Source organism: Xenopus laevis, chromosome 9_10S (genome assembly GCF_017654675.1).
Source record: "Xenopus laevis strain J_2021 chromosome 9_10S, Xenopus_laevis_v10.1, whole genome shotgun sequence".
Lineage (NCBI taxonomy): Eukaryota > Metazoa > Chordata > Amphibia > Anura > Pipidae > Xenopus > Xenopus laevis.
In genome coordinates, this window is record NC_054388.1 from 76,874,529 (window position 1) to 77,018,707 (window position 144,179).

Genomic DNA, 144,179 nt, shown 5'->3' on the forward strand with positions numbered 1-144,179 from the left:
AGAGAGACAGTTATTGTAACTACAATATATATTTACCAAATAACATCTTATTTATTGCACTGTTCAAGTGGTTCCAGATTCAGGGGAGTAAGACTCAGATTGGGTTTCCTCCAGGTATCAGGCCCGCGGATACCACTCCAGCTCCCCCTTATAGCTCTTGTCCAGAAGTATATTTCTGATAGATTCCATCGCTCAGATGTAATTGTGGCCGTTTCCAATTAGCTGCTAGGAGAGATCTTGCTGCTTTCAGGTTGTGCGTGGCTAATTTGTGGGATAGTTTAGAATTAATGGTCTCGATTTTCATACCTAGTAGAAATGTGTGTGGAGTTGCCAGAATAGTGCTGTTCAGAATCTCGGAGAGCAGAGAGGCTATCATCTTCCAGAATTCCTGGGCCACTATGCTTGTCCACCATGTGTGTAAAAAGGATCCTTGTTCGCCACATCCTCTGAAACAAGTGGCATGTTCCGGGTTGCCACTAAATGTACTTATGCGTGTTGGGGTATAGTACCAGCGATAAATGATTTTATGTGCCCTTTCACTGGAGGTTGCACATATGGATGAACTTGCTAATGTTTAAAGTTGCAAACGGGTTGTAATGTGTAGGCTTGGATAATAAGCTAAATCAGGGATCCCCAACCTTTTGAACCTGTGAGCAACATTCAGAAGTAAAAGTAGTTGGGGAGCAACACTAGCATGAAAAATGTTCTTGGGGTGCCAAAGAAGTTCTGTGATTGGCCATTTGGTAGCCCCTATGTGGATTGTCAACCTACATTGAGACTCTGTTGGGCAGTACACCTGGTTTTTATACAACCAAAACTTGCCTCCAAGGCTGGCATTCAAAAATAAGCACCTGCTTTGAGGCCACTGGGAGCAACATCCAAGGGGTTGGAGAGCAACATGTTGCTCACGAGCTACTGGTTGGGGATCACTGAGCTAAATGATCCTGGGCCAATCACAGTCAGATCTAGGGTTGCCACCTTTTCTGGAAAAAAATCCCGGCTTTCTTATATATTTATCTTTCTTCCCTATTAATAACATTGGGATCAACCATCATTTTTACCAGCCAGGCTGGTAAAATACCGGCCAGGTGGCAACCCTAGTCAGATCTTTAGTGTCATACAGCTGCTGTTTGTGTAACAGTCCTGTGGCACAGTTGCCAGGCATCATCTGCTACACGAGAAATCTGTGGGAAATTGTGGGTATTTGACACCTAGAAAAAAAGGTTCACAGTCTGATATTTTTCATTCCTTTTTGCAAAAATGTTTTATTTATGAGGCACAAAATGACTGCCTAATTGCATGTGAGTTTTCCCTGGGGACTGAGAGTGTAAACACATTAAATCCCTTATTAATGGCTGTAGAGCAATCATTTACTATCATATAGCTAAACTAACCAGCTTAACGCATTTTGTATAAATGGCACATTTTAAGCAACAAACACACCACATGCAGGTGAGCATAATACACACAAAAGGCACCTCTTTGGATTTCTAAGAAATAATCTATAGTACATTAAAAGTAACAAGACATCAGTAATTATAGCACGTACAGTAAGCATTACAAACTTTAATGGTCTCGTTTAACCCAAATGTAGCTCTTCTAGACTGTAGTTTTTTTTCTTTTGATTTTGTTTACATGACCCTCATTCTATTCATATGTCCCACTTTTTATATTAGGCAAGTACCAGAGTTTAAGTAAATATACAACACTGATAGTCAGTTGGGGCATTAATACATGCCTACTGTATATGTCAGAGAAAAGTGCTGATACACTTTGCTACTAGACAAGATAGGCAAATAAAAGTTCTTCAGGGCTACACAACACACATCTATACCCTTGTTTCTTGATTGTGAAATTAGGTTTATTAGTTGTTTGAGATGAAGAATGTTTGGCCACATTGTTTGTTATGCTTCCTCTTGTATTGTTTAGGTAAATGTAAAACTTCCATTTTGGCAGCTACTTTACAAAAAACGTATGTAAAATTGTAGGAACCAGCTACTTAAATGTTTTCATTTGTGATTTTCCCTGTGTATTGCAGCAAGATGTGTTCAACTACATTCATAACTTATCAATCCCTGGTTATAGTACTGAGGAGGCCACTTGGGACAAAACAATGCAACATTTTTGTAAAATTTTTGGGTACTTCTACCATCGAATAGGCTATATTCGACCATTCGATTCGAACGATTCTAAGTAAAAATCTTTTGACTATTCGACCATTCGATAATCGAAGTACTGTTTCTTTAAAAAAAACTTCGACTTCATACTTCTCCAAATTAAAGCTACCGAAGTGCAATGTTAGCCTATGGGGACCTTCCAGAGCACTTTTCTAAGTTTGTTTTGGTTGAATAGATCACTAAAAATCGATCGAATCATTCGATTCGAACGATTTAATTTTTATTTGACCGCAGGATTGCCAAATTTGAAGAACAAACGTCGAATTCGATATTCGAATTCAATGTTTTTTAATTCGATGCCCAAATTTCGAAGTTTTTTTTAACTTCGAAATTCGACCCTTGATAAATCTGCCCCTTGGAGTTATACTGTATATCAGAAAACACTTGTAGCTTGTTTCTTTTGCAGATAGATAATATATATGTTTGCATAATTTATTGTTCCCTCCTCAAGACCCCAAGTAATTTGGACTTAAAGACAGAAGGTACAGATGATAAATTGATTATGAAATTATATTTCATAAAAAACATTCTTATGAGTATATGAGGAACTTGTTCTTACACACTGCTGTTTTAGAGCTGGCTGGACAACCGGTTTTCTTCTGTACAGTTAACCAGAATCCTACTGCTAAGGAGCTTGTACTTCTAGATTTCTAGTCATTAATGTCTTCTTTTCCCACCAGGAACTAGTATTGTTGTGTTCTAGCATAGCAGCTGAACTTATGTGTACACACTTTAGTGGGCATTGGGAAGATAAAGGTAATACTGCATTTTGTGTTGCATGGGTACACAAGTTTGGTTTTGTCAAGTAAATGTCCCATGAGGAGGACTTTAGAGCTCTGCATACTCTTATATACATACATACTAATTGATATATTAATACAGGCTAATTGACATGAAATCTACACCAGATGTTGGTAACAACCCAAGGATTCCACATATAAAAAAGAACTCAAAACAAATAAGTCCATAAATGAAGTTATGTCTAGTAAAGTGGAATGACACAGGATATAAGTATTGAACACGCTTACTGAAATTTTAATAGAAAAGCCTTTGTTGGTAATGACAGCTTCAAGACGCCACCTGTGTGGAGAAACTAGTCACATGCATTGCTCAGGTGTGATTTTGGGCCATTCTTCCACACAAACTCTATTCATATCTTGAAGGTTCCAGGGGACTCTTCTATGAACTCTTCAGATCTTTTCATGGATTTTCAGTTGGATTCAAGTTGGGTGATTGACTAAATACCAGCTTTATTTTCTTTCTCTGAAACCAATTGAGTTTCCTTGGCTGTGTGTTTTGTATCATTATCCACCCTCGTTTCATCTTCAGTATCATGGTAAATGGCAGCAGATTCTTATCTTTTTTCAATTATATGAAGTCTGCCAGTACCTTATGCTGATAAACAGCCCCACACCATGATGTTCCCGCCTCCAATCTTCAATGTTGAGATGGTGTTTTTGGGGTGCAGTGCCATCTCTTATCCAAACACGGTGTGTGTAATGACATCCAAAAGTTCAATTTTGATCTCATCTGACCAGACTATATTCTCCTGGAATTTCATTGGCTTGTCCAAATGTTGTGCAGCAAACTTTAAACGAGCTTTAACATTCTTTTTCTTCTTCTTTTTCTTCATGCTCAGTGAGGGTGCATAGAGGCCATGTCAGTTTGAAACAAGCTCAAAATAAAGCTCCAATGAAGCTCTCCGCGAGTGATCCTGGGCTCTTGGACAACTCTTCTGATTATTCTTTTGACTCTTGCAAAGAGCACCTGGTTGTGAAATTATGTTCTTTCCACTTCTGGATTATGTCCCCAATGGTGCTCACTGGAAGATTCAGCTGCTTAGAAATATGTCTGTAACCAATGGCATCAGTATGTTTTGCAACAATAAGGTTGCTTTTACCCATCATGAGATGCTTCTTGTGTGATCCCTTGGTAATGAGAAACTTTTTTATAGGCCATTAATTAGGACTAAACCAGCTGATATTAATTTGCACTAATATGGATTGTTTGAAAATGGTTTCAGCCATTTTCTTGGCTTTTTCCTATTTGCACCTCCTTTTCTTCATGTTTTCAATACTTATTCCCTGTATTATTCCACTTTACTACTAAATAACTTAATTTATGGATTTATTTGTTTTGAGTTCTTTGTATGTGTGGGTTACTTGGGTTGTTACCAACATCTGGTGTAAATTTCATGTTAAAAGCCCCATTACTGACTTTCAAAGCACTTCATAACTCTGCCCCACCCTACATCTCTGAACTCATCTCTATATACTCACCCAACCGCTTACTACGCTCCTCTACTGACCTGCTACTCAACTCTTCTCTCATTACCTCCTCACATGCTCGCATTCAAGACTTTGCAAGGGCTGCACCTCTCCTCTGGAACGCTGTCCTACAGTCTGTCCGACTTTCTCCCAACCTTTCTGCTTTCAAGAAATCTCTTAAAACGCACTTCTTTCGAGAAGCCTACCTTCACTCTGCTTAACTACCAAATGCAACACCACATACAGTACCACATTTCTCACCCACTTAATTCAATCTTGCCCACTCCCACACCTTGTGTATTACTCCCTTCCCTTTAGACTGTATGCCTATGCATAGGGCTTCCTCACCTTTTGTACCAGTATTGATTGTGATGTTTGTTACTCCATATATTCTATGTATGTAATTCATGTGATGTAATTGTATAATCACATTTACTTTACAGTGCTATGCAATATGTTGGCGCTATATAAATACATGTTAATTATAATAATAATAATAATTACAAATATATTTATTGAGAAAAATGTTGATGTGTTCAATATTTATTTTCACTGATAAATACACACACACACACACACACATATATATATATATCAGTAGCATTGCAACATGTATACATAACGAAAGGCATCTATAAAATAGCTGTTTCCATAAAGTACACATGCGTGTATTTACAGTATATAGCTATACATATAGCTCCTGCTGAGTAAGTTAAAAAACATAAAGATTTATTTACAAGACAGTTACTTTCTATGTGTATGTTTTAACCTCTAACTGTTAAAACTGGATCATTTTTGTCAGCAGACACTTAATGAGTTCATTAGCACAAATCATGGATTCTATCTGCCTGACCTTCACCACAGAATTCTTTTTATGATGTTGGTCTGTGTAAATTTCACAGTTGTCTCTCATGTCCCAGCCTCAAGCTCAAGCAAAGTAGCTTTAAAAAATCCCTTTGAGAAAGAACAAAACTTTTACTTCCATATTGACATATTTTGCCTTGGTTTTTTTTTTAATATCCTAGATTAAAAGAATCCCTCTTAGGACATGTACAAGGAAATTGTGGAAATCGGGAATAACCTGATTTTTATAAGGACATGAAACTATAAAGCCGAATATGTGGACAAGAAAATATTATCTTTTATCAGAATCAGTCTACATTTTTTTTAAAAGTTCACATATATTTATGTGTATTATAAAATTAACATACTTTACTGTCAGCCTATGGGCATTTGCTGTAACAATGTTTTTGTGGGTGCCTGTGGTGCTCTAGTGAACATTTTCTTTAATAGGTATAAAATAATGGTGGTATGTTTCTTTAATGGCTCTTAAAGGGGTATTTAACCTTTAAATAATTTTTTAGTATGATGTAGAGTGATATTCTGAGAGAATTTGCAATTGGTTTTCATTTTTTATTATTTGTGGTTTTAGGGTTATTTAGCTTTTTATTCAGCCGCTCTCTAGTTTGCAATTTCATCTGGTTGTTAGGGTCCAAATTACCCTAGCAACCATGCATTGGTTTGAATCAGAGACTAAAATATGAATAGGTGAGGTGACTGATGAGTAATAAAAAGTAGCAATAGCAATGCATTTCTTACAGAGCATATGTTTTTAGATGGGTTCACTGAACCCCACTTGAAAGCAACAGTCTGCAGAAGACAAATAATTCAAAAACTATATTAAAAAAATCTAGTTGGTGTTTTTTTCATGATTCGAGAAAAACACAGAGAAAAAATGTGAATGCGGATAAAACACATTTTTCCAAGTATTTTCCAAAACTTTGAATAGTGGAAATTAATTAAAGGAAAAAAGGGTACCCAGAAAAACTCTGCAAGTTAAAAACTGGTGAGGTTATATAGAAGTCAGTGGGAATGTTCTCTAACTACTTTATTTATGTATAAGAGCATTTGTTTATTACGTGGGGTCAGTGAGCCCCCCCCATTTGAAAGCTGAAAAGAAAAAAAATAGAAAATAAACAATGAAGTCCAATTGAAAAGTTGCTTAGAATTAATGGTTCTATAACATACTAACAGTTAACTTAAAGCTGAATCACCCCTTTAAGGTGCTTTTTTTTTTTTTTTGCTTTATATGGGCACAATTGGTGGGCCATACTGGGCACCATTGCAGACTGTCGGGGGAGAGGACTGCATTAACTGTTTATATTTTTTTTATCAAAGTGGCATGCTCTTCTCAGGCTTACAACTAGTAAAGACATTGTAGTCAGTATGTCAGTATATAAATATAGAGGCCAGTAACGTAACTAGAGGGGGGCGCCCCCGCCCCCCTCCGTATGTGATTTTTGGCCTGGAAACATCGGCGCGCGAGCTGCCGGGGGGCCCTGGCCCAATCGCACCCCCTGCTCCCCCGGTAGTTCCACCACTGATAGAGGCTCCCTACACAATTATAAAGATGTGTGTGCTTCAACCACCTCACAAAAGTCCCTTTCGGTCAGAGTGCAGAGCAGTGTACAGGCCCTTGCCATGGGCCAAATATACAGCAGAAGAGAGAAATATGCCTAATATTAAGAATAAAGGCTTTTATAATTAGGCAGTTTAAAATAGTTTTAAACGTCTTCACTTCTTGCCAGGAAAGTACATCTTATTTTAGCTTTTAGTCTCAAAAGAGAAGGAGAGGTTTTGTACACTTGGGGGTGCCAAATGTTAGGCACCCAAGTGTATATACTTACCTGAAACCCCGGGCCGGTGCTCCTATCAGCAGAAAACTGCACTGGCCTGGGGTTATACCAGTGAGCACCATGGAGCGATCCTCCCTTCGGTGTCTTCTATCTTCAAATTTTCCGGGGCTGACGCATGTTCAGTTGAACGAAATAGCCAACTTCAGCTTTTTGTTCTACTGCGAAGGAAAGAGGAAGACGGAAGAGAAGTTCTTCATGATGCTCACTGGTATAACCCGGTTTCAGGTAAGTCAATTCAATCACTTGGGGGTGCCTAACATTTGGCATCCCCCAAGTGTACGAAGCCTTTCTGTCTCCTTTAAAGAGAGAGAGATTCTATGACAATTTACATTTCACATTTTTTTTATTCCTAAAAGGAAACTATCACAAAAATATAATAAGAGTTACATAGCTTCATCTTACGGCAGAAGATAATGGTGGTTAATAATCATGTTATACTTTAATATTTGCCTCTCAGCAACCTCTCTTGAAGTTAATGAACTCGTGAAGTAGTTGGAGTCAGATCTTGATTGACAGATAGGTCAAATGTGTATTCCTTTTGCCTAATACAGTGGATTCGAGCTAACCGTCTTTCAAGATAACAGACTCCAACACTAACCAGCATGTAAATAAATTAGGGGGCTTCAGACAAAGATAAGAAATAAAAATAACAAATATTTAAACATTTATTTAAACTGTTTATTACAGGATTCCCTTTTGGTTTTACAGTTTCTTAGAAGCCTCCTTGATCCACAACAGGCATATAAAAATTGTGTATGTCTTGTTTGCCCCTTCTACTGTTGCACCCCTAACACCTTCTCTGTCATGCTCTTTTCTGACCCTACCACTGCTTTGGTACTCCAAGTACTCCATTGCCTTAAATACAAAAGCATTGGTGGGTTTGTGTTTGTTCAATCAAAATATTGGAGAGCAATTTTATAAAGTTTGCTAAATCTCATGTTTAGAATGAAAGTAAAGGCCCTACTGATGCAAACACGTCAGGTACCCTGTGCTCAGGCTGCAAAAAATAAAGTGATGCATATAACCCCAGGACAAAAGTAGATGGCAGTTACTTAAATCTTTGAACTTTTTTTCTAGACATTTACATTTAGCAGAGGTAGCCCTCACCCCCCCCCCCACATCTCACAATTGCTGTGTGGCTGCATCTCTTGGTAGTTACTGCACTTCATCTGTCTTTTGTGATGGAGGGAGCGTTATCGATGCAAATAAATTGGTGAGCACACGAGTCCTCTGCTGTTTAGGGAATTATGACATCAGAAGGATCTGCTTTTTTCTTCTGCCTGTCTCCATCTTTATCTGCAGTCTGCCAGACATAGGCACTAGTACAATGGGCAGTTCCCTGGGGTCCCAGCAGGCTCAGTATCTGTCTCTGACAACATAACTGGAGGCACATTGCAGTAACCGGCTTGTCTTGTAAAGTGGCATATTCTGCTACCCCCTCTCTCTTCCTGCAGTCTCATTTTCTATTTTTTTAATAAGACGATGGACTATTTTCCTTCCAGACCTTGTGCAAAATTTTGATAAGAGGCAAGTAACTGTTTTTGGCTGGAGCAGGTGGATAACCCTTGTGGCACTATGCTGACACAAACAGGTGGAAATATATTTTACATATTGAATGATAATAAATTACAAACAGTTTGCTTTATTTTTATTGCACTCTATTAGTCCCTGTGGTTATAATTTTTGTGTTGTGCTCATCCGTTTCATCATCTGTACCCCCCACCCCCACCTCCCTTTTTGTTTACTTTCATTTTTCACCAAACCTTTCTACTTTCTCCCTGCAGGTCTCTGCTGGCCGTGCTTTTTTAATCACACTGATTTTCCACATCTTCCATTTGACCTTAATTCTTTGGCTCCTTAGTATTTGTTCTGTTTCCATAGGGACTGAGCCCAGATGACCCCTGAAATATCACAAACTCTTCCCCACATCACAGAGTTTTTCATAGATTTGATGTATCTGTATGATCCAGGACAGGTGCCCCCAATGCTGCAGATCCTGGACCACTATAGACTTGAGACAATACAGGTGAGTCTGGCAATTACTAGTATTTATGGTCTAGGCACAAACTTGGATGTTTCCCATTTAAACTGTGCTACAAATGAATATGTCTCTTAGGGCTAAGGATTCTACCTTAATTTCTCATGACCTTCTTCACATGTACCATAAATACTTATAAACCATGCCTGTTGAACCTTTGAGTACTGGGGTCTTTAAAAAAGTGCTTCTATTTATAGTATTTTGAACATCTGATTGGATATGGACTGTCAACTGTAAGTAATAAGTTACAGGATGAACATGTAGATCTCCTAAAGTGATAAACCTTATATTGTTACAAAGACACAATCATCATGAAACCTTGGCATATCTCTTGGAGAAGAAGGGGGGCTTCAAGCTGCCTTCCGAGTCATGCTTATGGTAATGTCCCTGTACAAAGGTGCAGTATGTATGTATATTTTTATTTGTAAAGCGTTCCTTGAGGGCAAAGCACTGTACAACAAAACAATAAATTAGTAGTAACAAACAAGGGGTCATTGGAATAAAAAGTAACAAAGTGCATTATTAGAAATACAATTCACAAAAATATAAAATATAATTACAATGCAGATTAAGTGCTCAGTGTCAAGGAAACAAAAGGCTAGAGGACCCTACCCCGTAGGGCTTACAGTCTAAATGGGAGGGTAACATACAGACACAATTCAGAGGGGTATTAAGGTGCTGTGGGTTACAGTTTGTTACACTGTTATAGAATTGCCAGTTCAGGTGTTATCCAGGTGCTCCCAGAGGTAGTCTTTGAGTTTTGTTTTAAAAACATTGAGGGAGGATTCTCTCCTGAGAGATTCAGGAATGGCATTCCAAATATAAGGAGTCGCAAGAGAGAAGGGTTTGATACGGGAAACAGCAGTAGTAGTGGGGGGTACAACCAAGCGGTTGCTCTGAGAGGAGCGGAGGTTTCAGGCAGGAACATAGAGACAAGAGATGAGATGTAGTTAGGTGCAGAGGAATGAAGGGCTTTAAAGGTTATGAGGAGGAGTTTATAAGTTATTCTTTGTTTTATAGGAAGCCATGATAAGGACTTCAGCAGCGGAGGGGCCTGTACCCTTTTGGATGAGAGGAGGGTAATTCTTGCAGCAGTGTTTAATACAGACTGTATAGGGGAGAGATGGGAGTTAGGTAGGCCAGTTAGTAGAAGGTTACAGTAATCTAGTCTGGATAGGATGAGAGCAGTATAAATATTTTAAGCTTCTCGTCTGTCTAAGTATTTTTGTTATATTTAGTTCCTTATTTTTCAGTGTTTAATACTTCACTGCAGTAGATCGGGGCATTCATTATTTTCATTTTGTTGCAGTCCTTATATATATATATGGCATTTGTATATGTACCCCATTTCATTTATGCAATAGATTAATAGTACAGACAAGAATCAAAAGTATAACAGATCAAGTGCTACTTTAAAGGGGAATTAAAGTCTAAAATAGAATAATGCTAGAAATGCTGTATTTTGTATACTAAATTTAAACATGCTGTATTTTGTATGATCAGTTTCCATGCAGAGCAATTAGGGACCATCGGAATCCTTTCCTATCTGCAGCAGTCAGAGCAAGTAAAATGTAAGGGGAATTTCACTGCATACAGTCAGGTTTCTTATAAAAACAGTAGACATTTTTTAATTAAAGTATATTGGAGATGGTGGTCCCTGTAGCTATAAGCTGTGTGCTCACTGTTAAGATATGCTTTCTTTACATTACCCAGTACATTGCCCATAACATTGGCAGGTACAAACTTCTAATATTTGTTTTCTTTTGTGCACAGAGACTGCAAGAAAAACTCTCCAATCTGACCTCGGACTTTGTGGATTCACCTAGTGAGTCTTTTTGCTATCTGGGGTTGGTTACATTACATTTTGATATCTGGTGAAAAACTGGGCAATACAGCTTTTCCATTGTGCCATTGTAGCTTTATGGTATGATACAGGGACGTGAATAATTAAAAAAGCAGCTATTGGGGTAGTTCTTCACAAACCCAGTTAACATCAGATCACAACCTGCTCACAACGCCATGACACCATTGCCTCCTTGTGAGGGAATAGGACGATAGAAGGTTTTGTTGTCCTTTGTTGCCAAAGGGCCTCAAGAGAGTAGTAATGTATACAAACTGCAAGATGAGTCAGTAACACCTTTACAGAGTTATGCAATACAAAGCTAGAGGGAAATAATGATACATATCTTAATATTTTCACAACAGTGTAAAATGAGAAGATTAAAATGTGAAAACATCATGTAGTAGTCCTTTCATCCCAGAAGGGACTAATAAACCATTGCAACTATGCAGTGTAGGCTATGAGCTAGTGGCAAGTTTAAAAAATGTGTTGTCTTGTGCTTTCCAGTAACCTGTAGTAGGGTCAGATTAATACATTCTTTTGCCCAGATACTTGTAAAATGAGCAAATTAAACACCCCATTGTTATTGTGACACATTGCTAAAGAGTCCTGCCTGTTTATATCTAATCTCGCCCTGCAGAGTGGCCAGTTCTACACTATTTCCTATTTGAAATCTGCCTCATATGCCCAGTGACAAATACCCTTCATACTTATTGCTATATAGAGGGAGCAGTGTTTTGGTTTTTTTAGGGTCATAGAAAAAGCATAACACATCTCTAATATAAAGAACTGAGGAAACAAATCTGACTCACAGAGCCCAAAATTTATGATTTTGTCTTCTATTAACAGTCCTCCAAGTAATGCCCAATGTGAAAGATTTAGAAGAAACCTTGACAGAGACCATTTTACTCTGTGACAGGACTTCAGACAACCTAAACCAGCAACAACGTGAGGTAGAAATCTATGAGTGTTAGCCCTTGCAGGACACATACACATCATTGTTTTGAAGAAATACTTTGCTCATAGGATCATTGTAAGCACTTTGCAACCATGCATTTATATATAGACATAATTGCAGTTTGTTTGAAATCCTGTTGCTTTCAAATAGGGGTCAATGAATCCATCTAAAAACAAATGCTCTGTAAGAAATGTATTGCTATTGCTACTTTTTATGCTCATCTTTCTATTCAGACCCTCTCCTATTCATATGCTAGTCTCTTATTCATCTCAATGTGTGGTTGCTATGGCAATTTGGACCATAGCAACTGGATTGCTGAAATTGAAACTGGAGAGCTGCTGAATAAAAGGTGAAATAACTCAAAAACCTTAAGTAATAAAAACTGAAAACCAATTACAGTTTGTCTCAGAATATCACCCTCTACATCATACTAACTACATTTCTAAACAACCCCTTTAAACAGTAGCTAGTCAGCAACATTTCTAATAATGGCTCAGTGAAACTTTGCATTGTAAGTAATAGTGTACTCATTACTTAAAGCTTCATGTCATGTTTCTAATGCACTGTACTGCATGTTATTATTAGTAATCTTGCTGCTATTGGCTCTAGTTAGTGGAGAATGGATGAACACCCCTCTGTTGTCCATGAACAGAGGCCATTCTGCCCTCATCTATCCAATGCTGCCCCTGCACTTACCACTTTTGTGCTCCTACAGGGATGAAGAAGGGTCATATAGCTATAGCAGAGTCCTGTAGTATATCTATGCAGTATAAGAGCATACATTCTTCTTTTAAATACATGCCCTATGAGGCACTGCTGCATTGAACAAGTGTCTCAACTTATGTTATGGCAGGAGTACCCCTCTCCATGATCTTTGGTCTCACTTGTTTATGAATATTGCTCTGACTTGTTCATCTGTCTGGTATCCATCACTACACAAGCATTATGGTTTCCTTTGCTAGAAGCAATGATTTCTCCACAAAAACTCCAGTTCAACTTCTTTACAAATGTTATCTGCAGGTAAGTTGATTTATTGGTCTATTTTCTTACTCATCAAAGGAAAACACATACATTCTCTATCTCTATAGCACATATACAGTATAATATTGGTCTTATATCTTCATTGCTTTTTCATTCCCTTAAATATACTCCAGACTGTTACTCATGTAAGGCTGTGGACACACAAGCTGAAGGGCTCAGCTGCTCTTAGACTGTGTAATATTGCAGGCTGAGAGAACTGCTCCCTGCCCCTGCTCCATTGATCTCAATCTGATCAGCCAGTGTGTGCACATACAGGGTGGAGCTGAAGCTGAGGTCAGCCCAGAGATGTCTCCTTTCATGTATTTGGGCTGGACCTCAGCTTCAGCTCTGCTGTGTGTGTGTGTGTGTGGTTGTGTGTGTGTGTGTGCACAGACTGATCGGATTCAGATCAATGGAGCAGGGGCAAGGAGCAGATCCACTTCTCTCAGCCTGCAAAAAAATATGAAGTCTTAAAGAAAGAGCAAAACATTAGTGTTCTTAAGGAATACCAATATAATTTACTGCTGTGCTGCACTGTTAAAACTGATAAGTTTGAATCATAACCTCTACTATAGTTTATATAAACAAGCTGTTGTGTAGACATGGGGGCAGCCATTCAAGCACAGGATGTATAGTAGATAACAGATCAGTTCTGAAGAATCCATTTATATATTACACAGCTTATCTGTTATCTGCTGCGTATCCAGTGCCTTTTCTCCTTTGAATGGCTGCCCCAATGGCTACATAGCGGCTTGTTTATATAAACTAGAGTAGAGTTTGTGATGCAAACATATCAGTTTTGACAGTGCAGCACAGCAGTAAATTATATTTTCATTACTTTAAAATACTTTAAGAGTAGCTGAGCCCTTCAGCCTGTGTGCCCACAGCTTTATACTCTTCTGGTTATATTTGTCTATCTTTCAGTTAAACGGCAAACTCTTGTAATCCTAGATGTATCCTACTATTCCATAAAGATGACTGACACATCCTCTTTGTACTATACCTAGGATACATCAACCACAGAACAATTGTTTCACGTTATTGTTCGTGCAGTACTATTACCATTCCCAGTCAATAACTAGATACAAAGTAAGATAAAATTATTGCTGGAACACTGATGTTTTTTCCTGTTTCTTTGCGTTTTTGATCACATTGGAAGCACATACACTATATGGGTTATGGGCAGTACTGGTTATTCAGAGTAGTAATGTCATTTTCACAGTTTTCTGAACATCCTCCATTCATAAGAACTGAAGGGCAGTGAGAGCTTCATGGCTAAAGTTGTTAAGAATTTCAAATGTGTCTCTCTCCCATCCATCCTCCAAAGAATCCTTCAGTTGGCTAATGATATTGCCATTTCGGGGGCGTGTAAGAGAACGCACCTGTCCCATCTGTGCGACATATTGGAAGCTCATGCATGGTACGGACTTCCAAAGTGGGTGCAAATTTGCAGATGTATTCTTGCGTATCTTGTGCCTGGGGTGGGGGATATACAGTATGTGCAGTGATTTACAGCATTTCAGGGAGAGCATGAATATGAGTAGGTTTCTGGTTTAGATGATCATTCAGTAGGTTTGCTAGTGTCCTGTGAGACACAGGTTCAAATGGTAAGCAGTCCATAAGAAATGACTTGCCACTGTCAGAAACCTCTGATCCAAACCTCTGATAGTCTTTTCCGACAGAGAAAGAGTTAAAAAGAAAGCAATTAGGTTTCTCTTTTTGTATTCAGCTTTTAATTGTGCCTAAACCTGATCCTTTGCTTCCTACTGTAAATGTGCCACTAAGCAGACTGGCCTGTCTCCCCCACCTTTCAACTTCCCAGATTTCCTTTATAATTAATGCACTGTCTGCCTGTATACTCCAGCTTCTGCTTGATCTAAATTATGCATATCATATTCTGCATAATAGTATAAAAGTGTGTACTGGGGAGGAGGCCAGTTGCTTTGTTCTGTCTCCCCTTGCCTACCCACTCTCTTTCTCTCTCACGCTCATTGCTGAATGTAGAGCTCTCCGACATAGAAATGGTTCATCAAGGGCCAATGTCTTAAAGCAGATTGGAAATGAGCAGTTTAGACAACCAGTCAGTTCATATGAACATATGACATTCTGCATTTCTAAAGGTTTAATACATTCGCTACTTGAGTCCTCTGACAGCAGAACAGTGAGCCAATATCAGAAAAGCATTTCCAGGACAATATTTCCACACAATAATAAAGCCTCTTCTTGTTTAAATAATATTTAAACCATATGTTCAAGCTTGGGAACAAGTGTGTATATAATGGGATTAGTCAATATTTATGAAAGTAATATGTATTTAGCATTTAGAGATGATAATCTTAAAGTGGTCATACCTGTGTGTATTGCCATTAGCACAAGGTTTTGTATGATTATCTGCATGCACTGAGTAAATGAGCAGGACAATCATTATCACATATTATTATCGAACATTTCTGTGGTTGGACAAGTTAGTAAATGTTGTTTTGGATAGCATTATCTGCACGCAGCCAATCTTGCTATGATAGTAATACAATTTATCCAGATAATGACCTCTTAACCAACCATCCAAAGCTTTCTTTGTGTGCATGGCATATCTGATATTTCCTACAAACATCATAGGGCTGATACACTAAAGGTCGTTATTCCTTAAACTACTGTTTTGTGCGTTATTTAAGAAGCGTTGTTTAAGGAACGATTCATCACAAGTATTACATGCACTTATAGACATATCGCAAGCATTAATTCTGCACAGTGGTATTCTAATCGCATTGTGATACTTATAGAATAGAATTAATCCTAACGCATTATTCACTAACATCTTTTAAGTGATTATCACTGTAAAATGTAACACCTCCTAGGAGTAGGCATTACTAAACAACATCAGATGGATTAATAAAGGAACATGTAGTGAGGAGCTGTAGGGCAGCAATTAAAGACCTTTATGAGGAACTGGAGCCTTACCTACTGCAACATTTTCATGATACCTTGGACAGGTCCTGAATGCACTGCATTCTGTGTCATGGAATTATATTACATTTCCCAGGGAAAGGAATGACTAGAATACTGTAAAAAGAGGCTTCTACTCTGCCAGTGGTACCCCGAATGTCTTAGGTGCTATAGATTGCACGAATAATGTGTGACTATATCAAATGCCCTTAAATATTGCACAAAATAACGCATGCTATAAAATACTGCACATAATTCAGCTAAAATGAACGTAAAAATATCACTTCTTAAGTTAGACAAGTAAACTTTTAGTGAATCGATCGTTAATTCTAAAAATATAAGAAGTGATAAAATGTTTATGCCGTGCTATAAATAACACGCACTTTATCGACCTTTAGTGAATCAGCCCCCATGTCTTCAAGAAAGCAGTCTATATGTTAATATTACTTCAAGCTACATGCGGACTGAGCAGTCTTACAACCTATAGTTGGGTGTATGACACTGTGATGCATATAATGTATAACCTCAGGGTCAGCAAAATTACCAGTTGTATTACCAGTTATATTACTGTAGTTTTATAATTTATTATAATACCAAGAAATGTCATTTCTTCATGGCCACCTATTGAAAACCACACTATTAGGAAGGCTAATTAGAGAATTAAATGTCCATGGGCTTCTGAAATCAATGTTTCAGAACTGCTGTATGCAGTCTTATTACACTAAAGAACTCACCACGAAGCCTGCTTCTGAATTTCTGCTCTATAGTTTTCCTTGTGCTTGCTCACTGGAGCAAGGGCTGATTTGATAGTTTTATGCCTCCAGGCTGCAGCTTACCACCCTCTCAGCTTTCATCTCTGACCAACCTCACCTTGTGCCTCTCACTTCATAAGCTTACTTGCAACATGCTCCTAGAACTCCTCTGCATGGAGAATGGACATACAAGATATCTGAAAATCCCACCCAGTCCCCAGGAATCTTTTGGTTAGACTCATCTGTGCATTAGAGTAAAATGGAAGATTAGCTTTCCTTGTTCTTTAGTGATATTAACACATTTCAGGAACATGTCAGTAAGACCTGAAGACAAGAAAAAATGTAAATCTGGAATTTGTCTTGATTTAATGTTGGGTAGAAATGGTTTTTTGGAAGTAAAGGTATGGGATAGGAATTGGGATCTAGTATCTAAAATGCCTGGAATCTCCATTTGCCAGGCCTTTCCATAATTCAGGGCTGCAAAAAATATTATTTAAATATAAAAAAAACAAGATGGTTTTGCCTGCAGCATGGATTTTGCAGCTTACTTGCCATCAAATACAAGGTATTGTCTAATTATTAGAGAAAAACAGGAAATCCATAAAACAATAAATTGTATGTTTGAGTAGGCCTGTGTGGGAACTGGCATTGCTGTATTTTGGAGCTGTCTGGGTAATGAGTTTCAGGATAATAGATTCCATACCTGTACTGAAAATGATCATAAAAGGACCTTTAAATGTTTCTATTTTAGTGTATTTTGGTTACACCATTTATTATTGCTTTCTTACCTTATTATTATAGTCACAACACTGTTCACTGCTGGGCTCACAATAGAATTTCCATATCACATGTCCACTAATGCTCATTCACAATCACAATTATCAGGAAGCTGTCAGTATGTTTCTGCAATGAAAGAGGAAATTCCCACAGACACAGAGATAGTCCTCACAATGAATGCGCAGACACCAAAGACTGTAATACTGCAAGGCTACTATGCTTTCCTTCCTATTCATTCAAATACAGAAATAAAGGCGACATTTTCTCTTTTTTTTTAGCAAACCTCTTACTGCAGTCGTGAGAGTTTCAAAAGACCTTTCCAAGTATATAAGTGCTTACCATACTGGACTCTTATGTTGTGCATTTCCTTCCAGTATAGAAGGGGTGAAAGGCAGAGATGAATGTGCAGTTGTAGTAAATGCCTCACTCCCCATCTCACTCCCTGTCTCACTCTCCCACAGGATCCAGATGCTTCAGAGAGTCTCTTTGAAATCTGGGCCACCATTTCATGCATATTTCATAGCAGCGCAGCAAAGTCGTGCAGCAGCATTCTCAGTGCGATTAACCCTTTTTATAATACTTATGTACCCTGCTGATACTGACATATGCTAAGGGCCCTGTGGTTTGGACACTGGTGCTTCTTAAACACCATTTACATACTGTATGCTGTGCCCACCTAGACAGGCGATTAAATGGAGATACCGTCTGTCCTTTATCAACATAAAATGGTTTGATTCGTTCATTCAGAGTGTATGTGTTCTGTTTAATAGTGCATGTTTGGCACAATAGTTTTAAGATTAAAGAATGCTTATGATTATTTTCATTATTTTCCCATGGGTAACCCTGGGTTTTAAAGGTTAGGTTCAAGTGAGAAGCAATACTTATTGGCCCAGTATACTGAGCTTTAAATGGTCAGTATAAACTTAAAAACTCCTTTGCTTATAAATAGGACTGGTGATGAAACCAAATGTAGGATTCGGTTCGGATTCGGCCAGGACTCGCCTTTTTCAGCAGGATTTGGATTCGGCCGAATCCTCCTGCCCGTCCAAACCGGAGAGGGAAATCGCATGACTTTTTGTCAGAAAACAAGGAAGTAAAAAAATGTTTTCCCTTTTCATCCCTAATTTGCATATGCAATTCGGTTCGGTAATCGCCGAAATCTTTCACAAAGGATTCAGGGGTTCGGCTGAATCCAAAATTGTGGATTCGGTGCATCCCTACAAAACACTAATTGAAAATTGTGTTTCTTTCACTGAACTTCTTCGCCTCCCTCTATAGACAGGATCATTTGTTTCTTTGAACAAACACTTGGATTAAATATGACCAGTTGCGAGATATATATATATATATATATATATATATATATATATATATATATATATATATATATATATATATATATATAGAGATGTACCATATAAAATATAACAAACAAGGGATAGTTGTGCTCACCACTAATTATTAAAAAACATTGAGCGGGGGTGCAATGTGACCACAAAATTCTAAAAAAAATTTTTTAAACAACAAAGGAGTTCAAGGGGTTACAAGCATGTTTGTACCTGTACATGTTTTCCTTAGTGCATATTAAATGTATAGATCTAATCCAGCCATGCAACAGACATTACATGTTGGTTGTGTGTTTTCCGCTGGCCGATTTCAGGGTTTCCATCATTCAGGATTGAAGTTTCATTTGTATTTATACAATTGGCTTTGATAAGGGGTTGGTGATATTCATGATATTCATTCATATTGGTCTGGTCATCAATCACTATTAAATTGCATTCTGATTTCTGCTAACCAGGACTTCCTCCGTTTTTTTTGCTTTCATTCTAGAAGATTGAGCTTGCCAGTTACCCGAAAAACACTTGAGTGCTGCAGCCACTGACATAGTACAGCCATAGCCCACAGTGTGCTCATGAAAAAGAGCAATCTTACATTACAGTGTATTCTGTAAATATTTATTGACCCCAGTCATGCATAAGATATTTATATAAATATTGTTTTTTTACTGGACTACACTTTAGGGATTTTATACAGTAAAAGTGTGTATCATGTGTGCCAGGGTACCTGGATCTAAAGATAATGGTTCAAGTTCAATGTCCTTGGACATGAAGTAAGGATGTAAAGCATATATTGTGCAGTCACGGTTGCTATACAACAAGATACAGACAATAAATAAGAAACTTCAAAGATATAGAGGTTAGTGGAAGATAGATATCCTCTGAATGACTGCAGTTATTTATACTTTATCATTATAGATTTTCTGTTCCTTGTATCTACTTCTTATACATATGCTTGTAACGTTGTTCCTCACAGAATAATGTCTTTTCCAATTCCCTCTTGGAACGTGTGCAGTTATTTTGGCTCCAGAAATAAGTACTGTCCTGTATTTCTGGGCCCCTATATTTTATCCTAAAATGTTGAATGCATCATGTGCATTTTTATTTGATTGTAATTTCAGGACCCTGTGTATGGGAAAGAGAAACTGGTTGAAATCCAAGGTCTGGTTTTGGGGATGCTAGACACATTTAACTATGAACAGGTATGTTTGCACCACTGGATAATATATGAGTTCTTGCAATTGTTTATGTCCTTAGTTGTCCAGTGTTGTTTTACTGCACCTTGTTATTTTGTTTTATTATTTAATTTAAACATACTGCTTAACTATGCACAAATATTTGTAAGAATGTAAAATGAATGTTTTAGTGAGAATGAGAGTAGGTCTTCATTGATGGAAAGGCATATACATGGTTTGAATGGAATTAATTTCTGGATCTTTGAGTGTTTGAATTGTTTGCTCCATTCTTGTCCCACCCAGACTCTACTGGAAACTACTACTAATCTACTGAACCAAGACTTGCACTGGTCTCTTTGCAACTTGAAGGCTTCAGTGACCCAGGCTTTAGTTCCCAAACAAGACCACTGCTGTGTGTGTCTGCAACAATACAAGAGGAGGCAGGAAGCCACTGATGATTGTAAATAGGTAAACAGTCGAGTGCAAGTACTTATAAATAAATGATGGCAAAGTCAGACCTTGACTCCATTTTCAAACCTGACTGACATCTGAATGAGCCCCAATTAAATATTGATAGGTAGGGGGGCATATGAAGCCCATACAGAGCCCCTTTGGCTGCTGACATGCACAAGGGTGAGAAGGTCAGCAGCTAATTTCTGCCTGCTTATAGACACTGAGAGCACACTGGTGATAGATAGTATGTCCTATGAAGTATTTCATGTGAAATATGTTTCAGTACTCTGGAGGGTGCATTACTTTCCACTTTACAAACAAGGGGTTCTAATATAGACGTCACTAAACTCTACAGCATTAAGGTTGCTAGGAAGGAGGTATTCCATCACACATTTCTCTTTGTCTGCAAATAGGCTTAATAATAGTTTGGTCTACTTGTAGCAATGTCAGAACAGTCCTAAAAATCATGTGGCTTTTCATCACGCAAGCAAAAAAGTAAAAACAGTTTTTACCATGCGCTAAGTGCACAGTTCTTTCTAACCCTTACTATACCTAATCTGTATATACAAATCAAAGGGGAACTACACAAAAACATAACTTAAAGGAAAACTATACCCCCAAAATGAATACTTAAGCAACAGATAGTTTATATCAAATTGAATGACATATTAAAGAATCTTACCAAACTGGAATATATATTTACATAAATATTGCCCTTTTACATCTCTTGCCTTGAACCACCATTTCGTGACTCTATCTGTGTTGCCTCAGAGATCACCTGACCAGAAATACTAAAAACACTAACTGTAACAGGAAGAAGTGAGGAAGCAAAAGGCAGAACTCTGTCTGTTAATTGGCTCATGTGACCTTACATGTGGTTTGTATGTGTGCACAGTGAATCTTACGATCTCAGTTGGCGGCCCTTATTTTTTAAAATGGCAATTTTCTATTTATGATTACCCAATGGCACATACTACTAAAAAGTATATTATTATGATAATGGTTCATTTACATGAAGCAGGGTTGTACACATGAGCTGTTTTACTCAGTATCTTTTAATAGAGACCTACATTGTTTGGGGGGTATAGTTTTCCTTTAAGCTTTTTGGAAAGTAAATATAATTTCAAGCAACTTTGCAATATACATCATTAAAAAATATGTAGACTTTTCATGATTTTTAGTGGTTTGTGACAGTTCCCTAAGCCTAGCCCCCTGCTCTTCTGCTGATCTTTCTGACTACTTTGCTGAGCTGGCTGACTACTGTTACTTTGTATCAGCAGTCAGCTGTCCTTAGCCTGCATCCTCCAAACCCCACAATTCCCTGCACACATGATTTCAATAAGGAAAGGAACATCACAGTGCAATGCATTGTGGGTTATGTAGTTCCTGCATGTTGTCTGTAAGATGTGGAGAAGTTGTTACAATTTGTAACATCAATGTTTAGTCCCTCCTTCCCTGCCAGGATTTCAAATGCTGCAGAAAGAGAAGAACTGTTAAACAGCTGGATTTCAGCATAGAAAATGGCATTTATTCATACTTCAGGTAACTGTGATGGGTATATTAGGGACTTCTGTGTTATGTGGGCCTTTTTATCAAATTTTGGTTTGTAAGCCGTAGTTCCCCTTTAAGGTTCTGATTTGGTTCAGTATTTGTGTCCAGATCATTTGTGAAGGATTCAGGATTTGGTGGAATCCCAAAATAGTGCATTCAGTGCATCCCTATGAATAATGCTTTAAGATGTTTTCAGTTACATTGGAAAGCAGCAACCTATACATTGTAGTAATAAATCTGGTACATGAGGCATCCTGACATGTAATTATGCAGACACTGTAGCTTGCAAGATTTATCTTTGCTCTTAAGGGAAATTGTCCTTGTGGCCTCTTGCAAGTGAATAATTTAACTGTTTGTCTGAGAGTAAAACTAGTTAGCATGTAGTGGCCCTGTGCTTTCTATTAGTTTAATGTGATGTTTAATGCTGAGAATCTAGGGACAGGTCAGTCTCTTTATTTCCTTCCCATTATGACTTGTCTACAGCTGTGGCCACCTTTACCATTCACGTTGCCTCCTGGGCATGGACTGAAGGGTTGAAGTTGGAGGACAGAGTCAGTGGATCTGCTATCGGTGCAACTCAAGCAACAAAAGCCGTGCAGGAAGGCAGACAGTAATATATGTGAAGAAAAGCCAAACTGCATCGTTAGTGCAGGTAGGTGCCATTCTTTGAAGCTTTTAATACACTAAAAAAACTGGGGAATTCTGCTACACTAGCACAGCTCTTTCTTTATGTGCTTTAATAAATATACATAGTTAGTTATATCACGCAAGCAAGAACAATCAAGTAAGAACACAATTTTACTAACTGCATTTGTTTCTATGCCAGTTTACTAGACTCATGCTGCTTTATTATTCAGTTTTAGACCCATAGTTCCCCCTTTGCCTCAGTTTTTTCAGGACTGATCCACCATATTTTCTGCAAACTTAATTGATAGAATGTGGTGTGCACAGGAAAAATGCCTAAAACTGACAATTTAGGCAAAGTACATAAAAGGCCTTTCTTTGCTGCTGGGTGTGAGATAGTAGGGTCATTTCCAAGTGCAGTTGCAGTAACACATATTTCATGAAAAACAGGACTGGAACTAAAGGTAGCAGAATGTCCTTAAGGTGCTACAAAAAATGGGCACATACCTCTTCCACCTGGAGGCTATCATATCACTGCCCCCTTACCTTGCGAGGGTGGGGGCAGAGTTGTGAAGTCTGAGTCTGAAGCAGTTTTGAGTATCTGGAGTCAGAGTTGCCAAAAAAAACGGACTCTGACTCCTAATAACTTTAAATCCAAGCACTGAAAATAATCAGATTGAAGAGCTTCTATAAAGGAGGATATGGCAGGAGTAATTCTTTTTCTAATAGTTATAGTTAAATTGTTAATTTTGGGATGAAGTTAACAGCTATTCTATAGCTATATACCAGGTTCAATTAATATGTTATTTTAGTTTTTCCAATTGTTTTTGGTTAATGTAGTTTAACTTTTATTTTGTTTTACAATTACAAAGGATATTTTTTAACTTTGGCAGCAATAAAATGCCTTGCATATTGTGTATATTTGTGTATAGTGTTCTTTCAATCCACATGGAAATATATTAGTGACAATAACACCAAGAAGCATACAGTTAATATGTAATGGTAAAACTGGTGTGTTTGCATGAGAAAGGCTACTATAGTTTATATAAACAATTTCACCATTTACCTCTCTAATTATGAAGTTTGTGCTTCTTTCTATTTACACAGTTAACAAATGCGGACCAAAAAAATGTAAATGTTAAAATGTCAGAGTCTGTCATTCCTTGATTGTTTCATATGTACATCATGAGTGTCCTCTTCTCAAACAGAAGTGACTGAATACTTCAGTGCACTTTACATATACAAAAGTACAGCTTTAAACTGAGAATTTAACAGAATATATTTCCCAGTCCTGCACCCGACCATGACCTGACCATTGGCAAACCTGGAAATCAAATTGTTAAATCTTTCTGCCGTCACTTTCTGTTGGGTATGAGCAGCGGCTGTGACAGCTTCACCTTATAAAGATGCCTGGGATTCGGATGTACTGTATGTTATGTCCTAATTAAGCTTCAACGAGGAATTCTTATTTTCTCTCACCTCCCTCTTCCAACTGTGTGTTTGTACCACTTCTGCCTGCGCCTAGCACATAAAACTGGTTTGCAGACACTTTGCTAGCCTTCATTGGCAAGCTTTTGAAAAAAATGTTTTGGTTTTATGAAATGAAGCAATCTGTAAATTTCCAGCTGAACTGTTCTGATTTGTTTTCACCAGCACCAAAACGATTAAGGATTGATCCACACATAAATATCCAGTCACATCTGTATGTGAGAATAAACATGCCTGGGGATGAAGACTAGTGAGCCGGTAGAAATATGCAGAAAATATAACTAAGAGGTTCTGTATCTGTGACAAGCAGTCATTTCCCAGTTGATTCCCTCTGAAGCTCAAGCCAATAGCCTGAAACTGAGACATGTTGTGGTATTCACTATGCAGAGTGACTGTCGGCTGGAAAACTTGCTCCTGAATGCTTTAAAATTCCACTCAGAGGCTATAAATGTAATATTAATCAATTCCATAGCAGAGAGGACCCCAAACTATTAGTGACTCTTGTAGAAAGTTAAAGCAAAGCTCCTTACTAGTGCAAGTGTGTGCTGGGAAGTTATATCAGGGCTGAGGCCTGGAGAACTAAAACAAGAAATGGGCTAGAAATGTTGTATGTTGTGTTTTGAGCTTCTGTACCATCCCAATGCAACCAAAGCCATTAAGCAGCGAAGATCTGTGTCTCCAAAGATGCCCCAGTAGCTCCCCATCATCTTTTCTGCTGATTCACTGCACATGCTCTGTGCTGCTGTCACTTACTGAGCTTAGGGACAAACACACAAAATATACACTATATACATATATACTGGATAGAAATGTCACAATATAAGGCTAAGGAGAAATTAATACAGATAATGACTACATAGCAGCACAACCAGTGCAACTAGCATCAGAATTTAATAATCAGCCTTGTAGCATCATCTTATATTACAGGCCAACTTCATTTTCTGCTTGATAATTAGTGACTGAGCATGTGAGTGTCACAGACAATTTCCAAGAGGGTGACCCCCTGTGACAAGTTTGAAGTCCTGGATCATTGCTGCTATTGACAAGCTGAAACTTTAGGCTGGTGCAATACGTTCACTAATAAAATAAAATATGAAATGTTTAACCATATTCATTTTTAGGGTTTAGTTCTCCTTTTAATTTTTAATTCTATTGTGACAGATAAGCACATATTGTACCAGACACCTTTACTGAAACCAGTCTACTTTACCCCCTGTACCCCTTATTTGTAGACGAGAAGCTTCAGACATCTTTGCCTTGTATCCCTTTTGGTAAGCATGTAAACCCTCAATGTGGCTATGTTGCTCAATCAGACCTCACTTGACTCATGGTAACAGGAGCTCATTAACCATTTCCTAAGGCCTTTGAGCTCCCATTTGCTTGGGGGGCAGTGAAAATTCTAGATATGCTGGGGCTCTGTTTGCATTTGTCCTCCAGCTTACTGGGACTTGGCTGTCCGTAAAGGGGGGGGGGGTGCTTGGGTTGCTGCAGCAAAGGAGGGGTGTATCTTTTAAAAAAGCAATTGGTGCAGCCCAACTTTATTAAAGCATAGTGACGTGTTACTCTTAAAGGACCAGTAACAGAAAACCTCTTCAGAAAAGGCGACAGGGCGACAATCCATCATGCGGTGCTCTATTTCTCCTCCCTGGCTATCTCCTATACAAGGCAGGGAGGCGAAATCGAGCGTCGCATGATGGATCCGTCGCCTTTTCTGAAGAGAAACGAAAGCGGAGTATCGGTAAGTTATTTCTTAATAAAGACTTTCTGAATTTAAAGTTATGTGTCTTGGGGTTTTTTTTTCGTTATGTAGAAACAAATTTTTTTTGTTACTGGTCCTTTAACACTGGATCATATCACTATCCCTTTAATCATGAACATCAACACATTTATTGTGATTGATTGGAATTACAAAATTCTAGATTAAAAACCATATGTAATTGCCTGCAATGCTGTCGAGTGTAGTATCCATGGAAGATTAATACAGAGCCCCTGGTAGTGCGCAAAGACGTTTCTTAACCCCCGTGCACAAGGGAAGTTCTGTATCAATTGGAGTCAGTAGGCCCTTAATCTTCCAATTAGGCAGAGCTCGTTGTGCATGGCTCTGTGCTTGGGAGCCGCTTGTTGGAGAAGCTCCTGCTGCTTTCTGGCACAAATGGCATCACAGAAGGGAAAGTGCATTGCTGTAGTGCTGCCAAGAAATGATATCCGTTGAATCTGTTCCTCAAATCAGTTCATGAAATTAACCTGTTTTTGTTCTTGAATTCAACTTAAAAGACCAGTAACACCAAAAAAATGAAAGTGTATCAAAATAATTAAAATATTAAGTACTGTTACATGCACTAGTAAAAATGATGTGTTTGCTATAGAAGTATTATTATAGTTTATATATACAAAGCTGATGTGTAACCATAGGGGCAGCCATTCAGTCCGAAATAGGGCTAAATGGCACAGGTTAGGATAGCAGATAAGCTCTTAAGAATACAATGGTGTTTTACTAAGCTTTTATGTTATCTGCTATGTAACCTGCGTCATTTAGCCGTTTTCAGACTGAATGGCTGCCCCCATGGCTACATAGTAGGATATCTATAGAAAAAGAGTAGCAATTCTGAGGCAAACACACAACTTTTACCAGTGCAGGTAAACATACTTAATATTTTAATTCTTTGATTCATTTTAGATTTTTACTGTTCCTTTAAGAGAGGCAGTTTCACATCTTTGCAGTTAATGACCCAATACATAGGTGGCAGGCATGCAGCTTAACCATGTTGGTAAGTAGTGATGAGCGAATTTGTTTGCGTCAAAATTCCGAATTTCGCCTTGTGCATGCATTTGGAGAAAAAGAAGTCGCCATAAGGTAACAAAAAGAATTATCATTGGTGTATGCTATAAACCATCTCGTATAAGTGTCGAGTATGAAGCCCAGCTACTCTTGCAGATACAAGCGGCTTCACAGCTGAGTCAAGTTGTTGCTATGGGTGACTTCAATTATCCAGACATTGACTGGGGTAATGGGGTTGCTAAGACAGAAAAAGCTAGTAGGTTTGTAAATATGCTGAATGACAACTTTTTATTCCAGCTCGTTCAAGAACCTACTAGGAATAACTCTCTTTTGGACCTTGTAATAACTAACAATACTGAACTCATCTCTAACATTTGTGTGGGTGAGCATTTAGGGAATAGTGATCATAACATGGTCTCCTTTGAGATTCTGTTGCAGAAGCAATTCTATAAGGGAGTAACTAAAACACTAAATTTCAGATGTGCAAACTTTGACAGTATAAGGGCATCTCTGCAACATATTAAGTGGGAAATGCTTTTCACAGGGTTAAACACAGAACAAAAATGGGAAGTCTTTAAAATGCTGCTTAATAAATATACTTGTCAGTATATTCCACTTGTAAGCAAGGAACGTCGTTGCAAAGCAAAACATTTTTGGTTCAATAGAAGCGTTGGTGTTGAGGTGGGTAAGAAAAGACGTGTTTTTAAGGCTTTCAAGTTTGCTCGGACAGTCGAATCATTTATAAGGTACAAGGAGGCCAATAAATCATGCAAAGAAGCTATAAGGCAAGCTAAAATTGATATTGAAAAGGATATTGCAGCAAGCAGTAAAAAAAATCCAAAATTATTTTTTAAATATGTAAATAGTAAAAAAATGAAGCAGGAAGGGGTGGAACCGCTACTATCAGAGGGGGGTCAGCTGGTTGATGAAAACAAAGACCAGAACATGTTAAGATTAACAAAGGTCCGGGGCCAGATGGTATTCATCCCAGGGTAATTAGCGAGCTTAGCTCTGTGATTGCCAAACCTCTTTACTTAATTTTTCAGGATTCATTGAGATCTGGCATAGTGCTGAGAGACTGGCGAATTGCATGTGGTGCCTCTATTCAAAAAAGGATCCCGTTCTCAGCCTCAAAACTATAGACCAGTTAGTCTGACGTCAGTGGTAGGAAAGCTTTTTGAAGGGTTAATAAAGGATAAGATGCTGGACTTCATAGCAAATCATAATACTATGAGTTTGTGCCAGCATGGTTTTATGCGTAATAGATCTTGCCAGACTAACTTAATTTCTTTTTATGAGAAGGTAAGTAGAGACCTCGATTCTGGGATGGCAGTGGATGTGATTTACTTAGACTTTGCTAAAGCATTTGATACAGTGCCACACAAAAGGTTACTGGTTAAATTAAGGAATGTTGGCCCGGAACATAGTATTTGTATCTGGATAGAGAACTGGCTAAAAGATAGATTACAAAGAGTGGTGGTAAATGGAACATTTTCTAATTGGACCAGTGTTGTTAGAGGAGTACCGCAGGGCTCTGTACTAGGTCCCTTGCTTTTCAACTTGTTTATTAATGACCTGGAGGTGGGCATTGAAAGTACTGTTTCTATTTTTACAGATGATACTTGTGCAGAACTATAGGTTCCATGCAGGATGCTGCCACTTTGCAGAGTGATTTGTCTAAATTGGAAAACTGGGCAGCAAACTGGAAAACGAGGTTCAATGTTGATAAATGCAAGGTTATGCACTTTGGCAAAAATAATATAAATGCAGGTTATGCACTAAATGGCAGTGTGTTGGGAGTTTCCTTAAATGAGAAGGATCTAGGGGTCTTTGTAGATAACACGTTGTCTAATTCTGGGCAGTGTCATTCTGTGGCTACTAAAGCAAATAAAGTTCTGTCTTGCATAAAAAAGGGCATTAACTCAAGGGATGAAAACATAATTATGCCTTTTTATAGGTCCCTGGTGAGGCCTCATCTGGAGTATGCAGTTCAGTTTTGGACTCCAGTCCTTAAGAGGGATATAAATGAGCTGGAGAGAGTGCAGAGACTAAGTGCAACTAAATTGGTTAGAGGGACGGAAGACTTAAATTATGAGGGTAGACTGTCAAGGTTGGGGTTGTTTTCTCTGGAAAAAAGGCGCTTGTGAGGGGACATGATTACACTTTACAAGTACATTAGAGGACATTATAGACAAATAGCAGGGGACCTTTTTACCCATAAAGAGGATCACCGTATCAGAGGCCACCCCTTTAGACTAGAAGAAAAGAACTTTCATTTGAAGCAACGTAGGGGGTTCTTCACAGTGAGGACAGTGAGGTTGTGGAATGCACTGCCGGGTGATGTTGTGATGGCTGATTCAGTTAATGCCTTTAAGAATGGCTTGGATGAATTTTTGGACAGACATAATGTCAAAGGCTATTGTGATACTAAGCTCTATAGTTAGTATAGGTATGGGTATATAGAATTTGTATGAAAGTAGGGAGGGGTGTGTGTATGGATGCTGGGTTTTCATTTGGAGGGGTTGGACTTGATGGACTTTGTCTTTTTTCAACCCGATTTAACTATGTAACTATAAGAAAAAACGCCCATTGACTTTAATGCATTTGGAGAAAAAAAGTAATTATATGAAAAAACGCTGTTTCACAAATTTTTTTGTAGTTCAACGAATTTCTTGGCGAAACGGGACAGATATTTTTTCTACACCTGTCATTATTGACGTGAGCCTCATTATATCTGTAAGGCAAAACTCTTTGGTATTATGAGGCTAGGACTCCTGCCAGAGGGTCAGTGCCACTCTCTCTGTATTCAAGGGTGATATTAGTCAATTTAAATTTGCTTACATTATCTCAATGATAATGTCTGAACTGGTTAAATTAGAGGATATTGTTTGTGACTCCAGCATATGTGGCTACAGATTTTACAGAGGGCTGTACTGGGTTCATATTTGGTACATCAAGTTAATATTATTTGCCTAAAGTCCACTCCATTTCCCTGGCAGTGGAGCAGTATGTGCCTCTACCCCTGCTGGTGCTGTCTCCTGCATATTGGCAAGCACATTGCTTTAGTGCATTAAAGGAGAACCAAACCGTGAGATGTACTCGTTACTGCACCAGGTTTTCCTGGCCAGACAATATCTATTCTGTTGGATAATAACTGAGTTCGCCCGTGGCTAAGCGAATAACTGACTTTTGGATTTCCCATCATGTGTGCAGTAAATGATTCCTTATTCCTTCTATCCAACATTTGTAAGGGTCATAGAGAAGCATCTCCAGAGCTTCCCTTGAAAAAAATAAGCCGCATAATCAGAGAGATGCTGAAACCGCCCTTTCTCTGATATTGTGTCCTGCTCCTTCTCATCAAAACTGCCCTCGCTGCATAAAGGCACAATGCTGGCACATCATCATCACCATCGGCTCAGGCTTCATTCACAGCTGAACACACAATGTGCATTTTATTAGAATATAATTTGGATACTCTTTAATAGCACTGATTGTGTTGGACAAGGATTCTGTGGGATTGTGTGTATACTTACAGGCATAAAGCTTATCATATGGGTAGTGGGAGTCTAGAATAAAAGAGCAAGAGGGGACTACATGTGAAACATATGGGGGATTATTTTGTAAGAGGCAACTCCCACTCATGGAAAATATGTTTATTTAGGAGGCGTGTAGAATACATCAACCCATCTTGCCAGATAAACCCTAATGGCTGTCATTGAATCTAAGGGCAAGCAAGTATGGCACAATGCTAGATATGCCCATTTGAGACTGCTTGTGGATATGTCTCATCCCATGTGATTACAAGCAGAGACAACCCTTGCGTGTTTATTGCAGAAGTGCAAAGTTTTGGTTTAGTAACCCCTTTGTCAAGCAAACTTGCTTCACTTATTCACATGGAAAGTTTCCGATCCTTCCAGCATTGTGCACCAGACAGTGAACTATGAGAAGGCCAGGGTGTGTACAGATCCTCATCCCAGTAAGAACTTGTACAGAGACAGGGATTGGCTGCCACTGATTAATCTCTCCATCTAAGGGGTAGATTTATCAAAGAGTGAAGTTCCGCCACTAGAGTGAAATTCCGCAGCTCTCAATTCATTTCTATGGGATTTTGAAAGGCGTATTTATCAATGGGTGAAAGTTCACCCTTTGATAAATACACCTATAAAAATCCCATAGAAATGAATGGAGAGTGGCGGAATTTCACTCTAGTGGCGGAACTTCACTATTAACTTCACTCTTTGATAAATATACCCCTAAGTGAGGTTCATTTTGAACAAAACCATGTAATTCTCCCACCGTACATCTAGCCCTATCTGAGTGGGACTCCCACTAAATCGCATATGAGTAACAGCTAAAAAGTCATCTGTCCAGTACTTAAACAGGAGAGATATCAGAAAGGGGGAATAAAACCGATGGTTTCCATGACAACAGGCAAAAGGATTCGTGTTGTTGAAGCCGAGAAGGCGCTCAGGTTGATAGTGAGAAATAGTTCAGAAGAAGTAATTACACGGTGTATTTTCACAGCATGGGAATGAGAGGGCGCAGGCTACAGAGATTACCAGCAGACTGTGGATTAAAGGAGAAGGGGAAGAGACACCACAGCTGCAATAAAATGAAATTACACGGCCAGTTAGAATCTTCTCTAAATTGCTTAGCATTTGTCTTCAACTTTCAGGGTCCCTGATGTTTTTTAACTCAAATGACCTTTACTTCATACATGATTGTGCCCAGTGTACCCAGGTGCACCCACAGCATGGAGGCGCTAAAATCACATTTTCTTCTGCTTCTTCTGTCTGTCAGTCAAGCAACAATCCCATCCTGGATGCGCAGCAGCTGCAGGCGTTCCAGCATCTCTGTCGTCTCGACAAAGGAACCTCACAGTAAAGTAAAACTGCTTCTCTCTGCTTCAAAGAGTCCATATCTGTAGTTTTATCATAGAAGTCAGCAGAATCAGAATTGTAGTCAAAAATATAGATCATTAGTCTTTTCCCATACAAGGCCCATAACAGACTAAAGGCACTTGTCCCCAGCAGGATGGTGTGTGTGAAAAGTGCCTGTTTGGTCCCCAGCAGGTGAATGCTGTATCTTAATAGTTTAATCCCAGTTGAAGAGAGCTACAGCCAGCATGCTGTCTTATTTGAGATCAAAGATTATTTGAAGTCAAGGAATCCAGTGTTAAAGGAGAAGTAAAGACTTAAAGAATAACTAGAAATACTGTGTTTTATATACTCAAACTCGCCGAATGAAGCACCTCACCCTCAGTCTTCTGCATGTCAGTGACACCGCACATGCTCAGTGTGATAAAGGCTGCTGTGGACAAGCAGCTCAGAGCATGTGCTATGAATCAGAAGAAAAAAGCAGATAAGGGGGGTATAATTAAGATACCCAGATCTTCACTGGTGATGTGGTATCCTTCTGCTTGTACAAAAGGCCAAAACATATGACTCTCCTTTTAAGTGTATGAGCCCTTGCAAAATCATCGATTAAAATCAGCCTATTTTTGTAGACTAAGCTTGTATACTAGTCCATAAAGTTGCTCACAACTTCTATAATTGTGTGACTTGGGAGCCTGTTTAAGTAGAAAGTATAAATCATGAAAATTTATTGCACTAATCATAACACCATACTAGGTAAAAATCTTTTTGAAAAATCTTTTACCAGAAGCAAACAGTCACGTATATGCCTATCTAAGCTGGAAGTAATAAAGACTAAAATGCTCATTGTTTGGGTTGTAAGGGTAAGGCCACACGAGGAGATTCGGGGAGATTTTGTCGCCTGGCAACTAATCGCCTCATCTTTTATAAGCAGACATGGCGATGCATTTTCTATAGTCACCCGAAGTTGCCTCACTGAATATCGCTGAGGCAACTTTGGGCGACTATAGAAAACGCATCGCCGCGTGTGCATTAGCATAGGCGACTTTTCATTGTAGCCTATGGGGAAAAACGCTGAGGCAGTTCGGGGAGATAGTCGCTCAAAAGACGAGTCGATTAGTCGCCAAGCGACAAAATCTCCCCGAATCTCCTCGTGTGGACTAGCCCTTAAAGACAGTTTACAAGGCTGGCCAGTGTATTATCGATTATCCTGTCGCTGCAGGTGTTAAGATCAGAGAGTACAGGGTAGAATAGGACTGCAGAATGTCTGGAGCCTGATAACAAAAGTAAATCAAAGTGGTTATATTACAAACTAGAGGATATGAGGGTACTTGAGCAGTGGCATATTACACAGTAGAATGCAACAAACTTTTCCACTTTCTTAGTGCTCCTATGCCACTTGCTCAGCTTTGCCTCCTGCATAGCTGAAACGTTGCATTGTGATTAAAGATTAAAGATGGCCTTTTCAGTAGGGATGCACCGAATCCAGGATTCCGTTCGGGATTCAGCCTTTTTCAGCAGGATTTGGCTGAATCCTTCCGCCTGGCTGAATCCGAATCCTAATTTGCATATGCAAATTAGGGGTGGGAAATCGCGTGACTTTTTGTAATCCTAGTTACAAGCATTCTAGAATCTTTCTGACTTTATGGGGAAAAAAGTGACATAGTAGGGAGCCATGGTTTTAAGGTTCACTGGGGCGGGATGATGTAAGTTATGTGCATAACATTACAGGGTGACCGAATACTTTATCCAGGGGTTCTGTTAAATGATGCTCTTATATTCCCACGATTGTAAATGACCCCTCAGGTCTCAGCGTTAGAAAGCAACTGCGAAATCACCTGCTTAAAGGATTGATCAAAAAAGCACGTATTCCTAAAAATATGAAATATGTTTTTCAGTAACAGGCCAACTTTTCTCATTATATTCTGTTTTCCAGTTGGCTCTTGTTATTGAGCGATGCTGTTTTCATCTTCGTATTGTGCTTCTTACGGCAGAACTGCTACAAGTAGTGTTTTTCAGAATGAGGACTTCCAGCCGCACCTTGCTCCGCCCCTTTCTTTGGTGACTGAATAACTGCAGCTTGCTCCACCTCCTGCCTTTGGCGACATTCCAACAAAAGCGAAGGCCTTTTTCTTTTATGTATTTTGTATGATTTTCCCCTGATGAAGACCTTAATGATTGAAATCGTAGGGCCTATGCTTTTGCGGCCATTTTTGTAATTATTTTTCTTTTCATGATATAAAAGGAATTTTTTTTTATTTTTGAGTGTTTAGACTTACCTTTTGTTGGAATGTTCCAGTAACCTTGGTGACTCTCTTGGGGAGTATTGCACCTAGGGTTGCCACTGGCCGGTATTTTACCAGCCTGGCCGGTAAAAATGTTGCATGATAGCAATGTTAAGTATAGGGAAAAACCATAAAAATATAGGAAGGCCGGTATTTTTTTCTAGAAAAGGTGGCAACCCTAATTGCACCTCACCTTGTTGTGTTGGGTGTGCGCCTTCTACAGTATTCCTATTTTTGCTCCTTTATTTGGCGAATAACTGCAGCTTGCTTCGCCTCCTTTCTTTGACAGCTGAATAACTGCAGCTTCAGCATTAAATTGTGATCTCCTAAAGGAACGTGCCTCCACATTCTACTTGGGATCACCCCCAGAATACACTGGTGTCGGTCAGACACTTGGGTCTGTGAATATGCGCAGGTTCTGAGAAATAAGCACTGCCTGTATAGTGTGAGGGACAATGGAACACTTTAGACAGTATTGTAATTACCTTTCTGTTTATGAATGTGTCATTAAATTAAACAATTCTGTATTTAGTTTGGTATCATGTTCCTTTTTCATCTAGAACACTATTTATTTAGTGTTGTTCTCACTATTAATTCCAACAGCCTATTCGCTAGATGTGTATTTTAACCCAATGAACAGAGCACTGCAGTCTTCATCAACACCTTCCCAACTAGCTACCAATTCCCAGCCCCCAACAGCTTTTCATAGACACCCATTGTGACATCCTCCTCTTGCACACCTTTTTAACTCAACCCAAACCCTTAGGGACGTGTCAATGATATCACAGACAACGAGAGCATGCCAGAAGATAACTGCAAAGATAACGAACAGATCCGCAAGGTCTGGCAAAACCAAAAGCTGGAGCCACATCCCAATTTTGTGACAGAACCCACCAGACATGTAGGTCTCACAGGTACTGACATTTCCACCCAACAATATTAGTAACTGTCATTGAAAGCAAATACTGCGATGTCCATGCTTTGGATTTACATGGCCAGCACATGGATGCAATTTAATTTTGAGATATTCCCTGTAGTTTATTATGGAAGTGGATACACAAATCCACTTTGTATAGTGTTAATGTGTATCCATTTTGTATTAACATATTGGGGTGAGCACTGATACCAAATAACCAGACAGGTTTGACAGGGTGATTGTGGGTAAAAGTGATGAGCTCTTGCAGAACTATAGAACCAGAAGAGGGGCTTGGGCCGTGGGATCTGCTGCATATAAATTCCCCCTCTGCTGCCACTTTTGTATCTTTAGATTTGCATGCTTGCCCACTGCAGGGGACGTGCATGAGTGGGTTACTGCAGGGTTGCTGTGCAGGCTGGGCCCCACCAATTATTTTTTTGCAGGGGGGAGGCCATCAAAAGCTGCTGTTGTTAAGTGACACTAAATCAAATGACTGCTGTTAAAGAAACACAACAAATAAGTATCAAAATATAATGTACTGGTGCCCTGTATTGGCAAAACTGGTGTGTTTGCTTCAGAAAAACAACTGTATAGGGCCGGCTTTTGGGAGGTGGCGCCCCAAGGCCGCAGTGCCAGCCATTTCTTGTGCACCCGCCCCCGCATGGTCCTAGCACTGGCACAGCCCAGACCCTCCCCGTACGATCGCGAGAATGCTCTCAAGCATCTGAGAACTGGGGTGCTTTGAGTCCCCAGTGCTCCTTAGGGAAGCAGCTGGACAGCATGCCGCCCATAAAGTTTTGCCACCCTAAGCCCGGGCCTTTGTGGCCTTGCCACAAATCCGGGCCTGCAACTGTCGTTTATATAAATACACTGTTGTAGTCATGGGGGCAGGCATTCAAGCCCAGGAGAGATAGTAGATAGATAAATTCTGAAGCATCCCATTGTATACTACAGAGCTTATCTGTTATCTGCTGTGTATCCTGTGCCCTTTCTCCTTTTTCAGCTTTCAATGGCTGCCCCCATGGCTACATAGCAGCTTGTTTATATAAACTATAGTAGAATTTCTGAAGCAACACACCCGTTTTACCAATGCAACACAACAGTACATTATATTGTCATTACTTTAAAACTTTCATTTTTTTTACTGTTCATTTGATGATCAATTAACTTAATCCATCACTAATAATCAACAAATTGAGATACTGTGGGATTCTATGAGTATAGTAGAGCGCTGCAACTGACAATTAGCCAGTAAATGTTAGCTGCTGATTGGTTAAGTCCTGTAGCAAATGCTGCTTCTTCTATTGCATAGCCCTGTATGTTTGTTTTAATGCTTATAATGCACCTTTGTACACAACGTGCTGAAATGAGTTTGTAGTCTACAAATTATATAGTGAATAAAGTACCCCCTCTTGTGAAATATAAGGATATTATAAGTCCGAGGTAACTTCTAATATCCTCATATTTTACAACTGAGGGTACTTTATTTATTATAATACACAAATTTCAGTGAGTCATGTGACAGAAATGACATCAGAACTCACCGTTTATAACTGATGACATCAGAACTCACCGTTTATAAGGATATAATTTACAGGATATTCATGGCTTTTGTGTATTATATAATGATACCGTCTGATAATGCCATTCCTCCAACCTGTTCCAATTTTGAAACAAGACACTGCAACTTGCAGTGCAATCAGTATGGCAACTCTGTGGTGAAGGGAATGAATGCACTGGGCAGCCTGTATAGGGATTGCAGACTAAACCACATAACTTCATAGTAAGTGTGTGTAACCATAGATTGGTTGCTATGTGTTACTGTATAGATGCAAATATACCCAGAGTTTATAAATGAGCCCATATCTGTGATATACGTTCAACTGCTGAATTTCCAGTAGCATTCTACCAACTGCAGTTCTGTGAGTTATAGTTCATCAAGGTGGGAGAGTCCCAGGATACCCAGTGCTGCTAAAGTGAGACTCTTCTATTCAATCCTGGTTCTCTGCGCAAGGGGCTACGTTTTCCTCCGAAATGTAGGCTAATCCATTATCTTATCACATCTGTACAGTCTATTTATGTTTTTAATATTCAGGAATCCTGCCACTCGGTAAATCAACTTTTTACTTAATGTTTGGCTAATCCCAGCGGAATGCAATTTCATTTTAAAAGATTTCATTAAGGCCCGTAATTCACCAAAGGATTTAAACCCACATAATGCTGCTTATAGAGTCAGCTGATTCCTCTACTCAAATCAGAATGCCCCTTCTCGTTCAGTCTTTGTAACCCCTTTATTTCTCTTTCAAAGCCCTTTATACATAACCAGAATCATGGATTATCCTCACACAGTGTATTCAATGGCTGTGTTTTAACAAGGGGCAATGAATAACAATAACCGGCACATATCACTCATCCGTCAGTGGGACAGTATCAAAGTACAATGGGGCCTGCAACTACTGAATGAAAACTCTGATGAGGACTTTTAAATAATTAGATCCACCCTCACCCACCCCAGAATACATTTCCCTGATTTTACATTTGCCCTGAAAAAAATAAAATAGGGGTTCTGCTGTGTAAACAGGAGTTACAAAGACAGGACTTACAAATGTAATGTAATAAACAAAAAAGCCAGGAGTAGACGCACTCAATTATTGTGAAGGGGGCTGTACTCACACAGACGCATGTATGTGCCGAATGTAGGTGAAATGCAACATGCTACGTCCTGCCTGCGTTTGGCGCTTATATGCATCTGTGTGAGTACAGCCCCTTCACAATAATTGATGCGTCAACTCCTTTGCTCCCCTCTGGCTGAACAGAAGAAAGTGCAACGCAGGGGAGCGCAGTAAAAACCTCCCGTGTGTAAGAGCCCTAAAGAAAGCAGGCCCAGCAGTGCACTATGGCATCATGTCTGATGAAGCAGTTGGACAAGGCAGAGCCAATGCAAAATTGCAAAATGACTTAGACAATTTGTGGGCTAAGAAAAACACTTTTTCTGTTGCCTCAACCTTCTCTATAGAATTCTGACTGAAACACAATGGAATATGACATTTGCCCTTTATTATAAATTGTCTGCAATTTCTGATGGCAGTGCAGCTCCCTCTTTGCTTTTTACCCTGCGCTATGACCCACTGCAATGAGCTATTAACCTTCCGAAACTGCTAAGGGGAAAGTGCTCATCTCACCATTGCACATTCACCTTTAAGGTTTTACAAATAGTCATTTTCAAACAGAGGAGAACATTACTATACTGAGTACATTCAAGTGTATTTATAACTATTTTTGCACTTTATTACCGCTATTTTGCTGTGCAGTTTCACACGAAATGACTTCTGGATACAGACTGATGGCACCTAAAATCTTTGGCTGATTCTCATATGTAAAGGCAGTCAGATAACTTGGTGGCAGGAGAAGAGTAAACTCTGACTGCGCTAAGAATGTACTTGTCTGGCTGGCAGCCCAGGGCTGTGGCGTCTAAGGATCACAAAAGCCAAAGGTAATGTCTAATATTTATTATGGAGTGGCTGCTCTTTTTTAATGTATCAATGACATTTTTTATACAATTTTATTCCGGCGCAGGGCCGTTCCTGCCATGAGTCAAGGTGAGAACTTTGTCTCAGACGACAAATAGCAAATTATCGCCTTTCGGAAAGTTTAAGAGCTGAAATTCAGTTTTTTTAAAACAGAAATTTGGCTCTGTTAGTGCAGACATAGCTATAGTGCTCAATGTACTAACAATGCGACCAATGCGACTCCAACACTGAAGTTTTAGGGCAGTGGCCAATGGGGAGATTAATTGCCAGTGATTAAAATGCATAACTGGGACGAAAAAGCTCCCGAAAATGCCATTCTATTGGAAATATTGTAAATCGCTGGCAGTAAAACCAACGCATCGATCCGAAGTCTACCGAAGTTGCTTCTGGAGGAAACTTGGGGCAACTTTGCGACGTGTAGGTCTTACTGCTGCCGATTTCGATTTTTTCCAATGGAGAGGCATTTTCAGGAGATCTCTTGCATCTAGTCACGCATAAATAATAGCGGGAGATAAATTTCCCCATCAGCCGCTGCCCTTAAGTGGGGGGGGGGGGCGCCAGCAGCCCCAGTATTGCCCCTGCACTCAGCAATAACATCTCACTTGTGTTTATTGGACCAACCATAATCTTCTTTATGCTGATTCCAAGGCACCATATAACTTCTACACATATAAGCCATTTTCAGGATAGCAAAGTATCCCTTTTCAATAAAATCCAAAACCTTTTTTGGAGAAGACATTTGTCCCCATCACCACCTCATCTTAACAACTGATCAATGACCATGGTACCTAATTCTGCTCCAGGATGTTCATCTCCCTTTAGTTTATAATCTGGGAGACACCAGGACTTCTAGTTATAACAACTCTACAGTCCAGACTACAGAATCTGCTGAGCAACACTACAACAAGGTGAAGCCATTGAAGGCAGTAAGGTCTGCTTTGATTTTCCTATCAATGTTCTGCCTTTGGAGAGACCTCAAGGCCCATTGAGATACAAACATATTCTACCAGATAGTAATAATGGAGCAAAGTGAGAATGAAAGTGTATCCTTTGCTAAACCTACTTTCATTTCACTCACGTGTACATTCACACTAGGGCTTGTGGAAGGGAAGAGGTAAAACAATTAGTCATTGGGAAGTGTGATATTGCCATTTATTTTAAAGAGCCCCCTGACTGCTACATGTAAAGTGCAAGTGGTGTAAAGCGGCTGTTTTGCTCTGAGAGACACACATAGAGCTCCCATGGGCCCCGCTGCCTTCCTACAGGAGGAGACATGTCTGTGTTACTTTGTAGCAGGAATAAGAACACATTATTATTATGATATAGCAGCGATGAAGAACTGTTAGTAAGAAAATTATAGAAGGACATTGTTTTTATATGTGAGGGTTTACTCAAATGATATATTACAGAGCATATAGGAGGCGCTGTACATCTGTAGTACATCTGAATATGTTGTAACCCAAGCACTGCTGAGTGTGTAGCATCTCCTCTTACTATTTATATATATTGTGACAAGCTGGCGGCTTGACCACGTAACTTTTAGGGGGGATTAGTCAATGGTGAGCAGGCAGCATAGGAGAAAGGAGCAGAAAGACAGGGACACACAGCTTCTTCAAGGAAAACACACGTTTATTTTCCAACTTTAACACACACCGTCAATAATGCACAGACACAGGGGTGACCATTTTCAGGATACAAAACATAAATCATAAAAATAAAACCTAGCCCACTGGGCACTACCTTCACACTTTGAAGCAGTCCCTGACTAGACTGGGCCCCTTGTGGACAAACAGCACAAGAAATGGTTTGGCTCACCCCTGTACTCACAGGACTCCTTCCTGTAGTGCTTATTCAGCCTCCTGGCTTCCTCACTCTCTTCACAATATCTCTGTGAGAGTCACGGGCTCCCTCTGCTTCTTGCAGTAACAGGCAGCACTCCCAGCTCCTCTGGGAGTTCCTCACACAGCCAGGTCTCCTACCTGCTGTGCCCTGTTGAGAGACACTCTCGCCTATTCCAATCAACTTTAAATAGTCTTTCCACAGGACAGCTTTCCTGTGGAAGGTGAACTCCAATCTCTGGACTGGATCTGCGGAATGGAGTCCCTGGCTACTAAAGTCTTGAAACAGAGCGCTGATTCTCTGTTTAATAACTCCCTTCCTGGAGCCTCTCTCAGTACCTGGGGAGAAATTACAGGCTAGAGTGACCTTTTTCCACCTTTTCCTGGTCACTCTACCACAATATATAAATTACATTGTATGTCTTACAGCATTATAATAGACAGACTTTTCAGTATTTTGTTCTTGGAGAAACTGACACCCAATTACTCCCTAACTGTCAGCAAACAACATTAAGATGCCTTTTCTAGTAAATGTGGCTCCCTTACTAATATAGTGTAGGTGTGAGGAGTGTTTATGTGGGTGCCACGTAGCTCACACCTGTGGGGAGGAGGAAGAGGATAAAAGCCGCTGTAACATCTCAGTTATACAAAGCCAGGCATTCAGCTAATCATAATAATAATAATAATAATAACAGTGATGTTTATCCTTTGTACATTCACGTTTGCATGTTAATTGCTGTTTTCGAGTCATGACCATACACTATATCAAGTGACTTGGAGACTGGAAATTGTTGAACCTTGATTCATCTGCTTCTCTCACCCACACATACAGTACCTGATTAACTGAAATATTGTCAGTCTTAATTTCCTCTGATTCCATTTGAGTCAGTTAACCCCTTCCCTTGACGCTAAATATCAGTGGGACTCAAGACTTGCACAAAAGAGACTTTATGCTAGTAAAGGAGGGGACACATTCCATCTCAAAAACAAAAGAAACACACACACAAAAATTGGGTGCCGCTTCCTCACCTTATATATTGGTCACGCATTGTGTACTTACTGTGAGACTGGGTTGGAGTGAGAATAACTTACCTGCAACCAAACTTGAAACCCGTCTGATTCCCCCTTCAGCACATATACCTCTGCCCACTGCCTCTATAGCTGGGAGGACTGCGCTACTAAGTGCATGGGCCGTTTTCCATGGAGTGAGTGTGCCTGTTGCCATGGAGTGAGTTTGCCTGTTGCCATGGAGTTAGTGTGCCTGTTGCCATGGAGCGAGTGTGCCTGTGCTATGAAGCGAGTGTGCCTGTTAACATGGAGAAAGTGTGCCTTTTGCCATGGAGCGAGTGTGTCTGTTGCCATGGAGTGAGTGTGCCTGTTGTCATGGAGCGAGTGCCTGTTGCCATGGAGTGAGTGTGCCTGTTGCCATGGAGCGAGTGTGCCTGTTGCCATGGAGCGAGTGTGCCTGTTGCCATGGATCGAGTGTGCCTGTTTCCATGGAGCGACTGTGCCTGTTACCATGGAGCAAGTGTGCGTGTTGTCATGGAGCGAGTGCCTGTTGCCATGGAGCGAGTGTGCCTGTTGCCATGGAGCGAGTGTGCCTGTTGCCATGGAGCGAGTGTGCGTGTTGTCATGGAGCGAGTGTGCCTGTTGCCATGGAGCGAGTGTGCCTGTTGCCATGGAGCGAGTGTGCCTGTTGCCGCTGCGTGTGTGGGCATGTAATGGATGGAACAAAATTACTATTTTCTTTATTTTTGTATTCATTATTGTTTTCTTATGCTCGTCTAAGTGTGTAGGCCTGTTGCCATGGAGTGCTGGGGGTTGTTACTGCAGAGTGGTTGGGCCTTTTGTCATGGAGTGTGTGGGCCTTTTATTGATGGAATAAACATTACTATTTTCTTTATTTTTTTTATTCATTATTGTTTCTTTACGTGTCTCCCTTCTGAGCACATACATTAACCTACACTCGCAAAAATTGCTGCTGCTAAAATAGGATCCAAACATGCTATTACAACTGATTTTTTTATATTCAATTTTGAAATCTGACATGGGGCTAGACATTTTGTCAATTTCCCAGCTGCTCCTGTTCATGTGACTTGTGCCTGCACTGTAGGAGAGAAATGCTTTCTGGCAGGCTGCTGTTTTTCCTTCTCAATGTAACTGAATGTGTCTCAGTGGGACATGGGTTTTTACTATTGAGTGTTGTTCTTAGATCTACCAGGCAGCTGTTATCTTGTGTTAGGGAGCTGCTATCTGGTTACCTTCCCATTGTTCTTTTGTTTGGCTGCTGGGGGGGGATGGAGGGGGGTGATATCACTCCAACTTGCAGTACAGCAGTAAAGAGTGATTGAAGTTTATCAGAACACAAGTCAAATGACTTGGGGCAGCTGGGAAATTGGGAAATTGACAATATATCTAGCCCCATGTCAGATTTCAAAATTGAATATAAAAAAATCTGTTTGCTCTTTTGAGAAATGGATTTCAGTGCAGAATTCTGCTGGATCAGCACTATTAACTGATTCATTTTGAAAAAATTTTTTTTCCCATGACAGTATCTCTTTAAGGTCTGGCCAGGAGAGGATGTTAACGTGTAAATAGGAGGAAAGTAAGGAATTCTGTTGGTCAATTAAATGTACTTTCTATAATAGCAGTAGGTATTATATAACAGCAGATTTTATGGAGAAAGAACTTGTTCATCATTTGACATTGCACTTATTTGTTCTAAATCATTCATCAGTCCCCAAACCCAACCCTGGAATGTGAACTTTATAACAGTTTAAATCCCAAACTGAAGACAATTTAAATCCTATTTTGCCATGTTTCCAAAGCAGCTACAAACCTCAATTTTAAATTTTTTCAGGGGACCAGAAAAAAATTAGTGTAAAATCCAGGAAAATGTAAAATTAGGGAAATGTATTACCCATAATATATAGGTGGGACCACAAAACAACAATGTAAAATCAGGGGAAACTTAAAATCAGGGGATGTAAAATTGAGGTTTCACTGTATATTAAAAAATATATAGCATGTTTGTCTATTTGAGCAATGCAAAGAGGATTAAGAAGGGTCTCGCCTTACACATCCGACACTTTGTTTCTTAGTTGCAATTAATAGTCACATCGGCTCGCTGGTTTCATCTGTGCACCCAGCACTTTATTGCTCTTACTAAACGGGTGAATTCTGATATCACACAAGTTTTTAATGTCTGATTCATAATCTAACTCTAGCTATAGGGGTGCCCATTTATATTATACCTGTCCAAGAACTGTCCCTTGTATATTCAGCTTGCACAGACATTGTCACTAGGGGGCAGACATGAAACCTGTGCAAAGACCAGGATTGGATTTGTAGTGATATTTGTTGTGCTTCACTGAAATGAACCAGTCTAGGTGACATTATAAATGTTTTTATATAAATGATCACATCAGTGTGCGCAATCTGCCAAAATGAATTGGTCTCACTTAGTCAGACAGGGAAATGTCAGCTATGTGTATTCTCACAACTTAACTCTATTCACTGATTGGAAGAATGTTTATAACAGGCATAATAATGATATGAATCAGGTTAGACATTTGCCTCCTACACAGATGAGGAAACAATGACAGTGGTTGGGTTAACACTGTATGCTGATAAGGTGTAAATGCCTCCTACAGGTTATATCCAATAATGGGGGGCATTGGTGCTTCATTAAGGCCCCCATACACGGGCCAATAAAAGCTGCCGATAGACCAAGTCTACAGCTTATTGGCCGTGTGTGGGGCCATCAGACGGACTTTTCTGATCAATATCTGGCCGAAAGTTGGCCAAATCTCGATCGGCAGGTTAAAAAAATCCGGTCGGATGCATTATGAACCAGCCAACGCTGGCGTAACTTCGAAGGTAAGTTAATTTGCCCCCTAATATCACCGTCACACCAGACTTTGGCACCAAGGCAAATATAAGGATATCCACTTTCTCTGATTAGAAGTTGCAAGTGATTGTGGTTCCAAGTGACTAAGTGATGCGTAATCCTGGTTTGCTAAATCATTTGTAAGAATAAGGCCAAGTAAACCCTCCCTGACCTAAGTCTCTCACTATCATTTGTAGATGCGCTTTCTTCTGCAAATGTTATAAGATACAATAGGTACTTTAAGCTGGAGTGTCTTGTCTGTGCTGATAATGTTTCATTTTAATGTATACATGTAATATCCAGCATTGAGTCTCCTGGGGAAAAGGTTTATGAATTATTAAATAAGAGATTTGAATTGGCAGTATCTCCCTGAGAAAGGGATTAGTGCCTAATGATATGTTATTACAGTAATGTACTTTGCTAAATGGGGAACCTGTTAAAGGAAGGTGAATCTCGTCAGATCAGTGAGATAAACGCAAAATGGAAGCCAGTTTGTGTTATAATGGAAATCCGCTTGGTGATGTTTGCTGTCTAAAACTCCATTATTTTAGCAGGAACATGAGGGAATTTACATATTTGACCACATAGAACTGAAAAGTCCTGAATCATAAAAAAAAGGGCAAAACCTGTTTCATCTGGAATCCCATATATTGTATAACCTGAGTGGTGGCTGATTTGGATGATCAGTGCTGCGTGTCACATTGTGGGGCACCCAACATTCACTTGTGGTCATTACTACTGGACCTTTCAATGCCCACAGCAGTATATTCTAATTTCCAGCTCTATTAGGTGCTATTCTAAAGTAGAAATGAATTCAAACCATCTATCCAGCCAATAGTAGAGCAGAATGAGACCACAATGAACATACATTATACTGAGGATGGGCCATATATGAATAATACACTGTATGGCCGCATTATGCCAAACTTTACTTGAACTTGATTTCTGTTCTAGGGTTTTTGCTATTTCAGTGTCTTTGCTTTGTTGTCATTTTATTATCATGGGCAATACACAGAACAAAGGTCTATGGAAAGAGAAATGTACTGTACTGATTTGGCTTCCCATTTTAATTAAACTCACATTAAAGCATGAGGGCACAGCATCTGCCTGCAGAACATGATATATTTACTGTATGCTGAAATACTGGCTGGCATATTCATTGCTTGGACCTTCTCCGTTAACAATGAATCAACACTTATCTGTATATTAAAGGAGCGGATGCTGAGTCCAGTTCTCATTTATAAACCGCTGACGTCTTTTGTGAAGAGTTTTTTTGAAAGTAAATTCCACTTTAAACTGCAATTGCTGAGATCCATTACATGATATGATCCCTTGAACTGACTAGAACAGGAATTACGTTTTATTTACGGCAATGTTTGATGGGGAGATTTGTCACCAGTGATAAACTGGCGCTACTGTAGGCAACAAATTTCCTGAAAATGCTTCTCCACCAACGATAATTGAAATTGTCGAAAGCAACATTGTTAAAACGAAGCAACATGAACGTTTTACCACCAGTGATTTCAATTACTGCAAGTGGAGAAGCATTTTCAATAGGATTGTTGCCAATTTATTTCTCGCGACAAAATCTCCTCGGGGAGATTTAGTCGCCTGGTGACTAATCGGCTCTTCTTCAGGGCGACAACTGCCTTCTGCCTGCTAAAATGAAAAATCGCCTGCGGCAATGCACTCGCGTTGCTTCAATTTCCGAAGTCGCCCAAAGTTTCCTTGTGAGAAAATGAAAAAACGCCTGCGGCAATGCACTCGCGTCACTTCGATTTCCAAAGTTTCCTCGTGAAGCAACTATGGGCAACTTCAGAAATCAAATTGCCGCGAGTCGATTTTTCATTTAGCAGGGGGAAGGCAGTTCAGGGAGATTGTTGCCCCGAAGAAAAGGCGATTAGTCGCCAGGCAACTAAATCTCCCTGAATCTGCCCGTATGCTAAAACCCTTAAGGGAAAGGCACAGTACAAGTCCTAATTTTATATGGAAAACATTAAGATGGATAATTGAATGTTGAAAAAGGGAAGAACTAGAAACAAGAAGCATTTGGTTCTATTAAGATACATAGAGCAGATTTACTAAAGAGCGAAGTGGCTAACACTAGCAACAATTGACTAGCGTTGCCACCCGCATGGCGAAGTGGTATGAGGGTGCAAAGCTGAGATGGGGGAAAATTCGGCCGCCCGTTGGTGTGCGGGTGGCATTGCCAGACTAAGCAAATGAACTCCCCCTCTTCAGAAGTCCCCCTCCAGGAAAAGCAAAACCGATTGTTCAAGATACACCAATATCTGCAGCTACAGCTCTGATAATGCGACTGTATGTATCTTAATGCCCAATTATATTTATGTCTTCTAATGTCAGCTAATGCTCTTCAACCTCTGAGAACTGAGATACCAAGAAACATTCATTTCAAGGCATGACTGTTATGATCTTTGAAGATCATGCCGTGTATTCCAAAAGATGTTTTGTACTCTGGACCATCTGCATCTTTAGCAAACACTGTCTGTTTTTTTCACATATTTATTATAAAGTACTTCATCCATACTACAGTGTAAAGGATAAAGGAGAGGTATGTCTAAACCTCAGATGATTATTTCACCTTGTACAAATGGTGATACTACAAAACCTGCGACTATATCTTCCTAGGAGATGGTACTTTTACAAAGACAAAGTTGCTCTGGAGAGTGGACGAGAGGCCAAAACTGTGCAATGTGGTGCCAAGTGATGCGATGTGATCTGGTTGGTCGGGTAATCTCTCAACTACTAGACAATTTGTTTCACTTCTGGAGAAAATCTATGCAAAGCCTTTACACATAAACAATTAGGAAGAAGTATAGGGATTCTGTTTCATGAAAATTTCGCATACAGTAACTTTTTGGTTTTTCATTAATGAATGCAATACGTTTGCCCAGGTGTAGTAACCCACAGCAACCAATTAGATGTTTGTTTTGAATCAGTTGACCATAAATGCTGCCTGTTTATTGGTTGCCATAAATTACTGCTCTTGGGCAAACCATACATAACCCCATAATGTCTAAAAGAGATTTATTTCCCATGGCAAATCCTCATTCTGGATTTAAGACAAAGAACATAAAAGGTTTAGTAACCGCGATTTTAATCTAACACAAGATCTTTAGTGTATGGCAATGTCTAATTTGCAGGAAAATGGTGGTGTATAATTGAGCACTGTACTATTTACCTTACTGTGTGATTTGTAGCTATAGAATCAGAGGCTACGTCTTGGTGGGTTTTACCATATTTACACCCAGAAACCAAGATCTTCTATCATTTGAACAGGTACAGAATGTTTCTGTTTGTGACTGTGTATTCAATGTATATGGTGAGTTCATTTTATTGTGAGATCCCGCACACTGCACTTGCAATCACAGATCATGAGAGAAAAGAGCTAGGTTACTGGGTTTATTCATCGTTAATATATAATATTTCTATTATCCTTAGTAACACATCAGAGGCTACCTGATATGCGCAGAGATGAAGAATTGTAGTGTGGAAACAGAAACCAGTCCCACGCACAATTATACAGTAAACAGCTGTTTTCCTGCTCACAGATTTAATATAAGATAGAATAATTTTAAATGGGAGGCACAGGTTTATATATATAGTATATATGATGTGAAATACTTGGTTATTAGAATTTTAACACCTAAATGTTTTTTTTCATCATTGGTTGCTCTAAAATTCTGCCCTCTCAAAATTCAGATTCTTGCCTCCAGTCAGATCTGATTCTCATGTGATCTGATAGGTTCAGCTCAACTGGATCACAATGGAGTGGCTGGAGGTCTGAACTCAACCACTGATTTGAGGTTCATGTTTTGGGGCAAATAATATAATTAGGCTACAATACATGCCTTCACCTGCATGATAATATGCGACTGCAATCATACAGCTGTATCATGGTGGCTGCAATGCTTCCATAACCTGGGGGGCTGACACAATAAAAGTGCAACATCGCTGGTGAGACAGAGAAGTGTCAGAGTTGTACTGCCAGGCAGTCTCATGGCATCAACCCCCAATAATCCTGCACCCTCGGTATATGATATGTCTAATCTCAATTTTTCTATTTTATAAATCTCTAATATTTGAGTAGTACAAGCTCCCTTTTGAATACAGTCGAGAGAATTCTTGAGAGGGGGCAAAATGTCCTATTTTAACAACCCAGCTCCTGGCCAACAAGTATGAATTTCAACATCATTCTTTTAAAAGTAGAACAGGTTACTTTTGGGTTTAGTTACGTTTTGTTGCAGCGAAATGCGACAGCTGTATCTGTATCTTGTGGCCTTGGCTCAGTATCAGAGCACAGATCCACAAATACTTACATACAACTGCCCTTTGTGGGACTCTATTAGCCACACAATTTGTCCTGTTATGTCCATTTGCTGTCTCACTGCTGAATGGCCAGTAGAAGGGATGTGCCGGACCACAGAGGGGCAGAATAGTGTCTTGGAGGGATGCTGTAACCTTAGCCGTGTGTGTGTGTGTGTGTGTGTGTATATATACGGGTGTGTATATATATATATATATATATATATATATATATATATATATATATTTAATCAATAAAGATACTTGGGATACTTGGGATAATCATTATGCCTCAGACTTGTCCAAAGCTACATACAGTAAAAGAAAATTGCAGTGAGGGTTTATCAAGCAGCAAATAAGCCTTAAAAAATAACCAGAAGAAAAAAGATTTCATTCCATACAGCGGGAAGGCAATTCGGGGGGAGATTGGTCACCCCGAAGAAGAGGAGAGTAATCTCCCTGAATGTGACCATGTGTCTCTGCCCTTAACTGGGCTTTAATTTTCTATCACCGGCAGCACTTGGATGGCAATTAGTGAGGGTCCATTGAGTAATTCCTGTGTAGCCTTTATTTGGCAGGACTAGTTGGGAAAACAGAAATATGTATGGGTTAATGCGTGAGCTGTGTCAAACAAGACTAAAAAGCAAGATAAGATACATAGATTGTTTGGAAGTTGATATTGGTGGTACAAATACAGCCGGGTAAATGCAGAATGGACATATTGGATGTAGATGGTTCTACACAACACATCATACACTGCCTATATATGTACTGTATATTCTATGGGATAGTACTGTAGGTGGAACAAATTGCAGGCAAAGTGACTGGAAAAAGACAAAAATACATTTTTTTTACAAAAAATCTTTCATTACATGTGCTGAACTCACACTGTGCTTTTCAGATAACAAAAAAAACTGTGTTTTAACCTTCACTCAGTAAAAGGAGGCAATATAAAAAATAAGTCCATGCTGGCATAATTATTTCTTGGAGCCCGCTGAGATAAACCTATTGCGTTGACTTTGAAAGTATACAGGCAAGTATTTCTCCAGTCGGCTTAAGCCGTGGGGAAAACTTTTTTTTTTTGCAAAAAAGTGTCGGCAGCTGCAGCCGGTGATTAGGAAAGGAAAGGAAGGCGACTGTTCTTCAAATAACAAACTGGCCGGGATGAAACTTGCTGTACAACTAGTAAAACTCAAATGGGCGCACAGTGTAGCGAACAAATAATGTATATTATGGCAAAGGAGGCAATTTAGAAACATGGGGAGTTATGAATGCAAACTGTACCTCATTATTCACTTGCATTTGTGCATTGTACTCCCAGAGGCTGCCCTGTATATAGTCAAACAGTTGCCCTGTCTTCCACTTCTAAGGGGGTTTTTATGAAAAACCTAAAATTGTTTTGTAGAATCACCCTAGTGCAACTCAGAAAATCTTACAATTGTTAAAGGAGAAGGAAAGGCTAAAATTAAGTAAGCCTTATCAGAAAGGTCTATATAAATATACCAGAGTAATGCTGCTCTGAGTCCTCTGTCAAAAGAAACACCACATTTCTTTCCTTTTATTGTGTACACATGGGCTTCTGTATCTTGTTTTCATCTTAAACCTCCAGTGCAGGGCTTGAGCATGCTCAGTTTGCTCCTCTCCCCCTCCCTCCTCCCATCCCTGCTGTAATCTGAGCTCAGAGTTGTAAGTGAGCAGGGAGAGACTCAGGCAGGAAGTGATGTCACACCAAGTTTATATGGCAGCTTCTATCCTAAACAAACAGACAGTGTCTAAAGATGTTTACTCAGGTATGGTAAAGCATTCTGCAGAATAAATATAGCGTTCTAGCTTGCACTATTGTGGCTAATCTGTTGGCAATAAACTGTCTTGGAGCTTTCCTTCTCCTTTAACGGGACATCTGCCATTGACTTTTACATGTTCTCAGCTGGTTTGAGTTGATGTAATTTTTTCATCTGACTTTTAACACCATCGGACTCTAATAAATTCCAAATAAATTGTGTTTTCCCCTCTAAAAGACCAACTAGAAAAATTCGGAGATTAATAAATAACCCCCTAACTGTAGCACATATATAATCATTACTGAATGACTGCTGCTATACAAGCAATCTGCCATAACCCACCAAGCCTTTCAGGGCTTAGCTTTATACAGCTCAATGAAGCAAATACCTGGTAATATGGCCCATCAGAAAAATGTGTTAGTGTATATACTTCTAATAAAATTCAGCTTTGCAACCCATTCACTTGGGACACTGATGGAATAGTTGCCCATATATATATACTTGATGGTGCTCTGAATACACTGCGTGGTGCATCTACTGAACTGCAACAAATACATTGGTGTTGCTCTGCATCTAACTTGATGTATATTGCTATTTTACAGTTGATGCACAAGAATTCGATATAAATCAAAATCTTGACTATTCACGTATCATTAAGCATTAGATATATTGCTGTAGTCTCAAGGCTTTCTTATTCATACTAACTGCATGCCCAGCAATGACTGGAACCCCCTACAGCTCATACTGTATAGGGCAGAACTGAACAACTGAGTCATAATGAATCTTTAAGGGGCAAATTTATTAAGGTAAATTCAAATTCAAACTTTCACATTTTGGTGTCAAAATTCACACATTCCAATTTTAATCCACCAATTCGAATATGAGATTTATCAACCTCGACCTCCAAGAGACACAGCTCAAGCCTCTACTCGAACTTGAATGTTTCTGCTTCAGAAAATCTCCAAGTACTCATCATGGAAGGAGGTATTAAGCTATTGTATCATCAATGAGATTCATGGGGTCCAGCCAATGGACTGGGATGCCAATATGAGATACAGATCTTACATACAGATTATTTTAATGTATTTAAGGACATAACACAGAATTTAAAAGGTCCAATACCATAAGTGCTGTTTAGTTCCAATTAATGTCAGTGCAGCAACAGTGAGACAAAATCATCTTAAGCAAAGATTCTCACAGAGACTCCACTTGAGTTCCTAAACAAACATGCTTCCATGGCTGGCTAATACTGCTAAATATTAATACCTCTCTGCAGGCGCTAAGCCCTGTGATTTGCTCAGAGTCAAGAGAGCACAAAGTCCTCCAGGATTGCTACAACTTCTAAAGGTTTTCTGTCGCCAGCTCTCAAGTTAGTTCCGATCCGGCCCCCGTGGTTCTCTGTTCCCCTTTGAAGACTGTCGCTTTTAAAGGTCACTATAACTTAATTGCATCATAATTGACTTGTTCTGCGCTCCTTCATTCAGTAATTGCAGAGAGAAAGAGGCAGCTGGGAGCCGCTCTCCCCATATTGTGCAGGTGTCAGGATCGCTTGTCCAAGTGCCAGTGAGAGATGCAACCATACAGTGTGGAGTCAATTGTCACTCAGCAATGCATTTAAGGCAAGCTCTATTAGATTTCACCCTCCAGCTATCACCATATTACAGCCTGGCAAGATATTACCTGGATGACAAGCTGTAGGGCCACACTTTTCAAACCCCTGATTTTAGCTCAATGTCACACATTGTTTGAGCTGCCAAAACAGTACACTTGCTTAAAAATGCTTTTGCTATTCTGAGCATTGTCTATGGCAGGGAATTTTCTGTGTTTTCAGAGTGGGCCCCAGGGTTGGGGATGTGATCATTATGGCAAAGCTCATGTGCCAATAGGCTTGCAGTCAAGAGTGGCCATTAAAACTATCTTAACCCACTTTCACGGGAAACATAGTTGAGAAGAGATGAAATACAAAATCTTCATTCCCTACTTGTAGAAGGAAACCCAGGACAAGGCTGCAGACAAATCACTGTAAATGTGCTGAAAGTTTGCCTGCCAAAGAATAGAAAATCACTTTTTATGGTAAGTATACTAACAGACCATCACTCAATAATGAGAATGACTAACTTTACCTGCCCAATGAACAGAGACTGAAGAACCAGACTGCTTGGTTCACAAGCAAATCTCAACACTGACACCTGTGTGTCTTGCACTATAAAATTCTATTGATCAAATATGGAACTAGTCACCCCTTTGTACAACAGGTACAAACTAACCCAGAACGAAATAAACTGAAGCATTAACAGATATATCTGTGGAAATTTCAGCAGGCTCAGAGATGCTATTTTCCATGTCTTTACTTCCTACTGTATCTGTCCCTAAACCCAGGTCATCAGGAGGATTATGTTGTAAGGACCTGTAAGGTAAACAGACAAAAACAGCTTGTCAGAGCCACTAATATCTAACTGGTGCCCTCAAGCCAGTTGATGCCTTTGATTTCTTGGTCACGAGTCTGTAGTCCACTATGCAATGATGCTATGGAAAAACAGCAGACAGAGAGAGAAGCAAAACCTCTCACAGCAAGGTAATAACTGGAAATCAATGAGTTATTTGTGTTTACAAGCTAAAATATGTTCTGTGTATCTTTTCATATTTCTTTATAAGCAACAATATTTTACACTCAAAACCATTTCAATGAAATGGACCTCATTTGCACTTACAGTATCCTAGGAGGGGGCCACAGTATCATCGGTTGTTCACTATATTTCACCAAACATAAAAGCAGGAATTCCCTTTCAAGATGCTGTGCTTAACAAGTCCCTATATGACAAAATGAACTTTGTAGAACAAAGGACTCTGCTAGTGATGATATGATGAGCCTCTATATTCTGTTCATACACATGAACTGTTGTATTTTCCACCTTTGTCGTCTTAAGCTATACTTTATGTCGCAGGGCTAGACATTCATGTTTGACTAATGGAGGAGTAGTGAAGCCATACTGGAGGATTGCTAAGACTGGTGTATAATTAAACTTGAGATAAAGCCCATTCCCTGTTTGTCTCTATAATTATATTAATGTGATCAATAAAGCATACATAATTAGTACATAGAAGCAATTACCAGCACTGTGGCACTTAGAAAAGGTTATGTTTAGCAAATGAAGTTTTCAGTATAAACAGAGATTCTTCTAAAACTATCTGATGCAGTGGATCACATTGAATGGGAATTAACTATTATCTATGGGGGAAAAAACAAGAAAATTAAGAATTTAAAAATTGCCCATTTGTCCCCTCCGCACATAGTAGACACTATGATGTGGTTGCTCTATAGCAGGGATCCCCAACCTTTAGAACCCATGAGCAACATTCTGAAGTAAGATGGGGAGCAACACTAGCATGAAAAATGTTCTTGGGGTGCCAAATAAGGGCTATGCTTGGCCATTTAGTAGCCCCTATGTGGATTGTCAACCTACATTGAGGCTCTGTTTGGCAGAACATCTGGTTTTTATACACCCAAAATTTGCCTCCAAGCCTGGAATTCAAAAATAAGCCCCTGCTTTGAGGCCACTGGGAGCAACATGTTGCTCATGAGCCACTGGTTGGGGATCACTGCTCTATAGGATTGCAGGAAATGGCAGTGCATCCATACATTGCTAATCTATCATATTCCCAGAGGTTTAGGAGTATTTTATCACTGACGAAGGGGACGTGAAGCCCCAGAAACTTTTGATTTTTCTGCATCAATAAATCATTGGAGGTACCTTGAGTAAATTGTTTTGACCCGGATGAGTGCATCTTCTTTTTTCCTTACTTCTGTCAGAGGTTTAGGACACAGCAAATGGTATGGGTCCAGTAGGGTCTGATTACTCTCTGATTTCACTGCCTGCTATTTAAGGTCACAAGAGAAGAGCGATATGAAGCACTTTATATGCATTTGCACACATTAAAGTTACATTTATCTTTCTTGTTATCTCATGTTACTCATTCACTGTCTCAGAATCAGAACCCTTTGTGCCACTGTCCACATTATAGCTTTAAGACTGTCGCCTTGATATTTCTGACATTAGTGAGCATTTTTAATTCAAGGCACAGAAACAGCCATATTATCACAAAACATTTCCATAGCCAGATAATAAAATAATTCAATATAGGTAGTACACTTTACACATAAAATTATAGTTATGTTTTAAGCCAAAATATATTTAAAATAATGACCCTGTGTCAGTAATGCACTCATTTATAACGCCAGTACTTAATAACTTTCCTGTGACGTTCATCAGTGATAGAGTTATAGTAAATCCACCTTGCTTCTATGCTATGGATAGGTATATCTTGCAAGTGATTGGCTATTATTATGAGAATCTCAGCAAGCCTATCTCAATAAGGAAATTCAGAATATTAGTGATAGCCCCTTAAAGCATACTTCCTTCCTAAAACTTTCTACAGCCTATAGTGCACTCTGAAAGTAAAATACTTTACAACAGCATTTATACCAGTAATGGTCACAACATGGGAGAAAAATACCATCCAGAAGATGGCCTTATTTCCTAATAATTTAGACTAAGGGCATGGATAATTTAAATATATGATAGAAATCCCTAAAATAAAGTGATAAATAATTCTTCACTATGACACAATAACCCATTCTATTACCTTTTTTGGAAAAAAAAAAAACCCCAAAGCATGATTGCAAAGGCACACATCACAAAATTTGGACTTTGGATAGAAATGTATTATTAGAACAATCTAACAATTTGGGTATAGTTTACTTGTAATTACTATAAAGCCTTTCACAAGCAAAAATACTGATTAAACTTCTATTTATGTTGGGAACTGTTCTTGACTAGTTCATCTTCCTATATGTAGCCCATACATAATACTCTATGGATATAGATAATCAGGTATGCAATATTTTGTTGATCGTATTGCTTTGCACCCTGCTCAGGTATGCACACACATGACTTTAACCGCTTTCCACCAGCAGCCTGTTATTTAAACTGTGGTTTCTATAGTCTCTATAACTTCCAAGTCTGTCTTGGATGGAGATACCACCAGTGGACACTTTTCCTGTCCCCAGCAACTGTCTGGACTGCAATCCTCCTCTGAACTGAGTTCTGCACCTTCTTCTGTGTCATCGTCCCATGATTCTAAGAAGGGAACTCCCACTGCATTGATTCCAGAGTCCTCTGAGTTTGATGGAGAAGAGCAATGATCTAATTTAGGGCCCTGTGCTTCATTGAGTTGGTAGGCCTCTTGTTGGTGCTCTCTCTCAGGCCTTGCCCCATGAGGTGGAGGCGGTGGTAGAGGTTGGCGCTGGACATAACACATTTTCCCATTGATGCATTTTACCTGATAATTATCCAAAAATAGGTCAGAGATGGTGCAATATCGAGGAGATTCTGGGATGTATGGAGGTTGAAAAGAAGGGGCTACTTTAAGGAAGTGCTCGGCCAGCGAGACAGAGATTTGGATGGTGTTTGTCTGGTCTTGGGGCTCAGCTGGAATTTCTGTGCTTGGGAGCTGCTCCACAGGAGTCATGGGCTGGTACACATATTTGCCTGAAATTAAATGATAGAAAAAAATGTATAAGCTATTATCAAATATAAATAACCTTAAAAACAGGATAATAAAACCAATGTAATTCAATGATAATAAAACTGCTAAAGTCAGAATGTTGTGACAGTGACGATAGAACCCCAAGGTGCTTTTATATTCAGTACATTTTGGTAGGGGCTATGTCATTCATTGGGTATGTCTATTTGCACTTTCATGAAGGTGGCTTTATTGGACTTACTGCTAGGTCAGCGGACTGATTGGCTGAATAACATTTAAGTTGGCTTATGACCCTCATTATAATTTTGAGTAAATATTTGACTGATTTGTTCACTGTTTTTCACCATTGTTAGTACAAAAAATGATACCTCCCATTATTATGATCTGTTAATTTGTCAATCACAATATGTAGATTTCTTCCATCCTGTCTATTTGACAATATATAAAATTTAGCAGTTTACTGTGGGTTTCACCATGGTAGAAATATGTGCAAGCAAGGAAAGCCCAAGAGCAGGTCCTTGAGATCTCTGACTTCCACCAGAAATGTACATAAACATTTTGCATGCGTGTGAATTTCTTTATAAATAAACATGAGCGATCTGAAATGGAATGCATGACATTCGCACATAATTACAGTAATTACAGCTTCTCGATCTGATGCTCCATGTGCTGACATGCATGAAAGATTTGTGGATGTTCACAGAGCCAAGCCAGTCTTATTACACACAATGTAATATAGAGATTACGGGGGTTATTTACTAAAGTCCAAAAATGTCTTATTATTTTCGTAAAACCACTTTGACCAAACTCCAGTGCACAATTTTACCTTATTTATTGATACATTAACTCGAAAAATCTGGTGCAGGAAAAAAAACTCGCTGAAATCGTGAAAAAATCCGAATTGTATGATTTTCGCCAGAAAACCACAAATTATTCAGATTCCTGTACAAAACCCAGTGCAGATAACGATATCTTCCAATTGTAAAAGGGACACCTGTCATTGACTTCTACGTGACCTCAGCAGGTTTGAGTTGCAGTACTTTTTTTATTCGGACTTTTAGCAGCTTTGAGGTTTACTGAAAAATTTAGTTTTTTTTCTACAAAATAAATTGTTTTTCCACTAAAAACTCTGACCGGAAAAAAATCTGGGTTTAGTAAATAACCCCCTAAATGTTAAAGTCCAAGTGAATGAAAAAACTCTGACCGGAAAAAAATCTGGGTTTAGTAAATAACCCCCTAAATGTTAAAGTCCAAGTGAATGAAAGAATGCACACTTTCTGGTCACTAGTTTTATATTTAAAACCAAATTAGGGGAAAAAAGTAAATTTGCATGAGCCTTGGAATCTTTTGTGCGCGCAGTGCGCCTTAGGAAAAAAGGACTGTAAAAGCAATAAAGACAAATTATGTTGTAAGACCAGGGTTCAAGCCTTTGTGCTAAAGCCTCCCTGATATATTACTTAATTTCTACTTCTACCACCAGTTGACTCCCTTGTCCCCTACTTGTTTGAAGAACAAGGGCAACTCAATTTAGACTTCATGCTTCTGTCATGTTTTTTTACTTCATATGATAAAAATAGTTGGCTCTTTCATCAGTGCTATTATTTGTCTACCCAGTAATTGTTATTAGAACAAGAGGAGATAAGTGGTTTGAAACCGTGGCAACTGGTTTTAATCCCATTAGGACTGTTCCTTACATGCTCTCAATTAGAGTGCAAGTTGTTTTGAGCCATGAATAACCTTTGCTAGAATAATTTGGGGCACTGTGTTGAATGTTAGCAAGGCTGTATCATTATTTCTCTTTCAGTGATGATAGAAATGGATATAGAATGTATTAGCAGTGTCCGCTTTGTTAATAATTCAGTTTATTTTATCTGTACTCTGTATCTTTAGGGAATGAGTGTTACAAACATATTTGGAATCAATGTATTGTTAACTTCTCATTTCACCAGACTTAGAAGGTAACTTGGCAGTGCTTCCCCTTTGCTGATAAAGCTGTCTTTTTACAGAAAAATCCTCAGATTTTTGCATTTTCCCTTCATTCAAACCATATAATCTGCAAATCTTTTCCCCATACGTGTAAATATTAAATCTAATGGCATAATAGCACCAACAATCTGTTTGTAGTTCAGACTGCGGAGAGTTAAGCTACAGAACGCAGGAGGCCGGAAAATGGAAAGCTCATGAATAAACATTGTTTAGTCAGATTAATGTAGTTGTAATTATGCGTTATTATGGTGATGCAGGATTAAGCATTAGAGTAATGAAAAGGGAGGCAGGAATGAAAGAAATCACAGAAAAGGGCGGTTTTGGAAAGTGCTTTATGTAGGCAGTCAGACATATGCGCCCAAAGGAAAAATTACATATTTTGGGACCTCACAAAAGACTCATTAAGGCCTCACTCTGTATGTGGGATATGCTAACCAGCACCCTTATGTCTAAATGGCAATAGCGCTTTTTTTCTCTAATGTTATTTGACAAATTACAGGTGGATATTATGTCCTTTCAGCAGGCTATAGCAAATGCACTGTAAGTGCACTAGAAGTGTCCCTTGGCAGTGCCATGCCACACAGCGTGCTTGTCAGGATCCATTAGCACCCCAGAGGGTTAGTGGGCAACAAAAGCAGTGTAGGTGCTAAAGCTAAACATTGAATTGAAGTACTTCCCATTCCCCCTCTGAGGCAATTCGGAGAGGCTTCAGATGGAGAGGGCGGGGGAGCACTGTGGATGGCCAGGTTGCCTAGGACTTGTGCAACCCAGATAGGAATACTTATGGAATTCTTATTATAATATAGTTTGCTATAACAATTAATACTATCTTACAGCAGCCCCTTAGGGTAGCAGAGTCATGCACCCCCTCCATCACCTTGTTCCATTGTGAAGTGATGGATTCTGGGACTTGAAATTCCTCTTGTTTTATAGAGAATATGTGAGAGACTTCCGACAATCCATCACTTTACAGTGGAACAAAGTGAGGGTGCAGTGACAAGACTGTGCCAGCCTAAGTGGGGTTGGTAAATGGTTCTTATGAGTCAGAGACTGTCATGATGATAACGTCTTATGGAGATTTTGTTATTCAGTTAAAAGCATTTATCACTTTAAAAATAGAAAATATTGACACCCCTGCAGCACATGTTTATTGAGGAGGTGGGGAAGATATGTGGTAATGCGTCATGTTTTTATTTCAATCATCTTTTTCTTAAAGGGACACTTTGGATGCACTGGTTTATTTAGGAAAAGTCTATATAGCATAAACTATTTGAGCTGCAATGTGAAAATCTGGAATGACTTGGAAATTTCCTGTTTAATATAGTAACAAAGTTAAAAAAAGACACACTTCCATCAAGTTCAACCTTTTATGTCTATATCAATCCTGCCTAACTGCTGGTGATTGTGATTTTTTTAGGATAAGAGAACACACATATTCAATTACCACGTATGATCCTGACAATAAAAAATCACAATCACCAGTGGGTAAACATTTTCATTTACACATGCACAGCCCTGCCACATTACGATGGCTGCTACTGGAGGAGGAGGTACGGCTTGCAGAAAGGGCTGGCGACAGAAAACAACTACTCCTACAATGTGAATCCAAATGGATTCACAAAATGGGGACAATAAAAGCTTTGGCAATATATGAAGAACTCTGTTTAAAATGTTTTTTTTTTTAATAATTGATTACCTTTTATTTCCAGGTTGTTATTTCTTAACTTATGGATTGAATACATGTTACCAATATGGACTATTTGATGCCTGGTGAATGATGCAACTACGGGTAGGAAAATACTACCTTGACTTTAGACTATGTTGGAAATATACAAATGCACTGTGTTAAATGTATACCATTGTATTTTGTAGGTGCCATTAGGGAGTAGGCCAATACATGGCAGTACTCCATTGTTATACAGGAGCAGTGACCAGCTCCATGTTGTAGCTCCCACCCCCTCCAACTATAGTCAGGTGATCCCACTGGTGTCTAATAAAAGGGCAGCCAAGTTTGGGAGTTTTACTTTGAAAGAAGCTAGTAAGTTGCAGGTAAAACGTATTCGTCCCTTTTATAAAATGTATAATGAAACCATAGAATTCTTAATGAATCAAATGAAAATTGAGCATAGGACTGGCCAGATATGGGATGACTTTGACGTAGTTGGCCAGCTTAAATATATTGCAATATATGGACAAACAATCCCTGTTTTGTTTAAAGGGTAAGGCATTTTTCAGTAGCAGTATGCACAAAATGTCTCTGTCTTAAATATATTGATAATGGGTTGAGTGCAGAGGAATCTTGTATTTGTCTATATCCATTGTTTTCTAGTTAACCTATGTACCTGGCCACATATTGAGCTGCTAAACTTGTTGGTGGGATTTAGGGTTTATATGTTGGTTTGTTTATATCACATTTGTATGCACCTGAGGAAGGCAGATATGCTGAAACATGTTGTGTAAGACAATCCTGTAAAGAAACACACAATGATGCTTTGAAAAGCATTGTGCTCTCCGGGTTCAATTTTCTTTACTTTAAGTACATAATTCTAATTTTTTTAACGATTTCCCTGATTTTTACACTTTTTTAAATAAAACAGTGCCTTGTACCTGATCTCTAACCAAGCTGTATTCATCCATATTGGTGGCAAAACAATCCTATTGGGTTTATCTAATGTTAGCGGTCTTAAGGTATAATAATAAAATAATAAATACCTAGTTTTACAGTTGGATAGGGGAGTTGCACCTCAGATTTCTTATTTAACGCTTCCCTAATATGCAGTTTATAGTTCATTACTTTTGGAAAGTTCCATGTATAATGGGATATACACTGGCAAACTCACAAGTCCACATTGGCTGCTCTTTTTACAATGACTAATTATACACTCAGGGGCAGATTTATCAAAAGTTTAAGTGAAAATTTGAATTAAAAAAATCTGACCCTTGATAAATCTTCCCCTGAATGTGTACTGAAACACTGCTTGTCCACAGCAACCAGTACTCGTGTATATAACAGATAATGAAGTTAACTGAGAAATAATAAAGCAATACTAACAGTATTAAGTGAGATAAAATGGAGCAGCCTGATTCAGTCAAATCACATTACAGAAGTAGGCAAATTTTGAAAGTAAGACAAAAAAAACCCCCAAGTATTCAGCTGTTGTGAGAGAGAAGAGATATCAGGCAGGACCCCAGGAACTAAAAATAATGCACAGGCAGTGGAAAAAGGTCCAACTAAGAACCTCACCCCAGGGGCCCACCAACAACATAAGCGCCAATAAGTGCCAATTTATTTATCACTAATTTGTGACTAAAAACCCATTTGTGAAAATGATTATTAATACTTGACTTGGTATAACACAGGGGCCAGAGAATGAATATGTAGGGGTCTTTTTTTTTTTATTTAAACCAAGATTTTTTCTGATTGAATTTTTAAAGGGGAATTTTACAGGGGGAAAAAATTATTTTTTTTTCGAGATTTATTATGCTGCTAAACTATTAAAAATTCTAATCTGAAAATACTCCAGCTAAAAGCTGTCGAAATCATGTAGAAGTCAATGGCAGATGAGTTTTGTGGGTGACAACCTGAAATAGTTTTCGGAGATTCAATTCGAAGAAGTTGCATGATTACAATTGATGCTCGATCTTGTTGCACGTATTATTGGTAAATTAATTCGGGTTTGGTCAAATTTTTTTTTCATAAAATGTAAAAAGTCGAGTTTTAGGAAATAGCCCCCTTAAAGGAAAACTATAGCCCCCATGAACAATGTAGGTCTCTATAAAAATATATTGCATAAAACAGTTCATATGTAAAACCCTGCTTCATCTAAATAAACCATTTTCATAATAATATACTTTTTTAGTAGTATGTGCTATTGTGCAATCATAATTAGAAAATTGCCATTTTAAGAAATAAGGGTCGCCCCCTGGGATCCTATGATTCACTGTGCACACAAACAAACTGTACATGTTAGGTCACATGAGCCAGATAAACAGACAGAGTTGTGTCTTTTGCTTCCAAACTTGTTCCTGTAACAGTTAGAGTTGTAGTATTTCTGGTCAGGTGATCTCTGAGGCACCACACTGACCATCCTGAAATGGTGGTTCAAGGCAAGAGATGTAAAAGGCAATATTTACTACCAGTTTGGTAAGATTCTTTAATATGCCTAGAGTTGCTCGATATTTGGAAGGGCAGTTGGGTGAAACCTTCCTGTCCGGATTTCCAAATTAGGAAATGACATGGCGATCAGTCGATGATTGAAACGTCGAGGCCCTGACGTCACCAGCCCTGCCCCCCTGCCCGTTTCTGGGAACAGAAAAGGCGGTAACCCTAAATATGCCACTTCATTTATATCAAATTATCTGTTGCTTAAGTATTGATTTTGGTGGTATAGTTTTCCTTTAATGTTCTCTGTTTGTTGCAAATAAGGAACAAATCATAACTAAAATAAGATGTTTCAAGGGAAAGAACCCTTGAAACACAAGGTACAGATACATTCTATTATAATAACATTTAGAAATAATTTGAAAAATCTGTACTTGTGGGTTTATATTAACTTTTAACTTTATCTGCAGCAGCTGTCCCGACTCTCACTGACCCAATTATTCTCAGGCCTACAGACCCAAATGCAGAAGAAACCAGGGTTTTTACTATACTTGTCTGGTTTTTACCCAGACTGTGCCATTTTAAGAGGTGCAGGCATTTGGATTTTAAATCCTGACAGCTCAGCAAGAAGAAAATGTGGAGAAGAATCCCTTTCTTACTGCTTTCCCATGGTTCCTCTGTGCCACATTATATTTCCAATTACCATATTATGTTTGTTCTTTTCCCATTATGCATTTAATTTTGTTGCTTCAATTAAGGTAAACTTTCAAGAGAAGCAAATCTACCGTAGACACAAATGAGACAGATCTTCAGAAAACTCATTAAAACTGCTCCCTTCTGGAAAACGTTAAAAACATGAATTTCTAGTACTGTATATTAAGGGGGTTACATTAAGGGGGTTATTTAATAAACTCTGATTTTTTCTGGTCGGAGGTTTAAACGGGAAAAACACAAAACCTCAATTTTTTTTTGTGATTTATTAAACCCCAATACTGTAAAAAGTACCGTACTCCAACTCACGTCATGTAGAAGTCAATGGCAGATGTCCATATAGGGTCCATATAATAATCGGATTAATTTGTGGGCCATAATCTGAAAAGGTAAGATTCAGATTTTTTCACAATTTTATTGAGTCTTTTCCCGCACCAGATTTTTTCGAGTAAATTTATTGATCAATACTGTAAATATGTGTACGGGAATTAGGTTGAAGTGGTTTTAAAAAAATAGTGAGAAATATTAGAATTTTAGTAAATACCCCCTAAATGTATTAAGATTCAAATTACAGAATAATTCATTATCCAGAAAACCCCAGGTCCTGCACATTCTGGATAACAGGTCCCATACCTGTATTACTAATGTTCAGGAAGTTCTGTAACCAGTTAAAAACCCGAGCGGGTTAGATCAGAGTTTGTAGCAGCCGATATTGAGATAAATTCAGACCTTAAAGGAAAACTATACCCCCCAAACAATGTAGGTCTCTATTAAAAGATACTGAGTAAAACAGCTCATTTGTAAAACCCTGCTTCATGTAAATGAACCATTATCATAATAATATACTTTTTTTAGTAGTATGTGCCATTGGGTAATCATAAATAGAAAATTGCCATTTTAAAAAATAAGGGCCGCCCCCTGAGATCGTAAGATTCACTGTGCACACATACAAACCACATGTAAGGTCACATGAGCCAATTAACAGACAGAGTTCTGCCTTTTGCTTCCTCACTTCTTCCTGTTACAGTTAGGGGCCGATTCATCAAGGGTCGAATATCGAGGGTTAATTAACCCTCGATATTCGACTATGAATTGAAATCCTTCGACTTCGAATATCGAAGTCGAAGGATTTAGCGCAAATTCTGCGATCGTACGATCGAAGGATTATTCCTTCGATCGAACGATTAAATCCTTCGAATCGAACGATTCGAAGGATTTGAATCCAACGATCGAAGGAATATCCTTCGATCAAAAAAACTTAGGCAAGCCTATGGGGACCTTCCCCATAGGCTAACATTGACTTCGGTAGCTTTTATCTGCCGAACTAGGGGGTCGAAGTTTTTTTTAAAGAGACAGTACTTCGACTATCGAATGGTCGAATAGTCGAACGATTTATACTTCGAATCCTTCGATTCGAAGTCGTAGTCGAAGGTCGAACTAGCCCATTCGATGGTCGAAGTAGCCCAAAAAACACTTCGAAATTCGAAGTTTTTTTACTTCGAATCCTTCACTCGAGCTTGATGAATCGGCCCCTTAGTGTTGTAGTATTTCTGGTCAGGTGATCTCTGAGGCAGCACAGATAGAGTCACGAAATGGTTGTTCAAGGCAAGAGATGTAAAAGGGCAATATTTATGTAAATATATATTTCGGTTTGGTAAGATTCTTTAATATGTCATTCAATTTGATATAAACTATCTGTTGCTTAAGTATTCATTTTGGGGGTATAGTTTTCCTTTAATAAATAACCCACATAATCTTTAATGCTATTATATTTTTGTATTTATTTATTGTTTGGATCCCAATCCGTCCTATTTATGTATTCAGTGCTACATACACAAGCAGCATTATACAAAAATGATAATACAGTAGAACCCCCATTTTGAGTCCCCTGATTTTAAGTTTTCCCTCATTTTAAATTGTTTATTTGCGGTCCCTTCTGTATATTATGCATAATATATTTCCCTGATTTTACATTTTCCTGGATTTTACATACATTTTTTTCTGGTCCCCTGAAATAACGTAAAATGAGGGTTCTACTGTATACACACAAAAAGTCCTGTTAATAACAGAGATGTATCTAACATTAGAAGAGAGCATTGTGTCACACTTCTTCGACATCCTTGGGCACATTTATGAAAGGTTAGGTGCAAGTGTATAATCTCTTAAAACCTGCAATATCTATAATTACAAAGCACTTGTGGCTATCCCATCCAGCAGCAGCTTCAATTGAAGCATTTGGCCTGTTTTCTTTGCAAATGTGTTGCCAGAAGCCCAATGTTAATACAGTGGCCTTTGAAACATTCCAAAGAAACACAACTACATACGCATGACATAAAAAAAAAATGAAATCCCAGAGAAGAGCTTGCAATCCAGTATGGAGCTTATGCTTCTTCTATAAAAAGACTTTAGAATGTAACTATGCCTCATTATCACAGCAGGGGGAGCACTTTGACGTTACTTGCTGGAGTAGCGCCATAATCATCTTCCCATGTGACGTGTCTATATAAAAAAGCTTCTTCCCAGGCTTCTGTTACTTTAATCAAGTTGCTGAAACAGTTTGTGATGTTAAATTACAGAGCGGCTTTCACATTACTGCATATCTGGGTTTCATCTTATTGCAGCAGCAATTTGCTACTAATGCCTGTATTTACGGTCTCTCATTCCCAAGGCACCTCAAAATAGTTTCTCCTTTAAAAGCCTGGTTATTATTTTACCTCTCAGGGGTCTGGCTTGGTACAGAGGCTCTGCTGACTTCCAGGGGAACTGGGTCTGCTAAATTCATTGCATTTATATTTCTTTTAAATAAAATGGAAGAAACCTTAATTTACTTCTTCTTTAGCATTAATAACATATACATGTGAATTACAATGTCACATACTTTCCAAAGCAGTCTGTCCTGGCTCAATGGTGTCATTTTGGTGTTAGGTCTACACCATGGAGTACCTTGTGTTTAAACTACTAATGTCAGGTCTATTTTTATTCTTTATACTTTTCTATGGAAGGTTCTTTTTGTTTACCTCTGGTCCTTTTGGGTACAACTGGGCAGAAGTTTGTTATGACTTTACAATAGCAGCTGCATTGGCAGTTTATTGGTCTCTCAATGCTCACTTATTATTTTATTTACTAGACAATCTGCACTTGTATTACTGCAGGGCATCTCAGGACACACAACATTATTCAGACCTATGCACAAATGATATCAATGCACAAGTTCCTTCGTGCTCTGTCTACGTTACTGTACCAAAGAGCAGCTTTTAAATGTGCAGAATATTGATTCATTCAAGTGTCGATAATGCAAATTGGCTTAAAACACTTTGAGAGGCAGAAGTGACTTACGCAGCGCTGAATTAATCATCACTTGGTAAGATACAAGACTTCACAATCATGCTGGAAACTGAAATAAAGTGGAAGAAGGTTTCCCATATTACTTCATCCTAATCATCTTCATAACAGGTAATAATCAAGTGGGTAGTACATAAGGTCATTCACAATAAAAAAAAAAGGGGCAACCAATTACTCGATAGTGTATTGAAATTAATCTTATTTATAATCTTATTATAACAATGCAAGTTTTTAATATATATAAAATGTAAAACCTCAAAAATTTCCCTAGCATCCAAATAGCAATTGAAACCCAAAAATGAAGTAATTCAAAAGTACATTAGAAAAAAAAAAGAATACCTTCAAATTGTCTTCAAATGTCGCAGAGTACACCATAAAAATGTTACTTTTCAGGTGAACTACCCCTTTAAACCTACTAGTATTGTTCTTCCAACAGGGCATCGTAAAGATATAGTATAAATTTAGCTACCATGGTTATACTTAACAATTATCCCCCGCTGCCTAATACAAGTTTAATTAGCATGTGTCAAGATCTGATGGAAAACATCCCTTCGAGCTGACTGTAATATGCTTTCAGAAGTCCATCATCTTGCAGGGAGCGAGGGAATATGTTATAAAAAGATATTCCCTTTCAGAGAATATAAATATTACATTAAGGGCCGAGTCTGTAAAAGTGCCCCCATATCCAAGTACAAACAGCTTCTAACATATTTGAGTTGTTAACTCCATACTTCCACTTGCACACGTGAGAGTAAGGGGGAGGCCATTAGGAATTCTTGCTAAATACTGGGTCACACCAACACAATCACTGGTCACCAACATGTCTTCACATGTCTTCACAGTAGTTTTGTAGGTTCCATTTCTTGGATACAGCAAAAAATCTGATTTACTTGCATTATTTCCATCTTGACAATGCTTAGCCCAGCATCAGCATCACAATGCAACTCATTAGGTACAAGTGAATTGTGTATTGGGACTACACACAGGAATCCCCAGAGGCAATACCCAAATACCTTTGCAAATAGCTTTAAAATGAACATTTAAGTGCTCTTTGCTCATCCATGGAAACAAGCCTAAGATTATATATTGAATACATCTTATTCTGCATGGAAAAATGGACTTCCATCTTCCATTGGCTGTGATGAAAAATTGCACACTTTGCCCACAGAAGCACACAACTTGCTTAGATATTGAGTAACCACAGATTTATTGTTTTACAAAACAACAAATGTGCATTTGCTTATTTAATATACACTACCAAATTTAACTGGCATTTCAGAGCACATAGATGTATAGATCAGCATCAACGTGAATGTGGAAGTAACACCTATGCCATTCAGTAAGTACAGGTATGGGACCTGTTATCCAGAATGCTCGGGACCTGGGGCTTTCCAGATAACTGATCTTTCCGTAATTTGGATCTTCATACCTTAAGGGGCACATTTACTAAGGGTCGAATATCGAGGGTTAATTAACCCTCGATATTCGACCATCGAAGTTAAATCCTTCGACTTAGAATATCGAATTCGAAGGATTTACCGCAATTCGTACAATTAAGCGATCGAAGGAAAAATCGTTCGAACGATTCGAAGGAGTTTAATAAATCGATCGAACGATTTTCCTTCGATCAGAAATTGCCTAGAAAGCCTATGGGGACCTTCCCCATAGGCTAACATTGGTGCTCGGTAGGTTTTAGGTGGCGAAGTAGGTGGTCGAAGTTTTTTTTAAAGAGACAGTACTTCGACTATCGAATGGTCGAATAATCAAACTATTTTTAGGTCGAATCATTCGATTTGAAGTCGTAGTTGAAGGTCGAAGTAGCCAATTCGATGGTCGAAGTAGCCAAAAAAAAACTTCGAAATTCGAAGTATTTTTTATTCTATTCCTTCACTCGAACTAAGTAAATGTGCCCCCAAGTCTACTAGAAAATCCTGTAAACATTAAATAAACCTAATAGGCTGGTTTTGCTTCCAATAAGGATTAATTATATCTGAGTTGGGATCAAGTACAAGCTACTGTTTTTTTATTACAGAGAAAAAAGGAAATAATTTAGAAAAAAATGGATTATTTGGATAAAATGGAGTCTAGGGGGCAGATTAACTAAAGGGCAAAATGACTAATGCTGGCGACCATTCGCTAGCGTTACCCCTTTCAGGCACTTCGCCGATTTAATAATGGCTGCAGTCGTAACTTCGCTAATGAAAGAGACAGAAGCTAGCGGCCATTCGCACTCCAGCAAATTATCGCTCTGGCGAATGGCCGTTACTCCGCAAATTCACTGAGATGCGGATTTTACTGAACGTTACCTCTTTCGCCAGACTTGCCTTTGCCAGCTCAGCTCAGGTGAAGTGCATTGGAGTGCATAGATCTTCCTTAATCTTCTGTTACTTACATCATATTTTTAGTGGAAAAAGTTTCTAAGTCCTAAAAAACGTTGGTGTCTTTTCCTTGAGTGATAGCCTGCAAAAACCCTTAAATTTTTTTTTGGGCAACTGGGTTCCCCCATATATATTCTAACATAAGGAACACTATACAGTGGGCTCATGTGTAGGGCATTATAACAACTCTATTTTCTTTATTAAGGTTCCCTGGTCTTGTGTAATGTATTTGCTGCAACATATATGTCCATTCAACTTTATAATTTCCTGCCGCATGCAAATTAGAGTGAAGACCTCTACTGAAGTTGCGATAGACATAATTGAACGCTATCGCATCTTCGCTTTGATTGCCGCCAGCCCTTTATCCTGAAACAAAGCATATATCGCGGAGGCTACAATATTAGTTTGTAGGGCTTTAAGTAACAACACAGGGAGAGAAAAATAGTAAAAAGACTATTGACTAAGACTTGATTTTCCAGTTTTATACACATAAATGTACATAAATATGTGAACTAGTCAACAGAACAGTAGAAAACATTACATTATTAAACATCGTACAGTCTCACTCTAGAAGAAAAAAACATTCTTAGTGAATCTGTCACATATTCCCATAGCCACACTCCTGGCCACTTGGTAAATAATTCATTTTTCATTTAGACACAATTTATCCTGGTTAAATGATTTGGAATGCTTACTCTGAATGTACCTCTTTGCGTATGCATAAAAGCTGTGAAGAAATGAAATCAATATTTTAATTAACAAACCCAAATTCTGGGTAGGGGGATATTCTCTAAGGTCATGAGTAAACATACGTCAGGTTTTAATCTTACAAACAGATTAATCAAAGATTCGACTTTGGGAATTCCAGCAGTATGATATTTTGCCCATTTATCAACACTTTCCTAACTGTCAGGAACATGTTAATGGGGTAAAACATTTATCAATGTCAGTTTGTTGAATATGTTTGAGTGCTCTGAGAAGATGACTTCAATTTAATTTTGTGCTGAACACTAACACCAATTACAATTGTTACACCCCAGGGCTGCTCACATGTGGAGCTTAATGATTTTGACTAATTTATAATAAAATGGTTTAAGAGCAATATTTTTGCTTTTAAATTCCTTCTTTTTTATGCAACAATATCTGGGTGCTCCCATGCAGGCAAGCCAATCGGCTTAGAGGGAAAGTTATGAACAGAAAACTATGGGCAATGGAAAATTATATTAGAACACAACTTTGTGTGTGAATTTTGAGAATATTGTTGCCTTTAATTGATCTTAAAGTGATCACCAGAGCTGTTTCTGACTATGTATTACTAGCTTCCCCAGCTTGAAAGAAGTACAAGTCTGAACTTATAATCAGGCGAAAAGGACACACTGTGGGGTACAAGCTGTTCTTATGGGCTGGTGTTTAGGGTATAGTGATACTATGGTGATAATGCACCGCTAAAGTAGTCTTGCTGCCAGATCCCCAAACGCTTTACACATCCCCTCACCTTACACAGTTTATGTTGCACCTTAGAACAAGTGGAGATGAGGAGAGGCAAAAAGCCTGAGAGCAGCACATTGACATTTACAGAAGTAATAGAAAGGGACAAGCCAGCTCAGGGGGACTGCACATCTAAAGGGCAAAGCAAGAGCAAGTACCAGCTCACTGATGTGCAGACAGACACTAATATATTATAAATCAGAAGCAACCGCTTCCCTTAAGCAGAAGAGAATTTCAGAAAACTTGCCAGCTTATGCCATTGCCAGTCTGCTGAGCAACAGCACTGCTCAATGACATACTCTATGTGCTTCTGTGAAAAGCAAATAACATTATGACAAAGGTTTTGCTTTTTAACCATAACTGAGTTCTAGTTCTTTTCTATCATCAAAATGTTTTTTAGTAGCCTTAAAGGGATTCTGTGACAGGAAAACCTGTTGTTTTTTTACAAAAAGGTATCAGTTAAAAGTGGTGCTCCAGCAGAATTCTACACTGAAATAAATTTTTCAAATGAGCAAACATTTTTTTTATATATAATTTTGAAATCTGACATAGGGCTAGACATTTTGTTAGTTTTCCAGGTGTCCTCTGTCATGTGACTTGTGCTCAGATAAACTTCAATCGCTCTTTACTGTTGTACTGCAAGCCCCTGGTAACCAGATAACAGCTCCCTTACTTAAGATAACACCTCCCTGGTAGATATAAGAATAGCACTCAATAGTAAAAATCAAAGTCCCACTGTGACTCCTCCAGTTACATTAAAAGGAGAAACAATAGCTTATCTAAAAGCAGTTCAATTGTGAAGTGCTGGCTCTTTCTTAGAGCACATGACCAGACAAAATGATCTGAGATGGCTGCCTACACACCAATAGTACAGCTAAAAAAATTATACTTGGTTCAGGAATAAAATGTTATATATAGAAATGTAAACAGTGTAATTTAGAAATAAAAACCTACACCATAAAAATCATGACAGAATGCCTAAGGAAAAGTGATCCAAATTACAAAAATGTCCCTTTTTGGGAAACCCATGGATACAAGCATTTCAGATAACAGATCCCATATCTGTACCTACAGAGCTGAAATTTGAATGGATGTGTACATAAACAAAGCAAAATACTCCAAGTTTCACAGGTGATCTGTTACTTCAGTGGAAATGGTATATAATTGCAGGAAGATAATGGAATACATATATATATATGCAGATGTGGTGTCATCTCTTGGGTCTTAGTGTGTTTAGCTGCCTGGCATGGATAATGGTTATAAGTGGAGTCTGCATAACCCAAAATAAAGACATCGACACAACAGACCTTGTATCTTTCCAAGTAATTTCAAGTCAAAACAAGTAAAAATACAAACACAGACAAAAAGATATATCAATAACCACTATACATATACAGATGACACAGAAAATCCAAGAATTTAATCATCAAAATAAACAATCAAAGAATTAGTAAAAAAAGTTAAAATAAAATAGTTTTAAAAAATTCAAACAAAAAAGATATAAGAATATTCTAAGAAACTTCCAACTGGACTTCTCCCACTGGAGTTTATCTCAGGTAACCACGTAACCATAGTAACTGTGGTTATCACAAGCAGAACAATGTGACAGATTAAAGGCAGAAAACAAAACTGGCAATATCCATCTGTCAGTTTGCCAGTGCTCCACGCCGAAAAGGAAGCAGACAAGGAAAACACAGACAAGCCTACAATTTCCAACCGAGTGATCAGGACCAGGACAGTCGAGTCAATACTGGGCAAGTTAACTCTATGGGAAGAGAGAGACAGGAGGCAGACTCACTAAAAGGCAAAGTGGCCGACGCTAGCGACAATTCACCAGAAATCTCATCAGCAGAGACATCGCCAATTTACAAAGCCCACTAATTGAGGGTGAAACATGCGTCAGGTGCATTTTAGATGAGCTAGGCAGGGCGATCCTTTCTTTGGGGTAGAATTTATTATTTTACTTAATATGAGCCTACTGCGTGCACCACAACTCGACCTAACAAACTATACAGGTGGTCAACTATTGATGCCACCTAACTCAACTATCTCTTTCCATGGAATTGGGAGGGTCTGTTTGAGGGTGAAGGGGTGGCATAATAACTGCGGTTGGAAAGTGTACCAGCAGTGTGCTGGGTAGGTGGGTCTGTGACCCCTCTTTTGCTGTTTATGTTTAACTGATTTAGATAATTGCCACTTAACTTACCCGTCTCTCGCCATGGAACTGGGAGGGTTAAACTGAGGGTAAAGGGGTGGCTGACTAATTGTGTTTTGGAAGTGAACCAGCGAGAAGCTGGGCAGGCGGCTCTGGGACCCATTTCTCCAGATTACTGGACAACTGTCCTTAATTCCACTCCGTCATTACTTTAGTGCTCCACTGCAGACCTAACAGATCAGTCTAAGACCTACTACACGGCCTGAATATATCGCTTAACCTATTTTTAGTTAATTCATCTCCCTGTTCCTAACCTTATTTTAAATATTTTCCTGGACTCATGGTTTTTATGTAATTCATTAGTAAAAGTTACGTGTTAATTTGTTCCTTGAGTTATCGGATCCTATGATGGGGAGGTGCAACTTTAAGCGTTAGCCTTTTCTCTCTTCATTCACCAATTAATAATTATAGCAAGCAGGCAGGCAGGAGACATTTTGTGGACACTGTTATTAAGGCAAACCTTGCATCATCTCAGAATCTTGTTTGTGCACCAGAATGGGGGACCCGATGTCCATCCCAACTAATGTAGCATATTGTAACAGTTCAGAGTCTGCACTTGGATTACTGAGCTGCCAGACTGTATTGCCCGAGACTGGTTGGTTAAACTTCAATTTTGGAAACAAGGTAAAAAAAACTTTGAAAATGGAAAGATATTTGAAAAAACTAAACTAAAAACAACTGAACTGAAAACAGTATTTGGAAGGTGAACAACCCCTTTAAATAACCCCCCAAATGCTATGATATGCTAAAGGGTCAGCTTCACTTAACCCATGCAGTACCTAGCTAAGCAGTGACAATTCTGACACGAAGGCTACTAAGATGTGTATTTTTGCTTTATATTAAACAACTGTCCAAAAACATTAATTTACATCACATTAGACTTTGCATAACATGCTGGGAAGTCAATGGGACACATCTATATTTAGTATACGTCTAATATTATACATAAAAAGCTAGAGGACGATATTCTTTCCATTTATTTCCATAACCTATTCTATTCTACCTGACCAATGCTGCTATCCAACTCTACAAATCTGAAGAACATATGTAAATGTACTGCTAAAATAGCTGTCACAGAACTATTTAACAGGTAATGATCACATGATGCCTTACAATAAATAGTTAGGATTCCAAAAGCTGTATGCCTTTTCGGGTTCTGGTAAAATAAAATAAAAGACAACAAAAATAAAAAAGAATAAATATAACCAACTGTTACAATAAAAAATACTCCACCTGGAAATAATTGTTATTAAACGAATTAAGATTTTCCCCCAATATGGATTTAAGTGGTTTAGATTTAGGTTCAAGCAGAAGGTTCTGTTTCATTAATGCAGGGAAAAACAATATTATTTTTAAAAAATGCAATTATTGATTTAAAATGGAGTCCAAGAAAGGCCTTTGTATAATTTGGATCTTTCTGGATAATGGGTTTTTGGATAAGGGATCCCATACCTATTCAAGTTTGTGTGGGTTTGATGGTCAGTTATTAGAATATTCCTTCCATTATATAAGCGTGCTTGCTGATAAGGTAGGTTTAACACATTCAAAACTAGTCATACAAGCTAAGATCTTTGCCCAGTTCAGCCACTCTGGGATTACTGGATCCAATCAAATTAAATTAGTGACCTGTGAAGGAAAGTACCCCATCTAATCACACACTACAGGATTTTTCAAAAAGCCAAAGCCATTTCTGGCAATTACAGTAGATGAGGTCAGAAGCAGGGGAAGCTGATGACGTATGGGGTGGAAGAATTATATTTAGGGGCAGCCTGATGATATCAGTGGATGGGGTTATGGATTGTCAGGCAGGGACTGGCTCAGGCAGAGGTGACAACCCTGTAAGGAGGCTGTCATTTTGGACCAATTCCCAAGCCAATAAACTGCCATCTGGGTCAAAAGTAGCCTAAATGACAGATAATATGGGTCTGAATGCAATATTCCTAGACAATGCACACACAAGGCATTGTATGAATGGGTCAAATAAAATATATGTTATTTAAACCTATTGGTCGGGGTCACAGAAGATTAATGGAATACTACAAAAAAAAGTGCAAAAAAAAGTGCAAGAGCAATCAGGTTATTCCTAATAAAGCCTGGATATTCTGACAACAATCTCTCTTAACATCAACAAAATATTAATTCAAATAAATATAACAGAACAATAATATAATATGATACTGCACAAATGAAATCTATGGTCTCCAATAATATTACAGAAACCCCCTCATTCACCCAAGAGCTCTATGAATGCCCAGCTTGTCCAAGGACTCTTTATACTTGTGGAAGTAATACAGGAAATCAGCGTGTATGACAAATGTACAACCCTGTCCTGATACATTTTTCTACTTACAGGAAGTATAATCATTTTGCTTCAAATATGTCATTCCTTGAAAAACAAATTAATACATTGTCAGTTCTGAGAGTCATTCAATAGATTAGCGCCATATGAAAACTGTGAGCATGGCAGCTTATACATATTGCATTGTAGAATGAAATATAACAAAATGTCAAATTGTATTTAGAGTTTATTAAATGTAAAGGAACACAGGCCATAGTCCTCATACGAGAAGTTACTTGTACCTTTTTTCCCTTGCAAATTACAAACCCACACACAGAAACAAGTATTTATATTATTATACCTTGCAGCTCTTCAGATCAGTGTCGGACTGGGACAACAGGGTCCCACCCAAAAACCTTAGACCAGGGGCCCACTCTCAGTACTAATATTCTTCATCTCCTCAATCAACCTCTATTCTCCTAGTCTGTTTTCTTTATACTAATCAATTATTCCACCTATTTAGCCACTTTGTCCTCATAGAAATAGGGAATGGCCATGAAATAGGCCAAAAGTTTGGCAGCATGAGGACCCACTGACACCTTGGCCCACCGGGAGTTTTCCTGGTATCCCTGTGGGCCAGTCCAACACTGCTTCAGATTATTAGATTTCAACTTCCAGCACCCTAAACACCTTTACCTGTCAGTGAGACACTGGGCTAGTAAAAACATATCAGGGTCTCCTATACTGCTGAGCCATGGTACATGTAAGTTGATGTTCATACACATCCAACAGAATTTTAGCAAATACATTTCAGACCTTGGGCAATTACTCAAAGAAAAGCTAAAAATAAAAGAAAGACCAGGGCTTTGAAGATGTGGGTAATGCAGCTCCAGTGGACCTTTAATATACAATAGGCAAACCACATGCATAGAGCCTACAAATAAATAAAAGTAAATTATTCAGTGTAAGCAACACATTTGGGATATACTGTCAGTGGGGGAGATCAACAAACAGCTGTTTAAATCAAAATGACAACAAAAAGCCAACAGAGATGACAAATGCCTTAAAAAAAAGCTTCCATTGTACCCCTCTAAAGCTATGCTGAGGTCTATGCTATATTGCCTTATCCTTATGTCCTAAGCAATATGTTCTAAATCTAAAGGCTGCCTCTGTAGTCCTTTATACTATCTTACTTAAAATTTGGTAATAAAGAGATGGCTTGTAATTAAATAGCAAAACATTTTCAAAATCTAGCAAGTCTTTATCAAAAAACTATTTTTGCCAAATGGCTTAACTAATAAAGTGAGCATGGTGGACCAGTGTCGGACTGGGATACCAAGGGCCCACCAGAGAAGCGGCTATGAAGGGCTCACCAATAATTAGCGATACTTAATAATGCCCATTATTGAGAGCTTCTTTGTCAAAAATGCTACTGCTAAACATATCCAAGTACAGTAAGCAATGGTTTCAAAAATAATTTTATACAGTGTTATCAAAGCAACAAGTGTGGCAGCTTTCGTGACAGATTCTGGACTAATGCTATGTTGGCATCTGTGTGTTTGTTGTTCTAGATAGTTCAAGTTGTGTGAAAGTTAAGGGCCAGGTGGTGTATGTACAAAAAATCAGACTGACATGTAACATGTAGGTGGGTAATACTCTTTATATTTCTGTCATGTTTACAGAGCAGAGTATACGGTTGTTTGGGGTTGTTGCAGGGACATAACTACAGAGGAAGCAGACCCTGCGGCTGCAGGGGTGCCCAGGAGATATGGGGGCCCGTGAGGCCATAATTAATGAGAAATCTCAATGTATTTTGGTAAAAAGGACAACCTCTGGATATATTGGGGGCCCTAACATTTATTGGCTGTGGGGCCCAATAAACATCTAGTTACACCACTGGGTTGTTGCGTCTCTAAGTGTCTTCTAATGTAATAGCTCCCCAATATAGGGCTCCAGAAAGGTATAAGGCTTCCTCCAATTAAGTATTTAATTGCTGCAGCAGTGCTGACAGGTTTTAAGATTACATACAATCCAGCAAAACTTCTAGTATTCCCACTGGCTCTTCCTTTCCCTTCTCCTATTTTCCTTCTTTTCTGCTCCCTCTTATCTTATCTACCTTATCTGCTATCTTCCTTCTACCCCTTGCCTTATCTGCTTTCTGTTCCCCTTTCCCTTCCCCAGTTTTTTAAATTATCCCATTTTGCTCTCCAATATCCTTATCTGTTATTGCACTCTTTTCTTACCATTCCCTGTTGTAGTAACCTGCATACTGTATTTTCACTTACTTTCTGGTGTTATCTCCTGCCTTACAGATTCCCCTTTGACCTCACTCTATACTCCACTGCAACCAGGTTCCAGTTCACTTTCGTGCCAGTATTTTCTTGTGCCTCCTCGCCGTTCATCTGTGACTTATATTCTGCTTTACAGCTGCACATTTTGACCTCACTCCATACTGCCCTGCATCTTTGCTCCCATTCGTTCTCACACATTCAGCTGCTCCTGTTCCCCTTCCCTTGCGATTCGCTAACCTGTTAACTCACCTCTTGTTGTAGTTTCTCAATAAAGTTTTTCTAATTGAACATCTGAGTCAAATCTCAAGCGTACGATCCAAAACTTTACTTAAAGGCATGCAAATAGAGAAAACTTAGGCAATGACAGACCACCCCAGAAGGGACCACCGGGATTTTCCCAGGTACCTTGGTGGGCCAGTCAAACTTGTGGTGGACTATGCCTCTGCCGGGCTGCCAACTTTAACAACTTTGCAAGCTACCAAATAGTAAAGGTGAATTTGTTAACTTGCCTGCAGGACACAGAGATTGGTGTCTGCCCTTTGCTTGAAAAAGATCATAATTCCAGTTGCTCCATGTGAAAGCCTCTAGACATAAGGACAAAGGGAATGTATCCACTCAAGGAACAATTCTACATACCAGAGTCACTTTATGTCTATCAGATAGAACCAAATGTTGCACCCAATGCATGAAGGGGAAGCAACTTCAAGTCATGGGGGTAAATTGCTTGGCATGGCAGTGATGTAAAAAAAGGGTAATCAGACTGAGCCTTTGCAGATGATGTTAATAATATTTTCTAGTGATGGAGAAGGCCAAGAAATTGGGGAGGGGGACAATTCATATGCATGTTGCTCTTAATATAGCACAAAATTGATAAAATGATCTCTTCTTCCAAATAAAAAGCTGCTTTACCCTCATAGAAGGTTGTTGTCTGTGACACTATCAGCAATACTGCAAAGAAATTACATATGGATTTAGCAGCTGTGAGTAAAGATTTTAGTCATTATCTCTTGGTCAATAAATGTAAACTAATTGTGACCATGAGAAAATCGTGTTTCTGACAGAAAAATAAATTGTACACAAATCTGAGTGCTGCACATACACAACATAATGCATTATGACAGCAAGACAATAGAAACAAGAATCATTAACATGACATAAAAAAGAGAAACACATATTTACAATTGGAATATTAGAACACAGACCAGAGATAAACATCACTTGCTGTGAGGGTTTCTTTTCTTTCCCTAAATATTTAATCAAAATCCAGCTTTTTACAAACAAGCTGCAAGGTTTTGTTCCCCAAACAATTTATGGAAATTATGTGTGTGTATCTCTTCCAGCAAATGTTTGAATGCAGTTATATTATTAAACTCAATGCAAATGCTGTTATTGACCTTAATGAGCATTTCATTTTTTTGGGGCAATGACAGAATGGATGAGTTTGCACATATTGTAGCTTGTTGCACAGGGGACACAAATGCCCAAAATTGCACCCCTATAAATTTGAATAGGAAGTACCTGAATGTTCTTTCATAAAAGGCGATTATTGCTAGAAAATGAGCCAGTGTACTGTGTACTTTCAGACACTTTTGATTTAAAAGAATGGAGGGGAATTCTGAGCATACTGTCCCCTACCCAAAGTTCTTCAACATGCTAAAGTGACAAAATGCTCAAAATTGCCCCATAATCCACCGTTTATCAGTGACACATCCCAGGTTACTACACTACATGCAGATTCAACCTTAAACAGGTAGTGTCAAGAGTTTAGTTAAAGGGGAACTCCGGCTTCCAAACCAAAATTTTAAAAAGAGGCCCACATAACACAGAAGCCCCTAATATACCCATCACAGTTAATTGTTTCTTTAAAAAGTATGAATAAATGCCATGTTCTATGCTGAAAACCAGCTGTGTAACAGTTCTCTTTCTGCATCATTTGAAATCCTGGCAGGGAAGGAGGGACTAAACACTGATGTTACAAATTGTAACAACTTCTCCACATCTTACAGACAACATGCAGGAACTACATAACCCACAAAGCATTGCACTATGATGTTCCTTTCCTTATTGAAATCATGTGTTCAGAGAATTGTGGGGTTTGGAGGATGCAGGCTGAGGACAGCTGTCTGTTGATACAAAGTAACAGTAGTCAGACAGCTCAGCAAAGTAGTCAGAGAGATCAGCAGGAGAACAGTAGGCTAGGCTTAGGGAACTGTTAGAATAAAGGGTCCCACATAACACAGAAACCCCTAACATACCCATCACGGTTACCTGTTTCTTCAAAAAGTATGAATAAATTACATTTTATAAGCTGCAATTCAGCTGGTTAACAGTTCTTCTCTTTCTGCATCATTTGAAATCCTGGCAGGGAAGGAGGGCCTAAACACTGATGTTACAAATTGTAACAACTTCTCCACAGTTTACAGACAGCATGCAGGAACTACATAATCCACAATGCATTGCACTGTGATGTTCCATTTCTTATTGAAATCATGTGTGCAGGGAATTGTGGGGTTTGGAGGATGCAGGATAAGGACAGATGACTGTTGATACAAAGTAACGGTAGTCAGCCAGCTCAGCAAAGTAGTCAGACAGATCAGCAGAAGAGCAGGGGGTTAGGCTTAGGGAACTGTCAGAAACCATTAAAAATCATGAAAAGTCTGCACATTTTTTAATTGATGTATATTGCAAAGTTGCTTGAAATTATGTTTGCTTTACAAAAAACTTAAGTTATGTTTTTGTGGAGTTCCCCTTTAAGTTATGTTTTTGTGAAATTCCCCTTTAATTAATTCAGTAATGTTATGGGACTTGTTATCCAGAATGCCCAAGACCTGGGGTTTTGTGGATAAGGGGTCTTTCTGTAATCTCCATAACTTAAAGAGGCTGTTCACATTCCAGTTAATTTTTCAGTTCAATTGTTTTCACTAGAAATACATACTTTTTACAATTGCTTTCCATGTTTTATTTTTGCCAATTTTTCCAAAACTGAAGTTGAAAATGTAATGTTCTTGACACTGATGTTTCAACCTGGCATTTCAGTGCAGATTCTGAACTGTTATAATTTGCTACATTTGTTGATACATTTCTCAGCAGCATCTGTGGAATATCAGCACCTATTATATGAATTCTAACAGCTGCCTTTAATGAAACTCAGATTCTGCTCAGCAGGGACAAAGATAAGAAATGTAACCAATGCATCAATTTAAAACAGTTAAGAGTCCGCGACCCATCCTCCTAGCACTTTAGAAAGACATAAAATGCTGAAATGGAACAGTGGTATTAGAAAAATTTTCAAAAAAATAGAAACTAATAGAAAAAAAGCCATTATTTCTGGTGAACTATCTGAAAACTGAATTCATAAAAGTATTAAAAGTTGAACAACCCCTGCTAAGAAAATCATTTAAACATTAATTAAACCTAACAGGACTGTTTTGCCTACAATAAAGATTAATTATATCTTAGTTAGGATTAAGTACAAGGTACTGTTTTAATACTGAAAAAATTGGTTTCCTGATAATGGATCCTATAGCTATAGTAGTTTTCTGTTTTTATGGAAAGTGCTTTTCTATGTGAAATAAATAAATAAGTAAAACATATAGCAAGCCAACATGTTTTTGCACATTGTATACAGCCTTGATATGAATGGCCAGGGGAACAGGTCCTTGCTTTTTTTATGAAAACAGTGGCACCTGCAATTACTAGTGGTGTACTCATGTACTTGCCCCTCCAAAAGTGTGATCTAAGGGCACACAAACTTCTACTTAGTACCACTGGGATGGAACTGGATCAGTAGGGAATTAGTTGGCGAGCCGTTAAATCAATGGTGTAAACCATAGCAACATGCTCTTTATTGCTTGGTCACAGACCACACCAGTCTGATAAGGCACTTGCTTTTTTGAACAGGGATGCATTTTTCCAGTCCTTATTTAAAAACAGTTATTCATGTTACCACCACCACAGTATAACATAAAGAAGAAGAACCCATTCCTCAGTCTAAACTTGGTTACCATTTAACACTTCTACAGACTAGAAGGAGAAGTGAATTAATGCCAACTATAAGCCTACTGCCATAAGTCTTTAAATCAGTAGTTAAAGAATAGTGACCACACATATGTGCCGGACAGTCCACGTATGTAACTTTATCTTCTTCTCTTCCTTCAGTATAAGCAACTTCGATTCAGCCCATCTGCTAGCAAACTACCAGATGGTGAGAATTTAGAAATGTTTGTTAAAAAAAAACTAGACAGAATTAAACCACAGGAAATATGAATCTCTAATATCACATAAATTGACAGCACTATCCAAGCCTTTTGAAATGAAAATTATTTGAAAATAAGTCTGTAATGCCCCTGTTATTTCTCCTATTGCCTAAAGAATGAAGGTTTGCACCTTAAATTGAAAGGAGAAACTAATTCAAATCCTCCTTCAAAGATCACAACATGAATGTGCATCAGAATGGAAGGGAGAGAGAGACTTGCCTTGTCCAGCATTTTAAGTTTCATGGACCATCAGGAAAAAGGGTGGGACTGTAGACCCTATGCATTGTCAGTCTCAATCATGTTTGTAACAATATTTTTAAATAAGACATACTGTATTAAAAACAAAAATCTAGCAGTGCATTATACTATATAAACTATAGAAGGAATGTGCTAAAATATGTGTTGGATAGATAGAAGACTCAATGATCAGCTCCAGGAAGATCAAAACAGTTCTAGAGTACTGTTACAAGTAGAAAACACCTATATGAAGCCAAGCAATCGGCTTGCTCAAGTGGCTACAATTTGCCAAAGAGCACATTGACTGGCCTAAAGAGTACAACTCTGGTACAACATTTTGTGGACTGATGAAAGCAAGATTGTACTTTTTGGGTCTAGGGGTCACAGTTTGTAAGATGACCCCAGTCACACACAGTACACTGTGAAGACAGCGAAGCATGGTGACGCACGCATCATGATATGGGTATGTTTCTCATACTATGGTGTTGGGCCTATTTATCACATACCAGGGATCATGGATCAGTTTCAATACATCAAAATACTTAAAGAGGTCATGTTGCCTTATGCTGAAAAGGAAATGCCCTCGAAATGCGTGTTTCAACAAGTCAACAACCCCAAACACACCAGTAAATGAGACACATCTTTGTTCCAGACCAACAAGATTAACATTATGGAGTGTCCAGCCCAATCCCTGGACCTTAATCCAATAGAAAACATTTGTGGTGACATCAAAAATGCTATTTCTGAGGCAAAACCAAGAAATGCAGAAGAATTGTGGAATGTAACAGGTGCCAGAAGTTGGTTGACAGATGTGCAGCAGTTCTCAGAAACACTGCTTATACAACTAAATATTAGTTCAGTGATTCAAATGAAAGCAAAAATGTTATACATTTTTCTTCAAGTTTTGATCTGGAATAGAATGTGCAGTGTTCTCAATCCATTTTCATGTATGGAAATAAAAGCTATTATGAGGATTTTGAGCTTTATTCACTTTTTTAAACACACCGCTGTTATTTTGAACACAACTGTATAATTGTAGGTGTTTTTCCGCAAGACACCATAGAGAGGCTTTTATATACATGTGCCAAAATATTTTGGTTTCCCTTCAAGGGAGTATATAGTATATATAACTCGTATTTTTAATCTGTAAACCTTGTGTTATGGTCCTCTGTAAAGGGGGTTTTGACAACATAAGCTTGTCACATCCAGTGCATTTTCCCAGTGGCAACTCCCTGAACAAAACCTTTTTGATTTCATAGACTGTGTTGTTGACTTCCTTTTCTAGAAGCCTGCAACACTGTATGCAAATGACTGTTTCGGAATAATATAAAACCTGCCACCTCAACAGCAGTGACAAAGTGACAGCTCAGCTAAAACCATCTGTCATCTCCAAACAAAGACACATCTTCCCCAAAGGAGCCATAATAAATGCTGGTTTTTAATAGTTTCTGTATGGTTTTTGACTCCCACAGTGGAGTGAAGGGGCTATATTATTTTACAAGGAAATCTATCATTTTGCGAAAATTTGATAATATATACTTGATTTTGTGGAGTTAGCCAGCATTCTAATAATCTACATTTAAAGAGAAACACATTTGCTATGGAGGTAACAGCTTTATAGCTTTTTCTACATATCCTTCTTCATATAATAGATTAACAGGGTTAGTGGTACACAGTATGGCTAATTTTGTTAAAGCTGAAGCTGGAGATAACATTGCTAATGAGTTCCAAGTGTGATGTGTTTAGAAACTGGAATTTAGAGCATTATAGGAGTCACTGGAATGCTCTAGTCATTCCGCTTGTGCTCAGGGCTGTTTACTGCTAAACAACAAAACTGTGCTTGGAAAAAAGTAAAAACACATTTTTTATGAAAACAGAATATTTCCTTGCTTTAAGGGATTACATGTCAGTAAATCATTCCTCTAGCCATGTATATGGTACTATACTTACTGACCTCAGGACCAGCATAACAAATGTGCACAAAAAAAGAAACAAATCTGATTTGATTTAGTCAGTCCAATGGAACAAGTGTCACCCAGAGCCAGTAACTGCACAATGTTAATGCCAAGAGCCTCTTCCTATTAGCATTTGACTTGGAGCCAGAATAAGGCTGACCTATTCCAGTACTATATGATTAAATAACTACACTATAAAATAAAGTGGCAGAAAACAATTAGTAAAGGTGCATGGAAAGGGAGAGATTCACAAGACATAGGGGAAACTAGGGATGCGCTGAATCCAGAATTCAGTTCGGGATACGGCTAAGATTCTGCCTTTTTCGGTGGGACCCAGATTCAGCCAAATCCAAGTGCCTGGCCAACCCGAATCCAAAAAATCATGTGATTTTGTCAAACAAACAAGAAAGGCAAATATGTTCTAACCACGTGCTGTTTAACTGCCTTGTTTCCCTAATTTATATATGCAAATTAGGGTTCGAATTCAGTTCTGTATTGGCCTAATCTTTCACAAAGGATTCAGACGAATCCTAAAATAGTCAATTTGGTGCATCCCTAGTGGAAACACAAGAGAAATCTTCGATTCAAAAGTAAGAAGAGAGAAAAACACGAGTACAGTGAATAGGACAAATGAAGGAAAAGCTTAATTTCTGAAGTAACAATTTACAGTAAATTTAGAACTTCAGTCTGTGAAAAGGGGTTTGAGTATTCAGTCTGTGAAAAGGGATTGAGTATTCAAGCAGCGATTATTATTATCTTAACTAGAGAAAGGAGAATGTATGGAATCCCAGAAAGGAGTAAGCAACAATAGGCAAAGCAGTATACAACTAGAAAATTCTGAAACAAACATGGAAATTATTGCAAACATGTGCAAAAGAAATAGAACACAATTAATAAAACTGGACACAGAGCACGTATGGTTGAAAAAAAAATTAAAATGTGAGTGGGAGAGACGTTTCAGCTAATGGGAGAACAGTAACTACTTTCTGTATAGTGCTACTCACTGAGTCTTGGAACTCGTTGGGTAAATCCAAAGCATTCAGAATTACTGTACTGCAATCATTTTAAAAGGCAAAAAAAGCAAAAAGACTTCCAGGGTGATAATATGCACTGTGTTTCAGGGTTTTCCTTTCCTAAGGTGAAGCCACGCAGGGCTTTTCTATGTAGATTTGGTGCGGTTTAGTTAAAATGAATTCTATGGCATCCAGAAGAAATGGAAAAAGGAACAAGGAATAGAAAAGCGAGAACAGTGTGAGGCATTGGTCAGATAATAATAAGACTGAAATCAGGAATGAGCAGTGACAAGAAGTCTGGTGAAATTCACAATGTCATGAAGAAGTTGATAAGCAGAATGTGTCAAATGCAGAGAGAGTCAAGTATGGAGCAAATGGAAAATATTGTAAAACTTGATTGTAGAAAAGTATTTTTAGTAATTTGGAGGCAGAAGGAAAGAAGAGTAATTGGATAGTTGGAGAAAGTTCAAAATCATTTTCTCAGAATAAGTGAAATGTTTATGTTTTTTGAATAAGTTTGGAAAGAAACGGTTATTATTTTTATATAGAGCCAACATATTCAGCAATACTTTACAGAGAAATTTTGACATTTACATCAGTCCCTGTTGCATTCACAGCCACTATGGTATGGTATAGATATTTAATAAACTGCATAAAATGCAGTGTTAATGAACCCAGCATGTGTTCAGATAAAACAATGTTTCAGAGACATTTTTAATTTTCACTGTTAAGTCCCTCGTCTTCTTCTTCTGCTTTCCACTAATTAACATCTAAGTGTGCCAGAGAAAATGTAATTCACATAGACCTTCTCTCGCCTGTAGTGCCAATTAGCATCTGTTTTACACTGACAATGGTTCTGTATGATTGACCTAGCCCATGCGAATCGGTTATGAGCATCCTTTATTTTATGGCATTACAAGGCAGTATAGAAATGTTTGCCAAACAGTCATGAAAATGCAGAGATTCCTTTCAAAAACATGAAGTATGAAGCACCTACGATGTCAACAAGATAAAAGGGTTCAGCCTTCTTTTCACTAAGGTTTGCACAGCAAGAGCTATTCTTACCTCACTGGAAACATTACTTCCAAAATAAAAAGGCTACAAATGGTGGCATCTGAGAGCTATTACAATGCGTGCAACCAGTATATAGAGACATTTATTTCTATACAACTCACATAGGAAATAACTACATTAGTAAGACACTTAGAAAGCAGTAACTACTGCTGTGCATGGAAAGGAGTCAGCATGAGCCACACCTGCTTTAAAAGCAAGCCTTACACTTTAAAATAAGTTGCACAATACTGTATTTAATAAAATATCTGACAACCCCCAGTGATTGTATTTACCTACCTGATACCCTGGGCCAGTTCACCTATCAGCAGAAAAAATGCCATGACCAGGGGTTCTTCCAGCGAGAACCACAGAGTTGTCTTCTTCCTGCTTCTTCTTTCTTTGCATGGATGCCCATGGAAAGTATGGGGAAAAGACAACCTTTTAACAAAAAAGTTGGCATTTCACGCTAATGCACATATGCCGGGCCTGGGATTTTGAAGAAAGAAGAAGTGGAAAAAGAGGATCGCGTCATGGTATTTGCTGAGAAGAACCAGTCTGGATATCAGGCAAGTGTTTACAGTCACTTGGGGATGACTAACTTTTGGCAACCCAAGTGATTGTGACTTGCCTTCTCCTTTAATTTGACACTAATCTTCTTTTTTTTTAGATGGCTCATAGCTATTTCTATATTATGAATAAAGGATGTCAGTTGTACTGAATAGCATATAAACATGATAAAAGGCTGTGATGTTTTAGTGCATTGTTCTTTGCCCTCATACTAAATAAGGCCTGCAATGTTTAGCCATGTTTGTGGCAGCTGAACCCTTAATGATACCAATCCAGCACCAATTCACCATTTACAAGGTCTCAAAAAGTCAACAGGCAAGTATTGAAGCTTTAGTTATTGAAAATTAGAAAAATAAGAGCAATGCATTAAGCATAAAAATGCATGAGTGATTCTAACACACACAGAGGTGACAGTTTCAAAGGATTCCAAGCCTATCTTTAAAGGGGTTCTGTAACTTTGAGTAACTTTTAGTATATATGTATTAGTACATACATATGTTTTAGAGTTATATTCTGAGACAATTTGCAATTGGTTTTCATTTTTTTATTATTTGTGGTTTTTGAGTTATTTAGCATTTTATCAACTCTCCAGATTGCAATTTCAGCAATCTGGTTTCTAGGGTCCAGATTACACTAGCAACCACAAATTGATTTGAATTAGTTTGTTTTTCAGATGGGGTCAGCAATGCCCATTTGAAAGCTGGAAAGAGTCAGTAGAAGAAGGCAAATAATTAAAAAAAATATATTTAAAAATAAATAATGAAGACCAATTAAAAAGTTGCTTATATAAAAGGTAACATAAAGGCGAACCACCCCTTTAATATTGGCTAAAATACTGTAAGATCTCCAAGCAAATGTCACGTACTGGAACAAGCTTTGCAGAGTAGTTGGACTTCGATATGCAGCAGGGTAGATGTAGAAACAGTTTAATTGGTGCTGTTTTGCACATCAATACATAGGCAACATATTTACAAATCATGCAAGACTGAGAAAACAACAGATGAGCAGGTGGGGGAGGAAAACATCTGAATCTTTGGAATCATTTATTACATTTATTTTCCAAATAGAATTCTATCTACTTTGTACTTTAATTAACCCTTAAAGGGGATTCAAATCCTGTTCTATCATGTTAGTTGAGCAAAATAAACTTATTGGATAGAATAAGTAGATAAGGAAATTAATTACAGAACATCATGTGGTCTGGTGAATGTTAAAAACAACAGTATACATTAAAGTATCATAAGAACTTGCTGTGACTACCTAAAATAGCAGGTAAGTGGGAGACTGGTTGGCAGCAACCCATGTTTGTATTAGGGTAAGTCCACACTGGGTGTTTTGGGGAAATTTGTTTCGGGCAACTCCGAAAAACGAATCGCCGCGTGTGATTAGCGCCGGCGTTTGTTAATTTTAGCCAGTACAGAGTCAGGAAAGGCATTTGGGGAGATTGGTTCCTGCAAAAACGAGGCGATTAGTTGCCAGGCGAACAAATCTCCCCAAAACGCTCAGTGTGGACTTACCCTTACTATGCGAATATAGTGCCCACTTACCACAAATACACTTAATAAACAGAATGCGCATTACAACTAATAGCTGAGGAAAAGCTCCCACAAAAGTATACACAGAAATATATATACAGGTGAGTTCATACTATACTAATCTAATCCCTTATCTTTATTACTGAAAAACACTTAAAAGGATAAGCCTGATGCACCACAGTCCCAAAAACAGAAATTTAGCTGCGTATAAAATTTATAAGAGCAATCCAAACATGTAATTGTTACATTATTAATAGCAAACGAACAGCACACTTAAAAGTAAAGAATACTTATCTTCCAAATTAAGGCAGCTGCTTATTATAATTATTATTATTAAAAATAATAACAATAATTCTATGAATCCATCTTTACAGATACTTCTTACCAAAAGGAAAACATTATTAGTTATATTTTGTAAAATGTGTTGAACATTATGTAAACATATGACTCATTCTTAATATGCATTATAAATTGTAATGAGATCAGCAAAACCATATATAAGGGCTAGGCATATAATCTGGGTTGGTTGTCTAGGGCTGCCATTTCCAACCCTTTCCTGTGTATTTTACCAAGGCTTACAAAGGGTTTGTCCTACACTGCTATAGCCACCCTTCAGTTTTTTATTCTTAGGCTCATTTATGGCAAATATCGTCTTGCAAATACAAATATCATTATTTATGTAAAATTACAAATGTCCAACATGCTTGGTTTCCCAAAATGTCACCTGGTGTGTTAATGTACAGCTAAACTTTTATGAAGAAGGGATTGAAAAAGTATGAAGAGATGGTGTAAGAAAAGGCATGTCTTTAGGGTTGCCTGGTTTTCAGAAGGGCTGTACGGGTGAAAATTGCCTGTCCGGATTTCCGAATTGGGAAATCCGGATATGACATTGAAGTTAATGACACGGCAAACAGCCAACCCCTGATCGTCATGTCATCAGTCCCTCCCCTGATGTCACCACTCCTGGTCCACCCACTGATGTCACCGCCTCACCTCCTGCCTGTTTTCCCCTATCTAAAAGGTGGCAACCCTAAATGTCTTTTCTGTTCAACCAAACACGGCATCCCATTTTTCCCATTTGTCTTTACTCATCTTGTGTCTTCCTATGTAGTCACTTTAGTTTTTGCTTACCTGTGTACTTACACTTGACAAAAGGATGACTGTGGCTCGAAACATTTAATTTCAATAAAACACACATTTTGCAGCTAGTCCTGCATATGTAGCCTTTTCTTGTTAAATGTTCTTTTGCTTCCTATCTTGTACTGATTCCTTAGACAGAGGTGTATTACATTGGCTTCTATACATTTTTAGAACTGTAACTTCTATTGGTTATTAATGCCAAAGGAGGTAATTAGTGTCCAAACTTTTGTGCATTCCAAAATTACTTATTTTCTTCCTTCCTGGGTTTTTGGAGTTTGTGAAAATAAATGTGCATTATAATTTGCAAATGTTTTGTTTTCTGCAGTAGTTGCTCAATACTTTTCACTTTTAATTAACAAAATGTGTTAATTTAATTTGTATAATATATACATCTATGCACTCACATACATAATAAAAAAGGACATACCTAATTTAAGCCTTTAAGCCTAATGGTAGCATATAAAAATGTTTACAATATCTCTTACATGGAAATGAGATTTTACAGAAAAAAATAAATGTATTAGTTTCTCTTTGGAAAGAAACAATGAAAGAATCCGAAATATAAAATAAAGGCTTGATCTCTGTTAAATGTAGCTGTTACCACCCAAGGATTGTTGGCTTCAAGCTGGCATTATATAGTGCTCAGCTGCAGGGCAAACAGAGGCACCATCTGCTAAACCCCCAGTGGGTGGAAGATGAGAAAAAATTGTGTTTTCTTCCTTTGATGGATACTGATTTTACAGTTCCTTTCTAATTTTAATGTGTTTTTTGGAAATGCAGCTGCAGCAGTTAACTAAAAGGGAACCAAATCTTTCTTATGGTGAAATCATTAGGGCAGACACAAAATGCAATATAAACCTACACTCTCCAGTATTTTAGTGGTTGTGTTATTCAGAAATTTATTTTTAGGAAGTAAAACTAGTAGTTTTTGCAGAGTAAATACAAGGGAAAAAAAAACAAGTCATAAAGTAATGCAATATAATCTATAAATGTAAATGGTAGACATAATTTGTTGAGTTCACACTGACTGGCTTTAACAGAAAAATCATAGTGTCTGAAAAGAAACAAAAGTGTGGCCCTTTTGTTTCTGGAGCCTGGCTTAGTGATATGTAGGGTCAGGACAAACTCAACCTGTATCCAACTCTAACCTGCACATTGTTGCCATTTAAGAACCTGCACCCAAATCATCTTCCGCTCTGTATGCTACTTCTTTGCAAACCTCTGGTTCTAAGACATAGAGAAGAAGTGAACTTCCCCAAGTCTGACCAACATCCAACCCGAACTCGCAATGGTGGCCCAAATCTCAAAACCACCTGACCTGCAGGTAAACCCATGGACCTGCGTGTTTCGAGTCAACTAGCACATCACTAGTCTGGTTGCACTCTGCACCAGTGCCGAACTGTAAATCCTATTTGCACAGCACATTGCCAGAAGGCGCAATGCAGACCATATGCCACCGGTAGGGCTTTTAGCCCCCAAAGTTCATCAACGTCATTTTCCAGACCTAGAAAACAGGACAATAACATACACTTTACAGAGGAAAAAAAACTGCTGTGGATAATGAATAATTCAGAAAGTAACAGTACAGAAAATGGAGCTGTGAGATGGAGGTGGAAGGTGGTAGTGTTTTCTCTGTTTCTCTTAAAATGTAAAAACAATGCAGTCAAATAAACTCTTTTGTGTGAGAAATTTGCACAAAAGCAGCCTGGAGGTCTGTGAAAAGGAATAAAATAAATATACCATAACATTACTTGGCATTCCTTTATTGTATGCTAGTCTACTTTATATAGTAAAAGCATCATGTGTAAAGGATCCACTGTCTATGTCTATGGTGTAATTTTAATATATGACTGCAGTGCTAAGAGAGCCAGTGATGGGTTTTCTCTCAGTATAGCTAGCTGATTACAAGAGCCAATTAAATTTGTTCTGCAATAAGACTGTAAACTGTTAAACGCGATCTGAGTTCAGTGTAAGAGGAAACCTAAGTCTTGATGGAAAAGATATACAATATTTGCATGTTACTTTATAACCCACCATGAAATTTGTCTAATTATCATAAGCTGGACTAATTATTGATATCTGCAGTGATTATACAGTAAAGCTCCCCATATACGCGCTGATTCTTCTTGCCGAACGACCGATTTTAGGGAAGTCCAACGAATCCTTCGAAATTATTTTGCGGTTAGTGGGATTCGAACGATCGTACATCTTACAATTTTTCGGCCGACATCTGTCAGGAAATTGATTGGCCAGGTCAAAAAATCTTTGTCGGCCACAGTGCAATCTATCTATGTCTGCAGGGCCAAGCAGGCAGCTCCCCTTTGTTTTCCAGGCAAATTGGTCTTTTTAGTTGATGGTCAATTCGTACGATCGAACGATCGTATGATTGTTCGGAGAAAATCGTCTCACGATGAGGATCTGATCTTTTAAAAATCTCAACATCTATGGCCAGCTTAAGGGGCAAATTCACTATGCGCCGAAGCGCCTAACGCTAGCGTCAATTCGCTAGCGTTGGTCATTTTCATTACTTCGCAAATTCACTAAAGAACGCTGGCGTAAATTCGCTAGTGTTACTTTGCACCCTTATGCCTGGGGAATTTGCGCAACGGACGTAACTACGCAAATTCACTAACGCGCGCATTGTACTAAACGCTACCTTTTACGGTAGACTTCCTTCGCCACCTCAGACCAGGCGAAGTGCAATAGAGTAGATAGGGATTGCTTCAAAAAAAGTTCAAATTTTTTCTAAGTCCCAAAAAACGCTGGTGTTTTTTTCTATATTATGGGTGATAGGCTGAAAACGATCAAAATTTTTTTGGGCTCCCCTCCTTCCCCCCTACATTTCCTAACTCATGGCAACTTAACTATACAGTGGGCACATGTGTAGGGCAAAAAAAATTTTATTTGATGTTTTGAAGGTTTCCCAGGCATTTGTAGTGATTGTACGTATTCCTCCATTGAAATTTGAATTTGGCGCCATATGCAAATTAACCATCGCTAGCGTAACTTCGCTTCGCTTAGCGAATCAACGCTAGCGCAACTTCGCAACCTTACGCTACCCCTGAGCGCAACTTCGGATTTTAGTGAATTTGCGGAGCGCTGGCGAAACTACGCCTGGCGAAGTGTGGCGAAGTTTGGCGAAGTTACGCCTGGCGCAACTACGAATCTTAGTGAATTTGCCCCTAAGTGTGGGAGGGTACCCAGGCAACATACAACGTTCAGTATGTAACTGTATCCCAGACATTTATTAAAAACAATTAGAATTAAAAACAACACACCCTGTGCATGATAAGGACTGGAGTTGCAGGATTTTTTTCACTGATTGCCAGTATATTGTGTTAAAGGAGAGTGAAAGCTTAAATCACTGGGATTGCCAAAATGTTATGCACCCTCAAATATATTACATTTTGGTGGCAAAACAATTCCATTACAGAATGATCCCTTGTCTGTAAAGCCCTAGGTCCCAAACATTCCAGATAGCAAATCCATTTTTCTGTATCAATTCTCCATTTTCTCTATAAAGTCTGCAGCTAGACATCAAACTTGAAAGGCCAGCTAAATAAATACATATTGAAAAAAAAAAGACAGAAAACGAATAATGAGCAGAGGGGTCAGCGAGAACACATACTAACGAGTAATTAGACAGGAAATGCGCGGTAGAAGTGCCTGGCTATTCCACAAAGTTCAGAGGATGGAATGAGATGCCATGCCATTACACTGTTTACAGGGTTGACTTTGTCCCTCTAGAGAAGGAAAAAACCTTATAGACAAGACTCAAAGCTCCATCTTCATCAGCCAGACTTTACCTGTCGTGTGCATGAGTGCTTTCATGTTCTAGTGACTCAGAACAGACAGACTTGTTGAAGTAAATATAGTAAACAACTTATTGTCACACTGTATTAGCTAAGGGAACTACGACAGTAGCCAGACTTCATAGCAACTGACCAGCAGAATAGCAATACATGGATTCAATAAACAGTCACAGTGTACTGTAGAACATTTACATACAATTATTTCATTTTCCTAGAATAAACAAATGGTTTTCCTTCCCTATTTATTTTAGAGTTAGCAAGACCCATATATATATGTGATGGGTTTAAACATTTCTCCTTGTACATTTCCATACCCTTACAGCATGTTAGAAACACACTTCAGGTTAATAGCATTAATTAACTTTCCAGAACAGTGAATTAAAAATAAAGTTTCACCTCATTATCTTATTGATCTAACTGTACTGTAAGGAAAATACAATGCCAAAGTCAATGACTCCATTCAGCAAAGGAAATGTGAGCAAATGTAGCTGGTACCACCCAAGGATCATACAAATGACAGACCGGTATGCAGGTTTATGATTAAAGCCCACTGATCTTACAGTATATTAGCAGTTCAGGGAAGAGGCTGATAAAACATCTTATAGGTCATGCAGATAATTAACTGACTCTATGAGCAAAGTGAAACAGCTTATATACTGACTATCGCACAAGGTGAATGGAATAGTTTATGCAGTATGTGGTAGCCTTTCACTTACATGAATGAAAAATCATTTTAGCACACAATCAAATTAGAGAGAACACTGCAGTTAGAATATTGTTGTCAGGCACGATCTAAAAAGATTTCTGTTCCGCACAATCTTCGGCACAGAGTGGATTGTTGGAGTTTCTTCACACATGTGCGTCGACACTGACGTATTAAACATTGTGACACGCATCCAGGGGGACACATCACACATATGCAATGCAAAGAAAAGGACACTGGCCTACCCTCTGTGTGAAGCGCTTACTATTAATGTTGAGCCTCCCTATTCTACCGATTCCTATGTTTGACCTTGGCCTGACATCTGTATCTGACATCTAACATCTGTATCTGAACCGACCCTTCTGCCTGTTTTAACTGTGATATCTGTCAGCTGACTCTGTTGTCACTCCTGGATCACTCCTACTCTTACACTTGTTGCAGTCCTGTCCTCACCATCAGTGACTGTTTACACTGTGGGAGGTGCAGGTGAGGCTGAAGTTCACGCATCTCCCTCCAAGTAGTCAACCTTCCACAAGGTACGTGATAATTGTATGCATACATTTTTCTTTCCTTTTATATTGATATAATCCAACAGCTTGTTCAGTTTAATTAAGAAAACCTAAGAACAATGTTTTGCTTAGTTAAAATGCATAGGGCACATAATGTGCTCACTGGCAGGCATCAACGTTTTAAGATCCTTTTTATACTTTGTTGGAAGTGCAAGCCAGCAGTTATACCATAAAAATCTACCTGCGCAACACCCGTCACCTCATTGCTGTGACCAAACATGGAGCAGCTTCAAGTTAGCTGCTTTCCCTGTTTATCGCAAGGAGCCATACGCATTGAACTCATAAAAAAGGGGGTATACTATTACTTAAGAGTTCCAACACATTGCAAACCATATACTTTCATACCAAGGAGATACGTTTAAAATGACTGCTTGCCCATTAGGGTGGCATATATATATATATATATATATATATATATATATATATAGTTTATTTACACACAGGGTGACCATTTCAGCATACAAAACATAAAGCAAAAAATAACTCCAGCCCACTGGGCGCTACTGTCACACATTTGATGAGTTCCCCCACTTAACTGGGCCCCTTGTGGGCTACCAACAAAAACACATAATTAGGGTTACCTCTGTACTCACAATGGAGGATGGTTCAGCCTCCTGGCTTTTCCTCAATGTCTCAGTCAGACAGACCTGTCACTTTGTGACGGACTCCCTTTGCTCCTTGCAGTTGCAGACAGCACTCCAGCCCCTCTGGGAGTTCCTAACATAGACAGGTAAACTTCCTGCTCTATCCTGCTCACAGAGACCTTCCTAACAGCCTCATTAGAATTAAATACTTTTCCACAGGACAGTCTTCCTGTGGAAAGTGAGCTGCAATCAGTGAACTAGTCTACTGGATTACCTGGTTTGCCTGTTCCTTCCAGAATACTTCAGCTTCCAAGATATGGCCACCAAAGGCTTTAAACAGAGAAACCTTTCTCTGTTTATTAACACCCTATCTGGTGCCTACAGCTCCTACAGTGTTTATCCAAGCAACATATACAACTGCCGACACAAAATATGTTGAATATGCAATTTTGTTAAATTAGTTCTAATTAGCAATACAGTAATTGAATATTATCATGGATCACATCAGCTATCAGGGGCGTAACTATAGAGGAAGCAGACCCTGCGCCTGCAGGGGGGCCCAGGAGGTATAGGGGCCCCACGAGGCCCTAATTCATATACAGTTTCAATAAATATTGGTAAAACAAGTCAACTGCTAAAAATTTTGGGGGCCTGAAAAATAATTTGCTGTGGGGCCCAGTAATATCTATTTACGCCACTGTCAGCTATGTTTTACTGCCTTAATTAACAAATTTGTTACGTACAATTACAGGTCACTTTTGTTGCTGCAGTCCTACTATCCCATAATCCATTCTGGACATCTCCTATGAGACAGCCTATAAGCAGAAAAGCCAGATACACCACCCTTGTGTCATAAAATGGCACAGACAGAAGTCAGTTACCTCTTCTAGGCAAAGGGAGTCCCTCTAAAAGATTTATTAGACCTGTGAATCAAAGTCTGACTCTGATTCCTGCATGAAAAGTTTATACAGATTGTTTAGTGATGGAGTAACTTAATTATTTCAAAAACAGCACAGAATTTATAACTCGTTATAGTTATATCGTTTCCATATTCTGTGAATTTGTGCTTAACACCTGACACTTAAAATATAACTGGATATATTGTATATAGTCATTTACATTTTATCGTTCCCCATCAGTTCTTTTTGAACTCGTATTGTCTGAATGTAGAGTAACGCTATATAAATAATATTATACATACAAACATATGCTTAATAAATGTTGAAGCGTTTCAGAGATAATTGCCTCTACGCTTTTGGTAAAAACAGAATCTTTTGTGAAAAGGCTTTTCAAGAAGCTAGAAAAAAACACTGCTAATAAATGCAGCACAAACCACTGTGTCACTTTCTGGCAGACGTTTGCATCTGATTAGCTGACTGTGAGGGCAAATGCACATAAATACCATTTCTATTTCTTTCTTAAAACAAGGATCTTTTGTACAGTAAGATATACTGGAGTGGGTGCATAACACAGAGTGCTTTGACATTACTGCACTGGAATTGGCCTTTGTGCTCTGTTTGGCCTTTGTAGTCATTAGCAACCCTAGCTTACTCTAAAGTTACTGAATATTTTAACATTTACTTTACTGAAAGAATAAGAAGAGCCTTAATAAATGCCAGGGCATATTTTGTAGACCCAGGAGACAGTACTGTTTGATTATGATGATAACAACTACCATATACAAATCTAATTTGTACAGACACAGCTAATAAAAATTAAATAATAAAAAGTATAAAACAGCAATACACAGTAGTACTGCTATAAATAATGTTTATTACTCATTTCACAAATGAATACTACAAGATTTGGGGGCCCATTTACTTAGCTCGAGTGAAGGAATAGAATAAAAAAAACTTTGAATTGGCTACTTCGACCATCGAATTGGCTACTTCGACCTTCAACTACGACTTCGAATCGAACGATTCAAACTAAAAATCGTTCGACTATTCGAACATTCGATAGTCGAAGTACTGTCTCTTTAAAAAAAACTTCGACCCCCTACTTCGCCACCTAAAACCTACCGAAGTGCAATGTTAGCCTATGGGGCAAATTTTTCGTTCAATCGTTCCATTGAACTATTTGCGGTAAATCCTTCGACTTCGATATTCGAAGTCGAAGGATTTACATTCGGCAGTCGAATATCGAGGGTTAATTAACCCTCGATATTCGACCCTATGTAAATCTGCCCCTTGGTGTTTTCCCTAAAAGAGATCAAGTAATGTTTTTGGATGCAAACTTCTCTAAGGGTGATGGCACATGGGGCTAATATAGACATTTTAAGTGCAGCCTGAAAATGTGGTGCTTATCACTTAAAAATAGGACTGCAGGTGGTTCTGAAAGCCAAAAAGACATTTTCTTGGCTGTCGGGAATGTGTTTATTTAACTGCACAGAATCCCTCAGGATAACCCAGTCTGATATTTTGTGAATTCTGTCTAATTATTTTTTTTAAGGTCCCACAAAGGTAGTCTTCAATCAAACAATGGAGGCTCAATAATTCAGTTTAAACATATCAAAGATACATATTGCATCACAGAATTCAGTTCTCTACAAACATGTTTCGGCCTATCTTCTATATGTTTGCATATGCTTAGTTGTAGGTCTATGACTAAATGGGCACAGGAGCACAGAGAGGAACCAGGCATACTTTCTTTATGCATCACATAAATGTATAAAGGCATATGAAGAATCCTTTGGGGTTAAATTAAATTGTTGCATCTATTCTGTGGGAATTTTCTGAGCTGAAACAAAACATACAGCCTTTTCATTTTTCATTAAAATTCCCCTGCCTGTCAGTATGAAAAAGCATCTGCCAAATGATCTTACTAACATAACATAAACCCCAAGAATTGTGCAAAAAATTACACATAAATCACTGCACCCGTTACACTTTGGAGTCTAACATTTTCCTTTATTTGAGTGTATCATTTCATCAGAACATAGCACTTAAAGGAAAACTATACCCCTCAAACAACGTAGATCTCTATAAAAATATATTGCATAAAACAGCTCATATGTAAAACCCTGCTTCATGTAAATAAACCATTTTCATAATAATATACTTTTTTAGTAGTATGTGCCATTGGGTAATCATAAATAGAAAACTGCAATTTTAAAAAATAAGGGCCGCCCCCTGCGATCGTATTATTCACGGTGCACACAAACAAAGCTTACATGTAAGGTCACAGATGCCAATTAACAGAGACAGAGTTCTGTCTTTTGCTTCAACACGTCTTCCTGTTACAGTTAGTGTCCATTTACTTAGTTCGAGTGAAGGAATAGAATAAAAAAAACTTTGAATTTCGAATGTTTTTGGCTACTTCGACCATCGACTACGACTTCGACTTTGAATCGAACAATTCGAACTAAAAATTGTTTGAATATTCAACCATTAGATAGTCGAAGGACTGTCTCTTTAAGAAAAACTTTGACCCCCTACTTCGCCACCTAAAACCTACCGAGGTGCAATGTTAGCCTATGGGGAAGGTCCCCATAGGCTTCCTAACAATTTGTAGGTCGAAGAAAAATCGTTCGATCGATGGATTAAAATCCTTCGAAGGATTTAATCGTTCGATCAAACTATTTGCGGTAAATCCTTCGACTTCGATATTCGAAGTCGAAGGATTTACATTCAGCAGTCAAATATCGAGGGTTAATTAACCCTCAATATTCGACCATATGTAAATCTGCCCCTTAGAGTTGCAGTATTTTTGGTCAGGTAATCTCTGAGGCAGCACACAGACCATCACGAAATGGTGGTTCGAGAGATGTAAAAGGGCAATATTTACTTAAATATATATTTCATTTTCGTAAGATTCTTTAATATGCCACTTAATTTGATATAAATTATCTGTTGCTCAAGTATTCATTTTGGGGCTATAGTTTTCCTTTAATTGCACTACAGGGGTATTTATCAGTCTTGGGGTTAAAACAATGAATGAATGCTAAATAGGTCTTTCCTTCTCTGTGTTAACAACATTTTAATGTTGATCATTTAAATATAGGCTACATAACACAATGATCACTTGGAATTCTGCTATAAAAAGGAAAAAATGTAGCTCTTAGGCCTTTAAAGAATGCTTACTTTTAGCAATGCCAGCTGGTGGTGTTAAACTACTTCTAAAACTGGGAACATTTTATTTTTGTACATAATATATATATTAATATACCATAATAAAAGCAAGTTATTTGATACATATGGAAAAATCCTAAAACAGAAAATATAACTTAAAGGAACAGATAAGTGTAAAAATAAAACTGGATAAATAGATATGTGTGATCCAAAATTAGATTAGAACCAATCATAAACTTTTTTAGTTGAGGCAGAAACTTGCATTACATTTAGGGGACTTGTGTTGACCCTTATAATTAAAAAATACTACTTTTATACAAAAGGCATTAAACTGACCATACAAGGTCACCAAAGAAGAAGATTTTTCTCTGATATGGTACCTTTACACTGGGCTAAATCATTCTGATGATACTGTGGGCCCATGGAGACACAAAAGGAGAGGAACCCATCGACACAACAATGTGGTACTTGCTTGGCAGGATTTTCTGGCCTGCCCAATAGGTATCTGCTGTTTTCAACCAGGCAGCTATTATTGAAGGTCCCATTTGGTGTCCTCATGGCCAGCCAAAAGTATAAGGACCAACAGATGAAGAGCCTCTGCCATAAAGCGAAGCTCAGTGATTAGAATAATTCTAAAAAAAAAAAAATTCTAATGTAACTACTGCCTTTAGAAAAATAAGACATTCTGAAAAACAGTAGGGTTCAGGGAAAACAAACAGCTAACAACTTAGAAAGTAATAGAAACCATTTGTCAGTGAAAAGGATTTTATGTCAGCTTTGGCATTTCCTGACAGACTTCAGTTTATGATTGTAATCCCCAGTTGTGGGAAAATATGTTGTAGAGATAAAGATGCTGGTATTTTGCTTAAAGCGTTAAGGGGGAACTCCAGCAAAATAAACCTGCTTGATAAATATGTTAACCAAAATTATGGGGAAAAAAGCCGCATAAGTGTGCAAAGCATTGTGGGTAAATAAAATGAGTAATCAATGTTTGTTGGAAAACTGGCTAGAATGTTAATATGTGAATATATGAATATTTTCTTTTTCTTTCATGCACTTTATTTCTCTAATTTTTTATTATTGTGACCCCTAACTTATATGACTTTGAATTCACATTGGTGTGTGGTAGCTCCACATACCCTTCAATGTATCACTTTAAAGGAGAACTAATCCCTAAAAATTAATATGGCTAGAAAGGCAATATTTTATATGCTGAATTTATTGAATTGGTCTGAAGATTTAGCCAATCTGTAGCTGTAATGACCAGGCCTTCAAAGTTGTCACAGGAGTTTATCAAACAGAAAATTAGTTTTGCCTGTCATATAAGCTGTTGCTACAAGGCTGAGTATTAAATTCTGATGCAATGGTTTCTGAGCTGCCTTGTAGCTGTACTCATAATCTAAATTATTTACTTATATATATATATATATACACACACACAGGGCAGCCATCAGGGGGGGGGACAGTTGTACGGGGCCCGAGGGTAAGGGGGGCCCGGCCACGCCACACTTACTTGATTAGCCGGGCCCCCCATCTTTCTGAGAGCTGCTGACTTCAGGAAGGCATGGACGTTTAAGGGGCCCTGGCCACCAATTTTCTCATAATGTGGGGGGGGCCCTGGCCACCAATTTTGGCCACCAATTTTGGCCACCAATTATTTTTTCTCATGTGGGGTCCTAGCCACCAATATTTTTAATGGGGGGCCCTGGCCACAAATGTTTTTTTATGGGGGGCCCTGACCACCAATATCTTTTTATTTTTTATAAACATGTGGGAACCCTAGCCACCAATATTTTTTTTGTTTTTTTACTGTGTGATGGGGGGCGGACCTGTGGGTGGGGCTTGCGGTGGGTGCAGCCCAGGGGGCCCAGGAAATGTTGTCGTATGGAGCCCTGCGATATCTGATGGCGGTATATATATATATATATATCTGTCCATAAGTTCATTAACTGAGAGGATTAACTGAGTGAATCAGCAGAAAAGAAGATGGGGAGCTACTGGGACATCTTTGGAAGCACAGATCTTCAATGCTAAAGGGTTGTGGTTGCCTTGGCTGGTACAGAAGCCCGGCAAATAATGTACAATATTTCATCTGTACCTTCAGTGTCACATATCCAAACAAAACTTTCCTGAACAGTTGAAGGTTGTTCTCTCTCTCCGCATTCTTTGCAGATGATACACAGTAATTCAGAACAAGTTAAAAGAATGCCTAACTGAGACTAAATGCACTTACAGTATTTAACACCAATGTACAGCATGTCCACTTCAATACAAGTGAAGCAATATGTAAGTGAAATTAAACAGAGATATACATTTATGGGTGCTCAATAAGACTTTACAACCCACCCTTTGTATCCGGAAACCTGTTACCCAAAAAGTTCCAAATTACAGGAAGGCCATTTCTCATAGACTCAATTTTAGGCAAATAATTCAAATTTTTAAAAATGATTTTCCATTTCTCTGTAATAAAAAAAACAGTACCTTGTACTTGATCCCAGCTATGTTATAATTAATCCTTATTTGAGCAAAGCAATCATATTGGGTTTATTAATGTTTAAATGGTTTTTAATAGACTTAAGGTATGGAGATCCAAATTACAGAAAACCTTCTTATTCGGAAAACCCCAGGTCCTGAGCATTCTGGATAACAGGTCCCATACCTATGTGTTCTGTATTTAGTTCATGCCTATCAATGCAGTTACTACTCATCAACCCTTAACAAAGATATGCTAAATCTTTCAACAATTTAAATCAAGAGGCTTGGCAATATGTGGCACAGATAACAGATAAAGTTGATGGAAGATCAGTGGGCAGCATACGTACCAACATATTCAAAAATACTTCATGAATGTTCTCCCAAAACCTCAAAACATTTTGTACATTTTCTAGCTTTGTGGATCTGCATTTTTCATACGGACACAGTTCAGAACAATCCACTTTGGTTGTCAACTTTAATGATCCATTTCCTTAGAAACCATGCCAAATTAGCCTTTTGAAATAGCAATCTTAAAAGGATATTGTCATCACATAATTTCCCCCTTTTACTATATATGATTATTTTTAATTTTTTTTACAAGGGCTTGAATAGTGTTCTGTTATTTCTGTCACATTAGAGCATCAGATTGGATATACCTAAATACCTGAAAAGGTCAATGTGTCCACTTACATTTCCCCAGTTAGGCCCCTCATCACTTTAACTCTTTCAGATAAAATTAGCCACAAGTGTAGAAAGGCTCATGGCACATTGGATGCTTTTCAGCCTAGCAATTTTGGATTGCTGAAAAGTGCTACAAACCACCTCTTGTACTGTAGGTCCCTGAACTGGAAACACTTGCAATCACCAGTAAAAATGAAATAAAGCAATAAGTTAATTTCAGTCTTGCTGAAGCACCCTCCCATCAGGAACAGTTTCGGAACAGAACAGATATCATTAAGTAAAATGTATCAACATAAAAAATATGGCCTTTTTGAGCAGTCAACGGGGTTATAAGTGTGGCCCCCTAAAATCTTTAATGACCTCCATCATTGCTATGTGTAATCACTTCTGAAAGATTAAGATTCATGAATATGGAGATGTTTTAGACACCTTGTTAACACATCATGTTTGAAAACTGATCATATGTTAAATTTAAGTCAGGATCCAGAGAAACAATAACATCCTTGTTTTGTTGACTGGAAACAATAGATACATTTCACCTTTCACAAGGGATATACTGCACTTCTGGCACATTTGCCATCATTAAGAGCTTATACAGCAGTTCCTCAGCTCTTCCTACAACATTGCTAGAGGCACTTATAGCATAATACTGGCACATACACATTCAGTAAAAAGAGACAAGTGCCAAGAAAAGCTCCCAACAGAGAATGATAAAGAGAATAAAAGAGGGAGAAAAATGTGAAAAGACATTAACAAAATTGTCAGAAGAGCATGAACTGTGGGTAACATTTAGAGGCACATTTATTAAAGGTCGAATTTCAAATTCATGTGAGTTTTTTTAAACTGCTTTAAATTCGAATATACTCTAAATTCAATTGGGGGGTTATTTAATAAAAAAATCGAATATCTAAAACTCGCACAAATTTACTGACTCAAAAACGAACTGAATTCAACTAAAACTTGAATGTCAGGAAGGCTACTAACATATCCAAATTGGTCCCTGAACCTCTCCCACTGACTTATACATGAACTCGGCAGGTTTAAAAGGGCCAGAGTATGATAAATTTATCTAAGAAATGGTTCTATTGCTAATATTTCCATGTTTTCATAAGACATTTGACTATATTGCAAGTTTTTGCTTTATGGCATATAACACATGCATTATAGCTACACTCCAGTTAGAATCCCACTTATACTCTTTATATTCTTGGATCCCCCATATAGGGTCAGACTGGGGGGACCGGGGCCCACTGGGGCTGCTGTCTCAGGGCCCCTGTCCTTGCCACAAAGCCCCTCTGAACCCCCAGCTCTAGATGCAACCCACCTTCAGCCCTTCCTCCCCGCACACGTACTTGTTTTTTTAGCACTGACCAGGCCAGAGAAGGGTAGTTGGCGGCAGGAAGGACTTGTCAGGAAACGAGTCTGGGCCCAATCCGACTCTGCCTCCAGAAGCCACCAAGCCTACTGCAATTTTTTGTTTAGCTTTTGATCGCATTGTATTTTTTTCTACAAGTCAATATGTTTATGCTTTTCCTGCTGATAAGCTTAAAAGTTCTAAATTACTTTATTCTTTCTGTATGTGCATAGTAACAGAAGAGATCCATAGTATAACCCTTCACAACGTGCTGTTCTATGTATTTTGTCACCAGGGAATTAATTGCACCATGGGCAGGCAACAAAGCACTTGGAATCCCCCCTGTTCATTTTAATGGCAATTGCACATGCTCCTGATCAGGGTAGGTGACTTTTGCTTGGGTAATTATTTTTTTGCTGCCCTAGGGTCATGCGTTTGAATCCAACCTAGGCCAATAAATCTGTATTTTCTCACTGTGTTTGCATGGGTTTCCTTTAATATTTACCAGTTTTCTCCTATACCTGAGCAAACACACAGGCAGGCTAACAGGCTCATGAGGAAACTGACACTAGTGTGTGAAGTAATATTAATGGTTGAAAATAAAAAAAAATGAATAAAAGGGGGATTAAAGGATAATAAAAATGAGAATAAGTAATGAATAATGCAATCAGTAAGTTGTGCCTTAACATGTAACAATATTTAGCTCAAAGTGTAAAACAGGCTGCCTGATAAAGCAGGTATATTGTGCTGTAATCTAAAAGATGGTAAAATTTGGGTCACCCTTTTAATCTGCCCATGCCTACGGCATTAATCAACATGCTATTAGAATAAAAACTACTTCATGGGCTCTCAGTTCTAATAAGGTAATGCTAGCCTTCTATCTTCTTTCACATGAATATTCATACCATCAAAACACCTGTTGTCCAGAATGCTTGGGACCTGGGGCTTTCCAGATAACGGATATTCATATTTTACTTTCTTTCTACTAGAAAATCATGGAAACATTGCATAAATCCAATAGGCTGGTTCTGCCTACAAAAGGGATTAATAATATCGTAGTTTGGGACATGTAAAATGTACTGGTTTATTATTACAGAGAAAAACGAAATACTTTTTTAAAAATTGGATCCGGAAGGTGGCCCCATGATCTCCGCTGTGCTTACTCTGCATCGATACATAAGCAAACTCATAGGAGCACTTTCAGGAGTAACAAACTATGTGGCGGGGGGGGGGGGGTAAGCAGGGATGGGGGACTACCTAGGGTAGTAAGTAAGGGCTTTTCTATTGGGGGTTAAGTTCTCCTTTAAATTAAATCCCAAAATACTTGTTTTGCAATCTGGACAGAAATAATTAAACCTATATATCACTTCATTTCAAGCAACTTACAGTGGCACCAGCCAAGATGACAGCACCAATGGAGTCTGAAGCACTTCCCATGGCTGTGGGTGGCACAGATGGAAAGACCATCACAGGGTTTAAAATCTGGTCTCCCAGCACAACTTCGTGCCAAAGCCTGGGCCTCATCAACCTTATCGTTCTTCAGGCACTTTTGGGCAGCTGTGGCTGTCATCTCTTCCAGGTGGGCTGATCTGTAGGCAGTGAAAGATGTGCAGTCGGCTTGATGATAAGGGGATGCCTGGAACTGAGGAGATATACCGTGATTACAAGATGTAATTGTGAAATGTCAATTAGTTACAAAACAGCAATCAAAAAAAAATCAAGAATCAATTAACAAATTATAACATCTGAAAACAAAAGGTTTGAGAAATATTCCCCGAAATAGGATACTAGTGAGAAAAATACAGAAGACTTTTTCAAATGTTGATAAATTTAACAGGAGATTTAACAGGAGCTCATTCAATTGGGCTTATGCCGAAAAGGTGCGTAAACACTATCTGAGCTTCCAAAAAATTAATTTGTGTATTTATTTTACACAGACAGCTTGATTCTACAGAATGAAAGTGAACCATGATTCCTGTATAAACCATTTCACACTGTCAGGCAAACCCACCCTCTCCATTGTAAAGTGATGGATATTGCAGAGTAGTCGGAGTTTTGAAGTCCTAAGCAATTTTAGGTTACTGGAGTCGTAGTTGGCAAAAATTTTCCAGCTCCTAATAATGCTCCTAATAATTTTAAATATAAGCACTGAAAATAATCAAATCAGACTGAAGAGCTTCAATGAAGCAATGGCAGAAGCAATTATGTTTCTAAGACCAATACATGAGTACATTTTGGGTTGTATTTAACAGCTATTATACAGCTATATGCCGGGTTCAATTAATATATGTTATTTTAGGTTTTTCCAAATTGTTTTTTGTTTATGTAGTTAACCTTTGATTTTGGTTTTGAATTACCAAAGGATGTGTTTTATATTTTTGAGCTTTGGCAGTAATAAAATACCTTGTATATTGTGTACTTAACTTATTTCAATCAACACGGAAAATACATTAGTGAGGAGTGGGAGTCGAAGGAAGGATGTATGTACTGACTCCACAGTCCCATGGAAGCACCTCTGAAATGCATAGCAGGTGGTGCACAGATTCTCTGTTAAGCAGAGGGTTTTCACTGTCATGCACCCCTTCCACAAGGTAAAAAGAGGGTTAAGTGACAGTCTGAGCCTTAATGGTTCTAAAAATGGTTCACACAAGTTTCATGGTTCCGTTTTATACTACAGAATCAGGTATGTCTGTATAAAAATCAAACACATTACTTCCTGGAAGCTCAGGATTTTGTGTACATTTTCTATATAACCCAACTAAATCAGCTCATGTCCAAATGGGGGTATATTTTTCCTCTAAATCTGGACACCACAGATTACATAAGAAAAGCCAATAGTCAACAGTCTTTCAACACATATTATAAAAGCCTGGAAGAGGACTACTCACAAATATACAATGGAAATAAAACAAGTTATCAGTGGCCTCCCCCCCCCGCAGACACATTTAACACCAGAATTGGTACCTTTTACATGTTACCCAACATACATAAGGAAGGAAACGCAGGGCGACCCATCATCTCTAGTATTAGAACATTAACAAAGGGCATATCTGGCTGGGTAGAAAACATCCTGAAGCCAATTGTAAGAAAAACACCCAGCTTCATACAAGACACCACTGACCTTTAAAACAGAGAGTCAATATAGGTCCACTTCCAGAGGGCACCATCCTAGCTACCATGGATGTGGAGTTTCTGTAAACCAACATCCCACATGCCTCACAATACTTCCTTGAAAAAAAATCATATACCCACAGTACCAACTCTACAACTACTTCTAATTTAATATGCCATTTACCTCCAACTGATGGGAAGTGCTATGGAAAGCAAACTGGCACCTCATTATGCCAATCTGTTTATGGCACAGTAAGAGGAACATTTCCTAGCTTCCTTCCTTCCAGGCCCTTAACCTATTTATGGTATATATATGACATACTTAACATATGGACAGCAGCAGAAAAAGAACTATTGGCATTCCACCAAAGATTTAACCAATTCCACCCCACTATCAACCTGGTGTTTCAGTCTGGCAGCTCAGTAATTTAGGCGCAGATTCTAAACTGGTACAATTTTGCAACAGTTAGCTGATACATTTCTCAGCAGCATCTTTAGAGTATTAGTGACTATTGTATCAATTCTAACAGCTGCCTTTATGAAACCCAGAGATTATGCTCAGCAAGGACAAAGATAAGAAATGTATCAATTAAATATATCAATTTATCACAGTTTACAGGGTCAATAACCCCCCTTCTAGAGCTGCTTTAGAAGGTGAAAAATGACACTTTACACTTCAATATTAGAAAACAGTGACACATATAAAATATAAAGTAATTGGAAAAAGTCATTATTTCATTATTTCAACCCCTTTAACCATTCTTATTCACACATCAACTTCCTGGATACCACCATCTAGATCAAAAATGGAACCATACAAATATCCCTATACCAAAAACTAACAGGCTGTCCTGCATATCTTAGGTGGGACAGTTGTCATCCTCATCACATAAAAAATTCAATTGTGTTTATCCAGGCTCTGAGATACAACCGGATTTGCTCAAACCTAATGACAGAAATAAACATCTCCATTCAGGGGCGTAACTACAGAGGAAGCAGACCCTGCGGCTGCAGGGGGGCCCAGGAGGTATAGGGGCCCCATGAGGCCCTAATTCATATACAATTTCAATAAATATTGGAGAAACAAGTCAACCTCTAAACATATTGGGGGCCTGAAAAATAATTTGCTGTGGGGCCCAGTAATATCTAGTTACGCCACTGTCTCCACTCCTTATGGAAAACTTTTGTTAATCAGGGATATCATCTGCAAGTTATTGATGATCAAATCCACAGAGCATATCAAATGCCAGGAGACACACACTTGGAATACAAAGAAAAGACAGAAAACAACAGGGTACCTATTGTAGTTACCTACAACCCACAACTGAATATTATTAGAAAAACAGCCAGAGACCTGCAACCCATGCTCCATACAGATACCAGACTAAAATAAATATTCCCAGAACTACCTCTCTTGTCTTATAAACAACCACCTAATCTGAGGAAAATGATTGTCAGAAGTGCTCTTCCTAAAAGAACTAAACCAGGGACATTCCCCTGCAACACAACAGATGTGAAACCTGCAAATACAAGTACTGTAGCAATACCTCATACTCGGAAAGTCTACACCATTTGGGATTACTATTCAGGTGCTTCATCACTGATCTGTACAATGTATCACTATCTGTAACTTCCTAATTTATTGACCATGAATTATATATAATAATTCAATGGTTCAACAGTATATACTGTATGCTGTGCTATCATTTGTATTTTGCTTGACGAAGGGGTCTTGGAAATCTATTTTTATTGTTAGCAATAGGTATCACTTCTACAATACTTTTTTGCATTTGTTTTTTTTTTTATTTGTTGTCTCTACTGTAAATATATAACTGAATGAGGAGATTTAGTAACAATGATTATTTTTACTCAACAGTAACAGCTGTTGCTCAGGAAATTAATACCAATCGTTACAGGTTTAGAATTCTAGCACAGAAAAGAGTTGCCTAAATTATTAATCCTCCCTCACTATTTGCATTGGAAATTAATGATTTAGAGGGGTGGCCTCTGTGATCTAACACCCCCATAGAATAGAATGCCATTTTATTACTCAAAGCAGGCAAACTGGTAATACACCAAATAATAAATTAGGTACAATTTTTAAAAATAGCTTTTTCCTAAAAGTGCCGCTAGGTCTTTTAAATGTCACTTCTTTTTAGCCATGAGCAGTGGGAATTCCATATAGCCAACAGGTGGCCGCTGTAAGAATTTGATTACTGTGGTTTTTTCCCTGTAATGACAGTGCAAGTAAATGACTGTAATGACATGAGGCATTACACTAAGATCTCTCCAAATCCTAGCTTGGAACATTGATCTTGTCCTGACTTTTCCTTGTAAGTCTGATCAATATTAAACCTGTCTATAAGCTCTGTCAAGCTTTGTGTAAACACCTCTGGAAAGCTGACGTGACCTGAGTGGGTTTTCACTCCGTGAGCTACTTTATCACTGATGAATTCCAATCCTAATAATGCCCACAGAGCAGAAATACTATACACTAAGGGGCAGATTTATCAAGGGTCGAAGTGAATTTGAGTAAAAAAATTTGAAATTCAAAGTCATTTTTTGGATACTTCGACCATCGAATAGGATACTACGACTTTGAATTTACTTCGATTCGCAGTAAAAATCGTTTGAATATTCGACCATTCGATAATCGAAGTACTGTCTCTTTAAAAAAAACTTCGACTTCAATACTTTGAATTAAACCTGCCGAAGTGCTATGTTAGCCTATGGGGACCTTCTAGACCATTTTTCTAAGTCTTCACACATCGAAGTAAAATCTTTCGATCGTATATTGATCAGGCAGGTTGTGTAAATACGGCAACAACAGGTAAAATTATACATTAGCCCTTCAGGAATTTGTCCATGGAAAAATGCCCTGTGCACTTATAACCTAAGTTCACATATGCTAGTGCTAATAATAAAGCACTATATTAATGTAATAGATAAGAAGAAGAAGAAGCTTAAACTATCATTTACATTCTAACAACATGCACAGGGACATTTTAATTCATTCTTTAAAGTCCATGGTATGTAAAAACACTAAAACCAATCAGTCCTGGATAAATTAAAACAAGATATACAAGATCAAGTATGATAAAAGTGTTAGTATTAAAAGGCCAGTATAGGCCAGACACTTCTTTTTTCAGGGAAAAAATAGATTCTCCTGTCAGATGCAAACAGTCAGCTGACATTTCGCAGACACATACAAAATGACAGTCACAAGCCTTCCTACTGTTTCTATTCTGAATGGATAATCCTCACTTTTATACAGAAAATCCTTGGCATCCTACCCAGAACAGTTCCAATTATTCTCCACAATTTATCATGACATCCTAAAGACACGAGAAAGAGAAATGCTGTGGATGGACAGTAAAATAATGTTATTCCATTGTAAAATAATCCTGTTGGGTATTAATTCAAGCTCTTCTCTCTCTTATTACAGCAAATGTTGATGGAATAAAAACTAATTTGCATACCTCCCGATTGTACCATTTTTTGTGGGACAGTCCCGATTTAGACAGCTCAACCCACAGCCCCAGATTGTTACTGAAATGTCCCAATTTTCTCTGATCTGAACAGCCAGAAAAATATATGAAGTTTCTAAAAGGTAATTGGCTTTTGGCCAAAAAGAATACATGGCAGGTGCACTTAAGATACATTTGTAACAATTTAAGATAAGCAAAGAAACAATTGTAACCATTTAAGTTTGGGGAAACTGAGACTTGCACCTTATAGGGAAATTCATCTTCATTAGCAAAACTATATTAACACATACAGTATATACAACCTTAGCAGGTCTGAGATAGAGGATTTTCAGATTCTGACTTTTTACATCCTCGGGTGTAATAAAACTAAAAAAAATTAGGTTTTTTTATCCACTATCCACCCCCATAATGTAGTTACTGGGACCCACAGAAAAATAATTTTTGGCCCCTTAACTTCAGGAAAAAGACTGCAACGGAGTAATGGGAAAAGTGAACATCCAAACACAACCGCCATATATTTTGTCCCCAGTGTTTTTTTAACCAGAATTCCAGAACTGCGGCAGTCACGAGGTGAGTTTCACTTAATGGTACTGCATCCAATGCATATCATATGAAAGTGAAAGGAGCTCATATTTATTCAAGTATCTTTAATAAATAGTACTTGTCATGCAACTGGCTATGGGAAATGTGTGGGAAGTCAGTTGAATGAAAAGCAAATGGCCCCTACTTCCAAGCCCATTCTAGAATACAGATACTGTATGTTTTCTCTAGAATGGGAATCCAAATTCCCCTTACATTGACTAGCAATAAGGTGGGTATGTTATAGCTTAGGAAATTTATATTTTGTAAGGTTTCTTACATGAATGTGTTTTTTATATTCCCCCATACTTTTTATGAGCCCAACAATTTGGGTCATACCAGCCTGTAAAATATGTTTCTGAGTACACTGTACTTGAGAAAAGATATGTAAACAAGTTAAATTCAGTCATAGTTTAATATTTTATTGATGGCTCAGATATTTAAATATCTTCATAACAGGTATGGATGTTTTCATGAAAAAAATAATTTAGGTTCCATATTTAATTTGCAAAAGAATTTCATTATACAGATTTTTATGTGTATGTGACTGGTCCGCTTTAAAAAAAGTCACTAAAATACAATATAAATTAATGTAGTTTTAAACTTGCCCTTAAGAAAAAAAGCAGTAAAGCATAAGGAGTTTTCTTCACTAAGGTACATACTCTCAACCCAACACAAAGATACAGACCATCCAAATACTGACCAACATACTCCATTAAACAAAGAGAAACAAACTCTCCATCTAACAAACAGAAACAGACTCTCCATCCAACAAAACACAAAGTACCACCTCTCTATGCAGCACCAAAAACCAATATCCAAACTAACTATATAGTATGTGGGCTAGTTTGGAGGCTATCATACAAATAGCTCAGGTTTCTACATTTAACTGTATCATACACATATACTATGCAGTGTTAACCAACTACAATCAACAAGCCAGCATGCTCTGTTTCTTACTCTTGCAAAGGTTGTACAAGGAAACATATCAGGCTTTTCATTCAAAATGTGTTGTTTTTACCATTTTTACCATTGTCATTCTCCCCACAATGTTCAGAATGGCCAGTGTGCCATAAGCTAGGTCTTGCTTACTAAGGTATCGTCTACCCAATAAAGCAGAGCACAACACACTAGTACTATTGTGCTGTTGCTTTAAAAGGAAAATATACCCCCTTTTTGATCATTCAGTCCCAGGATCCATCACTTTAAAATGGAACAAGGCGAGGGAGGTGTTGCATTACACTGTGTGGCACTGGGAATGGTTCTTAATCTGTGGAATCAGATATGGCTGGGTTATTTTTGAAAGCTCAGAGAGTGTTTATGCATCTTTACTTTTCAGTACTACTGAATGAGCTCATGGCAAACACTGTAGAAATATTCACTTTAAGAGATACTGGTGGAGGCAGGACACAGATATGGACACTGCGTTTGTTCTGCATTAGTATCAAGCAAAAATACTTTTCATAATAAAAGATGGTATAAAAGGTAACAGAACGAGATTGTGAGTCTGAAACACGTCAACATTTCTAGGTAGCTGAGCCTTTAATATGCACAGTTTTACAAAGTATTACCCAGAGACTGCCTGCAGTCCATTCCAAATCCGCTGCTTCAGTACTAATGAAAGCATGAGGAGAATTAAACCCTATAATCCAAGCTCTTGTACAACACAAACAGACAATTAACAAACGTCATTCAAAGATGAGCCAAGTAACCACACTGAAATGGAAAGTGTAGCTCACACAGTTACAGGTCAGTTCTTGTAGACACAACAGACATAGCTTGCATATTCATACTGAGTGGCATTGGCCATGCAAAGGAACAGCTAGCATACACCATTCAATATTGTATAAACTGCCACACACTCTTACCGTCTTCCAGAAATCTGCTTAAAGGAAAACTATACCCCCGAACAATGTAGGTCTCTATAAAAAAGATATTGCATAAAACAGCTCATATGTAAAACCCTGCTTCATGTAAATAAACCATTTTCATAATAATATACTTTTCTAGTAGTATGTGCCATTGGGTAATCATAAATAGAAAATTGCCATTTTAAAAAATAAGGGCCGCCCCCTGGGATCGTAGGATTCACTGTACTCACAAACAAACCATACATGTTAGGTCACATGAGCCAATTAACAGACAGAGTTGTGTCTTTTGCTTCCACACTTCTTCCTGTTACAGTTAGAGTTTAAGTATTTCTGGTCAGGTGATCTCTGAGGCAGCACAGAGACCATCACAAAATGGTGGCTCAAGGCAAGAGATGTAAAAGGGCAATATTTACTTAAATATATATTCCAGTTTGGTGAGATTCTTTAATATGCCACTTAATATGATATGAACTATCTGTTGCTTAAGTGATCATTTTGGGGGTATAGTTTTCCTTTAATAAAAGCCCCTTTCAAATTAAACATGAAGCCCATGTATTGCCTTCCCTGCCTCTATGCCACAGGCCAGCAATCACTTGCCATACTACACTTTCCTTCCACTCTTCATATTCCCCCTTCCAGCCTATAATCTTATGAAGCCTGTGCTTTGGGATATTCATAAATACATGTTGAAGGTAAGTCAAAAAGGGTTTAGTAGTGTTTATGCAGTAGGGTTTAAAGTACAAATGCAAACAATGTGAGCAATCTGCCATGTTTTTGCATTCTGCACACTGCCTTCCACCCTAATGAAATGGGGCAGGCCTCTGAGCTCCATTTCTGTGCACAAACACCTGCAGTCTGCTTGATAAATACATAGCTGCCTGCATTTGGCAGCGATAAATTTATGTGGGGCAGGAGTGAGGTGGGAACCTGTACCCTAACTTGTGTGATTCAAACAGCAGCGAGCGTAGGCAGCAATGGGTTTGGCCTGTGAGCTATGACAGGGCATGCATTTCTGTCCAGGGTCTTCATAGATGGCCCAAATGGTGTTCCAAATTTCAGAAAGACAACTACCCAAGCATTCCAGATAAAAGATTCTACACCTGTTATTACAGCAACAAAAAATCCACATTTTCTAAAAAAACAATGCTGATTTAACTACATGGATATTCTTCACACATTCACATACAAAGAGTTTGTAGAACAAATATAATCAGCAACATGCATTATTATTATGATATATTTATATAATGTTGACCTAGCCTGCAGCACTTTACATATTTTATATCATCACATTAGTCCCTGCTTACAATCTTAGGTCCCTGATTTTATCAGGAACTGATAATAAGAAAATCATCCTATAAAGCAATCAAGACTTTCTGTGCAGGTGTTTCAGGAAAACTTGATTCAATAATAAAGGAGCATTGTAAAGATAGCACCAAGCAGAGAAACAACCTTGAGAATAACTTACAGTAGACCTATCAGGTGTTAAGCTGCTCACCCACTCATGTTTTTTTCTTTTTTTAATTTTAACAATAAAGTCAATTTCCATTTGTATAATTGGCAGAGCAAGTGACTGCATCAGTGATGATTTTTGAAAACAGAAAACCATTGGTCAGCCTAACTGTAATGCAATGGCTCACACTACCAGTCATACTGTTCTACTGGAAATCTGACTGAATTGCGTGAAAATTCCATGCATTCGTATACCGATTAGTCAGTTGTAAAGATTCATCATTCAAGCCTGATCTGCATGAGCTGGATCTGTATAAACTCCTCATGTGGCCAAACTGTACAAATATCTGCTGGACAGACCCCTGAAACAAATACTAATCCCCTATACCTCCTGGGCTCTCAGGAGCTACTTCCAATATGGTTACCAAACTGAGACTTATTTGCTCTAAAAACAAACCCTAAAAATGAAATGCAGTAAGGAAAATGCATGCATGAAAAAAAAATCAAACTTCAAGAACAGAAGTAGGAGGTTGGTCCCCAGTACAAGTGATTTCACAAATAGTAGTCCAGTACAAAGTCTATATAGTTCCAGTTCTGTTCAGAGACATAAAACTACACTATGGTACCTACTCTAGCAGATGGGGCTGTTGCAAAGTATATTCTGGCAAGCACTCTGTTCTGCTGTGGCACTGTTCCAGTACAAATCCAGAACTGTTCTTGTTCCAGCCAGCAGGGTGCTATTAAAACTCTTTATCCACAAACATTTCTGCTTTGATACTCTTGCCAAAACACAGGCAGTCACACACACAGACACATAGGGGTGCAACATTTTTTGGAAAAATATACTTGGTTTTTTTTCTCCCCTTTTGCATCTAGCATACTTTTTTAGGTCAGAGTGTAACCCTAAAAGCAAATATGATGAGATTTGATTTTGAACCAATATATTATCATCACAAGAATTACGTTATTTCATGGCCAGAATACGCAAATACTGTACAGCAGGATTCTCAGGCAACATAACCCTTGAACTTAATTCTCTTACTGATGCCATAGCCATACCATTGCCAAAGCCACTGACTATGATAAGCTCAGTGTTAGACCCATGCTAAAGCTGGCCATAGATGTTGAGATTTTTAAAAGATCCGATCATCATCGTGAGACCACGATTATCTCAGAACGATCGTAGGAATTGACCATCAACTAAAAAGACCAATTTGCTAGGAGAACAAAGGGGAGCTGCCTGCTTGGCCCTGCAAAAATAGATAGATTGCACTGGGGCCAATAAAGATTGACCTGGCCGATGAATTTCCTGTCGGCCGAAAAACCGTAACATGTCCGATTGTTCGAATCCCACTAACTGCACGATAATTTTGATGGATTGGTCGGACTTCGCTAAAATCGTTCGGCAAGAGAAATCTTTGCATCTATGGGGAGCTTAAAAGGCTGTCAAACACTGAATAGTATATATCTGCCGGCAAACTACTTTTTTACCAATAGGTGGGTCTGTTTCTCCTGGTATCCTCAGCAGCCCAATAAGTTATCGTGAGTACTTGACATGACATCAAAGTGGCACTGTGGCAGTTTTAGAGAATAAAATCTAAATTGCTCTATGGAAACCCTGTGTCTTTGTCCCTGGAATATCTACCCACTGATACAATGGGCACAATGCCATACGTACAGCCCTGTGGCTGGTCACTAGCCCATCTCCCCTACAGTCTGGCACCAGCAATGTATGCACAAATCCCCCACAATTCTCTCTGCACCCAGAATTTACCTCATCTATCCAGAAGGGTTTGTGGGCTCAGGATGGGGCAGGAGATCCATATCCAGTAGAGAAGCAGCAATTCCTGGATCCAGGGACCAGTCTAGGTTAATTTCCAAACTTAATAGGCAGCAGGGGGTTACTACATGGACTTGCTTCTATTTTAATGCTGTAAAGGGGTTGCAGGAGAGCTGATAAAGCAATGAAAATGCCCCAAAGCCTCTGATGCCCTGTTCTCCTATAGGGCTGGGGCCAGAGGAAGGAACAAAGATTCAGCTCCTAAAATATGTTGCTAGATGTCTCGCTTCAGCCACTACAAGTACAAATCCGTTGGGCACACAAATAGAAATAATATAAACTCTGCGCGTTGCAGCGTCTGGCGGCACAAAGTGACAGCGACTGATAGACGACTGCACGGCAGTCCCACTGTGCTTTGTGTAAGGCGGCAGCTGTGAGTCGCTTCCAGTCCATGTGACTACTCGCTTACAGTAGAAGCAGCGCTTAGCAGAAAGCTCCCGTGCCCCCGCCTACTGCAGGAATGTAGCACTGAGTCCCGCGGAACAACAACCAAGTCGGCGCTGGCAGCTCTGTCACTCGGAGCCGAGCGCTGTTTCTCGAAGTTCCGGTCGCTCCTCTCTCTATAGGCGGCTGTGTGTGCAAGTTGGGGGGCGGCACTGCGCATGCGAGAGATTCTCTGGCTTTGGGTGAGAGTGCGAGGGGCTCTGCGAGTGGCAGTGGGTAGCGTGAGTGAAGTACAGGGTGAGAGAGCTGGGTACCAAACGCTACAATGTGACAAACAGCGTGGAGGGACACCAAGTCGCTGAGGGAGAGCCGCGCATTTACTCACACGATCCCCAAATGCAAAGTTCCCTCTGTTTCTCCCTCACAAAAATCATATGAGGCACATTTACATACAGAAAAAATACACAATGGCAACAACAGCATTTCCAAGACAGATTTGTCTGGAACCCGCCATTACACCACAGGGGCTCTGTATAGCTTCCCCCAATGCTGCATGTTTTATGTGTAAACCATAGCACCAATCACACATAAAGGGGCAGATTCAATAACAGGCGAAAGTTGCCAGCGACCGCTTCATACCCATCGATCCACTGCGCCAGGTGAAAATTCGCTCAGACAACGCTAATTCACTTAAATGCAGGGTTTCGTTGCGGGCTCCGAAACGCTAGCAACTTTATGCTAGCGTTACTTCACCAATGTGCGCAAATCAAAGCAAAGATGCTCTAGCGTTCATTTCTGCCCACTGCAAACTATCAGAAGCGGCTGCACGTGTGTGTGTGGGGAGGGAGGCAGTACAATCTCAGTTCATTTCATAAATGCTTCAGGCCCCTCCAGCAGATGCTCACAGTGGCATAATACTCTAGGAATCTACTACTCCTGACTTACTGAGTCCATAAACTGGCGCATGACATCGCAGGGTACTAAACCTTCTGGCCTTCTTGTAGGAGTCACTAGCTGTTCTACTAACTAACTTGATCCTGCCTTTCACTCCTAATGCAAGTTATTCTAAATCTTTCCTAGCACTTACAGAGGCCTTTCTCCACCCAGGCTCTTCAGCACATGCCCTCCTCCACCAAGTAGAATCAAAAAAGATAGAATGTGGTGGCTCCCCTTTTTAAAGACTAGGAAACTCTGACACCTCCTGGTCAACTACTGTACTACCAGAGAAAAAACTGCCCCTCCCTAAGGTAAAATAAGCCACAACCTTAGTTGACTGCCTGAAAGAAATCTTTGCAGAACCTTTACCCTCCTACATGTAAATAATACATGTGAATAATTTTTTGGCGAAGCAAAATGGGATAATTTTGCCCATCACTATTTTAGATGTGTAATTGTCCCGTCTCTGTGCACCCAAGGCAGCAGACCAATCCTGCTTCTACTTGTACGTTGCTTTCCCAAGTACAAAAAGTGTGCTTTTCTCCAAGGCAGCAGACCAATCCTGCTGCTGCCTGTAAATTGCTTTCCCAAGTACAAAAAGTGTGCGTCTATCTGTGATAGGTGAAAGTGCTATTCAGAGAAATATGTTTCTGGCAGTATTGACAAATCGTACTGTTCAATAAACATATTTTCTGCCCTCCGTATTGGAGAGGCTGCATATGTAATTCCTGTGCAGCTTAAGCGAGCCATACAATCCAACAAAAGATGGCAGAAGACAGAATAGAATAAGGGATATGGGTGGAAGAGAGTTTGAGAAAAAGTAAAATGATGGTAAAACAGCAGAGAAAGGAGGAGTGTGAGTACAGAGGGTTGTAGAGAATGGGAGAATAGAATTGCAATGGGGATTTCGAAAGTGAAAGAAAAGAATTGAGGAGGAAGGGGAGCAGAGAAAGAATAGTTGAGTGACCTACAGGAACTCGTGAGCTGAATGGGAAATATGGAAAAAGAAAAGTGGAAAAGCAGTTTGGGAGGGATATGGCAAGGAACATAATAAAATGCTTAGAGTAAAAAAAGATTAGAAGATGAGGAAAAAGACAAAGTAATATGGGAGTAAAAAGAAAAATTAAATATGCACTGAACATAAAAAAAATCCTCTACAAAACTTCAGTGTCAAGGTTTAAAGTAACATGACTTTAAGGAGGTTTATTTATCAAACTTCAAAAATTTTCACTATTTTTGTTAAAACCACTCCAACAAAATTCCCACTGACATTTTTACCGTATTTATCAATACATTTTCACGAAAAATCTGGTGCAGGAGAATACTCGAAATCGTAAAAAAATCCAAATTGTACGTTTTTTCCGGATTATCACCTGAAAACCACAAAATATTCGTATTATTGTATGAAACCCAGCACAGATTAGGATATTTTCCAATTGTAAAAGGGACATCTGCTATTGACTTCTACATGATCTTGCAGGTTTGAAATGGAGTACTATTTTAAAACCGTCAGAGTTTAATAAATTAGAGGTTTTTTTTAGTAAATAATCCCCTTCATGTTTGAATTCAGTTCAAACACTAACATTTGGACAGAGCCATATCCAGCAAAAAGTGCTAGATTTTATCATAATCCCTTGCTAAATGATGAACTGGGTGCTAGAAAGAAAATCAGAAGAAAAGGAAAAAACAGGAACATAAAAAGAAGGTGAGGAAGAAGTGGTAAGAAGCAAAACATGGATCATAGTGGGGAGGAGCTAACAACGTAAGGGGAAAGAGGTATATTACTATTGGTACATACAGAGTGTTCTCCATCTTTCATATTATTTTAGCAGGGAAAACGCTCAATACCTCCACATACTGCCATTGGCACTGCCTGTCTCTGTGTGAATTGGGACATTTTCGACCTGAAAACTTTTAATTATGCCATTCTGCTCTGTGTATGTGTGACAGTCAGTTACCATTAAATGTAGCGAGAGCCAGCACAGACATTAGGCAGCATTGAGCATTTTTCCTCTTGTGCTTTTAATGTTACATTACAGTATAATAGAGAATCAGCAGCTTGAATCAAGTAAGGTTGGGATATGTGCATTTAAAAGTGTAGCTCTATATCTTTTTAGGGCTAGTCCACACGGGGAGATAGCGACGCGTTTGCGGTCGCGGCGACAAAGCGCCGCGACAGTCGCCGCGACCGGCGCAGGCGACAGTTTTGTATGGGCGCCTATGTAAAAACGCCTGTGCTAACCACACGAGGCGATGCGCTTTTCAACAGTCGCCTGAAAAAGCCTGGCGAGGCATTTTCAGGCGACTGTTGAAAAGCGCATCGCCTCGTGTGGTTAGCACAGGCGTTTTTACATAGGCGCCCATACAAAACTGTCGCCTGCGCCGGTCGCGGCGCTTTGTCGCCGCGACCGCAAACGCGTCGCTATCTCCCCGTGTGGAATAGCCCTTAGTTGTGTCCTAGAAGGTAGTTCTCATGAATAACAGCTTAAATGTAGGCTCTCTCATCTGCCTTCTAGTCTGTAGAACCTTAATGCTGATAACTCACGTGGGTGATGGGCAACTTCTGATTAAGATCAGAATCGAACAAGCAGTTGTTATCAGTAATAATGTTCCCAAGAGTTCCACTCCTGACATACTTTCTTTCCCCCAACCGTTTTCTGTGCCATTAAGGTACAATTCATTCTCTTCTTAGAAACAGCAATTGCATTAATGATCATAATGTTGTGGCAGAAGACTCAGTCCAGTACTGATGTCAAGGTTGCTCCAGACTTGATTTTACAATCTTCCTGCTTAATTTCAAAAAAAGGTTGCACTGTTTATAATACCTATAGTGGCTACAATGGTCAGATTTTCAGATAGATCATACATTTTGATTACATGGTTACAAAGGTAATTTGGATTGAAAAAACACAAAAAGTCCATCAAGTTCAACCCCTTCAAAATATATAAATATCTAGCCGAATACATATACAGTTACTGTATATAAATATTCCGATAAAAAACTAAATGTAGATCTTAATATCACAATATTATTCTTGTTTATGAATCCATCCAGGCCACTCTTAAAGGCCATCCCCCAACCATTGCCCTTACCTCAAAGAGTCACCTTCGCTGCTACAAATGAAAATTCAGTCTAAAGCGGTGGCCTTTGGTTCGTTGATCTTTTTTCCTGCCATTTGTCTATAATGCACTCTAATATCAGGGCCGGATTTACAAAGTGGATGCCCCTAGGCCCGCTGCTGTCCGCTTCCCTTTATTCGTGCACATTTTCATCATTGGGACCAGAGCAATGGGGATTGGCACACTGAAATTTAAAGAACTATTGTATCTCCTGAGCATCCCCCAGTGTTTCTGAACCAATGTGGGTTTAGTTGGGCAATATGCCACCCCCTAAAATCCTGGTGCCCTAGGCCTGGGCCTTGGTGGCCTTTCCAAAAATCCGGGCTTGTCTTATGTACTTGTAAAAAGTAATCAAGTCCTGTAAGTGCCTTGTCTCCAAAGAAAACGACCCCAACTCATGGTATAATTCTTCCATTGCTTTTACCAGTTTAGTTTCACGCGTCTACACTCTTTCTAGCTCATTAATATCCTTGAAGACTGGAGCCCAAGATGCATACGCAAGGTGAAGCCTTACCAGGGACCTATAAAGAGGCAACATTCTGTTTCCATTGCAAGACAATTCTTTTATTTGCTTGTGTAGTCACAATACAGTAAAAACAAAATTACATTTGATGGGAAAAGTAAATCTGGCCCTAAACCTCCTACATTTGCTTTGATTTTAAACTTTCACGCTTTCCATCTACCGCTGTCTGATTAAGCACCTGTTTATGTCCTTCTTTTCCCTCTCCTACAAAAAGTTCCAAGAGACAAAGCAATCTTTTCAAGGTTATTCTTTATTGACTGTTCCATCTTGTCTTTTATATCCTCTTTATATGCAAACTCAACAGATAGGCCAGATACTCTGCGTTTATTGGAATGTATGAATATAAATATGTAATGGCCATGAATTGAATAATCTGCGTTGGCTCATTTTCTTCTTTCTCTTAAAGCTGCAATGCTAACAAGAATGATCCTTTGAAGCAAAAGTGCAAAAGAATACGTTTAAAGCAATGCCCCTTAATTGAAGCCATTTTTAGATTTGCAGCTGTGCGTTGCGGTAAATCGATTAGATTTGTTTAGGGCTACCTCAGAAAATCAACAATTGTAGGCAAGAAATGTAAGGAAAATGTAGCATGTGATTTTGCAGATAGTTATTGGTCATTTTTAGTATATAGAATACTAGTTGTTGGGAAGGGGCTATAGCACATACAGTAAAACATTATGAAGTTTATAGTGAAGGATGCATGGAAGGCTGCTAGCTGGCCAACTCCTCTCTGGTATATAACATGAAATTGAAACAATAACTTGTATAATTTTCTTGTTTTGCTGTACTAGTATACATGGCTGATTTATGAAGAATTGCATTTTTGTTGACCTTGCTTAAAATGTTGTTAAAACAAATTGTTTCGGCATGGAATAGATTTATACAAATCTTTAATCCCACCACACGATTTGCATGAGAGATTAAAAATTTGTATAAGTATTACAGCTCAGTGACAGTGCCCAAGCTAATGTCATCAGCAAAGAAGGGTTCCATGTTTCAGATTTGTTAATACAAGTATGGGAACTGTTATCCAGAATGCTCCAGACCTGGGGGTTTCCGGATAATGGATCTTTCCATAATTTGAATCCTTCATACCTTAAGTCTACTAGAAAATCATGTAAACATGAAATAAACTCAATAGACATTATTGCTTCCAATAAGGGTTAATTATATCTTAGATTGGATCAAGTACAAGGTGCTGTTTTATTATTACAAAGAAAAAGGATGGAATCTATGGAATTCCGTAATTCTGAGCTTTCTGGATAACGGGTTTTTGTATAACAGATCCTATACATGTACTTTATTTTGCATTAGATAAAGTTTTGTTCAACTTTTATAAAACAAACCTGTAATTTCGGCTGCATGGTTACCAGTGAATGCATGGATAAAATGCAATAGATGATGATTTGTTATTAAGAGAGGCACAAAAGTAAGGGTGGGTGGTTGAGATAAAACTGCATTTTAGATACACCACATTGGTCAGTTAATAAAATAATTTGCCTTTATAAAGAATTATCAAAATATATTTAAATAATTAGAGAAAACTTTAGAAATGTATATGCTGTTTATTGTATTTAATGTACAGAATATGCCAAATATAGAATGTTCCCTAAAAATAAAATGTTTCCATTAATCTTATGCAAATATTCAAAGGACACAAAAAAGAGTTAATGGCGGGCATTTGTTTGGATGCCCTGACATGGAAAGCTGGAAGTAAGTTTCAGGATCCAAAGACATCAGGACAACTCAATTTTCATTTTTACTTTGCATTCATCAGAAGCATTCCTCTATCATCAGTAAGCAACGTCATGCTTCTTTCTTAATTTGATTTACCGCCTCATTTAACACAGGCTTTCAAAGCAGCTTCTCACACTGATGTTCATCTTTTGTAGGCATAATTTTTTCAAGTACCCACATCTTTTTCACCTTGCATTCAGAATAGGCATCATAATCCAGTTTTACATGTTGGTAACTACAGGTATGGTGCCTGTTATCCAGAATGCTCGGGACCTTACTTTTTCCAGATAAGGTTTTTTCTGTAGTGTAATCTCCATACTCAAAGTCTACTAAAAACTAATTTAGATATTAATTAGGCAGAGTAGGATGGTTATGCTGCTTTTAAAGATTAATTATATTTTAGTTAGGATCAAATGCACAAAATGTAGAATGACACTGGTAGATAGCCATGGAAGTTGCTTATGAGACATCCAATTATAGCGATCGCATGGATGAGAAATGTATTCATTCCATAGTATTCTACACCCAAATGTTCTAAATACAATTACACATTTAGTATAAAACACACAAAATAATGTACAAGAATAACCTTCCCAGGCCCTACCTCCTCTTTTGCAGAGCACCACTTAGGGGCAGATTTATCAAGTGTCAAAGTGAATTCGAAGTGAATATTCGAAGTTAAAAACTTTAAATTTCGAACAATTTTTTGGGTACTTCGACCATCGAATAGGCCTGAATTCGACTTTGATTTGAAGTGAAAATGCTTTGACTATTCGACCATTCGATAATCGAAGTACTGTCTCTTTAAAAAACATCGCCTTCGACACTTCGCCACCTTAAACCTGCCGAATTGCTATGTTGGCCTATGGGGACCTCCTAGAACATATAGCCAACATTTGGCTACATTTTTAGAAGTAGAAGTATAATCATACGATTAAATTGTTCGAATCGTTTGATTAGAAGTACGATCGTTCTACTTCTAATATCGAAGTATGCAATTCGATGGTCGAATTTCGAAGTTTTTTCCACTTCGAAATTTGACCCTTGATAAATCTGCCCCTAAAAGTCCTCCAAATCAGTCCTTAGTTTATCTCTGTGATTTTGGGAGGAATTAAGGAGTCTTTCACATGGGATGACTTCTGCAGTAATTTTTTTTTTGCAAATTTGTACCCTGCAATTGCAGTCTTGTGTGCCAGTGTGCTTCTTCTCCACATGACTTTAAATAAATATTTTTTTAAAATCTAAGCAAAAATGTTTAGGCATATTGGGGTGGAGGTCAAATATAGCTCAACGGTCACTTGCAAATCCATCTTATAGTCAGGATTGTTTTGTTAATGAATAACAAATCTCCTCTCCAAACTGATATTGATATTTTATATAGATCTTAACACCCTAACTCTGGGTTAGCCCAGAACAGCAAATTGTTTAGACGAAATACTTTAAAAAAGCACTGAAGCAAAAGGCAATACAGAATTTGTAAATGCATTTCTAAATGCTGTTTCTAAAGCCTTTTATAAAAGAAGTGTATTACATTTTATATATCTTCACTTACCTAAACAGTTTTGGAGTGTACCGTTTTTTTTGCTATGCTGTTTTATATCTTGCTTAGTTTATTTTTGCTCATTTTTCTTGTTGGAAGAAAGTAGAATTTCCTGTACCCCAAAGAAATTTACCTTCCCTTAAAATTAAATTTTAGCATAATGTAGAATCATCAGAAAATTTGAACTCAGTCTTAATTTTTTATGTTTTGTGGTTTTATATGTTTACTATGCTTGTGTTGTACATCGGGTTGCCGCCCTAGTAAACCACCAGCTAGAGCCCCGGTATTCCAAATTTATCTCAAGATTGTTTCATATGAAAATCGTGGAATGGGAGGCCTAAGGAGCTTTACAGATTCATCAAAAGGTTCATTTAAAGGTGAACTTCACCCTTAAAGTTTTCGAATAGGCAATTCTATTATTTATATACCTTTCGCATATAATATGATGGATATGCGGTCTTAGGCTATTTTAAAGTATCTGTTTTCCCAGCCCACCAAATTTGCTGCTGGGAAAATATTCACTGGTGCTGATTTAGAAACATAAGTGCTAAATTGCAAAAATGCATTTACCTGCAGCAACCAATGAGATATTTGATTTCATTATTTTATCATTTCTTGCTGAGATTTTGCACAGTGAACATAATTTTCTCTTATTTTATGGTGTAGTCACATTCTGGTGTCCGTATATTGAAATATGGTCATTTGCACCCTGTTGTTCATTAAATATTATTTTGAATTAACTGAACTTTCTGATTGTTCTTTCTTAAAATACATGAGAGAGAGAAATGATGGTGAGAGAGGGAAGGGGGTGAGTCGTGCTGAGAGAATATTAGAAAAGCATGTCTTTTTTCAGATGCACCCCGTGGAGAAGCCATTTTCCTGCTGCTGCAAACATTGCTTAAATATGTGCATTACACTTATTCTCCCACTCATGCTCTGATGCCTGAGCTTTTCATTGTTGCTGATCAATATCTATTCCAGAAATTCATGCAGTAGCAGAACAGTGTGATGAAAGATTGCGCCGCTGGTCAGCTATAAATGACTTGATGCCATTTTCAGTAAAGGTTATTTAAAAAACCTCAACCGTGCACAACAGTGCAGAAACACAGGAATAGTGAAATATGCCCTCTGGGAAAATGTATCTGTAAGTGCTTGGAAGCAAAAACCTAGAATTATGAGACCATACTAAACAAGGTTAACAACTCTTTGCTACAAAAGGCAATATTATAACTAAAGCAATATAAGGATTGCAGCTCTTTTTAGAATGAATGCATTTTGTTATACATCATTTTCTGCCACGGCACAGATTCTGATCAATGTTCACTGTGAGGGGAAATGTATTTAATAATGGAGAAATAATGAGTAGATAATAACTTTGCACACTGATATATATCCTCATCTGTGCAACAAAATTTGCTGCGGGTGCATTTACAGGATAGCGAATATTCACATCATTTACAGGATCATTTTGCCTGCAGAACACTATAAAGCTAGTAGAGGTGATATTTTTTTTATTTAAGCCATGTTTTTTGTATTGTGGAGAATGGGGAACAGCTTGATTGTAAAACCAGCAGAAACATTATAATTAAGATTAGATATATATGTGTGTGTGTGTGTATATATATATGAAAAAGTTTGGGAACCCCTCTTAATTCTTTGGAGTTTTGTTTATCTTTGGCTGAGCATTCAAAGTAGCAACAGTAGTATTTGAGCAGTGACATAAACTTTATTGGATTAACAGAAAATATGCATCATAACAAAATTAGACAGGTGCATACATTTGGGCGACACAACAGAGATATTACATCAATACTTAGTTGAACCTCCTTTTGCAAATGTAACAGCCTCTAGATGCCTCCTATAGCCTTTGTCTGGATTCTGGATGGTGGTATTTTTGACCAATCGTCCATACAAAATCTCTGCAGTTCAGTTAAATTTGATGGCTGCTGAGCATGGACAGCGTGCTTCAAATCATCCCATAGATTGGTGATAATATTCAAGTCAGGGGACTGTGATGGCCATTGCAGAATATTGTACTTCTCCCTCTGGATAAATGCCTTTGTAGATTTCGGGCATTTAGGGTCATTGTCTTGTTGGAATATCAGCCCCTGTGTAACTACAACTTTGTGACTGATACTTAAACATTATCCTGAAGAATTTGTTGATATTGGTTTGAATTCATCCGACTCTCGACTTTAACAAGGGCCCCAGTCCCTGAACTAGCCACACAGCTCCACAGCATGATGGAACCTCCACCAAATTTGACAGTAGGTAGCAGGTGTTTTTCTTGGAATGCGGTGTTCTACTTCCACCATGCAAATCGCTTTTTGTTATGACCAAATAAATAAATTTTTGTCTCATCAGTCCAAAGCACTTTGTTCCAAAATTACTGTGGCTTGTCTAAATTAGCTTTTGGATACAACAAGTGACTCTGTTTGTCTTTCTCATCACCCTGGCATACAGATGTTCTTTGTGCAAATTGCGCTGAATTTTTGAACGATGTACAGATTCACTATCTACAGCAAAATGTTCTTGCAGGTCTGTGGAGGTGATCTTTGGGTTGTCTGTAACCATTCTCACAATCCTCCCCATATGCTGCTCCTGTATTTTTCTTGGCCTGCCAGACCTGGGTTTTACAGCAACTGTGCCTGTGGCCTTCCATTTCCTGATTACATTCCTTACAATTGAAACCGACTGTTTAAACCTCAGCTTTTGTAGCCTTCCCCTAAAACATGATACTGAGCAATCTTTGTTTTCAGATCTTTTGAGAGTATCTTTGAGGATGCCATGCTGTCAATCTTCAGAGGAGAGTCAAACAGAACCACAACTTGCAATTGGCCACCTTAAATGCCTTTTATCAAGATTGGACACACCTACCTATGAAGTTCAAGTACAAGCTAATCCAACCAATTTGGTGTTGCCAGTTATCAGTATTGAGCAGTTACATGCATTCAAATTAGCAAAATTACAAGGGTTCCCAAATTTTTGCACAGCCAGTTTTCAGTCATACAACTAAATACTGCTTGACTAAAAATCTATGTTCAGAAAAACCCCAGTACTCAGATGTTCCTGGAAAATGAAAGACATACAACAGTTATCTTTTTTGTTAAAAGTGGAGTAAATTATTATGCAAGCTGAGAGGGGTTCCCAAACTTTTTCATATGTCTATATATATATATATATATATATATATTTATACACATAGATGTATATATACACACACACATTCTTTCATTGTAATTACATAGTTTGTGGTAGTTTCTTAAACAAGCCGCATGGATCCAATGATCCACATGGGAAATCACAGACTCTCAACTTTGCATTCATTAAAGGGCCGTAGGGAAGTTACACTCAGAATCCCACTTGCTTTAAAGGTTCCTATAAACCAGCAGTTATTAGATGCCAATTCTTCTGAATTAGTCTATAGCCTCTTGAGTTGTGGGAGCCAAAAACAATCACGTTTTCATTTGGTATCGGTGGGGGCAATTTACAAACACAGATACTAAACTGTACAAATGTACTTGCCAGTAGAGTGGTTTTGCCTCCCAAACTAGTGCTTGCAAAATGCCTGTGTACAGCTGTATTCAACTGTCTGCTGCACCATTTCTAGTGTACACTAGCCTTAAGCTGGCCATAGACGCAAAGATCCGATCGTACAAATCGAGTATTCGTACGATTTTCAGACCGTGTGTGGAGAGTCCCGACATTTTTCGTCCGTTGGAGATCGGTCGTTTGGTCAATCAGACAGGTTAGAAAATTTCTGTCGGCTGCCGATAGTATCTCTGCATGTATTGCTGATCGTACGATTTTCAGTGGGAGACTGTTACCAGCTTTGTCGGACATAACTTTCGTACGATTGCTGTCAGGGGCAGAACATCGGCTGATCTGTTCTTTTCTACTTTAATTGATCTGAATGGTTAATGGCAGGTCGGGAGATGGGGAAGGCCGATCGTACGAATCCTTGAACGATCGGACTTCCCCAAAATCTTTGCGTCTATGGCCAGCTTTACCCTAAACCACCCTTTACTTTCCAGGGCAGGTGCATATTAACTTCAGTGACAGTCCTTGGCTGTGCTTTTCTAGCATACTCAGTTCTCCCCATCTCTGCATCATAAGTACGGATTCCTTGGACACGTTGTATTCAGATGAATAAAAACTTCTTTATTTATTGATAAATATAATTTGCATGTCAGCTCAGACTCAGCTCATTAATACATGTCCAAGAAATCCGTAATTATGATGTTGGGAAGAAGTTCCATTGCCAGGGAACAGGAATTGGACACGTGACTGTCTGGAACCAATTGGGAAAGCTCCACAAGGGTGAGAGAATTGTCTCCCCCTCTGCACCCTCTCCTTATGCTGCTGGAACCACTGGTTAACATGGGCCCTGGGCATCCTCACAGATTGTCCATATGGTAATCTGCCACTGTCTCAGGTGCTGCCACATCTGGTACCCTTTGAGAGTTTGGGTATTCTGAGCTGAAGCCCAAACACACAGGAGTGAAACACTCCCAAACATTCTCCAAACAGTGGGTCCAAAATAAACAGTTCATTTAGATAGCATTAGTTTTACTGCCAGGAAACCATATCTCTGGTTAACCTGGTATTATATTACAGCCTTTCATTACTACAAAGGTTTCAGTTTGTTATTGATTGGCACTTAAGCAATGCTGATGCATTTTACATTTCCGCAAAGCCTATCTCTTGTTGGTTAGCCTACTTACCTTACAAATGGATATGCCTTATATTACATCAGAGATATCTGCACAATGAATACTCATTTGAAAAAGTACATTTACCCAATTTATAATCTTCTATTTATTTATTTTCATCATTTATTCCGAATAATAAGGTATGTGTGTTTCTTCAAAGGACAAGGCAACCCCAAGAAACAAAAATGCTCCAACTTGTACACCACCAATTCCCTTTCTCAACCACTACTGTGCTATTACTTTCAAAAGAATCTTTTATTTCAAAATTGTGTTTGCATCATTTTTTGTGACTACCATATTTGTTCCCATGGCATCAAAATGGCCACAAATAGCCTTCTGCACATGCACAGACATAACCCCATCACATATGACACAAGCTATCTATGAATTGGAGGATCTTTACTTTAATGTGCATACGCAAGTCTCAAATTGTTGTTTCTGCAAAAGTGAGTCTATGATGTGACTTTCAGTGATGAAGGAGTCTTCCTTTGTTTTCTTAAGATTTCTTTGAGGAATCAGAAAAATGAGCCGCAAGAGAGGCAATTTTGAAGCAGGATCAGTCTGAGGTGATTTGGATTTCAATATACCAGGTACAATTTACAATAGCAATTGTACCTGGTATACAGCAGCTGTGACTTGAAACATTTTAATTGTTAACTAACTGCAAAAAGACTTCCAGAAGTGGTTATTTATTAGGTTTGCTAATGTTACATTAATGTTACATTTAAACCTTTCCCTTCTTACATTATACATAGAATTGTATGACTTATTCAATACCAAAGTAATAAAAAGACAAGTTCCACCGTGTTAAATTTTGTTTACAAACTTGCCTCATTGGCGCAGTGCCCCTGACTGACTATTTAGTTGAATGTCTAAGAATAAGTAGGCCAGCATATGAGTTTTCACCATAGTTGACCTTCAAGATGAGCTTTTAGGTCTAACTAGGAGAGCAAATAGGCATTGTCCTCAAATCAACCCCTATCTGGTTTCAGGTTGAATACCAGTGATAGGCAAATCTGTCCTGATTCACCCAAAAAATATTTTTAAGTATTTTTAAAATGAGGGCTACCATGGTCAGAATCCTCCTACCACTTCTCATTTATAACTGGACATCACACTGATATCTACAGCACAGGAAACACGAATGATGATTACTATGAGAGCTCCTGGAAGAAAAAGGCAGCAAATTTCTTGATGTTAGAATCATACTGTAGATGTAGCTCAGCATTGAGCACAATTGGTTGACAAGCTGCTTTTATTAACATCATGTTGAGATTGCAGAGTCCTGAGACAAAATACCATTGTACCTCACTAAGGAGACAAATAAACGAATGCAGTATTATGATCCTGAAGGAACTATGGAAATACTTGCTGTGGATCAACAAGCAAACACTTATGACTGTGGGGTTTATGCTACTGCATTTGAGTTCTTGTCCAGTGGAAACCCCATCTGCAAGAATGATCAAAAGAAAATGAGAAGACACCTTATTTGTTGTTAATAGAAGGAAGTTTACTGCATTTCCCAAAAAAGCAGATGCCCATGTGATTGGATTGGAACCCAATTTTGCATGGCTGGATAGAAAATGAGCTGATATAATACAGTATACTCTCTCCATGGGGTAAATTTTCTAAGCTGTGAAAATTCGCCAGGCGACAATTCGCTCAGACAACTCTGATTTACTAAAATGCAAAGTTGCGTCCAGGGCTAGCATTACTTTGGCAATACGAGCAAATCAAAGCGAAGATGCGCAACTTCATTGCAACAAATACATTACATTACACAAGTCCAGGGAACCTTAATAAAGAAAATAGAGTTGTTATAATGCCTACACATGCGCCCACTGTATAGTTTATGTTCCATATGTTAGAAAATGTATGGGGAACCCGGTTACCCAAAAACATTTATAAGGACTTTTGTAGGCTATCACTCTGAAAAAAGGAAAATACGCCAGCGTTTTTTGGACTTAGAAACTTTTTCCACTAATAAATATGATGTAAGTAAGAGAAGAATGAGGAAGATCTATGCACTTCAGTGCACTTTGCCTGGTCTGAGCTGGCAAAGGCAAGTCTAGCGAAAAAGGTAACATTCAGTAAAATCCGCATCTTGGTGAATTTGCGGAGCAACGTCCATTCGCCAGAGTGAATCACCGCTAGCATCTATCTCCTTCACTAGTGAAGTGACACCTGTGCCCATTAGTAAATCTGTGAAGTCCCTCAAAACTGTAACGCTGGCGAATCTTCCCCAGCGTTAGTTACTTTGCCCTTTAGTAAATCTCCCTCATAGTTTGAATCAAGAGTGCACCATGCAGTTTGCATTGCACCTACTGATTTTGCTGTGCCTTTGCTGTTGATTCAGTTTTGTTAAAGACTATGTGGGACATTCACTAAGATTCGTAGTAACTTCGCCGCACTTCGTCAGGCGTAGTTTGCCAGCGCTCCGCAAATTCACTAAAATCCGAAGTTGTGCTCAGGGGTAGCGTAAGGTTGCGAAGTTGCGCTAGCGTTGATTCGCTAAACAAAGCAAAGTTACGCTAGCGATGGTTAATTTGCATACGGCGCCAAATTCAATTTCAATGGAGGAATATGTAGCAGCACTACAAATGCCTGGGAAACCTTCAAATAAAATTTTTATTTTGCCCACTGTATAGTTAAGTTGCCATGAGTTAGGAAATGTAGGGGGGAAGGAGGGGAGCCCCAAAAAATTTTTCAATCTTTTTCAGCCTATCACCCATAATATAGAAAAAATGCCAGCGTTTTTTGGGACTTAGAAAATTTTTTAACTTTTTTTGAAGAAATCCCTATCTACTCTGTTGCGCTTCGCCTGGTCTGAGGTGGCGAAGGAAGTCTAGCGTAAAAGGTAGCGTTCAGAACAATGCGCGCGTTAGTGAATTTGCGTAGTTACGTCCGTTGCGCAAATTCACCAGGCGTATAGTCTGTAGTCAGGTGATCCCACTGGTGTCTAATAAAAGGGCAGCCAAGTTTGGGAGTTTTACTTTGAAAGCAGCTAGTAAGTTGCAGGTAAAACGTAGTCGTCCCTTAAAATGTATAATGACGCAATAGAATTCTTAATGAATCAGATGAAAATTGAGCATAGGACTGGCCAGATATGGGATGAATTTGACATAGTTGGCCAGCTTAAATATATTGCAATATATGGACAAACAATCCCTGTTTTGTTTAAAGGGTAAGGCATTTTTCAGTAGCAGTATGCACAAAATGTCTCTGTCTTAAATATATTGATAATGGGTTGAATGCTGAGGACTCTTGTAATTGTCTATATGTATTTGGTGGTCACAGCCTCGTTGCACCCCTGCCTAATTTTTTTAAAAACTAGGGGTGAGCACAACTTTCCAAGAGGGACCGAAACGTTGGAGCACTGTGATGTGTGAAATGAAATAATAAAAAGACACTTGTTTTACAAAGGGAAGTGCTGGCCCAGGAATGCTTTATTCCAGATTTTGATATATATATATATATATATATATATATATATATATATATATATATATATATATATATATATATATATATATATATATATATAGTATTTATCTATAGCTCACCACTACCATTGTGATAGGAAACTGCCCACTAATCTTTTTAGTGGTAATTCCCTATATTTTTGGATATGGAGGAGTAATCCATAGCATTAACAACTGTTTAGTGCTTTTAATTCCATATTCCATAAATACTGTATGCCAATAGAAAATGAGATGAATACAAGGCATAAGAGAAACATTTTTGCAACACAGAAGTATAGTAAAATAAGGGTACCCCTTAAAACCATGTGCTCCACCCTATCTTTCTGAATTAGGAATCAAATGCTTACAGGAAAAAATTCAAAAGTAATTATAGTTGAAAGTATTAGCATTATGTGTGCATTAGATTACCATCACATTGCCTCTCAGTGTGCTCCTCTGGTTACGTAGTGCTTAAAATGCCCAATTCTCTCAAGAAATAATAAAACATAATTGTAGAGATTAATATTTATTTACTGTATAAAAATTCCAACATGAGGGTGAACGCATGCACATTTAGGGGGTTATTTATCATGGTCCGAATTTATCTCAATATCGGCTGCTACAAACTCTGATCTAACCCACTCGGGTTTTTAACGCTTATTTATTATTACATTTTCCCGAAAATTACCTTTGCAGGAAAAGCTCAGATTTTCAAGATTTTTTCGTGAATTTTCCCAGAAAACTCAGAATTTTCACTTGCAAGCTCCGAAAACATTGTGAAAGTGCCCGAAACCCCCGACACAACCAGAAATCTATGGGACTGTTCCCATTGACTTTTATGCAACCTCAATGTGAATTTTTACTATACTAACATGTATTTTTTAGGATATCTTGTATCCAATTGAAATCCATGCATATATCCAACTGTTCCAATTCATTAGCCAATGAGATGTGGCATTGAAATTTGAAAAGGCTTAATATGGTGCACTCTAGTGAAACACTTTTACAGCCTCTGATGAAGTGAGATTACTCACGAAACGCGTTAGGCCGAGGACTTTGATTTTAAGAGTGAGTGGATACTTTTAGTGTAATAAAGCATAAACCATATCTCTGAGTCCCCTTTTTCTGATTTGCCCGTATTGATTTCCCAGTACCAGGAGGCTCGGTATCTGCCTTGTTTCCTATGTGTACCTTTTGTAATGGTGTTGGTCCCAGGTTGATGGCTTTCCAGGTATTGAGCCAATGGATACAACTCCAGCTCCCCCTTGTAGCTCCTATGCAGGAGTTTATCTCTGATTGATTCCATCACCCTGATCCAGTTTACCTTAGATATCAGTGTGTTGTGGAAGAAAGCTCTTTCTTAAATAACACTTTCAGAAAGAAAGAAAGAAAGAAAGAAAGAAAGAAAGAAAGAAAGAAAGAAAGAAAGAAAGAAAGAAAGAAAGAAAGAAGTTCACAGAAGATTGTTTCAATAAACCTTTGAATTGTTTAAAGGAGAAGGAAAGGTTAAAACTAAGTAAGCCTTATCAGAAAGGTCCATCTAAATATACCAGTAAACCCCCAAAGTAATGCTGCTCTGAGTCCCCTGTCAAAAGAAACACAGCATTTCTTTCCTTCTATTGTGTACACATGGGCTTCTGTATCAGACTTCCTGCCTTCAGCTTAAACCTCATTGCCCTGGGCAAAAGCATGCTCAGTTTGCTTCTCTTCCCCCACCCCCTCCCTTCTCTGCTGTAATCTGAGCCCAGAGCAGGGAGAGACTCAGGCAGGAAGTGATGTCACACCACATTAATACTGCAGCTCCTATTCTAAACAAACAGAGAGTTTCTAGAGCTTTTTACTCAGGTATGGTAAAACATTCTACAGAATAAATATAGCATTCTAGCTTGCACTATTGCAGCTAATCTATTGGCAATAAAATGCCTCCGTAGCTATCCTTCTCCTTTAAGTGCATAAGATTGGAAAGGCATCCCCCCGCTGATGATTTGTTATTCCTTTTGGATGTTCCAGTAAACCTTGTTGTTTTAATGCAAAATGTTTCAACTATGTTTGTGTTGGGCATTAAATTCAGAGTCCTGAATGCGGACATGACTGCTAGCTAATTATGGAGCTGTCCGCTATCTTTGTCTGGATTCCCAAACAATATAATAATAATGCTCCAAAAAGCAAAGTTTATCTCCCCATTGTAAAGAGAGACATGTGCTTTTAATGCATCAATGTAACAGATTCTGGCCAGGAAATTATAGACCACTATATTTGATACCTGCCAAGGCAACATGATATTGTAAGAGAATGTATAGTTTCATATAATAATCAGTAAATGACTTACTGAGAGCATGGCTACCTATCATGAATTCTGTATGAGAAAGAATCGATAATGTGGATCAGGGCAGTATAGCTAATGCTTGGATTTAGCTTGTATTTATCCAGAGGAAATAATGTAAATAGAACAAAAGAGCAAAATGTTATAGATTAGGTATGTGGCTGAATGGCATGGCATAATAAAGACAATGTATTTCAGATCAGGAAGCTGGTATGGAAAATTGGGTGACAAACATCGCCAAGTATTATCATATGTAGACTAATAAATACTGATTACCAGGTGTTTTCTTTAAGACGTACTGTACTGTATATATACAATATAGAATTCCTCTCCAGTTACAGTCTGATAGAAAATATAATAATCAATGTAGCGGACAACTGAACTGAACAGCACTAAAATGCTATAACAGCAAGCCTGCACTGGGTCTGAAGTAGGATTTTACTGACATGTGTATAGGGCTATTAGAATGAGCTTTCACTTTAACTGCTTGTATTAGTTCAACCTCCTCTCACTTTCCTACTAATGTTACTGGAACGCAGGAAACTTGGTTACCAAACCCTGTGACAGGCTACCCAATGCTGTACTTTTTGTCCATGATATAGTATCTATTTTCCTTTTGGAAATGGGACATACAGGGCCTAGGGGGTTTTGTAGGCCCCATGTTCCAAGTAGCACCTGGGGGTTTTAGTAATCTTGCTCATCTGGCATCCAGTGCTTATTGAGGCTTCTTGCCCAATACCTATGTTTTAGCATGGGCAAAGGGCTTGTAGGACCCATGTACTAAGTAGCACTTGATGTTGGTATACAACTTACATGGCATAAACAAGCAATCCATTATGAACTAAGAAGTTGTTGTGATATAAGCTTCAACCAGGAGGTGTAAAGATGCCTTGTAGTCAAGTGGACTCATTTACTATTATAAGTGCAGTGTGCAACATTTTTTTTATCCATGATACAGTGTTATCTAGAGCATAATTAAGAACACCCACAAAATTGAAAGCTCGAGAACATTACAATTCTGTAGGTAAATTATGCGTTACACTTGTATCATGGGGAAAATGTTGCATTGTCAGGAATAAACCATGGTGAATTGCTTCCACTTTACCCACTGCAATACATCCATAAATAAATGTCTTTATGAACACCACTTTCATGGACCTTATTTTGCATTTGCAAAATGCATATGATATCAATTCCTGGTAGTCTGTTCCAATGCAGGTAAATCTGAATGTTTAAAGTCTGTAAATGTTTTAAGGGGCAAGTTTTCGTTAAATTATTGTTTATGTTTTAAATAAATGAAAACCATTTTTAAACCATTTCATTGATTCATTTAACTCATTCTATTCCATCCAAAATGCAAAATGTTATGGATAAAGGTGTCAGTGACTATGGCAACCAGATAGCCAATTAAAAGAAGTGTGGCAGAACAAAAAATGAATACAAATCTGAAAACAAAGTATAAAAACAGGAAGGTTAGAAAATGTCTTAGAAAGCCAATGTAGTAGAATGAAAAACAGAATCTTTCCCTTGGTAACAGCCCAGCAGGGAAATGGTTAGCCATGAAAGCATTGGCCCATGGCACTTCCTTATTACATATGCCAGCTACAATCATACTCCCTTATCTAGTGCGGCGCCTGTCACCAGCGGATGGTAATTGACAATGAAATTGATGCCACAGAGAAGTGAACCAAGAAGACAGAGAACAAGGCAACATGACTTAGAAATGCACTTAGGAAGGGTCATCAGGAGTGTAAATGAGACTGCTTCTAAACTCTAATGAGAAAATGATAAAAATCCAATTCACTGAGCAAACTAGTCTTTGAGGCTTGCTTCTGAGCTCGCTCATAGAAAATATCTCTGCCTTTTCATGTGGCGGCACAAGGGATTGAAGGAAGGCAGAGTTAAATATTAGCATATGTAAACAGAACAAATAGCAGTTTTGGAAATCAGGCCTAATAATCCTTTGTGTTGCTGTCCAAGCAGCATTTGTCTGTCTGTCTATCTAGTTCTGCTGGCCAGAGCAGATGAATGTATACAGATCAGTATAGGATAGGCTACATAACGTCAGACAACAAAGTCATATAATAAAGAGAATGCATTTGTGATCAGGAAGTTGGTGTGGAAAGCAGAGCAACAGACTGCAGAAACTATTACCTTATGAAGACTTATAAGAACTGATTAGCATGTTAAGAGATGGGTGAATGTAACTGTAAATAAACAGTATATAATAATGTAGTTCCTCTCCAATTATATTTCTACTACCAAGCAGAAAAATCAATGTAATTGACTGCTTTGCATCATGGGTCACTTCTTTTGATTGCTGGCAGAACTTAAATAAAGCAATTTTGCTATACAGGCAAGTAATCCATAATCTAAGAGCCTGACAGATGCCCATGCCATCACTAACAGTGCCCTGCTAACTGATTTTCTTTTACCCTGTAAAAATAATTCATTGCATTGTACTTTAATCTACCATGAACCCATGATTTTCGCCAAATAACCCTAGTGAATTTTTTGATGCTTAATGGTATATTGTAACGTTTAGGCATAGTGTCCCACAATACATAAGATCTGATGCAATATTCTAATATTAACAATTAATATAAGGAATAAAGAAAGCAGTGATCATGGCAGGAAGACTGCATTTAGGCACACACATCAAATTCATGTATTACAAGGGGGTCAGTATTTAAATACAGATGTGGATAGGAGTACATGTCAGCAGATCTGTTGGTTACTGGTCATGGGGCTTCTCCTTTTCAGTCTGCCCCATTCATATATGGCTTCACTGGTTTTATTTTGGGCAGCATGTAGCAGGTTTGGTTGTAGAGAAAGCAGCTGCTGGTTAGGTTGGGTAGCAGGTCTGAGTGTGGGTCGCATATTGGTTGTGGATACACCCAGTAAGACCTGGATAGGTATTTTATTCATTTCTATGCAAGTTATATGACAGGACAGTTTTCATACAGTAAATGCTCTGCAGTTAAAAAAATAAGAAGAATCATGAAATAAAGTTTTTTTTTTATACATTTTTTTAAGTATATTTTGAGATTTGTCTACGGATGAAGAAAAAGTCAGTATTTCCATTTACCAATTTCATAATGTTTCCTCCTGCATGAAGTATTTAGAAGTTATATAATATTTTTAGCCAATGTCTTTTGCATGACCAAGACTACCTACTGGTAGGCAAGCATGGCATCACCCTAGGTCACTAAATTGTAAAGGAAATGAACTTTTTATGATTTTTTAAAAAAAAATATTGTCCAATTATACTTATACTTTCTTATATTTTTGATATTTACAGTACATGCACCCAGGCAATGCTTTGAAAATAAAAAAAGAGCACATACAATGTTCTGCTCCCATTTGAGTTCATTGAGGGTCTCAAAAATGTATTGTGGGAATCAAATTGCAGAATTGGTCATTCTTTTTTCAAAGTACAGACAGCAACACTTCAAACATAGTCTATGTTTTATTTTCAGTTTTTTTGCCCCCCAGAAAATTTTGATCATGACATATGCAACAAGCAAATGAATAGCCAAAGTAAATCCTTCTATTTGTTCATGCATAAGAGAGCTGTAGCCCCTTTTACTTAATACTCTGCCAATGTTTCATCTTCTGTCCAATAAGAGGCAGCTCGTCTCTTGTCTCAGCAGACTGACTGAAGCCCCCACATTGTTGACAATTTTTTTTTATATAATTCCACTCAGTCTAAAGATTAAAAGTTTAATGGCACCGTCACATTCCATCATTATGACATACTATCACTGTTGTCACTTTCCGTACATTGTCACAGCTATGCAACTGTCATGCTAACAAAATCACAGATTGTGCTTGTGATGGGCGAATCTGTCCTGTTTCGATTCGCTAAAAAATTCTCGAAACTGAGAAAAAATTAGCAAAATGGCGAAAAATTTGCAAAATGCATTGAAGTCAATGGGCGTCCAAGTCATTTTGACGTGCAACAATTTTTATGCTTGTGACAATTTTGACGCACAACAATTTTTTTTGTCGCGGCGGATTTTTTGTGTGCAAATGTTTGCCACAGTTTTGCAAAAACATTGAAACGCGGAAATTCGCCCCAAATCCATGTCTGGCAAACATAATTGTCACAATGGCATGCTAAAGTGTGTAACACTATGAAGAATAGTGTGAGTCACGGTGAATAGTAAATATGTCATAGGGATGAGCAATCCAAGCTGCAAGAAAGTTATAAAAGCATTTTAGCTATATAACCAACATGCATTTAATCACATGCAGCCCTCAGCTTCTTTCTGTAGAGTATGTTACAAATCTGACAGATGCAGGTTTTAGTCCTAAATTCAGGCACAGGGCAGGGTAGGCAGAAAAAGGGCAAGTCAATAAACTGGAATATAAGACAATATAGAGCACCAAGGAACATTCAAACCAGGTCCTGAGGGTTGTTTTATTTTTGAATTTGTCGCTGAAAGCTAGGGGCACATTTACTAAGCTCGAGTGAAGGATTAGAATGAAAAGAACTTCGAATTTTGAAGGTTTTTTTTGGGTACTTCAACCATCGAATAGGCTACTTCGACCTTCGACTATGTCTTCGACTTCGAATCGAACGATTTGAAATAAAAATCGTTCGACTATTCGAGCATTCGATAGTCGAAGTACTATCTCTTTAAAAAAAACTTCGACTACCTACTTCGCCACTTAAAACCTACCGAGCACCAATGTTAGCCTATGGGGACCTTCCCCATAAGCTTTCTAAGCAATTTCTGATCGAAGAAAAATCGTTCGATCGATTAAAATCCTTCGAATCATTCGATTCGATCTTTCCTTCGATCGTTCGATCAAAGTAAATGCGGTAAATCCTTTGACTTCGATATTCCAAGTCGAAGGATTTTACTTCGATGGTCGAATATCGAGGGTTAATTAACCCTTGATATTCGACCCTTAGTAAATGTGCCCCCTAGTGTTGCACAGGCTCAGTAACATCATTGGGATACCAAACTATCATGACTGCCTGATTATCACCTTCTTAATTGAAGTTAGAATACTGAATAGCATAATTAAGGGTACAAATAAAAGCTTTGAAGAGGTATTATTTTTTAAAAAAAAGCTCTTTTCAGGGTTGGGGTCCAAAGTCCCTTCTTTTTTTATTAACAAAGAGATAAGTTAACTCTTAAAATATTAAAATACCCAGACTCTCCAGACACTCAAGGAGTATCTGTCTAAATTTTTGAAAGAGAAAGAAACCTTGTCTGTATTCCTTTCTTTGGCTGCTATTGCTTCATTAAAAATAGAGAAAAACTTAATCTAGGTCAGGAAATAGGAACAGATTATAATAGGCAAATTGATTGAAAGACCTTATCCATCTGCTGTTTCATGTGTTTCACAACAAATGCTCTTCTGAAATAAAGCTTAAGACTTTTTTAATTTTTTGATTAAGTCTCTGAACATTCCATCTATGGCAAATGCTGGGAGTGACAGGCAAGGACCACCAAAGCAAGCATTCCCTCATGTCACCAGCAGTGCCTGCCATAGTCATAGTATTACAATTCCTTTAAAATGGGAAATGATGGCACGTAATAAAGGTTGTTTTGTTGAGGTGTTATTCATCATAGGGGTCAAATCTCCTGGTTTACTGTTAGGCCTAAGAATCAGAAATTACTATGTCCAAGAGTACTACTCTTACTCCAATACAATACTCAGTTACAGATAAAATGTGGTCTTGTTGGTGTCACTTTCTTGTTGCCTCCAAAAACATATTCCATTGCTGACTTTAACGATGAAATGTTGTCCCCAATGGATAATCAGCTTTTATCAGACCCTACGTGGGCCCGTTAGCTAACTTGTTAATACTGCTGCCTTCCTGTGCTGGAGTTCAGTTCCAATCTGGGTACATCAGCCAAAATGGACATAAATAAAATAAATGGCAGCCATGCTGTTTCACATACCCTATAAGTCTACAATATTGTAAAATAAAAGAGTAAAATGTGAATAAATAAGCAGGTTTGGACTATGATAAATGAGACTGATATCTTATTAGAGGGCAGCAGATGACATATTTAGAGCTACAAGGCAAGTGCAATATCCATAAACTTTACAAAGCTTCTGCTATTACATCAATAACATATCAAAGCATGTGCAAGTTGAAGATCTAAAATATTGATCCAAGTGTTTCCTCTTGTTCACTGCAGCTAAAGAGGTCATGAGTACTTTGTATGAAGTGGTTTTCTTTCTTTTGCGACTGCTTTTGATCAGTTGATGTCGCTCCACAGGTTGCAGTGAGTACATTTCTATGGCTGATGTGGTTGCATTGTAATTATGGCTTAACCACTTACCTATGCAATTTGCTTTGCAGTATAGAGAAACAGAAGCAGACGAGCCAGAGTTGACACAGACAGAAATATAAGTAACTGAGCTTTTTGCCAGAGCCTCTGCTAAGTGAATTTGAGTCTTTTGTGGAGCCTTCATCTAGTCAACTAGATCCTGTAATAGTCTCTCTGGAAGAGCTGGACAGGATTAGGACTACCTATATTGAGCAGCTTTTGGCTCCACAGAGGAGTGATAGAAGGGATTAGATCCCAAAGGCATTGTTGCCTAGTCAGGGAACCAGAGACAGGGCCTAGGGGCTTAGATAGATCCCACCTGGGTTCCACATAAGAGTTGTCCTCAGAGAAAACAGGAGAAACTCTGGGTAGACTGATATTCCCATTTCAAGCACTTCTAGAGGGTTGTTAATGTGAGTACACATGCGACTGGTCTCTGGATTTGTGTTCATAAATAAATTCAGTTATTGTTGAAAGCAGCACTGGTGTCTATTCTTGATTAATACCATTGAACACTGTAGGTTATACCACTGCAAGGGCTTGCTCCCTGAGCATTGACATCTTATCTGGAGCACACATGGGGTAACGCTACAAGTTGGAGCAACGGTGCTACTCAAGTTACTATAAGCATAAACAGGTATAAGATCTATTACCTGGAATGCTTGGGACCTGGGGTTTACAATATTCCCCTTGATAAGGGGGTTGGTTGTTAAATTTTGGTTGGAACAACACAATACACTCCCTCAGACATAACGATTTGTAGGCTAGTTATCATGCTATGTAAAAAGTTAGAAAGCAAGAGCAAACATCTGATTGGTTGCTGTGAGCAACATCACCAGTAATGTTTTATAGAGCACTGGCAAGGCTCCATCTAGAATAACAGGACAATATTGTACAGAGAAGGGCAACTAAGCTAGTAAAAGGTATAGCAAATCTTAGCTATGAAGGAAGACTAGCCAAATTGGGGATGTTCAGGCTGAAGAAGAGGCATTTAATGGGTGATATGATAACTATGTATAAATATATAAGGGGATCATATTATAATCTCTCTAATGCTTTATTTACCAGTAGGTGTTTCCAGCTGACACGAGGTCACCCATTCCGTTTAGAAGAAAAGAGGTTCCGCCTAAATATTCGTAAGGAGATTTTACAGAGAGAGCTGTGAAGATGTGGAATTCTCTCCCTGAATCAGTTGTACAGGCTGATACATTAGCTTTAAGAAGGGGTTGGTTTTAGCAAGTGAGGGAATACAGGGTTATGGAAGATAGCTCATAGTACAAGTTGATACAGGGACTAGTCGGATTGCCATTTTGGAGTCAGGAAGGAATTTTTCCCCCTCTGATGCAAATTGCAGAGGCTTCAGATGTGTTTTTTTTTTGCCTTCCTCTGGATCAACTGGCAGTTAGGCAGGTTAAAAAAAGTTAAAAGGTTGAACTTGATTGACGTGTGTTTTTTTTCAACCTAACTTACTATGTTACTATGTTTTACTCCACAGCATGATAAATAGACCCCTTGGTGTTATCTATGCATTTTTACAAAATAAGTGTGCCACTGTGGACCTTATTTAACTCTTTCCAACTCATATATGGGCAAATGTAGAAGACCTTAAGTATGGGGAAATATCTGGCTTTACAAATGATTTACTGTTACCAAGCTATTAGTTGGTGTGGGATGGGTCAAGAAAGAATTCTTATGACCTCAAGATTAAGGGGGTTATTTACTGAACTCCGAATGCAAAAATCCCGAAAAATTTGTTATATTTTTTTATGAAATCGGACTTTTAGAAAATCACAAATTTTTCTGAATTTATTAAACCCCAAAGATGGAAAAGTCCGAATTAGAAAATCCGGCATCTCAGACCTGTTGAGGTTGCATATTAGTCAATGGGAGAGGTCCCAATGATTTTTTGATGTGCGCTGGGTTTCGTGCAATTCCCTGAAGTTTTTAGGCAAAAAAGCATAAGAAATTGGAGTTGTCGGGTGAAAAATCCGAAAAAATTGTGAAAATCAGAATTTTTCCCGCAAAGCAAATTTTCGGGAAAATGTAATAATAAATAAGCATAAAAAACGAGCGGATTTGATCGATGTTTCTAGCAGATGTTAAAATCAGACTTTGATAAAAAAAACCTAAGTGAATATGAATTGCACTGGTAATAAGAAAATATTCTTTTTCTATATCTGTATATTTGAAAAAAAGATTGCTTACATACAGTTGATTAATCACAGGAGTTCAGTAGATGCAAATGGACTGAAGTAGCCATTATAGGATTTTGATCAAACAGACCCAAAGGGCCATTTATAAGAGATAATAGAAATTGTAGCCATCGGGAGGTTTATGAGAAAGCGGTGAATGTAGATGGGAGATGATGATACTGGTTAAAAAACCCTTAAAATTATACCAAGCACTAGGATTTTTTCCTATTTGGTAGATAAAATATGCTAAAAAATAGAAGGCATTCACAAATCTCTGCTATGCACATAGCACTGCCTTATATGATTAAGCATGTAGGAGAAAAGTGTGAATGGTTTGGTATAAACGATAGCTAAAAGAGAAGTGGTAATTGTTCTACAATAATACGGAGTTGAAATCTATCAGTATGGGCAACAGCCTATCACCGGTTGGATGTGGGTGGAGGACATATCGTTGATAAAGGACATGTTAAAGAGAGGAGATGGAAGTTTGAGGAAGCAGACATAGGAATGTGAGTGTGAACATTAGTGGTGTGGATATATCTGATACTTGAGGGACCCAAGGGTTGGGTGAGTTCTGTTTACTGGTACAGGTTTGGACAGGTGCAGGTTAAGTTTTGTTATTGGCAGATCTCCTTAAGACCCTGTGAGTTACCATTCAGTGATCAGCCACCATCCTGTTTCCCCTCTGTGATGTCACTGGCCAGAATAGGCTCAGACAAGTGCAGGTTCCCTACGGGTGGGTGTGGGTGATTCACAGATCACTAGTGACAATGTAGAGATGTATATTGTGCCATTGGGAAGGAGGTGAATTCTCAGGCATGCAGCTGACAAAAAACAAGTTGAATTTGACCTTTTTATGTTGGATATTCAAAAGTTGAAGCTTTATTTGGAGTTTCTATTGAGGGTTGTATCAAGTGCTGGACTGGATCCCCATAAAGGGCGATATATATATATATGTGTATATATATATATATATATATATATATATATATATATATATATATATATATATATATATATATATATATATATATATTTATTGTTTGTTATAGTTTATACAGGAGCAGTGACCAGCTCCATGTTGTAGCTCCCACCTTTCCCAGCTATAGTCAGGTGATCCCACTGGTGTCTAATAAAAGGGCAGCCAAGTTTGGGAGTTTTACTTTGAAAGCAGCTAGTAAGTTGCAGGTAAAACTTAGTCCCTTTGTAAAATGTATAATGAAGCAATAGAATTCTTAATGAATCAGATAAAATTGAGCATACGACTGGCCAGATATGGGATGACTTTGACGTAGTTGGCCAGCTTAAATATATTGCAATGTATGGACAAACAATCCCTGTTTTGTTTAAAGGGTAAGGCATTTTTCAGTAGCAGTATGCACAAAATGTCTCAAATATGTCTTAAATATATTGATAATGGGCTGAGTGCAGAGGACTCTTGTATTTGTCTATATGTATTTTGTATATTAGAAAGTGAAATGTGTGGCCTCTCATTGCCGGATATGTGCTTACACCCTATAAAATGGTGTGATTGCTCTCATACTGCCCCCTCATATCTTGATACACACGGACTATAGAGAGAACTGTATAATGTTGTGTAAATAGAGAGATGCTCTAATTCACAGACTTGCTGAAATGTTTCCCTTCTAATTATTCTGCAGCTGTGAACGTGGAAAGATTTTCAAAGAAACACAATTAATAGAGTGGTTGAATGGAAACTGATTAAAGCTCCAGGGACTCAAATCCTCAGGAGCGTTTGCAATAATATACTTTTCTGTAAATTCTCGAAAAAGACAAGCTACCGTAAGTAAATAAAAAAGCACCATGCAAAAAATAAACCATACTTGGATTCTGAAAATGCATTATAAAATAAAGAGCAATTCTGTTTTTTTTTCTTATCCCTGAGCTTTTATTCTCTACAAAATTAGTGCCTTGTTGTAAAATGATTGCATGCATCA

The 144,179-nt window shown here is 38.4% G+C and overlaps 1 protein-coding gene across 1 annotated transcript; it reads right to left on the bottom strand.

Annotated features, from left to right (window-relative positions):
* Positions 1-51,097: 51,097 nt before the first annotated feature.
* On the bottom strand, positions 51,098-115,685 carry c3orf70.S (chromosome 3 open reading frame 70 S homeolog). Its single transcript, XM_041578343.1, has 4 exons — positions 114,932-115,685; positions 104,043-104,298; positions 54,070-55,866; positions 51,098-52,360 (listed from the first exon to the last, which is right to left on the bottom strand). Exons 2-3 carry the CDS (start codon positions 104,224-104,226, stop codon positions 55,301-55,303), a joined length of 750 nt encoding a protein of 249 aa, XP_041434277.1. The 5' UTR covers positions 104,227-104,298; positions 114,932-115,685; the 3' UTR covers positions 51,098-52,360; positions 54,070-55,300.
* Positions 115,686-144,179: the final 28,494 nt, after the last annotated feature.

Excerpts from the sequence above, each read along its gene's own strand:
- c3orf70.S (XM_041578343.1), bottom strand. The coding sequence starts at position 104,226 with ATGACAGCCACAGCTGCCCAAAAGTGCCTGAAGAACGATAAGGTTGAT. Across the intron at positions 55,867-104,042 it reads TCATCTTGGCTGGTGCCACT|GCAAATATGTGTACCAGCCC; the intron begins GTAAGTTGCTTG and ends ATTTAATTTCAG.